This window comes from Ailuropoda melanoleuca, chromosome 12 (assembly GCF_002007445.2).
Source record: "Ailuropoda melanoleuca isolate Jingjing chromosome 12, ASM200744v2, whole genome shotgun sequence".
NCBI classification, from domain to species: domain Eukaryota; kingdom Metazoa; phylum Chordata; class Mammalia; order Carnivora; family Ursidae; genus Ailuropoda; species Ailuropoda melanoleuca.
This window is the reverse complement of record NC_048229.1, coordinates 38,787,467-38,912,025: the sequence shown is the minus strand read 5'-3', so window position 1 is coordinate 38,912,025 and position 124,559 is coordinate 38,787,467. Positions and strand designations below refer to the sequence as shown.

Here is a 124,559-nt window from a genome sequence, read left to right as displayed (position 1 = left end):
TACGTCTCTGGTTAAGTTAATTCCGAGATAATGTATGATTTTTGGTGCTATTGTAAATGGAATGGATTCCCCCAGTTCTCTTTCTTCAGTCTCATTATTCATGTATAGAAATGCACCTGATTTCTGAGAATTGAATTTGTATCCCACCACATTACTTAATTGCTCTATAAGTTCCAGTAATTTCGGGGTGGAGTCTTTTTGGGTTTTCCATATAGAGTATCATGTCATCTGCGAAGAGAGACATTTTGACTTCTTTGCCGATTTGGATACATTTTATCCCTTTTTGTTGTCTGATTGTTGTTGCAAGGACTTCTAGTACTATGTTGAATAATAGTGGCTAGTACTGTTGAATAATAGTGGCGAGAGTAGGCATCCTTGTCGTGGTCCTGATCTTAAGGGAAAGGCTTCCAGCTTTTCCCCATTGAGAGTGATATTTGCTGTAAGCTTTTCATAGATGGTTTTTATGAGATTGAGGAATGTACCCTCTATCCCTGCACTCTGAAGGGTTTTAATCAGGAAAGGATGCTGTATTTTGTGAAATGCTTTTTCTGCATCAATTGAGAGGGTCATATGGTTCTTGACTTTTTTCTTGTTGATATGATCTATCACACTGATCTATTTGCGAATGTTAAACCACCCTTGCATCCCAGGGATGAATCCCACTTGGTCATGATGGATAATCCTTTTAATGTACTGTTGGATCCCATTAGCTAGGATCTTGTTGAGAATTTTGGCATCTGTATTCATCAGGGATATCAGTCTGTAATTTTCCTTTTTGATGGGGTCTTTGCCTGGTTTGGGGTTCAAGGTAATACTGGCCTCATAGAATGAGTTTGGTAGTTTTCCTTCTGTTGTTATTCTTTGAAACAGCTTCAGGAAAATAGGTATTATTTCTTCTTTCAGTGTTAGGTAGAATTCCCCGGGGAATCCTTCAGGCCGTGGACTCTTGTTTTGGGGGAGGTTTCTGATCACTGTTTCAATCTCTGCATAATTAAGCGGTCTGTTTAAATAATCAATTTCTTCCTGTTTCATTCTTGGTAATTTATAGGTTTCCAGGAAGGGCATCCATTTCTTCCAGCTTGTTTAATTTATTGGCATAAAGCTGTTGATAAAAGTTTCTCATGATCCTTCCTATTTCATTGGTGTTAGTTGTGATCTCTCCCCTTTCATTCATAATTTTATTAATTTGGGTCCTTTTTCTATTCTTTTGAATAAGTCTGGCCAGTGGCTTATCGATCTTATTTATTCTTTCAGTGAACCAGCTTCTTGTTCTGTTGATCTGCTCTACTGTGCTCCTCGCTTCTAATTCATTGTTCTCTGCTATAATCTTGATGAACTACCTTCTTGTGCATGGGTTAGGCCTGTTCTTCTTTTCCAGCTCCAGCTTCTTGAGGCGAGAATAGAAAAACTGCATTTTAGAATTTTGTATTCTTTTGAGTGAGGCTTGGATGGCTCTGTATTTTCCCGTTCGGACCGCCTTTGCAGTGTTGCATAGGTTTTGGACTGATGTGTTTTCATTCTCATTGGTCTCCAAAAATTGCTTAATCTGATTTTTAATTTCCTGGTTTACTCAGTCATTCTTGAGCAGGATGGTTCTTCGTTTCCAAGTGTTTGAGTTTCTTCCAAATTTTTCCTTGTGATTGAGCTCCAGTTTCAAAGCACTGTGGTCTGAGAATATGCAGGGAATAATCTCTCTTTTGGTATCAGTTGAGACCTGTTTTGTGACCCATAACATGGTCTATTCTGGAGAAAGTTCCATGTGCATTTGAAAAGAATGAGTGTTCTGTTGTTCTGGGGTGCAGTGTTCTATATATATCTATGAGGGCCATCTGGTCCAGTATGTCATTCAATGCTCTTGTTTTTTTGTTTGTTTGGGGTTTTTTTTGTTTTTTTTTAAAGTTTTTATTTATTTATTTGACAGAGATAGAGACAGCCAGCGAGAGAGGGAACACAAGCAGGGGGAGTGGGAGAGGAAGAAGCAGGCTCATAGCAGAGGAGCCTGATGTGGGGCTCGATCCCATAATGCTGGGATCACGCCCTGAGCCGAAGGCAGACGCTTAACCGCTGTGCCACCCAGGCGCCCCTCAATGCTCTTGTTTTTTTTGTTGATTTTCTGCTTAGGCAATCTGTCTGTTGCTGAGAGTGGAGTGTTGAGGTCCCCTACTATTAACGTATTTTTATCTATATGTCTCTTTATTCTGGTTAAGAGTTGACTTGTGTATCTAGCTGCTCCCCTGTTGGGGCATAGATATTTATAATTGTCATATCCACTTGTTGGATACATCCTTTAAGAATAATATAGTGTCCTTCTGTATCTCTAACTACAGTCTTTAGTTTAAAATCCAATCTAATATGAGAATTGCTACCCCAGCTTTCTTTTGAGGTCCATTGGCATGAAAAATGGTTTTCCATCCCTTTACTTTCAGTCTGCATGTATCTTTAGGTTCAAAGTGAGTCTCTTGTAGACAGCAAATGGATGGGTCATGCCTTTTTTTTTTTTAAGATTTTATTTATTTATTTGACAGAGATAGAGACAGCCAGAGAGAGAGGGAACACAAGCAGGGGGAGTGGGAGAGGAAGAAGCAGGCTCATAGCGGAGGAGCCTGATGTGGGGCTCGATCCCATAACGCCGGGATCACGCCCTGAGCCGAAGGCAGACGCTCAACCGCTGTGCCACCCAGGCGCCCCGGGTCATGCCTTTTTATCCAGTCTGCAACCCTGTGGCGTTTTATGGGAGCATTTAGGCCATTCACATTGAGAGTGATTATTGAGAGATACGATTTTAATGATGTCATGTGCCTGTGAAGTCTTTATTTCTATAGATTGTAAATTTCTCTTCTGTATCACTCTTGGAGCCTTTTTACTTTTATAGAACCCCCCTTAATATCTCATAAAGGCTGGTTTGGGGGTTACGAATTCCTTCAGTTTCTGATGATCTTGGAAGGTCCTTATATCTCCATCAATTCTGAATGACAGCCTTGCTGTATAAAGGATCCTTGGCTGCATGTCCTTCTCAGATAGAACTTTGAAAATACCCTGCCAACCCTTCCTGGCTTGCCTGGTCTCTGTAGACAGGTCTGACATTATTCTGATATTCTTCCCTCTGTACGTAAGGATTTTCTTCCCCCTGGCCACTATCAATACTGTATCCTTGAATCTAATATTTGCCAATTGCACTATGATGTGACGTGGTGTGGGCCTGCTCTAATTGACCTTGGGTGGGGTCCTCTCTGCCTCTTGGACAGGAATGCTAGTTTCTCTTGCCAGGTTAGGGAAGTTCTCAGCTACAATTTGTTCAAATATCTCTTCTAGACCCCTCTTTTTCTCCACCCCCCTCGGGAATGCCGATGATTCTGACATTGAACGTTTCATTGAGTCAGTAATCTCCTGTAATCTACATTCTTGAGATTGGATTTTTATGAGCCTAGTTTCCTTTTTAACTCTCTCTTCTATCATCCAGTCCTCCAATTCACTAATTCGTTCTTCTGCCTCATTTACCCTCGCCGTCAGAGCGTCTAATTTAGACTGCATTTGATTTATAGCATTTTTAATTTCTACCAGATTTGTTCTCATTTCTGCCCTTAGAGATTCTATATTCTTGTAATATTTTCGTTAATATTTTTTTCAACCCTACACATCTTTTTTTTTAATTTTTTTTATTATATTATGTTAGTCACCATACACTACATCCCTGGTTTCTGATGCAAAGTTCGATGATTCATTAGTTGCGTATAACACCCAGTGCACCATGCAATACGTGCCCTCCTTACTACCCATCACCTGCCTATCCCATTCCCCACCCCCTCCCCTCTGAAGCCCTAAGTTTGTTTCTCAGAGTCCATAGTCTCTCATGCTTCATTCCCCCTTCTGATTAGCCCCCTTTCTTTATCCCTTTCTTCCCCTACCGATCTTCCTAGTTCTTAGGTTCCATAGATGAGAGAAATCATATAATTCTTTTTCTCTGCTTGACTTATTTCACATAGCATTATCTCCTCCAGTGCCGTCCATATTGCAGCAAATGTTGTGAACTCGTTCTTTCTGATAGCTGAGTAATATTGCATTGTATATATGGACCACACTTCTTAGTCCAGTCATCTGTTGAAGGGCATCTCAGCTCCTTTCACGATTTAGCTATTGTGGACGATGCTGCTATGAACATTGGGGTGCATCTGGCCCTTCTCTTCACTACATCTGTATCTTTGAGGTAAATAACCAGTAGCGCAATGGCTGGATCATAGGGTAGCTCAATTTTTAACTTTTTAAGGGACCTCTCACACTGTTTTCCAGAGTGGCTATACCAACTTGCATTCCCACCAACAATGTAGGAGGGATCCCCTTTCTCCACATCCTCTCCAGCAACTGTTGTTTCTTGCCTTGTCAATTTTTGGCATTCTAACTGGCGTAAGGTGTTATCTTAGTGTGGTTTTGATTTGAATTTCCCTGATGGCTAATGATTTTGAACATTTTTTCATGTGCCTGTTAGCCATTTGTATGTCATCATTGGAAAAGTGTTCATATCTTCTGCCCATTTTATGATTTGTTTATTTTTTTCTCATGTATTTAGTTCAAGAAGTTCTTTGTAGATCTAGGATACCACTCTTTTATCTGTTGTGTCATTTGCAAATATCTTCTCCCATTCCGTGGGCCGCCTCTTAGTTTTTGTGACTGTTTCCTTGGCTGTGCAGAAGCTTTTTATCTTGATGAAGTCCACAAGTTCATTTTATATTTTGTTTCTCTTGTCTTTGGAGATGTGTCATGAAAAAGGTTGCTGTGGCCGATGTTGTAGAGGTTGTTGCCTGTACTCTCCTTTAGGATTTTGATGGATTCCTGTCTCACATCAAGGTCTTTCATCCATTTAGAGTATCTTTGTGTATGGTGTGAGAGAGTGGTCAAGTTTCATTCTTTTGCATGTAGCTGACCAATTTTCCCACCACCATTTATTGAAGAGACTTTCTCTTTTCCACCGGATGTTTTTTCCTGCTTTATTAAAGATTAGTTGCCCAAATAGCAGAGGGTCCATTTCTGGGTTCTCTATTCTGTTCCATCGGTCTATGTGTCTATTTTTGTGCCAGTATCATGCTGTCTTTGTGATCACAGCTTTGTAGTAGAGCTCGAAATCCGGCATTGTGATGCCCCCAACTTTGTTTTTCGTTTTCAACAGTTTTTTGGCGATTCAGTGCCTTTTCTGGTTCCGTACAAATTTAAGGACTATTTGTTCCAGTTCTTTGAAAAATGTCCTCGGTATTTTGATTGGGATAGCATTGAAAGTGTAGATTGCTCTGGGTAGCAGGGACATTATAACTATGTTAATTCTTCCGATCCATGAGCATGGAGTAGTTTTCCGTCTTTTTGTGTCTTCTCAATGTCAAGTGTGATTTATAGTTTCTAGAATATATATCCTTTACGTCTCTGGTTATGTTAATTCCAAGGTAACGTATGGTTTTTGGTGGTATTGTGAATGGGATGGATTCCGTTCTTTCTCTTTCTTCCGTCTCATTCTTCGTGTATAGAAATGCAACTGATTTCTGAGCTTTGATTTTGTATCCCGCCACATTACTGAATTGCTCTATAACTTCTAATAGTTTGGGAGTGGATTCTTTTGGGTATTCCATTAGAGTATCATGTCATCTGCGAAGAGAGAAAGTTTGACTTCTTTACCGCTTTGGATACCTTTTATCCCTTTTTGTTGTCTGATTGCTGTTGCAAGGACTTCTAGTACTATGTTGAATTGTAGTGGCGAGAGTGGGCATCCTTGTCGTGTTCCTGATCTTAAGGGAAAGGCTTCCAGCTTCTCGTTGAGAATGATATTTGCTGTAGGCCTTTCATAGATGGTTTAATGAGTTTGAGGAATGTACCCTCTATCCCTGCACTCTGAAGGGTTTTAATCAGGAAAGGATGCTGTATTTTGTCAAATGCTTTTTCTGCATCAATTGAGAGGATCATATGGTTTTTGAATTTTCTTTCTGGATATATCTATGACACTGATTGATTTGCGAATGTTGAACCACCCTTGCATCCCAGGGATGAAACCCACTTGGTCATGATGGATATTCCTTTTAATGTACTGTTGGATTCTATTAGCCAGGATCTTGTTGAGGATTTTGGCATCCTTATTCATTAAGGATATCGGTCTCTAATTCTCCTTTTTGATGGGGTCCTTGCGTGGTTTGGGGATCAAGGTAATATTGGCCTCATAGAATAAGTTTGGTAGCTTTCCTTCTGTTTCTATTTTTTTTAAAGTATTTATTTATTTATTTGACAGAGATAGAGGCAGCCAGCGAGAGAGGGAACACAAGCAGTGGGAGGGAGAGGAAGAAGCAGGCTCATAGCGGAGGAGCCTGATGTGGGGCTCGATCCCATAACGCCGAGATCACGCCCTGAGCCAAAGGCAAACGCTTAACCACTGTGCCATTCAGGTCCCCCTGTTTCTATTTTTTGAAATAGCTTTTGTAGAATAGGTATTATTTCTTCTTTTAATGTTTGGTAGAATTCCTCAGGAAAACCATCCGGGCCTGGAGTTTTGTTTTTTTGAAGGTTGCTTATCACTAACTCAATCTCTTCATAATTAATTGGCCTGTTTAAAAAAATCAATTTCTGCCTGTTTCAGTCTTGGTAGTTTATAGGTTTCCAGGAAGTCCTCCATCTCTTCCAGATTGCTTAATTTATTGGCATAGCGCTATTGTTAAAAGTTTCTAATAATCCTTCCAGTTTCATTGATGTTGGTTGTGACCTCTCCTTTTCATTCATAATTTTATTAATTTGGGTCCTTTCTCTATTCTTTTGGGTAAGTCTTTCTAGTGGTCTGTCAATTTTATCAATTCTCTCAAAGAACCAGCTTCTAGTTCTGTTGATCTGCTCTGCTGTACTCCTGACTTCTAATTCATTGATTTCTGCTCTAATCTTGGTCAGCTGCTTCCTCGTGCATGGATTAGGCCTGTCCTTCTGTTGCTGTTCCAGCTTCTTGAGGTGAGAATATAAAAACTGCATTTTAGATTTTTCTATTCTTTTGAGTGAGGCTTGGATGGCTATGTATTTTCCCCTTAGGACTGCCTTTGCAGTGTCCCATAGGTTTTGGACCGTTGTGTTTTCATTCTCGTTGGTCTCCCTAAATTGTTTAAATTGATTTTTTATTTCCTGGTTTATTGAGTCATTCCTGAGCAGGATGGTTCTTAGTCTCCAAGTGTTTGAGTTTCTTCCAAATTTTTCCTTGTGGTTGAGTCCCAATTTCAGAGCGTTGTGGTCTGAGAATATGCAGGGAATAATTTCAGTCTTTTGGTATCGGTTGAGACCTGTTTTGTGACCCAGAACATGCTCTATTTTTGAGAATGTTCATGGGCATTAGAATAGAATGAGTATTCTTTGGTTCTGGGGTGTAGTGTTCTATATATATCTGTGAGGTCCGTCTTGTCGAGTATGGCATTCAAAGCCCTTGTTTCATGTCAATTTTCTGCATGGGTGCTCTGTCTATTTCTGATAGTGGAGTGTTGAGGTCCCCTAGTATTAACGTGTTTTTATCTATAGTCTCTTTTTTCTGGTTAAGAGTTGGTTTGTGTATCTTGCTGCTCCCCTGGGGGGGATCTTTATTTATAATTGTCATATCCACTTGTTGGATACATCCTTTAAGAATAATATAGTGCCCTTCTGTGTCTCTAGTTTAAAATCCAATCTGTCTGATATGAGAATTGCTATTCCAGCTTTCTTTTGAGATCCATTGGCGTGAAAGATGGAATTCCATCCCTTTACTATCAGTCTGAATGTATCTTTAGGTTCAAAATGAGTCTCTTGTAGACAGCAAATGGATGGGTCATGTCTTTTTATCCAATCCGCAACCCTGTGACGTTTTATGGGAGCATTTAGTCCATTTACATTGAGACTGATTATTGAGAGATATGATTTTAATGATGCCATGTTGCCATTAAAGTCTTTGTTTCTATAGATTGTGACTTTCTGTTCTGTATCACTCTTGGGGCCTTTTTGCTTTTATAGAACCCCCCTTAATATCTCCTGTAGGGCTGGTTTCGTGGTTATGAAATTGGTCAATGACTGGCGATTCTGAAAGGTCTTTATATCTCCGTCAATTCTGAATGACATCCTTGCTCGATAAAGGATCCTTGGTTGCATGTTTTTCTCTGAAAGAGCTTTAAAAATGTCCCCCCAACCCTTTCTCTCATTTCAGGTCTGTGTAGACAGGTCTGACGTAATTCTGATACCTTTGTCTTGGTACGTGAGAGATTTCTTTGCCCTGGCCGCTTTCAATACTGTATCCTTGGATCTAATATTTGCGAATTGCACTAGTTTCATTGAGTCGGTAATCTCCCGTAACCTACATTCATGAGCATGGATTTTTCTGAGTCCAGATTCTATGCTTGTTTCCTTTGCTAGATTAGGGAAGTTTTCAGCTACAATTTGTTCAAATATCTCTTCTAGACCTCTCTTTTTCTCCACCACCTCAGGGATTCTGATGATTCTGACATTGGAACGTTTCATTGAGTCGGTAATCTCCCGTAACCTACATTCATGAGCATGGATTTTTCTGAGTCCAGATTCTATTTTAGCGTTCCCTTCTACTAACCCATCCTCCAATTCGCTGATACGTTCTTCTGCCTCATTCACCCTAGCCGTCAGAGCCTCTAGTTTTGACTGCATTTGGCTCATAGAATTTTTAATTTCTGCCAGATTCACTCTCATTTCCGCCCTTAGAGATTCTATATTCTCATTAACATTTTTGTTAATACTTTTTTCAAGTCTACACATCATCTTGACCATTGTTACTCTGAATTCCATTTCTGATAATTTGGTTATATCCATATCCATTAGTTCTGTGGCAGAGGACTCAGACTCGTTGTCTTTTCTTTGCTGCCGGGGATTTCTCCTTCCGTCATTCTGATGTGGAGAGGTTGTGGGTTTTCCGGAGCCCAAATTATTGACCGGGACCCAGGCAGTGCGCCCTTGTTTTATAGGGATCTTAGAGATGTGGGCTTCTTGATTTTTCAGTCTGCCTTCTGGGGGAGGTGCCTGCCGCATGGGTATTCAGGCAACCCTGTTTGGGTAGAGTCTCTGTGTCCCCTCAATACTCAGTGCTGTAGATGTTCATTTGTAGAGATCCAGATGTATCTTCCTGTGTCTCATGCTGATTCCATGGATGTTCAGGATGGTCTGGTACCTATCCAACTCGACTCAGGGGACCGGCTGAAAAAGCGGTCCCCTACTCCTCTGCCATTCTTAATTCCTTCCCCTAAATGAATACATTTGGGCGCGCCGGCTGTGGTAGTGGGTGTGGGGGACTGTCAGCGCCAGGCGACAGGAGGCAGGCTGCGGGCTGCGAGTGTCCGTCGGGACCGAGCACAGCTTGTTTAAGGGAATAATGAGGCACCATGGGAATGGAAATGCCAAGGCTGAACTTCCTTCTCCATCCAAAGTTGAGGTAGGTATAGTTCTTAACTGTATTATTATTAACCCCATCAAAGGAACTAATGTCTTCTGCGTTGAGCTTCCAAGAGCTTCTCGAAGAAAAGTGATGCTGGTCCCTTATTTGTACTGAAAGTCCCTCCTTTTCTTGGAGCAAGTACGTGCTGAATGGTGAGATGTATACAGTGCTTCACAGCACTTCACATACATTATGCATTTGACGCTGATGACCAATCCTTCATGCGACTCTGTGAGATGATAAAATGCCCCAAGCCTACACATCTTGACCATTGTTACTCTGAACTCCATTTCTGACAATTTGGTTATATCCATAGCCATCATTTCTATGGCAGAGGCCACAGTCTCTTCTCCTTTCTTTGCTGAAGGTTTCTCCTCCTTGTCATTCTGATGTGGAGAGGTTGCAGGGATGCACAGAGCCCAAATTATTGACCAGGACCCAGGCACTGTGTACTTGTTTTCATAGGGACCTTAGGGATGTGGGCTTCTTGTTTTTTCAGCCTGCCTTCTGGTGGAGGGGCCTGCCGCGCTTATACTCAGGCAACCCTGTTTGGGTAGCGTTGCCCCGTCCCATGCGAGGGGGGATGGGGATGGGCACAATGTGAACTGGTATTTCCGGGCTTTGTTCTCTGGCAGCTTTCCTTGGCGGTTTTCTGTGCCTCTTCTGAGAGTCAGAGCAGCAGTGGCCATATCCTAGCCTCTGTCTCAGAACAGAGAGATCGCAGTCTGCTCTCCGCTGAGCTCTCCTGGCCACTCTAACTCTGTTTCTGATGGTGCTGCTAAAAACCCCATAGCATCCCGGGATGTGCACCCCACAGCCACTCTCACAGCCCTCACTTCCAGGGCCGGCACGTCTCTATCTTTCGTGCTTCTAACGCTGCCAGCTGTCCCCGGTTCCCGTGCACGCTCCCAAGCTCCCGGTATCAGTCCGGTTCCATTGAGTGCTCCGGAGCTCCAGTTTTCAGTCTGGTTGTGTGCGCGTTCCCAGGCTCACGATCTCATTCTGCTTTCTCGCGGGTGCCGATCCACAAGTCCCGCCAGCTCCCCAGTGCAGGTGGCTACCGCTTCCCAGTGCCTAAGTGCAGCGGCTCCTTCCCACTTCCGTTTATCTTCCAATATCTGTGCGCGGATTCACGGCTCCCCACTTCATACCTCAATACTCAGCGCTGGAGATGTTCATTTGTAGAGATCCAGATGTATCTTCATGCGTCTCAGGCTGATTTCGTGGGTGTTGAGGATGGTCTGGTAGATATCCAGCTCGATTCAGGGGACCAGCTGAAGAAGGGGTCCCCTACTCCTCCGCCATCTTTTTCCTTCTCCAGTGCCAACATATAACCAGTCCGGCTGCTGGGACCACCGTCGCCCCCAATCTGGGGATGCTGTTGGGCTGCTGCTTGCAGTACAGCACCCAGAGCCCCATGTTGGGCAAAAGGACCAGGGCTGCCAGACCAGCTCCACCGCCTGCAGAAGCTCCGCCTCATCAGGGCCGGTCAGCCCCGCCGGCCCCCTACTTTTTTCTTTCTTACTTCAAGTGGTCTGTTGAAAAGTCCGCTGCGATTTTAGTTCCTGAAAATTTTTTTGCGATCCCTGTTTTCTTCCTGGAAACTTTAAGAAAGTCTGTTTTTCCTTGATATTCTGAAATTTTACTCCAAAATGTATCATAAGATGTTTTTTTAAAGTATATCACATTGTTCCCTCTTTTGGTGTTAAAGGGATAATATGGGAAGGGGGAAAGAATTCACATATATGCACACTTCACTATAGCCAGGCAGCGAGCACTGAGCTGAACGCTTGCTATTTTATGACATAGGAAATGTTTACTTGCGTGTTCCTTGATATATCCCCCTGTACACAAGAGATATGTCTTCTACTAATTAATAATAGAGTTCCAGCCCCTTCAATTTGCGTAATAACCTCTACCAGCTTCTCTGCTACCGTCTTTTTTTTTTTTTTTTTTTTTTTAATTTCCTTCCACTGTGAAAGCATGTTTGTTGTTCCAGGGGTCAATGATGTTCAGGGATGTATCTGTAAACTTCTCTCAGGAGGAATGGGAATGCCTGGACTCTGGTCAGATGAATTTATACAAAGAAGTGATGTTGGAGAATTTCAGCAACCTGGTTTCAGTGGGTAAGGATAACTGTCCCCCAGAATTCAGAGTCTGCCCTTGGGAATGTCTCTTTTCTCCATTTTTTTTTTAAAGATTTTATTTATTTATTTGATGGAGAGAGAGACAGCCAGTGAGAGAGGGAACACAAGCAGGGGAAGTGGGAGGGGAAGAAGCAGGCTCCCAGCAGAGGAGCCTGATGCGGGGCTCGATCCCAGAATCCTGGGATCATGCCCTGAGCCGAAAGCAGACACTTAACGACTGAGCTACCCAGGCGCCCCTCCTTTCTCGATTATTAATTATTTGTTTCAAGTAACCAGCTAAATTTCTGCTCCCTGTTTCTCAAGGAATGGTTTGAGTTAGAATGGAATGGAAGAATTTGGAAATGAGCAACTCCAATGAGCTGAAGCTTCATCTTCCTCTTTCTGTGGTCCTTCTAGTGGCATTATTTTCTTGATCACCAAGGGAGTGGATCTGATTTCTGGGACACCCACAGCATAACAATGTCCCATGTCTTTTCTTGTGATCAGGACTTTCCAATTCTAAGCCAGCTGTGATTTCCTTATTGGAAGAAGGAAAAGAGCCCTGGATGGTTGAAAGAGAGCTGACAAGAGGCCTTTGTTCAGGTGAGGAGATAATAGGTAACGATTTTGTCCATTTTTTAATTGGGTTGTTTGTCTTTTTATTATTGAGTTTTGAGTTATATTCTGGATACAAGTCTCTTATCAACTATATGATTTGTGAGTATTTTTTCCCATTTAGTGAGTGTGTTTTCACCCTCTTGATTTTGTCCTTTGAAGCACAAGTTTTTAATTTTTACAAGATCCAGCTTATCTATTTTTTCTTTGATTGCATGTGCTTTTGGAGTGAGCTTCTTTAAGTTATGACCCTTCATAATTAAGTTTATTAATATCTTCTGGAAGTAGGAAAATATTTCACACTTAACCCTATTATTAGGTGAAATTTTTTTGTCAGTTATATCTCAAAAAAAGTTACAAGATAAAACAACAAAAAAAGCTTTTCTCAACTGTAAATACAACTTTAGTTTTACGATATAGCCATAAGATAGAATAAACAAAGAACTAAAGAACTCACCAATGCAGATCTCCCAAGATTTTTTTTTCCTTTCTAGGAGGCATGAAATATTATAAACAGCCCCACAGGGAAGATAATCCAGATTCTCTGTCATCTCACTTAACAGAGAATGAAGGGATCCCCAGATAATTGGAACAGATTTCCATTATTTCTGTAGAAATCACCATAAAATCAGATTCCTAATCACAATAACTTACCAGGCTTGCACAAAACAGAACCAAAACTAGACTTAGCCCAAAAAGAAAACCCAGAATGCATTAAAGAGGGTGTAGTGGAGACAAAGTGAATGAAAGTAGAGTTTTATTGCTGCTTGGGATTTACTGAGGCAGTCAAGAAGAGAAGAGTGCTGGGAGTTAAATAGCCTGTGAGGTACACTTTTGGAGTTACACACTTTATTGCCTCCTGCAGGTAAGTCCATTTGGACAGCTCAGTAGGACCTTCAAAATTGTCAGATTATAACATTTTCAAAAACTTTTCAGAAGTATAATTATTCAAAAGTTAAATATGACTCTTCTAAATATATGATAAGCACATTTGAAAGATTTATTTAGCTTGTTAATAAGAGAACCACAGGAGTGGTAAAGCTGGTTCAAGTTGTCTGGGAAAGTCTGAGTTTATATTGTCCGGGAAAGAAAGAATACAGCAGTCATATCACTAGCGTGGATACGAAAACTAGTTACTGTCTTACAGAATAATAAATTTGTAACCTTCAGGCTGTCTTTTCACCAGACAAGTCATTTATAACTGTTGTTCTCTTTAGAAATTTTTTGTTCTTTGTTCAGTTACTTTCTAGATTTTTCAAGTAGATTGTGTTGCTATTGTGAGCATCTACAATTTTCTAATTGGTATTGTTGGTACAGAGAAATACTATTAGCTTTTTTTTTAACCTGTGAAAAGGAGTTTAATTTTATTAGCTATCAGGGAAATGCAAATTAAAACTGCAGTGAGATACCATTATGTCACCTGCAACATGGGCAAAAATTTAAGTCTGATGTTAGTAAGGATAAGAATGTGGAACAGCACCCTCAGGCTGCTGGTAGGGTGTAAATTCTTACAACTGCTTTTTTTCCTTTATCTTTCTTTTTAAATTTAATTGTGAGGGGCACCTGGATGGCTCAGTTGGTTGAGCTTCTGTCTTTGGCTCAGGTTGTGATCTTAGGATCCTGGGATCAAGCCCCATGTCCAGCTCCCTGCTCTGCAGGGAGTCTGCTTTTCCATCTCTCTCTGCCCCTCCCTCCCTTCCCTCCCCTCATGCTCGCTATCCCTCTCTCTGTCTCTCTTTCAAATAAATAAAATGTTTAAAAAAATTCAATTGTGGTAAGATCATTTAACATGAGATCTACCTTCTTAATAGATTTTTAATGGTATAATACAGTATTGTTACTTTAGGTACAGTATTGTAAAGCAGATCTCTAGCACTTATTTGCCTTGCATAATTAACGCTTTATACTTGTTGATTAGCAACTGCTAGTTTCCCTATAACCCCATCCCTTGTAACCAAACACTCGTGGTAACTACTCTTTTGCTTCTATGAGTTTTGCTCTTTTTAGATATATCAGATAAATAATGCTGTATCTGTCCTGTAACTGACTTATTTCATGTAGCATAGTGTCTTCAAGGTTCATCCATGTTGTCACATATGGCAGGATTTCCTTCTTTTTAAGGCTGAATAATTTTCATTGTAAGTATATGCCACATTTTCTTTATCCACTCATCCATCTGTGGATTTAGGTTGTTTTTACACCTTGACTATTATGAGTAATACTGCAATGAACACATGAGTGCTAATATCTCTTCAAGATCCTGATTTCAGTTCTTTGTGGTAAATACCCAGAAGTGGGATTGATGGTCATATGATAGTTCTATTGTTAATTTTTTAGGAACCTCCGCATACTGTTTTCCAGAGGGCTGCACCATTTTGCATTTCCACCAATGTGTACAAGAGTTCTAATTTCTTTGCATCCTCACCAACATTTAACTGGTTGTCTTTTAGTCTGTTTTAATGACAGCCATCCTAAAAGTAATAGGTGACATTTCTTCATGGTTTTGATTTGTGTTTCTGTAATGATTAGAGATTTTGAACATCTTTCATATACTTCTTGGACATTTGTACATTTTCTTTGGAAAAATGTCTACTCACGTTCTTAACTCATTTTTTAATCAGGTTATTAGTTCTTTTGCTTATGTATTTTAGAAATTAACCACTATCAGATACATGGTTGGCAAATATTTTCTCCTGTTCCATAAGTTGCCTTTTCACTCTTTTGTTTCGCATTTGATATAGTCCTGTATGTCTGTTTTGTTTTTGTTGTCTTCCTTTTGGGGTCATATCCTGAAATCATCACTAAGACCGGTGTCATGAAACTTTTCCCTTATGTGAAGTTTTACAGCGTCAGGTCTCATATTTAAGTCTTTAATACATTTTGAGGTGATTTTTCTGTATGGTATAAGATAAGGGTCAAATTTCTTTCTTTTGCACGTGAATGTTCAGTTTTCCCATCATCATTTGTTAAAGAGACTTTCCGTTCTCTGTTATGTGGTCTTGGCACCTTTGTTGCATATTAATTGACTGTATACATGAATTTATTTGTTCTGTTCTATTAGCTTATATATATGTCTTTGTGCCAGTGCCATACTGTTTTAATTACTGCAGCTTTATAATATATTTTGGAATCAGGAAATGTGAAGCCTCCAGCTTTGTTGTACTTTCTAAAGATTATTTTGGCTCATTGGATTGTTTTTTCTGTTTCTATAGAAAATGCCATTGGGATTTTGATAGGGATTACACTGAATCGATGATTGTTTTGGGAGTATGGACGTTTTTACAATATTCTTCCAATCCATGAACACGTAATATCTTTCTGTTATCTTGTGTATCTTTAATTTCTTCCATCAGTGTTTGTGGTTTTCACTGTACAAGTCTCTTACCTTGTTGATTATATGTGTTCCTAAGTATTTTATTCCTCTTCCCTTTGATGCTATTATAAATGGGGTTGTTTTTCTAATTTCTTTTTCAGGTTATTGTTAGTGTAAAGAAACACAACTAATTTTTGTATATTGATTTTGTATCCTGCAACTGCAAACTGAAAACCTAATTTATTGGTTTATAAGTTCTAACAGTTTTTACATGAAGTCGTTAGAGTTTTCTGTATACCAGATGTAGAGGTGGCAAGAAGTGGGCGTTTTTCCTTCATGATCTTAGAGGGAAGGCTTTCAGTTTTTCATCGAGTATGATATTAGTTGTGGGCTTTTTATATGTGGCCTTTATTATGTTGAGGTCATATCTGTGTTATGCGTTTGTTGAGAGTTTTTCATCATGAAAAGGTGTTGAATTTTATCAAATGCTTTTTCTGCGTCTGTTGAGATGATCATGTGATTTTTATCCTTCATTCTCTCTCTCTTTAAGATTTTTGTTTATTTATATGAGAGAGAGACAGAGCACGAGTCAGGGGAGAGGGAGAGGGAAAAGCAGACTCCCCACTGAGCACGGAGCCAGAGGCAGGGCTCGATCCCAGGACCCTGAGAACATGACCTGAGCCAAAGTTAGATACTTAAACCTACTGAGCCACCCAGGCACCCCAATCTTTCATTCTCCTAATGTGGTGTATCACGTTAATTGATTTTTGCATGTTGGATTATCTTTGCATCCCAGGGATAAATTCCACTTGGTCCTTTTAATGTGCTGTTGAATTTGATTTACTAGTATTTTGTTGAGAATTTTTGCATCAGTATTCATTAGGGAATTGGACTGTTGTTTTCTTTTTTATGGTGTTTTTGTCTGGTTTTGGCATGAGGGTAATGCTGAATGTGTTCCCTTCTTTTCAGTTTTTTGGAAGAGTTTTAGGATTGGCAACCCTCCTCCACCCCCAGATGGGCATTATTATTATTATTTAAATGTTTGTAGAGTTCACCAATGAAGCCATCTGGTCCTGGCTTTTCTTTGTTGAGAGATTTTTTTTTGTGAGTTAATGTCCTTACTAGTTATAGGTCTATTCAGACTTCCTGTTTCTTCATGATTCAGCTTTGGTAGATTATATATTTCTACGAATTTATCCATTTCTTCCAGGTTATCCACTTTCATGGTATATAATTGTTCATACTAGCCTCTTAATGATCCTTTTCATTTTTGTAACGTCAGTTGTAGTGTCTCCTTTTTCATTTTTTATTTTATTTATTTGAGTTTCCTTTTTTTCTTACTCTAAGTTTATCAATTTTCTTTTTTTCAGTAAACCAACCATTAGTTTCATTGATCTTTCCTTTTGTTTCTCTATTCTGTTTATATCTGCTCTGATCTTTATTATTTCCTTCTATATGCCAACTTTGGGTTTAGTTTGTTTCTTGAGGTGTAAGGTCGTATATTTGTGATTTTTCTTCTTTTTTAATGTAGGAACTATAAACTTCCCTCTTTGTACTGCTCTTTCTTCATTTCATAAGTATGTTTTTGTTTGTCTCAAGATAGTTTCTAATTTCTCTGTTTCTTTTTGACAAATTGGTTGTTCAGTAGTGTATTGTTTAATTTCAACATATTTGTGAATTTTCCAGTTTTCATTCTGACATTGATTTCTGGTTTCATTCACTGTGGTCAGAAAATATACTTCGTATGATTTCAATCTTCTTAAATTTCTTAAAAGACTTGTTTCGTGACCTAACATATGATCTGTCCTGGAGAATATTCCATGTGTGCTTGATAAGAATATATCCTGCTACTATTGAGTGAAATGTTCTATATAGGTCCGTTAGGTCCATCTGATCCATGGTAATATTCAAGTCACTGTTTATTTTCTGTCTGGTTGTTTTATCTATTATTGCAAGTAGGCCATTGATGTATCCAATTATTTTTGTCTGTCTCGCTTTGGTTTTGTCAGTGTTTGCTTTATATATGTAAGTGCTTGGATGTTGGGTGTGTATATATTTATAATTGCTGTATCTTCGTGGTACTCACCAGGAAGACCCTTTTATCATTATATAATATAATGTCCTTCTTCATTTCTTGTGACTGTTTTTGACTTAAAGCCTGTTTTGTCAGATATAAGTATAGCCATCCTAACTGTCTTTATTTATTTATTTTTAAAGATTTTATTTATTTATTTGACAGAGATAGAGACAGCCGCAAGAGAGGGAACACAAGCAGGGGGAGTGGAAGAGGAAGAAGCAGGCTCATAGTGGAGGAGCCTGATGTGGGGCTCGATCCCATAATGCTGGGATCACGCCCTGAGCCGAAGGCAGACGCTTAACCGCTGTGCCACCCAGGCGCCCCCCTAGCTGTCTTTAGGTTACCATTTACATGGAATATCTTTTGTCATCTCTTCACTTCAGTCAATATGTGTGTCCTTAAATCTAAAGTGAGTCTCTTGAGGACAGCATGTAGTTGGATCTTGTTTTATCCGTTCAGCCACTATGTCTTTTGATTGGGAAGTTTAATCCACTTATGTTTAAAGTTACTATTGATAGGAAAGTAATTACTGTTGCTTTTTATTTGTCATTTTTCTGTTCTTGTAGTCCTTTGTCCCTGTTTTTCTTTTCTTCCTTTTTGTTTCTTTGATTTTTTTTTGTATTGATGTGCTTTGAGTCCTTTCTATTTTTCTTTTTTATAATCTCTGTATTTTCTTTGTGGTAATCCTGGGACTTTCATAAAATATCTTGTAACAATATGTTTAAAGCTGAGAACTTAATTTCAATCACATATAAAAGCACTTACTTCTTATTCCCCTATATATTGTGTTACCAGTGTTATAATTTAATCTATTCATAGTGTATCCATGAACACATTTTTATTTGTAGTTGTTTATAATACTTTTGCCTTTTTACTGTTATACTAGAATTAAAAGTAATTTACTCTTCAGTGTTACAATATTACAGTATTCTGCGTTTGTCTATATATTTGCCTTTACAAACAGGATTTTATACTTTTTTATTCCCTTATGTTGCTGTTTACCATCCTTTCTTTTTGGGCTGAAAAACTTTCTTTAGCATTTCTTATAAGGCAGGTCTAGTGGTGATGAATTCCCTCAAGTTTTGTTTGTCTGGGAAAAGTCTTCTCTCTCTTTTGTTCATGAAGAACAGTTTTTCTGGGTATAATGTTTTTGAGTGACAAGGTTTTTTTCTTTCACCACTTTGAATATATCATCCTGCTCCCTTCCAGCTGAATAATCTGTTCCTAGTCCTATGAGGGTTCCCTTGTATGTGACAGTTTGTTATCTCTTGATGCTTTCAAAATTCTCTTTGCCTTTGAAGTTTTTATTTTATTTTTTTAGTAATCTCTACCCCCAACATGGGGCTTGAACTCACAACCCAAAGATCAAGAGTTGCACAGTCTTCCAACTGAGCCAGACAGGCACCCCTCTTTGCCTTTGACTATTGACAAAGACGTTATAATAATGTCTCAGTGTGACATAATGTGTCTCAGTGTGGATTTCTTTGTGTACATCTTTTTGGAATACTTTGTCTGGATGTCCATTTCCTCCCCCAGATTTGGGAAGTTTTCATATATTACTAATTTGATTAAGTTTTCTTGTTCTTTCTCTCTTCTGCCCCTAACTCCCATGATGTGTATATTGGACCATTCCTTGGTGTCTCATAAGAACCTTAAGCTTTCTTCACTGTTTTTTCTTTTCTTTTCTTTTTGTTTCTTTGATTGGATAATTTCAAAAGACCTATCTTTAAGTCACTGATTCTTTCTTCTGCTTGCTCTAGTCTGTTGAATGTTGAATCCATTTATTGAAATTTTCAGTTCAGTTATTGCATTCTTCAGCTCCAAGAGTTCTGGGTTTTTTTGTTTTGTTTTCTTTTTTTTTTTTATTTTTTATTTTCTTTCTCATGGCTGGAATTCTCACTTTCTTCATGCTTTGTTCTCCTGAGCTCATTGAGCATTTTTATGCTGGTTATTTAAAATTCTCTGTCAGGTAATTCCTCTACCTACATTTCATTAGGGTAATTTTTTGGAGCTTTATTTTGTTTCCTTGTTTGGATTATGTTTTCCTATTTCTTCATTTTCTTTCCTTGATTCTTTGTGTTGGTATCTACATGTTAAAAAAAATGCAACTTGTCCTGTTCATTATGGATTAGTCTCATAGAAGAGAAGACCTTCACCAGTTAGAGCCTCTGTGAGCCTCTCAAACATTCATACTAGTCTAAACCACTGTCTTTATTAGTTACCTCCAAGTGATTAGAGTATGCCAAGTCCCATCAGTGCTCTGAAACAAGCACCAATTCCTCATGTAGCTCCTGAAGAAATTAGAACATTGGATGTGTAGTCCAATTTCTTTCCCTTTCCAGAAAGAATGTGGGAACTGGAGTGTTTTGCCTGCCAGCTCTGCTCTGGAATGGGGAAAGGGCTATGGCAAGTGTTTGCATGCTAGTTGAAATCACCTTCTTTGTTCTCAGTGGCTCCCAGGTGTCTAGAATATGCCAGGTCCCTCCAGGGCTCCAAGATAGAAGCCAGATCCCTCCAGGGCTCCAAGATAGAAGCCAGAGAGGTGAAACATTTGATGCACTCTTTCCCTCCATAGGAAGAAACTGGGAGCTGGGGTTTTTCTCCTACTTGGTGTGTATTAAACTAGGGGAAGACCTGTGGTGCCTTCCTGCTAGTTTAAATTACCCCCTTTGTTTTCTGTAATCCCTGGGGGTCCACTGTGTGCCAGGTCCTGAGATAGGTGGGATAGAAGCCAGTCCCTTGGATAGCTCCCAGAGAAGTTAGAAAATTGGATGCATGGTCCAACTTTTCATCCTCAAGGAGATGGTGGGAGCTGGAGCTGGAATTTTCCACCCATTCATTCTGCACTAGGCCAGGAGAAGGAGCTGTGGTGAGTTTGTGTGCTAGTTCAAACTACCTTCTTTGTTCTTGGTGGCCCTCAGGTATCTTGAATCTGCTGGGTCCCATCAGCACTCTGAGACTGGTAAGACAGAAGCCAGTCCCTTAGGAAAACCCCAGAAAAGTTGGAATGTTTGACACACAGTCCACCTCTTTCCTTCTCCAGGGAGAAGCTGGGAGCTGAAGTTTTCCTCCCACTCACTCTGCATTGAGCAGGGAAAGGAGCTGTGGTGAGTGCCTGCATGCTAGTTCAAACCAGTGCTTTTGTTCTCTCTAGTCCCCAGGGGCCTGGGGTATGCCAGGTCTAATCAAGGCTCCAAGACGGTCAGTTAGGCAGCACTCAGAAAAGTTGAAACATTGGATGTGGACTCCAACTTTTTGTATTCAGGGAGAAGCTGGAAGCTGGAGGTTTCCAGTAAGGAAATTGCTATGGTTTGTGAAGATCCGTGCCAAGAACTAGGAACAAAGGCCAGATATATTCTTTATTTTTATCACAATTATATATATTTTCTGTTAATCTTTTGTTCTCAGTTCAGTACCCATAGCCACAGCTATGCCTGATGTTCCTGAATCCAGATTCCCTCTGGTTCCATTTTTCTATATTTCTAGTTTTCTGTGAGAATAGGGAAGTATAATCCTGTATGAGAATAAGGGAGGGGATCCTAGGGGTCTCACTACTAATACAGTCTTTGAATTCATTCTTCAGCTTTCAGCATTCTTTGTGTCCCCCACTATTAGAAATGCCTGATGCCTCCAATTCTTCTGCATTTTGGGGATCTGCACTATCAGTGCTGTGGAATTCATCCACTGCAGGTTCAGTTTGACTTTCTCTGGTCTGCAGACTCACTTATCACTCATTAATTGGCTTTCTAGCTTCCAGATTTTATTGCTACTGTCTCTTCTCCAGTATTCACTGTCCTGGTGAGGTTTTTTCTTTCCTCTTAGTAAGCTTCTACTGTAATTTTCCTGTGGATTCATGAACAAGCAATGAAAAACTCATAGGTTCAGTCTATCACTTTTAACAGAAATTGCCCCCCTTTTTAATTAAAAGTATAGTTGACACTTTTAGAGGTTCCATATGTATGAATTCACCTACTTACTAAAATTTGTAAACTCAGAATCAATACTTGCAGTGCTTTCATGCAGAGTGACAAGAAATGTGGACATGAGTACCTCTCTTTTTCTCACAGAGTATATGTCATTCTTACTCTCTTTTCCTCATATTTAGGCTGCCTCCCTTCTTAGTCACTGCCATGAGAGAGATTCCATTCCTCTCTCTCCCGAAGTCAGCATCAAAGAATTCCCAGGCAAACTGTTTTCAGTGAATCCCCAATATATCAGGCTCTAGCCATAGAATTACCTGCCTACCATTCTTGCCAGTTTCATTCAGCACCTTAGACTAGGGAATCCCCCAATGTGGATTTGCCAACAACACACCCTTCGCACAGTCTCAGACTGTACCCCACCCATTTATACATTTCAACCCATTTATTCCTCGATAGTCTTTTTATGTCAGTCAATTACCCACAAATTACAAGATATACAGTATGATGCTGTTTGTGAAGTTATATGCTTATAAACATGTATATATATTAGAATCACTGTAAAATACCGAGGGTATCCCTGAATAGGGTATATATATGGAAGTTTCAGGTGATTCTGATTCACCTCAGAATTTCAGGATAGGGGTCATTTATTTCCCTAATCACCCTCTTCAATTTCCTCTCTTGGCTCTCCTCAGTGTCCACGCTTTTGTTATCAGTTTTGAAAATTGCTTAGCCATATTTGAGAACTGTTTAAGTATTTACTTTCCCAGATATTATTTTCATCTTAATCTTTTTTCTTTTTTAGAAGTTTTAACCTCTCCCAAGATAGGAAAAATGAACACACACATTTTTATTTTCTTTCAGATCTGGAATCTATGTGTGAGACCAAGATATTATCCCTAAAGAAGAGACATTTTAGTCAAGTAATATTTACCCATGAAGACATGCCCACTTTTATTCAGCCCACATTTCTTACTCCACGTCAGAAAACTGTTAATGAAGAGAAACCCTGTGAATGTAAGATATGTGGAAAGGCCTTTAATCAGAACTCAAAATTTATTCAACATCAGAGAACTCATTCTGCTGAGAAAAGCTATGAATGTAAGGAGTGTGGGAAGTCCTTTAGCCGTGGTTCACTTGTTACTCGACATCAGAGGATTCACACTGGTGAAAAACCCTATGAATGTAAGGAATGTGGCAAGGCTTTTAGTTGTAGTTCATATTTTTCTCAGCATCAGAGGATTCACACTGGTGAGAAACCCTATGAATGTAAGGAATGTGGAAAAGCCTTTAATTATTGCTCAAACCTCAATGATCATCAGAGAATCCACACTGGTGAGAAACCCTATGAATGTAAAGTATGTGGAAAAGCCTTTACTAAGAGTTCTCAACTTTTTCCACATCTGAGAATTCATACTGGTGAGAAACCTTATGAATGTAAGGAATGTGGGAAAGCCTTTACTCAACACTCAAGGCTTATTCAGCATCAGAGAATGCATACTGGTGAGAGACCTTATGAATGTAAGGAATGTGGGAAGGCCTTTAGTAGTGCCTCAACACTTACTAACCATCACAGAATTCATGCAGGCAAGAAACTCTATGAATGTAAGGAATGTGGAAAGGCCTTTATTCAAAGCTCAGAACTTATTCAACATCAGAGAATCCATACAGATGAAAAACCTTATGAATGTAATGAATGTGGTAAGGCTTTTAATAAAGGCTCAAACCTTACTAGACATCAAAGAATTCACACTGGTGAGAAACCCTATGACTGTAAGGAATGTGGAAAGGCCTTTGGAAGTCGCTCTGACCTTATTCGTCATGAAGGAATTCATACTGGGTGAAAGATAAGCCCGGATGATAATCTTTATAATAAAATCTTATAAACAGGTAATGGAAAAAAAATAAAGCAGTGTAGTAGTTTTTTAGGTTACTGTAACAAAGTACCAAGTACCCCAAAATTGGGTGGCTTAAAACAACAGAAATGTATTCTTTCACAGTTTTGGAGCTTTGAAATCCAAAATTAAAGTTGTTGGTAAGGTTGGTTCCTTCTGAGGACTCTGAGGAAGAATCTATTCCATGTCTTTCTCCTGACTTCTGGTAACAGCAATCTTTGGCATTCCTTGTCTTGTAAATGCATCATTCCAATGTCTGCCTCCATCTTTACATTGCATTCTCCCTGCATATATCTGTCTCTGTCTTGTGTAACAGGAGACTTACAAGGACATCAGTCTTATTGGATTAGGGCTCACCCTAATGACCTTATCTTGATTACATCCACAAAGACCTTATTTCCATGTAGGATCACATTCACAGGTGCCAGAGGTTAGGGCTTCAACATATTTTAACCCATAACACTGTTAACATTGTTTTTCTAACATATTTGTAATTTTCTTTTATACATAATTTATTGAATATATTTCAAAATGTAAATTCAAGGTTTAAGTTAAACGTCCCTTCCTTCCATAAAAGATTCTGTCCCAAACTACTTCTTAAATAATTCTTTCCTCCCTGTTGTTTTATGCTACTTCTTGGTTATATATTTGAGTTGAGTTTATGTTAGCTTAGTTTTAGAGCCATCTTTTCTGTTGCTCTAACCCATAGATCTGTTTCTACCAATACTATACTGTAAGTTATGTTACATAGGCTATCTTCTAATTCCTGGCAGAATTATAACTTTGTTTTTGAAGGCACCTCTATTCCTTTTTCCTTTTGAAACACTAAAGTGTTCATGTTATTAAAAAAACAAAAAAACAACCCCCCCCACACAATGAAAAAAATGGGTTATTTGTAAGCCTCCCAAAAGGAAATTACTACTTTCAAATTATACAGCATATCCTTCCAGACTTTATTGTAATCATGATGTGCATGCTGACCCATAACCTGCTTCTGTCATGCTACTATTTCAGTAAGTATAGATGTTTATCATTCTTTTTAATGGTATCATAATCTTTTCTGTGGTAGATTATCATTTTGCTAAATATTACTGACATACTTTATGGTATTCACTGAAATTTTACAGTTATAAAAGTTGCTGTCTAAATACAAAGTTAGTGCTTTGTTTTTCTTTAAAAACATTACATTTCAATCTCAAAATAACTGATCAATATTTTCTCCTTTAGAAATATTGCCAATAGTTTCAGTCCCATCATTGTAATCACTGTTATCCGTTTTTTCTTTATCCTTCCAGACCTTTCTTTAAAAACTATTTTTGCTTACAAATGTGTGCACACATAACCAAATACATAAATATTTGCAATACTTGTAGAAAAGTTAGTACTGCTTTATAATTGTGTGTGTGTGTGAATGTACATATGCACATACACACTAATGTATTGGATTGCTGTGAGGATTAAATGAGTTAAGAAATGTAAAATGAGGGGTGCTTGTGTGGCTCAGCTGTTTGGGTCTCTGCTTTTGGCTCAGGTCATGATCCCAGAGTCCCAGGATCAAGCTCTGCCCCTTATCCCTCTGCCCCTTACCCTGCCCATGCCTCCCCCCTTGCTCTCTCAAATAAATAAATAAAATCTTTAACCAAAAAAAAAAAAAAAGAAGAAAAGAGAAATGTAAAATGAGGGATACCAGGGTGGCTCAGTTGGTTAAGCGTCTGACTTGATTTCAGCTCAGGTCATGATCTCAGGGTCATGAGATCAAGCGCCGTGTCAGGCTCCATGCTTGGTGAGAAGACTGCTAGGAATTCTCTCCCTCTGCCCCACCTCCCCTGCTTGAGCTCACTCTCTCAAAAAAAAAAAAATGTAAAATGCTTGGGATTGTTAATAACATATAGTAACTATCTAGCAGATGTTATTTAATACTAGTACTAGTACCTCCACCACTATTATTATTTGTAGAAATGACTTTAACCATGTCATACACCTTAATTGACATCAAAGAATTCATAATGAGAAAGACCAGTGGGTGTAATGTTTGTAGAAAAGCTTCTCACCAACATTTATTTGTTATTCTGCATGAACTTTAAAAGGAAAAAATCCTAGGACATAAAAGTCGAAAAAGAAAAAGAATGGTTGAGTGAGTCTACATTTACACCTATATTTCATGCTGTGCAATAATTTTATGCCTGTCCAAAAACCTATTTACATATTGAGAATAACAAATTCATTTGTCAAAACAGTAGAGAAAGATATGAAATATTTACTCAATCACTTCCCACCCAAAGGAGACCATATGTAGGTCGCATTCTTTTTCAAAATGGGAAGAAAACTAAAATGTGATAGCTAACAATATTTGAATATTGATAATACCCTTCCAAATAACATGAATCAGAAGGAAACCAATCCCTGAGTTATATTTAAATGAATGAAAATGAACACATTATATAGAAAAACCTGAGAGCAGCTAAATCTGTATTCAGATAAAGTATAGCCCAATAGGCATGCTGATTTTTTTTCTTTTTACAAGTTTTTATTTAAAAATATTACAATTAGTTAACATTCAGTGTAATATTAATTTCAGGTGTAGAATTTAGTGATTCATTACTTAAATAAAATACCCAGTGCTCATCACATCAAGTGTTCTCAATACCCATTACCCATTTAATCCATCCCCCTGCCCACTTCACCTCCAGTAACCCTCAGTTTGTTCTCTATTAGTTGAGTCTTTTTTCCAGTTTTAGGGATGCTGATAGTCAAACACCAAGAGATTATTAATAAATGAACTAAATGTACAAGACAAAAAGCAAGAAAAATAACAGCAAACTACATTAAAATATATTAAAGGTATTAGTAAAAATAATCAGCAAAAATAACTCAAGGAAAATGAAATTATTTCTTTGACAAAAATATATATAGATACAAACATTGGTAATTCTGAGGCTGAAAAATGGAATACAAGATGAATACATGAAATATGGACATGATTAGATTGTCATATTTATTAACAATTGGAAATCTAGACAAAGTATACAATATTTGTAGAAAAATGTAATTTGTCAGAATTAGGAAATGTAAACCCTTAAAAGAGTAAAATGATAAATGCGGGGGGGGGGATGTTTTAATATAGTCAAATAGCTGCACTTAGATCACTAAGCCAGATCACTCTATGGGCAAAATTTATCAAATATTCAAGGAACTCCAAATCAAATGAGATAAGCTCACCATCTGTTTTTATGAACCTTTCATATTCCTGATGTCATAATAACTAGATCACAAAAACATAACTTAGTATCATATAGTACTAAAAGTACATATTTATTCTAGCAGTCTATGGAAATAAAACAAATACTCACCACAATCTGAACCCATTACCTAAAGTCAGAAATCAAATACTTAATTTTTTTAAGATTTTACTTATTAGAGTGCAGGTGCACACAAGAGGAGGGGGGAGGGGGGCAGAGGGAGAAGCAGTAGCAGACCCTCTGCTAAGCAAGGAGCCCCAGGCAGGGCTTGATCCCAGGACCCTGAGATCACAACCTGAGCTGAAGGCAGACGCTTAACTGAGAGCCACCCAGGTGTCCCAGAAATCAAATACTTTAGATAAAACCTTACTATCACACTGTAAATCAGGGGACAGCAAACTAATCTAGACTACTACCTGTTTTTATATGGTCTGCAAGCTGCCAATGTTTTTACATTTTAAAGTGGTTGAAATAAATTAAAAAAAGTAACACGAAATTATGATATTCAAACTTCAGTGTTCATAAAGTCATTAAAATAGAACCACATATATTCACATATTGTCTGGCTGCTATCACACTACAACATAATTGGTTACCTGTGATAGACCAAGTGGTTTGCAAAGCCTATAATATTTCCTGTGGCCCATTACAGAAAAAGTTTGTTAATTCTTGCTCTAGATAGTCACTTTTTAAAAATTTTTTTTAATTTTTAAAATTTTTATTTTTGTAATATTTTTTATTATGTATGGTGACTAACATAATAGTCACTTTCTAAAATTCAGAAGTCCTATTGATTTGGTTAATATAGTAGTCTGTGCTATCCAAACTCAGAAAACAAGTAGATTTTGGATAGTAAGGGATTCTTGAAATGCAGTGAAAGATAATTCTGTGGCAATTCTGGAGTTTGTATATCTAAACTCCATAACAATTGAGAATTTGAGCAAGTCCCAGCATCATCTTTTGTAAAATATTTTTATTAAAAACAATGTTATATGTTCTACTAAAACCAATGTGGATGTAATGAGTGACTTTATGAGTTACCTCCTCCAAGTACCATGTCTCCATCTTAACTATTATAACCTTCTAATCCCACATCTCACCATGCACAGCATCATATCAAAACAATGCAGTTAGAAAAACAAAAGACAAAACTCCCATTTAACTGGCTTATATGTGCATAATCCAAACTAATTTGAACATGAAATCCTGTTTGCTCCTAATTGCTGTTAACATCTTTGAGAAGTATATATGCTTGGGAAATGTTTGGGGCTTCTGTTTTGTTTTTTGGCAAACTTTTTAGATACAACACGGAAATCATGATCCACAAAAGAAATGATTGTTAAGCTATACTTCATTAAAATGTTAAAAACTTCTACTCTGCAAAAGACACTGTTCAGAGAATGAGAAGACAAGCCATACACTAGAAGAAAACATTTGCGAAAGACATATTGATAAAGGATTAATATCCAAAATATACAAAGAATTCTTAACATTCAACATTAGGAAACAACCTACTTTTAAAAATGGGCAAAGATCTGGACATCTCACCGAAGAAGATACACAGATGGCAAACAAACATACAAAAAGATGCTCAATATCAAGTCATGAAAGAATTGTAAATTAGAACAATGAAATACCAATACACACTTGTGAGAATGGCTAAAATCCAAAACACTGGCAACACCAAATGCTGGCTAGGATGTGGGACAACAAGAACCCTCATTCATTGTTAATGGGAGTACAGAATGGTTACAGCCACTTTGGAAGACAGTTTGGCAGTTGTTTTTTTTTTAAAGGTTTTATTTATTTGACAGAGACAGCCAGCGAGAGAGGGAACACAAGCAGGGGGAGTGAGAGAGGAAGAAGCAGGCTCCCAGCTGAGCAGGGAGCTTGATGTGGGGCTCAATCCCAGAATGCCGGGATCACGCCCTGAGCCGAAGGCAGACACTTAACGACTGCGCCACCCAGGCGCCCCAGTTTGGCAGTTTCTTGCAAACAAAACATATTCTTAGCATACAATCCAGTAATTGTGCTCCTTGCTGTTTACAAGCTAGTTGAAACTTGTAATCACACAGAAACTTGCACACAAGGTAACATTAGCAAGATGGTGGAATAGGAAGACAAGGATTTAACAGCAAATCAACAAAATAACTGAGAAATCCAGAAACCAGTTAGGAGGTTCTGACACCCCAGGCAAGCACAAGGCCAAGGGCATAGAAGCCTGGTAGGAAGTTTGTAATACTCCCTGTTCCATCAGAACGTCCCTACCTGCGCCCAAACCAAGGCACATTTGATTGGAATCCCCAATTCTCATCTTCTCTTTGGGGATGGACAGAAGTAGAATGTTTCTCTAAGTGACTTTTAGGGGGCTACCCAAGGGAACCCGTGTTTGTCTTTCTTGTATCTAAGTACTGACAGGAATGTAGTGACAGGTTGAGGGCATTTCTGAGAATAAAGACATCAATTGTGGGCTAGTGTCTACAATACCGCTAATACTAGGAGGAGCCCCAGACCATGATTTACTAACAGTCTCACAGATATGCTGCAATATCGTAGGCAGACACAAGAGGGAGCTTCTGAATAGAAACCGGTAAACCTATTCAAAGCGATTACACACACAAACCCTGGAAGGATGCATGCCCAAAGAAGGCTTGAGAGGTTTCCAGAATCTCTAGCCAGGCTATGTGGGAAAAGTCTTGCCTGTACTAAAGGAGACCACAAAGTCTGAGACAGTTGACTGATTCTTCAGATGCTGAATCCCCACAGCAAAAATAACAAAACATACAAGGAGCAGGCAACAATGACACATTTAGGAACCAATTAAATCTTTAAAAAGCCAAACCTAAATAGAGATATGAATTGCCAAAGAATTCAAAATTACCATCATAAGGATGCTCAATGAATTAAAAGAACTCAAGTGTCCAATGATAGATGAATGGATAATGAAAATATGGTATCTACATACAATGGAATTTTATGCAGCTTTAAGAAAGAAGGAAATCCTGTCACATACTATAACATGGATGAAACTGAAAGACATTATGCTAAGTGAAATAAGACAGTTGCAAAAGAACAAATACTATATTACATTCATATGAACTATCCAAGCTATTCAAAATCATAGAAAGTATATATACCTAGTCAAATATATATGTACATATATTTTTTGACAATGATATCTCAGTGTATTTTGTGGTTCAAGGTTTCAGGCCCACTGGTCATGTTGGAGGATATGAATTGATAATTTAGTGAAGTATATGTAACAATTAGTAGTATTTATATGTAACCAAGTAGTTATGGTTGGAGATGTAGGGCAGATAGTTAGGGTGTAAAGTTGGAGGTGGGATAGCAGGAGAAAGCACTGGGGAGTGAGTGGTCCTCTCTCTGGGAATCAGGGAATTGACTACTATGAGGTGGGTGCCTCCTGGGGAAAGCAAAAATTAATGGTAATTTTTAGAATGACACAAATAGTAGTGACTTTTACCAGATTTCCCTTTACACATGGGACTCTAGAGGTGTCAGTTGTGGCAGGAAGCAAAGAGTATATGAAGATAATGAGCTAAACATACAGTGAGCTCAGGATACAGATTGGATTCCTAATATCAAGCAAGAAAAACGGTAAATATCCTTAGGACATTGCCTTAGGAGAGGCAGTCCATAGGTGTCACTGGAGTGAAGGTTTTGGTGTCCTTGGCAAAGCTGTCTTCAGTGAGGGGGCAAAATCATGTTGGTCTTGGGCTGGGGTGATGTCATTTAAGGTGATGTCATCTTCAGCAGAAAGCTTCTGGACCAAAGTGATGTCATCTGGGATGTGGGACTGAGATGACCTTTCTAAGTGTGTACCTACTTGAATTGATGTGAATCTTAGCATTTGCCATGTTTTATTGAAAGTGTGGCTTTTTTGGAGGGTTGGGGCCTCTGAACTGTAAACCAGTGAAATCACCCAGACCAATAGTAATAAGACAACAGAATGTTGTATAGCTGCACTTGACAGGTTTTTTGTTTTATGCTGGAAATTTAGCTCACATGCGTCCCGTGTCAGATTATCAGATAGCTAGCCCATGAAACAGTCTATGGTTAATGGGTCTCAGAAAGGTTTGTGCCCTCAAACTGGCCTCCAGTGCTTACAGCATCATAAAAAATGTATAAAGACAGGGAGGGGGCACTTGGGTGGCTCAGTCAGTTAAGCATCTACCTTCAGCTCAGGTCATTATCCTAGGATCCTGGGATCAAGCCCCATGTCAGGCTCCACGCTCAGTGGGGAGTCTGCTTCTCTCTCTCCACCTGCCCCTCCCCCCACATGTGCTCTTTCTCTCTCTCAAATAAATCAATAAAATCTTAAAAAAAAAGACAGGGAGAGACATTATTAAAGGACCTCATATATGATGAGTATATACATGGAGATGAGACACATTTCCCTTTTATTTATTTTTTATTTTTTTGAGAGGTAGGTGGGGAGAGGGGCAGAAGGAGAGGGAGAGAGAGGATCTTAAGCAGGCTCCATGCCCAGTGCAGAGCCAAAGCGGGGCTCAATCTCACAACCCTGAGATCATGACCTGAGCTGAAATCAGACTGACTGAGTCACCCAGGTGCCCCACATTTCCCTTTTAAGTATAAGAAACAGGGATGAGAAAGTTTTTAGAGTTAGTATGAGGTATAAATTGGCCAAGGAACCTTGAATTAAGAGATTAAGGCCCAGGGCAAGAAAGAGGCCCATTTAGGGGTCTATTTGTCAGACTAGAATTTGAAAAGTTGTTGTTTGAGGACACCATTGTGTCTCAGTTAAACTATCTGGGACCTATCTAGGACATGAAAGTTCTGTTGAATGCCTCTTTCAAGAGCCCAGCATTGTGCATTCTGAGAAGTGCATTATATGCCTTAGTTACTATCAGTAATGCCTAGAACTCTGAAAGAAATAAGGTGTCCTGGCGAGGCCTTCTATTGTGGTCTTAGGATATGTAGAGCCAAGTGTAATACTGATTTATATCTTGGGTATCTGTGAGGCAACAGACACTACCTTGAAGGGAATATTTTTTAAGCAATTGACAAGTAGTCTGTAATGAATGTGAAGATGGAGCCATTTGTTGGCCAGGACATCCAATGCTAAGGATGACTGCCTGCAGTTTGCCCAAGTGTTTTGTCCCTTGGGTCCTATCATTTATGAAGGAAATCCTGGCCAAGGGATGGGAAACAGCAACATTACACTGAGTTCCATCACATAAGATGATTAACAGTGTTATCTGTATAGTCTACAAACTCTCATTACTATTCAGTTGATCCCAAGGTCTCCTAGGTAGTGAGGGGGTCAGAGAGAGGGAGACCTCCTTCAGCACCATGGCATCAGGCAAGTGACTAAGGACAGAGGAGTCCAGCTCTCCTGCAGGAGGCATATATTAGCCATTTGGCTCCACCCTGTCTTAAGGAGGTCTCAGTAGCTGTGCCAAGCTTGTTTTCATGACCCAAAGCAAAATGAGAAGCTGGGTAAGGAGGGTCACAGCCTCAGGGTCTGTGAGAGCCTTTCTTTCTAGGAGAGTCCAGTATGTAGCCAGCCTCTGATTGTCTTAATGGCATATTGCATGAGGCCAAGATGAGCAGTTTCTTGCATCAGAAGTCCTTGGATAACTTATGGCCATTATAAGTGGTCCACAGACTCCAGGAGGCATGAGAAGAAGTTACCAAAGCCTCTATGGTGATGAAATCTCTGAGAGCACTAACGAGAGTGGCTATTGATTTTAACTTGGAGGTTTTTAAGCCACTTGTTGGAGAGAGCCCCATTTAAGGCAAGCTGATTTATCCATGGCAACATCAATTAGATAAAGTAAAATTTATAAATGAGGACTATGTTGCCACCAGAATCCAAAAAGGACTAAAACATATTGGACTTACATGTCTGTAATGAGTGTGTCAGATGAATCTCCTTGCAGAAGTATGCCATTAATGTAGTGCCATACTCGTGCTCTTAGAGAAAGGCAGATACAGTTAAGATTTTTGTCTGCAAAGTTTGTGATAACAAAGCTGTTGAGGTACCCCATGAGTAGCCTGGAAAAGATTTATAATGTCCCTGTGGAGGCAAAGACAAACTGGAAGTGAGAGGCTGTTGAAATAGGCATTAAACAGAACATATTAGTCAAATCTATAGGAGCAAAATATTTACCAGTTATTGATTGAATAGAATCAGTTTTAATAATACTGGATATTGGGTATGGGACCTCTAATGGATGGGACCACAGCATTAAAGTTGTAGTAGATTCACCATGAGACATTCATTCATTTTATGTACTTATGCTTTATTTATATATTTATTTATGTATTTATTTTCTTCTGGGTTTAAAGCAGGCAAAATTAGGCTGTCAAATGGAGAAGTAGCAGGGCTAATCACCCCTCTATAAATTAGAGTTTATATAATAAATTTTAATTCTTAGAACCTCCTGTTTTATCTTGGGTCATATTACTATTTTAACTGGAAATCTGTGGCATCCATATTTTCAGGCCAATTTTGTCACCCCCAATTCCACTGGCTTGTTTTTAATTTAATTAGCTTCAAACTAAGTTTTTTTTAAATTTATTTTTTATAATAATTTTATTTTGTATGGTAAGCACCATAAGTACATCCTTAGGGTTCTTTTTAATAATTTTTATTTTGTTATATTAGTCACCATACAATACATCCCCAATTTTTGATGCAATGTTCCATGATTCGTTATTTGCATATAACACCCAGTGCACCATGCAATATGTGCCCTCCTTAATACCCATCACTGGCCTATCCCAATTGCCCACCCCCCTTCCCCTCTGAAGCCCTCAGTCTGTTTTCCAGAGTCCACAGTCTCTCATGGTTCATTCCCCCTTCTGTTTACCTCCCCTTCATTATTCCCTTCCTTCTCCTACTGATCTTCCTATTTTGTATGTTCCATAAATGAGTGAAATCATATGAAAATTGTCTTTCTCTGCTTGACTTATTTCACTTAGCATAATCTCCTCCAGTCCTGTCCATGTTGCTGCAAATGTTGGGAAATCATTCTTTCTGATGGCTGAGTAATATTCCAGCGTATATATGGGTCACATCTTCTTTATCCATTCGTCTGTTGAAGGGCACCTCAGCTCCTTCCATGATTTAGCTTTTGTAGAAAATGCTGCTGTGAACATTGGGGTGCATATGGCCCTTCTCTTCACTACTTCTGTATCATTGGGGTAAATACCCAGTAGGGCAATTGCTGGATCATAGGGTAGATCTATTTTTAATTTTTTAAGGGACCTCCCACACTGTTTTCCAAAGTGGCTGTACCATCTTCCATTCCCACCAACAGTGTAAGAGGGATCCCCTTTCTCCACATCCTCTCCAACATTTGTTGTTTCTTGCCTTGTCAATTTTTGCCATTCTAACTGGACTAAGGTGGTATCTCAATGTGGTTTTGATTTGAATTTCCCTGATGGCTAATGATTTTGAACATTTTTTTCATGTGTCTGTTAGCCATTTGGATGTCCTCATTGGAAAAGTGTCTGTTCATATATTCTGCCGATTTTTTGATTTGATTGTTTGTTTCCCATGTATTGAGTTTGAGAAGTTCTTAGTAGATCTTGGATACTAGTCTTTTTTTTAAATATTTTTTTATTATATTATGTTAGTCACCATACAGTACATCCCTGGTTTTTGATGTAAAGTTCGATGATTCATTAGTTGCCTATAACACCCAGTGCACCATGCAATACGTGCCCTCCCTACCACCCATCACCAGCCTATCCCACTACCCCCTCCCCCGAATCCCTCAGTTTGTTTCTCAGAGTCCATAGTCCCTCATGCTTCATTCCCCCTTTGGATTACCCCCCCTTTTTTATCCCTTTCTTCTCCTACTGATCTTCCTAGTTCTTATGTTCCATAGATGAGAGAAACCATATGATAATTATCTTTCTCTGCTTGACTTGTTTCACTTATCTCCTCCAGTGCCATCCATGTAGCAGCAAATGTTGAGAAATAGTTCTTTTTGATAGCTGAATAATATTCCATTGTATATATGGACCACAACTTCGTTTTTTTTAATTTTATTATGTTATGTTAGTCACCATACAGTACATTCTTGGTTTTTGATGTAGTACTCCATGATTCATTGTTTGCGTATAACACCCAGTGCTCCATGAGATACATGCCCTCCTTAATACCCATCACTGGTCCATCCCAATCCCCCCCTTCCCCTCTGAAACCCTAGTTTGTTTCCCAGAGCCCATAGTCTCTTGTGGTTCATTCCCCCTTCTGTTTATCCCCCTCTTCATTCTTCCTTTCCTTCTCCTACTGATCTCCCCGCTATTTCTTATGTTCCATAAATGAGTGAAACCATATGATAATTGTCTTTCTTTCCTTGACTTATTTCACTTAGCATAATCTACTCCAGTCCCATCCATGTTGCAGCAAATGTTCTTTCTGATGGCTGAGTAATATTCCATTGTATATATGGACCATGTCTTCTTTATCCATTCGTCTGTTGAAGGGCATCTTGGGTCCTTCTACAATTTACCTATTGTGGACCATGCTGCAATGAACATTGGGGTACATATGGCCCTTCTCTTCACTACGTCTGTATCTTTGGGGTAAATACCCAGTAGTGCAATGGCTGGGTCATAGGGTAGCTCAATTTTTAACTTTTTAAGGGACCTCCACACTGTTTTCACAGTGGCTGTACCAACTTGCATTCCCAACAACCGTGTAAGAGGGTTCCCCTTTCTTCACATCTTCTCCAACATCTGTTGTTTCTTGCCTTGTCCATTTTTGCCATTCTAACTAGTATAAGGTGATATCTCAATGTGGTTTTGATTTGAATTTCCCTGATGGCTAATGATTTTGAGCATTTTTTCATATGTCTATTAGCCATTNTTTTTCATGTGTCTATTAGCCATTTGTATGTCTTCATTGGAAAAGTGTCTGTTCATATCTTCTGCCCATTTTTTCATTTGATTTTTGTTTCTTGTGTATTGAGTTTGATAAGTTCTTTGTAGATCTTGGATACCAGTCCTTTATCTGTGGTGTCCTTTGCAAATATATTCTCCCATTCCGTGGGCTGTCTCTTAGTTTTTTTGACTGTTTCCTTGGCTGTGCAGAAGCTCTTTATCCTGATAAAGTCCCATAAGTTCATTTTATCTTTTATTTCTCTTGCCTTTGGCGATGTGTCGTGAAAAAGGTTGCTCTGGCCGATGTCATAGAAGTTGTTGCCTATGTTCTCCTCTAGAATTTTGATGGATTCCTGTCTCACATTGAGGTCTTTCATCCATTTGGAGTTTATTTTTGTGTATGGTGTGAGAGAGTGGTCAAGTTTCATTCTTTTGCATGTAGCTGTCCAATTTTCCCAGCACCATTTATTGAAGAGACTGTCTTTTTTCCACCGGATGTTTTTTCCTGCTTTATCAAAGATTAGTTGCCCAAAGAGCCGAGGGTCCATTTCTGGGTTCTCTATTCTGTTCCATTGGTCGATGTGTCTGTTTTTGTGCCAGTACCATGCTGTCTTTGTGATCACAGCTTTGTAGTACAGCTCGAAATCCGGCATTGTGATGCCCCCAGCTTTGTTTTTCCTTTTCAACAGTTCCTTGGAGATTCGGGGCCTTTTCTGGTTCCATACAAATTTAAGGACTATTTGTTCCAGTTCTTTGAAAAATGTCCTCGGTATTTTGATCGGGATAGCATTGAAAGTGTAGATTGCTCTGGGTAGTATGGACATTTTAACTATGTTAATTCTTCCAATCCATGAGCATGGAATATTTTTCCATCTTTTTATGTTTTCCTCAATGTCTTTCAAGAGTGATTTGTAGTTTCTAGAATATAAATCCTTTACGTCTCTGGTTAATTAATTCCAAGGAAACGTGNTTTAAGGACTATTTGTTCCAGTTCTTTGAAAAATGTCCTCGGTATTTTGATCGGGATAGCATTGAAAGTGTAGATTGCTCTGGGTAGTATGGACATTTTAACTATGTTAATTCTTCCAATCCATGAGCATGGAATATTTTTCCATCTTTTTATGTCTTCCTCAATATCTTTCAAAAGTGATCTATAGTTTCTAGGATATAGGTCCTTTACGTCTCTGGTTAAGTTAATTCCAAGGTAACGCATGGTTTTTGGTGTTATTGTAAATGGGATGGATTCCCTAACTTCTCTTTCTTCAGTCTCATTATTCGTGTATAGAAATGCAACTGATTTCTGAGCATTGGTTTTTATCCCGCCACATTACTGAAATTGTTCTATAACTTCTAATAGTTTGGGAGTGGATTCCTTTGGGTTTTCCATATAGAGTATCATGTCATCTGCAAAGAGAGACAGTTTGACTTCTTCTTTGCCGATTTGGATACCTTTGATCCCTTTTTGTCTTCTGATTGCTGTTGCAAGGACTTCTAGTACTATGTTGAATAATAGTGGCGAGAGTGGGCATCCTTGTCGTGTTCCTGATCTTAAGGGAAAGGCTTCCAGCTTTTCCCCATTGAGAATGATATTTGCTGTAGGCTTTTCATAGATGGTTTTAATGAGATTGAGGAATGTACCCTCTATCCCTACACTCTGAAATGTTTTAATCAGGAAAGGATGCAGTATTTTGTCAAATGCTTTTTCTGCATGTATTGAGAGAATGATATGGTTCTTGAGTCTTTTCTTGTTGATATGATGTATCACATTGATTGATTTGCGAGTGTTGAACCACCCTTGCATCCCAGGGATGAATCCCACTTGGTCATGATGGATATTCCTTTTAATGTACTGTTGGATTCTATCAGCCAGGATCTTGTTGAGGATTTTGGTGCNTCCCTGATGGCTAATGATTTTGAACATTTTTTCATGTGTCTGTTAGCCATTTGTATGTCTTCATTGGAAAAGTGTCTGTTCATATCTTCTGCCCATTTTATGATTTGTTTATTTGTTTCTCGTGTATTGAGTTTGAGAAGTTCTTTGTAGATCTTGGATACCAGTCCTTTATCTGTGGTGTCCTTTGCAAATATATTCTCCCATTCCGTGGGCTGTCTCTTAGTTTTTTTGACTGTTTCCTTGGCTGTGCAGAAGCTCTTTATCTTGATGAAGTCCCACAAGTTCATTTTATCTTTTGTTTCTCTTGCCTTTGGAGATTTGTCATGAAAAAAGTTGCTGTGGCCAATGTCATAGAAGTTGTTGCCTATGTTCTCCTCTAGATTTGATGGATTCCTGTCTCACATCGAGGTCCTTCATCCATTTGGAGTTTATCTTTGTGTATGGTGTGAGAGAGGGGTCAAGTTTCATTCTTTGGCATGTAGCTGTCCAATTTTCCCAGCACCATTTATTGAAGAGACTGTCTTTTTTCCACAGGATATTTTTTCCTGTTTTGTCAAAGATTAGTTGCCCATAGAGCCAAGGGTCCATTTCTGGATTCTCTATTCTGTTCCATTGGTCTGTGTGTCTGTTTTTTTCCAGTACCATGCTGTCTTGGTGATCACAGCTTGAAATCAAGCTTGTGGTATTTTGATAGGGATTGCTTTAAATGTGCAGATTGCTATGGGTAGTACAGACATTTTAATAGTATTTGTTCTCTCAATCCATGATCATGGACTGTCATTTCATTTCTTTTTCTCTTCAATTTCTTTAGTCAGTTTTTTTTATTTTATTTTTCAAACTATGAGTCCTTTACCTTATTGGTTAGATTTATTCCTAGGTATCTTTTGTTTTTTAGGCAATTGTAAATGGATTATTTTCTTAATTTCTCTTTCTGTTTCTTCATTTTTGGTGTATATAAATGCAACATATTTCTTTTTTTATTTATTTTTAATTTTTTAAAAATTTTAATGTTTTTTTATTATGTTATGTTAGTCACCATACAGTACATCCCTGGTTTCTGATGTAAAGTTCGATAATTCATCAGTTGCATATAACACCCAGTGCACCATGCAATACGTGCCCTCCTTACTACCCATCACCAGCCTATCCCATTCCCCCACCCCCTCCCCTCTGAAGCCCTCAGTTTGTTTCTCATAATCCATAGTCTCTCACACTTCATTCCCCTTTCTGATTATCCCCCCTTTCTTTTTCCCTTTCTTCCCCTACCGATCTTCCTAGTTCTTATGTTCCATAGATGAGAGAAATCATATGATAATTGTCTTTCTCTGCTTGACTTATTTCACTTAGCATTATCTCCTCCAGTGCCGTCCATGTTGCACCAAATGTTAAGAACTCGTTCTTTCTGATAGCTGAGTAATATTCTATTTGGACCACTTCTTAATCCAGTCATCTGTTGAAGGCTCCTTCCATGATTTAGCTATTGTGAACAGAGCTGCTATGAACATGGGGGTGCATATGGCCCTTCTCTTCCCCAAGTCTGTATCTTTGGGGTAAAGTGGAACCAACAAGAAGTTGAGAGTGTAAGAGAAATGATTCTCTAGCATTTCTAATGTACACTAAAATTTTAAGTTCCTTTTCTGGAATACAACAGGCTCTTCGCTGTTTACAAGGTGTGTAGGAAAAATGTCTGTTCTCCTCGTGTTTCTCCTTTACTCTCACACTACTACCACACTCATAAAATTTCTGACATCCAATATATGGGGATTTTCCCCACTCTAAGTTCTGTGATACCAGCTGAAGGCCTACAATTTAACTCAGTTTTGACACTACCTGGAGATAGCACCACGTCTCATAAGTTAAGGGCTCAGTCCCAACATGACTGTCCCCTCACCACCCCCACAGATACTTCAGATAGCAATCACAATTCTAGGTTGTTACTTTTGCTTCTGACCCATCAGCTATAATGTGGAAGTTCCCAAGATGCCCGCCTAAGATTTGATTAATTTGCTACAGCAGCTTACAGAACTCAGGAAAAACAGTTACTTGTTGTTTACCAGTTTATTATAAAAAGATATGATAAAGGATATAGATGAACATCCAGACAGAAAGATCCATAGGACTAGGTCTGGGAAGTTCCCAAGTGCAGGAGCTTCTCTGTCCCGTGGAGTTGGGGTGTGTCACCCTCCTAGTATGTGGATGTCCTCAACCTGGAAACTCTCCAAACCCCATACTGTTGTAATTTTTATGGAGGCTTCCTCACATAGGCGTGATCAATTAACAACTCCATATACAGCCCCTCTACCCTCTCTAGAGAGCTGGACTTCAGAGAGGCCCATATGGCAAGGGACTGGGGGTAGCCTCTGGCCCACAGCCAGCAACTGACTGAGGCCGTAAGTCTAACCATGTGATCTTGCGAGCAGATCCTTCCCCAGTTGAGGATCAGATGAGACCACTGTAAGATCCTTGTAAGGGTTGTAAGATCCTGAATCAGAGACCTAGCTAAGCCATATCTGGACTCCTGACAGATAAACTGTAAGATAATAAATGTGTGTTGCTTTAAGCTACTAAGTTTCCGATAATTTGTTAGGTAGCATGAGATAATTAACACACCTATGTTACTAAAGACCAGTATTCATAAATTTCATGATTCAGTGTTTCTCATTACTATCTGCTCTGTGAGGATGATGCTCTGTTTAAGGGCTAACGATTAGCTGTGTGATCTACTCCAAAGTCCACTCTTGTCTGCCCATCAGAATTACTACGGATGCTTGAACCCTTAGCCAGAGCTAATCAAACAGAATCTCTGGAGCTAGGACCTGCTAGAATGTATTTTTAAAAAACTCTCTGCAAATTATCTTGCCCAAGAGATTTATTAACTACAAAGGAAGAAATAGTACCTTTAAAATGAGGAAATCTAAGAGCATCTTAACCATATGATCAGTGGTGACATCACCAAGACACATCAACACTGTGTATCCTCTGGTATTATGCTCTGAGGATACATTACTTCTGTAGTATTAATGCATACCCTTAATGTAATCAGAGAAAATACTGGATCAAACCCAAATTTAGGACTATTCTACAAAATAACTGGCCAGTATTCTTTAAAAAGAAAAAACTGTCTAAGTCATGAAATACACGAAAAAGACCGAGGAACTGTCACAAATTAGAGGAGACTTAAGAGAAATAACAGGTAAATGCACCACGAGATCTGGACTGGATCTTGGACTAGTTATCAGTGGCAAGGACTGTAGTTTAATTACTAGTTTCTATCAATGTTAATTTCCTGGTTTTGATAATTATACTGAGATTATATAAGATGTTAACATTAGGAGAAACTGGATAAAGACTAAGAACTGTTTTTGCAACTTTTTAATAAGTCAAAAATTATTTCAAAATAAAAACAAACAAAAAGCGTCTCTCTACTTGGGAGTTTCTCAAAGTATTTACTTTTGCTCTTCAGAAGCACAAGTAACAACCTAGACATTTACTTCTACTTTGGTGACAGCCAAAGGACTGAGCTGGAGGAATGACAGTAGACCAGGTCAGGGTGCCATCTTGTCAGAAAACAGAAACACTTACAATGCTTCCTGCATTTTGAAACATTTCCCCCCTTTATTTTTTTTAAGTTACAAAAGTAATATATTTGTAACAAGTAAAACAATACAAAGATATATAAATTAAACAACTGCTTATTTTTCCCTTCCCCCCACCAAGGTAACCAATGTTAATTAACACCTTGCTGTATATCCATCCATACTTTTCTTTGTTCATAGAAACACACATGCATATATATACACACAGGGGTTTTACTTTTTAAAAAAAAAATAGATTCATATTATTCTGCAGTTTGCCTTTTTCACTTAACAATATACCACAAACATCTAGCAGAGTTCTAGCTCCCCACTCAAATAATTTTACTTAATCACACATTTGAGATAACATACTTGGTTCATTTATATATATTTTTCTATTTGGCTTTCATTTTCCCTAACTTCCTCATAACCAACCTGCATCACCCACTTCCCCCCAACCCAATGTATACTCTACTTTTCTTCATGCATAGAAAATCATACACAAATATATATGGATATATGTTTATCACTCAAACACCTAGAGGAATTTTGTCACTGATTTGCAAAAACAGGCTCATATTTTACACACTTACTTGTACTTTTTTTGCTCAAGAAAACATTGTGGAATTCTATTTAAGTCCACTAGCATGGTTTAATTTGTCCACCTTAATGGCTTTATAAATATTCCGTGGAATGGATATATTAGTCTCTCCCCTTTCAATTTCCCTGTTGATGGGCATTTATTTTGATTCTAGTGTTTTATTGCCAGTAGGAACAATTTTATAATAAATATACATGTTCATCTGTCCTTTATGTATTGGGGTTTTACTTCTTTTTTTTTTTAAAGATTTTTATTTATTTATGTGACAGAGAGACAGCCAGTGAGAGAGGGAACACAAGAGCAGGGGGAGTGGGAGAGGGCAGGCTCCCAGCGGAGGAGCCCGATGCAGGACTCGATCCCGGAATGCCAGGATCACGCCCTGAACTGAAGGCAGATGCTTAACGCCTGCGCTACCCAGGCATCCCTGGGGTATTATTTCTAAGAGAAGATTCCCCAAAGTGGCATAAGTATTTTAAGTTATAATAGATATGTTACCAGATTGCTTTTCAAAAGAGCTGTAAATCATTACATAAATCATTATGTTTCCACCAGTGGGGTATAAGAACTTTTGTTGGGATAGCAAAAAGCATTCCTGCTATTTGTCAGTTTGATCACATACAGTTATCTCTTTGTGACTTTAATCTGTATTCCCCAACAACTACCAAGGCTAAACATTTTTTTTGATAGGCCCACCAGCCACTTGGATTTGCTCTTTTTACAACTTGTCTATTCTCATTCTCTGCCATATTTTGCCATTGAGTTATCTCTTTCCTGTCAATCTGAAGAGCACTTCTCTGATTGGCTTTGCAAATATTTCACCCCAAATTATAATGAATTGACTTTGTTGATAGCACCTTTTGCCACACAAAATATCATAGTTTTATGTAGTCAATTTCTTCCTGTTTTTTATTTTTATTTAAGTAGGCTTCATGTCCAGCATGGAGCCCAGTGTGGGGCTTGAACTCATGACCTGAGCTGAGATCAAGAGTCAGGGACTTGACAGAGCTTCCCCAGCGCCCTATTTTTAATAGCTTTTATCCTGTGTTGATAATCTAGCTCCTAGATTGTACATGTGGTCTCCTTTCATTTTCCTTCAAGAACTTTATTATTTAAAAATTTTAAATCTTAAATCCAGTTGGATTTTTTTATATGGTTGGGGCTAGTCCAACTTTACTTTCTTCATTAAAAGCCAATTGTAACAATTACTTTTATTTTTTTAATGTTATGTTAGTCACCATACAGTACATCATTAGTTTTTGATGTAATGTTCCATGATTCATTGTTTGCATGTAACACCCAGTGCTCCATGCAATACATGCCCTCCTTAATACCCATCACCAGGCTAGCCCATCCCCCCACTCTCCTCCCCTCTAAAACCCTTAGTTGGTTTCCAGGAGTGAGAATTCTTTTCAAATAAACTATTCCTTTCCCCTATGATTTGAAATTCCACCTTTTCCATATATGAGAAAGTTCATATACACTAAGGTCTATTTCAGGATTTTCTATTCTGTTCCATTGATGTGTTTATTGGTTCCTTTGGCCATACTTTATTAATTTTAATTCAGTGACTTCATGTTATAGTCTGACATCTGGTATGAAATTTTCTTTTTCAAACTTTTTTTGTTTAGATTGTTAGAACAAATGTTCTTCCATAAGGACTCTAAGATCATTTCACACAAGATTTAAAAAAAAAAGGCACAGACATTTAATGTAACTCCAAAAGAACTGCATATAAGTTATTAGATGTTTACTGAAAAAAGCTTTTAATTTTTATACTGTCTTCTCAGAAAATTATCTTTTAACTCAAAACAATTACTAATCTCTTCATTTATTGATATAGTCATATTATCAGCAAAAAATCTGACCTTTATTATTTATACCAATTATTTAATTTTATTTTTTGTTGCCTTCATTGGAAGCTCCAAGACAATATTTAGTAAAAACAGACAGCAGTGAACACCCTTATCACTAATACTATTAAATTCTTAATCTTCAAAAAATGGTTTTAACATAATATATGCTATAGAGTTTTGGTAAAGATACTCTTAAGTGATTACTATATATTGCAATTTAAGATATTTTATTAGATTGGAAATGTTTTCAAAATTTGATTGAATAACTTTCCAGCATCTGTTGATGGCATCTTCTCTTTCAAGCTGTTAACTGATGTATTTCCTATTACTGCATTGGCTCTGCATTCTTGGAATAATTCTTACCTGGTCATTATAATACATCATTCTTTAGGTATACTGCTGAATTCTATTTGCTATTATTTTAATTATAGTTTTTATTTTTAAATTCATGAGTAAGACTGGTTTGGGGTTTTCTTTTTTCCACTACTTTTATTTGGTTTTGGTGTTAAAACTTATTCTGACTTCATAAAATAAATGGGGGAGCATAGTCTATGGGCTGAAATATTTCAAATAATGCTAGTATTACTCTTTAAAAGTTAGATGAGGGGCACCTGGGTGGCTCAGTCAGTTAAGCATCTGACTCTTGATCTCAGCTCAGGTGTTGATCTCAGGGTCATGAATTTTTAAAGCCCCACGTTGGCTCCATGCTGGACCTGGAGCCTACAAAAAAAGAGTTAGATGAAACTAATTATGAAATCACCTGGGCCTGGAGCATTTTAAAATCCTAGATCTTTAATCACTTTTCCAAACTCTTCAATGTTAATTGTTCTATCAAGTTTCTACTTCTTCTTGCAACTTTTTTTTCTTAAGATTTTATTTATTTATTTATTTTAAAGATTTTATTTATTTATTTGACAGAGATAGAGACAGCCAGCGAGAGAGGGAACAGAAGCAGGGGGAGTGGGAGAGGAAGAAGCAGGCTCATAGTGGAGTAGCCTGATGTAGGGCTCGATCCCATAACACCAGGATCACGCCCTGAGCCGAAGGAAGACGCTTAACCGCTGTGCCACCCAGGCGCCCCAATTTTATTTATTTATTTGACAGAGAGAGACAGCCAGCAAGACAGGGAACACAAGCAGGGAAAGTGGGAGAGGAAGAAGCAGGCTCCCAGCAGAGCAGGGAGCCCAATGCGGAACTCGATCCCAGGACTCTGGGATCACGCCCTGAGCCGAAGGTAGATGCTTAACGACTGAGCCACCCAGGCGCCCCTTACTGCAACTTTTCTAACTTAAATTTTGCTAGAAAAACATTTACTTACTCTTTTAAAAGCATGTTGATCTAGAGCTGTAAGAAGTATCTTTTATCATTTTTTAATCATGTTTCTTTTTTCCCCAAGTTTTTATTTAAATTCCAGTTAGTTAACATACAGTGTAATATTAGTTTCACGTGTAGAATTTAGTGATTCATCACTTAAACACAACACCCAGTGCTCATGTGATTGCTTCCTTTCTCATTCCGGATCAGGCATTCTTATAGGGAGGCAAATCTTGAACAATGTGGCCATTTGTTTTATTTGGATGACATGGCAGCTCAGGGAAGTAGACTTTTTTCAAAGATTGGAATGATGAAACAACTTGGGTTTTAGTGCCCAGGACATTCATAGGGAAATTGATAGGGAAGAAAAGTGGATGTTGCTGAATTAAATTTGCAAAAAGAAAAAAAAAAAACAAAAATTCTCCTTCTTTGGTCTCTGCATGAAACATTTCTTAATTATAAGACTCATATAAATAGTGTCTTTTCTACTAATTTGCTGCAAGGCATGTTAAGTAAGACTAAGAAAATAGAGGAGTTATACAATATACCAGGGCCACCCTACTTTTTGTCAAATAATGGCTGTGCTGAATGATCAAGTTTATAGTATTTTGTTCAACCAATATTAGGTTGTGAAACTATTCCTTAGCTTTGCCTTTTTAACATTAACAAATGTTATTATCATTATTTTTTATATTGTTAATACACTAAAAGACAGTGGAAAAGTTGATGAGTGGCATTCTACATACTATGTGATACATATGCTTGATATTCACAATTTACATTAAATTCACATTTACGTTTCCAAAATATAAATAATGCTTATTATGTGGCTCACTGTGGAATATACCATAATATACCAATTCTCTTCACATGTATTTGTATGCTGTTGTCATTCCATTAACATATTTTTAAACTTCATAAACTGGAGTGACCATGTTTATGTTATGAAGTATTTTCTATAATCTTTGTATAAAAATTTCTATCACAATTAGAACATGACTTCCCTTATGGTAGAACATTTTGTCCAAATTCATTAAATCAATGAGATTTCTCCTAAAAATGAATGCCTCCACATATAATGAAATAGGATACCTTGCTTAAGGCTTTCTCACAATTATCAGGTTTTAATTCCTATAGGCATTCTTTCTGGCATGAATTTTCTGATGTCTACTGAGGTTTGGCTTCTGATAAAAAGCTTTGCCACATTCACTGCATCCATAGGGTTTTTCTCCTGTATGAGTTCTCCAATGTTTATTGAGGCATGACTTTTGGCTGAAGGATTTCCCACATTCTCTGCAACGATATGGTCTTTCTCCTGTGTGTATTTTTCGATGTACATTGAGGTATGACTTCTCACCAAATGATTTCCCACATTCACTGCACACAAAGGGTCTCTCTCCAGTATGTGTTCTTTGATGTTCTCTGCGGTGTGACTTCTGAGTGAAGGCTTTCCCACAAAAAAAGCATTCAAAGGGTCTTACCCCAGTGTGAATTCGCTGATGTTTAATGAGGGTTGACTTATGTGAAAAGGCTTTTCCACAGTCAGTGCATCCATATGGCTTCTCCCCAGTGTGACTTCTCTGATGCCTAATGAATTCAGACTTGTAGCAGAAGGCTTTCCCACACTCGCTACAGACATGGGGTTTCTCTGTAGGTGGAACCCTCTTACGTTTGTATACAAGAGAATTGGTTACTGCTGGTTTATACATAAGTGCTGGGTTGTGGCTGAAAGCTTTCTCACAATGACTGCATTCCCAGAGTTTTTCTCCATTAGGTCTTCTATCATGGTTTGTATGCTGTAACAATTTCCCACATCCACAGCACTCATCTTGTTTTTTTGAGTAGTTTCTCTTAAAACCAATCAAATCTAAATTATGGTTCACACTCTTTCCACAGGGGTCCCAGTTACTAGGGTTTTGAATCGAAGAAAAAAGATTAGTGCTCAGAGATGATATTTTCCTAAACTTATTGTTTTCATGGCTTCTTTCCTTGGGCAATGTTTTCTTCCTGATGAATGCACCTTGTTTCAAAATCATGTCTTGTCTTTTCCTCTGGACATTAACTTGAGAAATGTTTTCTGGAGAAAATACAGCAAATCTTTCTTTATTCTATTATTATAATCTAGAATAAAATTACTTGAGAAATACCCTAAGAATTTAAACAATGCACAGTATATGAACAGAAAGCATGAACCATAACTAAATGCCAGGAAGGGTGTTGTACGAGAAGATTCACAACACTGGCACAAATGAAATGGAATATGTCATAGAGTATACAAAGAAATAATTTTGAAGAAGATGGGATATTGTAGAGCAGTGGTTGGCAAATATGTTCTTAAAGGGCCAGAGAGTAAATTTTAGGCTTTGTGGGCCATGTGGTCTCAGTCAAAATTACTCAACTCTCCCACTGTATTTGGGGAACAAAGTATGTAAATGTAAGGGCATGGCTGTGTTCCAATAAAACTTTATTCATAAAATCAGGTGGCCAAACTCTAGGCTGTAGTTTGTCAATCCTGTTACTGAGGTGTCATATAGCACCTTGCTATTCAATGTGTGGCTCTTAAAAAAGGGAAAAGAAAGGCAGATGATAGCCAGGTTACTATGGTTTCAGAAAGATTGATAAGCATAGTTTAATGAAGCAAAATACATCCGAGAGGGCACCAGAATGTGATGGTTAAGGGTACTGGTTCTGAAACCTGACCACATGGGCTCAAATCTCTGTTCGGTCCCTTACTTTGCTGTATGTTCTTAGATAAGTTTCCTAACTTTTTTGTGATTGTTTCATTTGTAAATGGGGTAATAAAGGTTGGATATCTCACAGGTATTGTAAGGACTGAATGAAATGATATATGTAAATGGCTGCAAACAAATCTGGCATAGAGTGAGCACACACTGAGTGTTGGCTGATAATTCTAGTGCCATTGCTGCTACTACTACAACCAAGGTGGATCAATGGTGGATGGTGATAATTTCAGAGACATTATTTTGGGGACAAGCATAAAAATCTGAATGTTTTTGGGGTTCATTAATATTTAATTATGTGATTCCAACACCAAGTGTAAGTGACATAAATAGATGTGGGAACAGATAGCACTGACTATTCTTGCTAAGCCCATGACTCTTGTGGAGAAGTAGAAGTTCAGAGGCATCCTTAAGAATAGGTTACTAACACTTGGGGTACCATGGGTATTGTTGGGATATTTTACAGAGCTGATGGGAGACGGACAGTTATTCTGAATGTTAAATGAAAGTGGTTAAGATGGGCCAAGCTCAGTCATGTGTTTTACTGCCCTTGGTTACCTAAAATTTAATACTTCTTCCTCTTGGATTTAAGGAAACTAAAGGACTAAGGGATAACTTAAGGGATTAAGGAAAGGAGGGGAAGTGAGAGTGTGGGTATGGCGGGCAGGTCTGGGGCATTTTACCTGAAAACTGTGAGAACCGGAAATAGGGAACAGCAGGAGCGGGAGAATAACAGAAGCTTATTTGTAAGAATGCCTGAATGTGAAAGAGAAGGTGTACTGAAAACCTTAACAGAGACCAAGGATTCTGGAGAAAGGGCAATGGAACAAGAACACAGGGAGAGGTGAGATGAGGAGGAGAAGGAACACCTGGATAAGGGAGGTGGTGTGCATGGAGATTGAAGGATTATCAAGAAGCCTAAAGCTCTCAGAGAAATGTCTCCAGCTGCTTGCAAAGCTCTAAGGCTTTTGAGAGCTGGACTCTGAACAAAATCCCAAAGGTGCCAGCCTCCTATAGTACCTCTTTTGCTGGATTTATACTTACCCTGACAGGGGCAGCCTGAGCATGCTGCCTCACAAATCCATGGTGCTTCTTCCTGCTCCAGCTTGAGGATCACATATGGTTTAGTGCCTTCATAACCTGTTCCAGGGAAATGATCCAGGCCTTGGGCTGAGCTCCTTGGTCTTCAGGGCCACTCAGGCAGCATTAAAGGCTGCACAACAGACATTGTACTTGGGAGAAGACTGTACACACAGCTTGTCCAGAACCCAAAAGGAATTAGTAACCAGGACCACTGAACCTCATGCCAAACTCACTGAGGCAGCACAGTGTAAGAGTTAGGAAGGCAGACTGTGCAGCCAGACTGCTGGGGTTCAAATCCTACTCTGGCTCTATATGTACTAGGTGAGTGACACTGGGCAAGTTACTTCACCCATCTGCCTCTGTTTCCAAATGTGTAAAATAGTGGTACTAAGAGTACCTACCTCATAAGGCTCTTAGGAGAATTAAATAAGTTAATATTTTAAAAGTGGCTGAAATAGTGTCTGGCACATAGGAAGTATTTAGTCCTTCAGAGGCTCTAGGTACCTCAGTTACTTTTAGCAACTGAAAAAGGAAAGGTGGTCATTCAGGCATAATCTAGATTGTGTGGCGGAGCTGTTCTTACCCACTGAGACAAGGTTGCTGTAGGTCTCCAGCATCACATCCCGGTACAGTGCCCTCTGAGCAGGATTCAGTCTGTGCCACTCCTCTTGAGTGAAGCCCACTACCACGTCTTTGAAGGATACAGGTCTCTGCTGAGGATGAAATGACATTGAGTCATATGGGAAAATGCAGCCAGGGGTGGCTGGTATGGAGTTTTTATGTTTCTACGTCAGAGCTTATCATGATCATTTATCTATGTAGGATGCCTTTTACATTCTGACTTCAGGCTATATACGGTAGGGAAAATAGCGATCACATCAGGACCCACTGTCATATACACTTTTAGTCAACATATATATTTTTTAAATTTTTTATTATGTTATGTTAGTCACCATACAGTACATCATTAGTTTTTGATGTAGTATTCCATGACTCATTGTTTGTGTATAACACCCAGTGCTCCACGCAATATGTGCCCTCCTTAATACCCATCACCAGGCTAGCCCATCCCCCCACTCCCCTCCCCTCTGAAACCCTCAGTTTGTTTCCCAGAGTCCATAGGTCTCTTGCAGTTCATTCCCCCTCTGTTTACCCCCCCTTCATTCTTCCCTTCCTTCTCCTACTGATTTCCCTGCTATTCCTTATGTTCCACAAGAGTGAAACCATATGATAATTGTTTTTCTCTGCTTGACTTATTTCACTTAGCATAATCTCCTCCAGTCCCATCCATGTTGCTGCAATGTTGGGTAGTCGTTCTTTCTGATGGCTGAGTGAGTCAACATATATTGACTGAAGACCTGCTGTGTGTAACCCAGTGCTTATTGCTGGAGACACAGTCATGGATGGCTCCTGACCTCAAGGAGCTCACAGCCTGGCAGAGAGCAATATGTAAAGCCATCCAGATGAAAGTATACGAGCTATGGTGGCAGGACAACTAGGTTACAGTATATGGAAAAGTGTGAATGGTCCATTAAATGTTTCAAGGTCTAGCAAGGCTTCAGAGCTAGGGGACATGTGGAGCTGAGTCTTCTCTATAGAAAGATGGAGAAACTGCAATCCTTGCAGAGGGAGCAGCAATGAACAGAGGTATGGGGGCAGAACAGTGACTTTAAGGGCTGCAAGGCTCTCAGTAACAGGAGGATTATGTGATGAGATGATGGAGTGATGTGATAAGTGATGAGATGATGGACTTTAAGACAATGGAAAATCTATCAAGGGAGAGGTGTGTGTAGAAAGCACATTCTTTTTTTTTTTTTTTAAAGATTTTATTTATTCGACAGAGATAGAGACAGCCAGCGAGAGAGGGAACACAAGCAGGGGGAGTGGGAGAGGAAGAAGCAGGCTCATAGCAGAAGAGCCTGATGTGGGGCTCGATCCCATAACGCCGGGATCACGCCCTGAGCCGAAGGCAGACGCTTAACCGCTGTGCCACCCAGGCGCCCCAGAAAGCACATTCTATTTGGTAAGTGGTGAGTTTCTTGCATTCCATGTCAAGTGGTACAGTGGTAACTCTAAGCAGACTGAAAAGTTAAGGATGTATATTGTATCCCTAGAGTAACCACTAAAATTATAGTCTAAAGAGGTATATTGAATTATATGAAGTAAATGAATTCCAAAAAATATTCATTTAATCCACATAAACACACATAGAAGAGAAGAGAAGAAATAGAGGAGAAAAAAAGCACATGGGACAAACAGAAAACCAAATACTAAAAAGATAGATACAAATCCAACCATACCAATAATAAAACTTATATTCAGTGATAGTAAATTATGATATAAATTAAGATATCACTGAACATTCCAAAAGGCAGATATGGCTGGGCTGGATAAAAAAGCAATGCTGCCTATAAGAGATATAAAACCCACAGATAATTTGCAAGTGAATGGATACAAAGAGAAAGGTGGTGGGTGACCTGGAGGGAAGTGAAAGTAAAGACTGTAATAATGCAGGTAGAAGATGGTGTTCACAAGTGGGACAGTAACAGTGAGACAGAGAAGGACCATTGTGAAGAAGAGCAGAGCCTGCACCTTACCTGGTTGTGGGGGGTGAAGAGCGGTAAGGGGAACACCCAAATATCTCAAAGCCAACTGGGTGATGGTGAATCAGACATGAGAAAAACAGGAGAAGCAAAGAGGATGTGTTGTTAGACATGTCTGGGGACACATGGGTGGAGACACTTAGCAGGCAGCAGGATGAACGTAAGAGTCTTGTATCAGGAGCAAGATCAGGAAGGGAGCTAAAGCTCTGGGAGCCAGCAGAAGAGAAGTGGTACCTAAAGTTCTCAGTGTGGGATCTCTCCGCAAGAAGACAGGATGAGCAAAGTGCCCAGGCCAGAGCCCCAAGGGACACTAATACAGTTCAGCTGAAGACCCAAGAGAAGGACCCACAGGTACTAACCTAAGAGGGCACCTATAATATTGTGATGTATTAAGAAATATATATTTGGGTTTTCTTCCTGGTTCCTGGAAAAGAGCTTCTTAAACTCTTGTAACTTCCTGAGTAACAGGGGTAATAGGAGTGTCTTTTGTTATCATAACAAGCCCCAGTCAACAATATACAAGTTTATGCTAATGACATGGAGGATGGGGGCTGGCTGCCAGAGGAATTAACAATATGGTTAGAGGGTTGGAACTTTCAGCCCCCTTCCTCCACCCCAGCCAACCTCTGGGTGGGGGTAGGTGGGTGGGTGGCACCAGAGATTGAACTAATTACCAATCAATTACTTAATCAACAGTGCCAACATAATGGAAATCTCGTGAAAACCCTGAACAGCTTTCAGGTTGGTGAACACATCTGGGACGTTGCACACCCCAAACTCCAGAAAGAAGCTCATGTGCTCAAGGACCATTCTGTACCTTGTTGGTAATCTGGCTTTTCATTTGTATCCTTTATAATAAGCCTGTAATAGTAAGTAAAGTGTCTCCCACATCTGTGAGTCATTATAGCAAATTATCAGAACTGAAGAGGGGGTCATGGGAACCCATGATTTATAGCTAGTTGGTCAGAAATTCAGGTGACAACCTGAGATTTGTAATTAGCATCTGAAGGGGGGGGCAGTCTTCTGAGACTGAGTCCCTAACTTGTAGCGTCTGTGCTAACTCCAAGGTAACCCAAGTTGTAGGACACCCAGCTGGTGTCCACAGAGAATTAGAGAATTGTTTGGTGTAGGGAAAAAACTCCCCTATTCCTGTGAGTAGAGGAAACAGTACCTATGATGTATCTTCAAGTGACTGTAAAGAATTGAACCTTGCTCAGAGAGGTCTGATCTTTGTACTCAGCTCCTGGGAGTTAATGTCTAAGCCCCTGCAATGTTCTGCTTGATAAGACCATCTTTGTTTACCTGGAGGCCTTGGGCCACATGAGATAGGACTAACAATGTGATTTCTGGTGAGGGCTTTGGGTCACAGGCACCTGCTCAATCTCAGAAGGAGGCTGTACATCTCTCTAAAAAATGTGGGGTCCTACAGTGGCACCTGAGCAGTGGCCCAAGCAGATGGACCTGAAGGCAGGACCTGGCACATGAGACCCTAGACCCATACAAAGGCCATGTACATAGGAGGTACCAACCAGATATCCTCTCTGATGTCAGAATAACATACCATGGTAGTGGGAGAGTGGGAACAGAATAACATACCACAAAGCATGGAGCCTGGCTTGGCTGACAGGCCTGGATCAGTATTTCCCAAAACAGAACTAATTGGAGTGGGATGGGAGAGGGTGGGATGGGAAGAGATAGAACAGAACAAAATAGAAAAGATGTAATTTGGCACCCAAAAAGGCACGTCATTTTCACCAAACAGGGCAAAGGAAAGAGATGGAAGAAACATTAAGGTTGTAAAATCACCATCACTTAGTGACTGAGTGTGAGAGGGGGAAGGCAGCGAGAAGTCAAGGATAAATCTCAAGAGTCTTGGCTTGCCTGGTGGGATGGTACCATCTCCTGAGATGAGAAACTGGGGTACAAAGAGGTTCAGAGACTTGTGAAAGGTCATACAGATGGCAAGGTCTGGAATTCAAACTCAGCAGTCAGGTTCCAAGTCTGTGCTCTTACCCTGTATATGCTGTTGCCTTCTGCACAGAAGAAGGGGGCAAAAGGTACAGTCTAATTTAGCAGAACAATCAAAAAGCATCTTCTGATTTCAGCCTCAGCAAAGTCACCTGGGCCCTTGGCCAGAAACGCTTTAGTAAAGTGGGGAGAGAGGATGCTGGACTCAAGAAAGAGTAAGAAACAGGATATGGAAACATCAAGAGCAGGATGTCACTAGAGGAGATGAAGGAGGCCAAAGGAGAAAGGAAAGGACTTTGTGGTTTGGAAGTGGTGATGGTTTCTAGGACTGGAGGCACTGACAATGATTGTAGGGGCAAGGGAAAACATAGGGGAAAGGGGAGAGGATTGATCTCCAGAAAGAGATGTCCCTGCTGGAGGGAGGCCTCCAAAGATGTGGAAATGTTGGAACTCAGGAACCTACCCATCATAAGATCTTGGTGGGGAATGAGATGTTCACTGTTTGCTGCCAAACTAATAAAGACATTTAAGGGAATGACAGTAATTTAAACAATGGACAGCTCATCTGTTCCTCAGTCTAGATCAAGGACACAGATACCCTGGACCAAAATCAGGACTTCCATAAACATGGAGGAAACTTCCTGCTTGCTCCCTTTGAAAATAAATAATATTTGTATTTTCATTTTCCTCGAACTGTACTTTAGCATTTTATTCCATTACATATGTGGCTGCAAAGCACAGAGGAGTTAAAACTTCCTGCAATTCTGACACAGATAGCAACTCTGACAGAGATAGAAAACACTATCGCATCATTGAGAAGCTAAGTCATGATCACCTCAAAATCCAGTTCTGTGGGGCAATACTCCAAGGGAAGAACTGAACCACTGTAGAAAACATGCTTTTGCATTTGTTAGTTATCAGTAAGAATTTTGTCCTCTATGTCAGTGCTTCTCACACTTACAAGAGCATAAGGATCACCGAGACCTTGTTAAACACAAATTCCCAGGCTCCACCCTCAAATAATCTGATTTGAGCAGGTTTGGGGTGGGGCCTGCCATTCTGTATGTCTAATAAGCTCCCAGGAGAAGCCCATGTCCTGGGACCACATGGAGTAGTGTTGCTCTACCTCAGCCATAAGAAGGCCCCTCAGGGAAATATCTTTAGAAAGTGACTTGAAAAGCTAGTTTTCTCTTAGAAATAACAGCAAGTTTCTATCCTATGGCTAATGCAAATCATGGGCTGTCTGTGTTTGCCTTTTTGCTAGGCCACCAGGAAGACTACAGTTAACAACCCTTGTTGGACTATTTTGTACATCTGTATTCCAACAAAGAATGTTCCTTGCATCGTTCCTTGTAATATCAAATTTGGAAATTACCTGGATGTCATAAAATGGGGGACTAGTTATATCAGTCATATTCCACGCGTATGATGGAGCATTATGTACCTTGCTAAAAAAATAGTGTGGTCCCAAGTACTAATACGTACAATCTCTAGGATATTTTAATTGGGGAAAAAAGGGGGTAGAGTAGTATGTACAATTGTATCTATGTGTAGACAGAAGCTGGTGTTCCACCCAAATCCCCCTGAAGGACCGAGGTATTTCTCCCAGCTGCTTGGAGAAGACTGGCTACTGCAGGCTTGAGACCTTTTGCAAGGTGCCCCTGGTCACCCACCCAAGCTTATGTCCCCTCCATGGGCAGCCTACAACCAGTGACTGATTGATTTCAGACTATAAAGGTCCCCCCTTCCCTCCATTCAGGACAACAGCAAGGGCCATCCCAACTCCAAAACATCTTGGAAGGTCAGCTGGTGCCTCTGTTTAACTCTCTCTGCCTAATCCTCCTTCCTTCACTCCTTATAGGTGCTCCAAGAGTCTCCCTAGTAAACCTTGTGTGTGCTAATCTCCCATCTCCAAGTTTGTTTTCTGAGAACCCAGCCTGTGATAAAGTATATATGCTTGAAACACACATATTTTTTCTAGAACAGTTTCCCAAGAAGGGAAACGGCTACTTTATGTCACACTTACCTGGTACTCAATCATTTTCTGCTGTTCTTGGAAAAAGATTTGAGTCCTGTGAAGATAGACATTGGGGGGAGGAGGATGGAGAAAGAGAGAACAGAGCTGTGAGGGACCAGGCCCGTCTCGGAACTTGCAAAGTCCCTATGTAAATCTTGTATAATAACCCATGCTTTAAATCACCGTGGTAGAAGAAAAAAATATGGTGCCATTCAATTCAGAACGTGAATGAATAAAACAGACCTCCTAGGAAGTAAAAGCTGCTACCAAGTAAGAAGTAAAAATTTATTAAAAAACAAAATCTTCAAAACTTAAATAACTGGCCCCATGGGAGATGGAGCCACATTCATGCTCTGAGTAGGATCACCCCTGAAGAACAATACATTTTCTCTTAAAGGCAAAAAAAAAGGCTTGGGTTTTGCCTCTTATCTACTTTGAAAGATGTACTTGTTCATCTCCTGGTGTTTATGAAATCCTTTATTTGGGATGCTTTTTCTGTATTATCGTTAAAAAAAGTATATACTGAAAAAGGGCTTTGGTAACTTATTACAAAGAACTCAAAGCAAAATAAAATAACTATATAACATTAGCAAAACTAATGGTTACTTACACTAATGGTGTAAGTACTTAATACTTAACATACACTAATGGTATGAATGATTACTGAAAGGCTAAACCTTGTTATTCATTCAGCGTATTATTAAGTGTTGTTGTTAAAAAATAATTTTCAACAGATGAGAACAAGCAACTGTTATTTTTAATTAAGATGTTTAATTAAAGAGATAATTATGTGGCTTAAATTATAACAGAGAAAAGGTAAATCATAGTTTAAAAGTGTAAATATTTTATGACGTACTTGAATGTTTAATGGTAAAATCATCAATGGGATAACTCATGATTTAAAAACTTTTATCTTCTATGGCTGTGTCACTGTAACTGCAAAAACCTGCTAGGGCCCAGATTCTGATCTCTTTCACTAATTTCACTAAAAAAGAAACTAGAGCTCCTTGGAAGATGGCTGAATCCACATCTGGGGCAAACAACACAGGAAGTACCCCTGTAATCCTGAGTGCCAGAAAGCAAAGACACTCTTCAGTGATGGGTCCTGGTAAGGGGACAGAGGAGCCAGTCTCTAGGGCTCTATCCATGTGAGGAGGAGGAGTAAGAGCAAACTGGCCATATCTACCAAAGCTAAACATGAACATTTCATGGTCCAGTAATTCCAAATGAACGCATATGTTCACGAACTTTTAGCCTATAAAAATTATGAATTTGCAGTGAAATTCAAAAATCACCATATTAACGTTTTTCTCTTAAAATAATTGGTACTGTAATTATATAGGACTACTAGAACATGGAGGCTCCCAGTTTCCAAAGCATCCATACATTAGGAAATGTGGAACTAAATTGGTACAAAAAATGAATACAGAATGTTTAGGTTTTTCACTCCCAGAAGTAAGAAACTTTATAAAGAGGTCTAAAAATACTGTGCCAATAATCTATGGCCTGGAATTAAAAATCCACATTCAGGAGTGACAAGAGCTGTCACGCACGGCTGATGGGACTGTAATTTGGTTCAACCATTTTGGAAAACTGGCCATACCTTCTAAAACCTTCCAGTTAGTTTAGTGATTAGCAGAAGACACCAGATTCAAGGGGAAAAAAAAATCTTTCAAAATGAATACATTCTTCTAGCTTTGTTTTACAGAAGTTTTTTCTCACTAATCTATTGATAAATCATCTTTTGAAAAAGGAAATGATTCTAAAGTGCTGGAAAGATTAAGAAAAAAAAGTGCTAGAAATATTCTCTGTCATGATTTGGATGGTGGGTATGTGAGGGTACACATATGGAAACATTCATAACACTATAGTGCTAAATGAGTTAATGATTTACTTTTCTCAGTGGATAATAAATATCCACTATCTCTTAATTGTATGAAAATGCTTTGAAATATTGTACAGGTCAGAAAGCATGACTCATACAGCACAGTTAGTGTAAAACAGGCATTTAGCTATCAGGACTGAGCAGTGAGCTTATTATGCCTTTTAAAAGATTTTTTTTCTTTACTGAGGTATAATTTACATATAACAAATGAATCCAGTTTGTTTAATTCGATGAGTTTTCACAAATGTATTCATTCACCCACGTAACTCCTACACAATCAGGATATGGAACATTTCCAGGAACATCCTGCTCACAAGATATAACAATGAATTTGTCTTAATGGTATTACTTAGATTCCTGTCTCTTCTATAGAAGAAATAAAAAAAAGTGATTTCCTTGAATGTTAAGCAAAATACAGATACTTCTTTGCTTAAATAATATAGTAATGAAGTTATACCAGTAAGTCAAAAAAGTAGTTAAAAAAAAGTATGATCTACTGTTTGAATTTCATTTATATGAAGGTCAGGAACAGACAACCCTAACCTATGTGATAGCTATGACCAGGCATTGCTTGGGAGGAGTGGGAAAAGGCTTTGGGGTGATGGAAATGTTCTCTATTATGATCTGGGTGGTGGATACATGAGTATGCACATATAGAACTATTCATTAAGCTACACGCTGTTCTCTATGCACGTTACACCTCAAGTTAAAAAAAATCGCTGCAATCCCATTATTTAAAAAATATATGTGTAGAAAAGCTTTAGAACAATAACAATAACAATAAAATGTTATTAGTGCTTTGATTTGGGTGGCAGAATGTTTCTTACTCTAATCTATAACTGAAACACACACACACACACACACACACACACACACACACACACACTTCATTATTTACATATCCCTGTTCCACTGCCTTTTTTCCTCATGAGGGAAGCCACGGGAGGGCTTTAAAAGGGGGAGGGGGCTCTCTGAGAGAACTGAACTGTCCACCAGGGACTGAGCTGGCAGGAAAGGCCTGGGGCCCAGCAGGCTGGGGCAGTTAATCCAGCTTTGGATAACTATTCGATTCTCTAAAAGAGTACGCTCCCTCCCTCATGCTTCTGGACTTAGCTGCTTGCTTCGGCCTGGTCTCTCCACGGCTGCAAGGTGCCAGCTGAGTGCTGTTGTGGCAAACATGCTAGCGAATGTGTGTCCAGAGGCCTGTGTTCTGGCCCTGGCTCTGTGACCTGGCAAAGTCACTCCTTTCCTTCACCTTTAAATGAGATGGCAGCATCAGCGGATGAGAAACCACTGGTAAGAGCTGGATGAAAAACAGGATATTGGGGAACCTGGCTGGCTCAGTCATTAAGCATCTGCCTTCAGCTCAGGGCGTGATCCCAGGGGCCTGGGATCGAGTGCCATATCGGGCTCCTCCGCTGGGAGCCTGCTTCTTCCTCTCCCACTCCCCCTGTTTGTGTTCCCTCTCTTGCTGTCTTTCTCTGTGTCAAATAAATAAATAAAATCTTTAAAAAAAAGAAAAAGAAAAACAGGATATTTATATAGTATCTAAATATCCGGCCCCCCCCAGATATTTATTAATTATAAAATGAAAAATTGTAACTCTGCACTAGAGAAACTTGGCAGACATCACTTTAACCAAGTGATTAGTTAACATCACAAGTGATGGGACACAAGTCATGTGCCCCCTGATATGATGCACTGTGACAGGCATAACATCCCTCCTGTGATATTCTGCCCAAAATGCATACTTGAATGTAATCATGAAGAACCACCAAACAAAATCATGTGAGTGACAGTAATACAAAATAACTGGCCTGTACTCTTCAAAAATGTTGACTTCATGAGAGACAAAAAGACTGAGGAACTAATTCCCATTAAAGGAGACTAAACGAATATGTCAACTAAAGGTAGTCTGTGATCTTGAACTGGATTCTGGAATGAAAAAAATGTTGCTATGAAATGACATTATTGGTTCACATCTGAATATGGACTGTGGATTAGATAATGGTATTAAATCACTGTGTTAATGGCCTGATTTTGAAAATTGCACTATGGTTATATAGGAAAATGCTCTCATTCTTAGGAAATGCACACCTAAGTATTTCGGGGTAAAGGAGCATCACGTCTGTAACTTATTCTCAAATACTTGAGAAGGGTAAAAATAATATATGTTTATAATATAACATATATATACATATACAGAGACAGCATGAGAGTGTAAGCGTTTATCTGGGTGAATGTAGATGAAGGATATATAAAAGCTGACAGTAATATCCCTGCAAATTTTCCAAATAAAGTTTAATTTTAAAAAAATCTAGATCTATAGTAGGTCTGCTGCCACCATCACTGAGAATCCAGGGACTTTTCTGCCCCTTAGTCAGGATGAAGTGAACTCCCCATACTCCCAGAGGCCAGATGAGGTGGCAAAAATGACAAGGCAGCAACTTCGAGCCCAGAAATGCTAGTAAGAGTGAGGGAGTGGGCTGGCTACATCGCATGCTACAAAATGGCAGAATGTACTGTGTTGAACCAATGTCTCCTTCGCTTGAGAAAACATGCCTATCTCACTTGGCCTTCCCTGCTTCCCCCTTCACTTCTAACTCTCTGAATCTTGGGACCAACCCTTCCCCCACCATGGAGGGTCCCTGGAAGGAGTGACACCAGGGTGAGTCTTTCTCAGCCCGTGGCTCAGGGATAATGCTACTTCCTGTTACTTAGAAGCCTTTGCTCTGGCAAGAGGTATTGGAACCTAGGTCCCTCCTTCAGAAGAGATTCTTGTCCCAAGTTCCCCTCTCCGAATCCAGAGGGTCGTCAACCTGGCCTGCTAGTCCCTCGCAACTCCATCTCTCAACAGTAACTCACCCTCAGCTGCAGCCCCAGGCAGGGCCTTCTGTAGACTTGACCAAGATCCTATGAAGCCCTGGTCAGCTTGGTGGTGGGACCCACAGGTATAGTACCGGGCACTCAGGTAACCTGAAGACAAACAGACCTCATTGTAAGAGTCATCCAACAGTCCCTCCCCAAATACTCTCTGAGGCCTAAGAGGAAGAAGCCTGCAGAGGACTGTGTAGGAGACAGAACTGAGTGATGGCTTGCTTTGGGTTTGGGGCAGGGGAATCTTCTGGAAGGACTGTAAGCCTCAGAATCACTCAGAGAGAAGTCTGAACCAAGCAATTCCTCTAACCAACTGAGAGGAATCTAGGCCAAACAATTTACCTCCCAGGGGCTGTTTCCTTATCTGTGAAAACAGGAATGATAAATGATAAAAATAATTTTAAAAAGCCCATCTGTAGAGGCTTTCTATAAGTTACCTCATTTCATACATATTCAGGTAAGGTTGAAAGGGGCTAAATTATGAATTAACACCTGCTTTCCCAGATAAGTCAGGTTGGATGTGAGGGACAGAGGCTTCTCTGCCCCGGAGTAAATCTACCAGATGTTCTAGGTTCCCTGAGAAAGACTCCTTTCAGAATATCCTACATTTGCTGAGCCATTGTGTCTTCGCCCCAGGGCAGGTAGCCCCTATAAAGGCTCTTTCATGCTGCCTAATTCAGGTCTCTGCAGCCAAGAGTCAGTCTCTATCTAAAAAACTAATTAGAGATTTTGACCAGGGGGCTCTGAGATTCCCCTCCGAATATCTACAGAGAAGAGCCATCCTCAACTTTTAACTTCCTTAACAGGACCCTTACTCCAAGTCCACTCCAAACCCACAGGGTCCATTTCACTGTGCATGTTTTTGGCTTCTAGAGGGACTAGCAGAAAACAGGCAATCTCAAATGGCCAAGCGAGGGCTACAGGTCAGGATTTTGTTCTGGTGTTTAGTTTTAGAGTTTCGGACAAAACTTCCCCATGGTATGAATGTTTTGCCCTCAGATTATTTCTATGATTCCATTTAATTCAAGTTCAAAAATGGACAAAATTAGTCCATTATATTAGACCCAGAGGTGGCAGTGGGTATTGATTCATAAAGAAGGCTTCAAGGTGGTAGAGATGGTGTATATCTTGATCTTGGTCGTGTTTACATGATTTTCCACAATGTAGAAATGCACTGAGCTATACCCTTAAGATAAGCATACTTGACTATGTATGCTATACCTCAGTTTTTAAAAAAGAGTATTTAATGATCTGGAAAAATGTTATACAAATAAAATGAAATAATCTGGATTAAAACTTAAAAAACTTTCACACACAGCCACATACTGCCTCCCTCTTCTTACCCCCCCCCCCACATGAATGTTCAAAAACAGGCAAAATTAATCCGTGATGTTAGAAGCTGGGAGAATGGTTGCCCCCGGCAGGGTAGCGACAGGGAAGGCATATCATGGAGGCTTTCAGGATGCTACAGTGTTCTGTTTTCTGATCTGAGTACATTATCCAAAGGTGTTCCTTTTGTGACAATTCACTGAGCTGCATATTTATGTGTATCTCCATATGTATCAGTAAAAGGTTTATGTTAAAAATTTTAAAGAGAAAAATTATTTGTTTCCAAACCTGGTATTGAACACACCATAGGTGATGAAGGAAAATAGCCATGAGAAAAAGAAAATGCCCTTAACTCCTAACTCCTTATCCAAGCTCATGACTTCTGCGCCAAAGCAATTATCTGTCTTTGCTTCTGTGCAACTGAAAAGAGACTATCTGCTCTAAAAAACTAAAGCTTGATGTGTATGGCTTCTGAAAGATATTTACCTGCCTTACCTGTTAGCTTCCTTTGTTTCAGAAGATGTTATAGTTATTGTGCTTTGTCTGAGGACTACATAAGGATCAAATATAAGACTCTAAAACAACAAAATACTGTTTTGGCATTTCACCCTTTCATTAAGCTAATGGTCAAAATCTTATTTCCATTTTGTCTCAGCCCATCTTAATTACCAATTATTTGACTTTAATTTCAGTGAAGAGCAGTTTCTAAAAGTAGCTTTCAGTTTTGTTTTTGTGGTTTTATCTTTATTGAATTATTCTACCAGGGTATTACAAAGAACAGATTCAAGGTCAAATGTGTCATGCCTAAAACATACAGAACAAGGCAAAAAGATTCTTAGAACACAGTAACTTCCAAATTCAGTTTCTTTTCCTTATATAATTTATTTTTTCCCCAGTCTTACTGAGGTATGTGACATATAATATTGTGTAAGGTGTACAATATTATAATATATATTTATATATAGCATATATAAATATATAATATAATATTGTGTAAGGTGTACAATACAATGATTTGGTATACGTATATATTTCAAAATAATTACTACAATAGGGTTAGTTAACAATTCCATCACCTCACGTAATTACTTTTTTGTATGCATGTGGTGAGAATACTATTTTTAAGTTAAGCCTAGATAAAAGTATTTCCCAAACACCCTCCAAATTTGTTCTTTTGACCAAATTTTTTACAATATCAGTTTAGATACTTACTCAGTAAATACTTTGTTTTCTAACCACAGGCAAAGTCACATCCATCCTAGCTGCCATGAGGTCAGATTAGATGTCCAGAAACCAGACTCACTCTTGGGATGTTGTCACAGATGGCTACGTCATTACTGTTGCCAGAAAGGGCCTTAAAGGAAACATTAAAAGAAATATGCACTAAATCCTTGGCAAAAGCAATAGAAGCCACATTTTTAGTAACATGGTACTTCAGGTAAGTTGAACACTTGGTCCTTTCAAAGCACTTTCACTAATGTGGGGAACAATAAAAACAGAAAGAAGGTTTCAAAGAGTTTTGATGTGGGCTTTTGCATAGGGACTAGACTGAACTGAACTGACTATTCATCAGCTGGAGAGTGTCACAGGGGAAGAGAGTGCTCTCATTATGCAGGGTTGCAGCCTTAAATCCTTAACTCTCCGATCCCCAACCTCTAAATTTCACAATCCTTCTCAACACCCATTAAGCTTCCTAATCATAGACATTTTTGGTGCCCCAATCTACAACAAAGGTTCTTGTAGTCACTGACATCCCTGTATGTCCAAACATGACCATCAAAGACCACTAGGCAGTGACTACAAAGCTCACTGATCCGTTCTGATTGCCCAACAGCGAATTACACAGATCCCTGATCACGAACCCACACTGATCTCCAATGATATGCCAATGACTGAGCATCTATCGCTGACCCCCACAGTCCCACCTCCCCCCACAATTACTGACAGTCCCAATCACTGACCCGCATTGAATCCGTGTGTTCTCCATTCCCTGATCTACAAAAGTCCAACCACTAATACTTCAGATTCCTCTTCCCATCCATGATCTAAAGGAATTTTCAATCAGTGATGGCCTAAAGCATTTCTCTAAACACTGGTCCCCATTAACCCGTCCCATCGCTTAACCTCAAAGTTACCACAATCATCACTTCCAGGTACTGAAACAGAACTTAGAACTTCCAACCTCTGACTGTCTCAGGCTTCCGAACATTGAGCTCTAATGCTGTTCAAACTAGTGTTTTTGAAGCACCCCTGAAGACCACTATAAACTGATCACCACTCACTCTGCCAATCAAGAAATCGAGAACCCTCATTTATTGATTCCCAAATACTCCCAATCCATCTTCACAAACACTGCCACTGACTCCCACAAACCTCCACCAACCACCACAGACCCTCAATGAGGCTCCCACATCCAATCACTTAACCCTTTTAGTACCCTCGTCTCTGACCCTTACGGGCACCCATGACTGACCCAGTCGGGCCACCGTAGTTGTCCAATCACTAACCTACTGAGGTCTTTAATTTTGACAGTTTCTCACACTGACCTTTCCCATTTTTCCTGGATCCGCGCCCATAACCCGAAATTGATCGCCGGACCACGGCACCTCACCGCGGTCTCTTCACATCCCAGCTGGCCAGTGCGCAGACTCAGTCGCGACTGTGAGGCTGTCGGCCGCCACCTGGCAACCTTCCAACGAACAGGATTCTGGGTTTCTGAACTTTAACGGGAGGTATGATGGCTGCGCCCGCTTGACATCTTGTTGGGGGAGGCCATATTTAAATCTGTGCCGTACAGCGGTGATTAGACCCTTTGTTAGACCAGAAGGTTAAGCTATTTTAGGACTACGAGAAGCAAGAGCTCCTGGGTCCATAAACACTGACGTCCCCGCAGCTTTTAGCTTTTCAGCTCAAAGCTCCTGTAATCAATATGGAGGCGCCCTGACCGGCAAGCTGAGCTTTCTTTGTCTCCAGCAGCGCAGGCGCTGAGGTAAGATGGCCACGTACGTTTATATAGTTTCTTACGTGCAGCGGGCGGGGCCATCTCATAGGAGGAGCTCCCCAAAGCAAGGTGAAACTTTTCCTGGGACAGCTCTAGGAGCTGGAGAGCTGCGGAGAGAAGATCTTCCCGTGTGGAGCTTGAGGCCACCAGAGAAAGCGGTGAGAACTCCGGAGAGGGCGGAGCCATGGGAGAAGGCGAGTACGAAGTTATTAGCTCTTATTGAAAGAAAATGTTGAAAGCAGGGACTTTTTTTTTTTAAGCTTTCAACTGTTTTTAATAAATGATAATTAGGAGTTTTAGCACTCTATGTTATTGCTACTGATTTGAGAGATTCAGTATTAAAATTTAAAAAATTGAGAGAGACATAATTCCCTGACCTGTGTTAATGCTGGGCCAGGTGTGCAGGGACTTTTTCTTAAGTAGCGTTACAAAATAAAATTCAGCCGGGTAAATTTGAATATCTAGTTGGCTTTATTAAACGATTCATGAATCAGGCAACATCCCATCTAGCAAGTCAAAAGGAGTGCCTCGGAGTTGTACAAAATGGAAGGTTTTTATAGGAAGGGGGTGGCAAGAAAGTTACTAGCAGAAGAAAAGATTCTTCCGGGGATGCCCGGGTGGCTCAGTCGGTTGAGCGTCTGCCTTTGGCTCATATCATAGGATCGAGTCCCACATAGGGCTCCTTGCTCAGCGGGGAACCTGCTTCTCCCCCTGCCTGCTGCTCCCCCTGCTTATCTCTGTCATGCTCTCTGACAAATAAATAAATATTTAATCCTTAGGAAATAAAGAAAAGATTGTTACAGGCAAGGTCATCTTCCCTTAGGTGGAAGAGTGGGGGTCTTATTAGATGGACAACTGACCCATATGGGTCACCAAGTTTTTTACTGAACACAAAAGGGCTCCTGGCTTGGGGTGCATCCTCCAAAAGATTAACCCAAGTCTTTTGGTTTGAGCAAATGGTTTTTACTGCTTGCAGCAAATGGTTTTTACTACTTGTAGCTACTTGCAGCTAGTAAGGAGATGGAGAAATAGTCCACAAAGTTCTGTCTCTTAACACAAATTGCAGAACCAATTCATACCGCCAGCTGGCAACCTTTTGGTTGGTTTATTCTTGCAGTTAGGAAGTGGTTACAGGAATTCAGTAAAACCTTTGTAATCGTTCAATCATGACTTAACAGAGGCTTGCTTAACTCTGCAATTTCCCAGGAACATTTATGATTTTCTTTGCTCTCAGACATCTGCTTGGTTAAGTAACTTTGGTGGGCTTCCAGGAACAGGGCAGTTCTCAAGGACTCCTGAAGCTGAACAACAAACATGCTGGAAGAAACAAGATAGTTTGTTTTAATTTCTCATTGTGGTCCCTGATGACCTAATCTCTAACAGTATCTCATCTTTGGAGGATGGAGAGGCCCCAAGTAACGGTTTACCTCATTGGTGCTAATTAGAAAATTCCTGACTGCCTGATTAAGACTCATATTTCTTTCTTTCTCAAGTTTTTTTTTTTTTAATTATTTGAGATAGAGAGAATACAAGCAGGGGGAGCAGCAGAGGGAGGAGGAGATGGGAGCCTGACTCGGGGCCTGATCCCAAGACCTGAGCTGAAGGCAGATGCTTAACCTACTGAGCCACCCAGGTGCCCCAGCTTACATTTCTTGGGGAGGTTCAACTATAGTTAGGCTAGGTATTATTAAGCCCTGGTTTGGTAGCTTGGATAAGTGACACCATTTTAGGCCTGTGGTTTTCTTTCTAAGAGTGGCTTGCTCCAGATGCTGACTGGTGTAGGAAAGATGTTAGGGTTTGAAGCCAACAGCCAAGAAAGAATTCTTAGACATCTTTGGTGCAAAAGGATGATTTTATTAAAGAACAGGGACAGGACCCATGGGGAGAAAGAGCTGCCCTGGGGTGGCCCATTATATACTTTCAAGTTGGGAGGGTGTTAGGGATAGCATAAGTCTCTAAGGAATTTTGGAAGCAAGGTCTCCAGGACCTTGAGGTGGCTGGCTATTGTTGGGAAGGGGTCATTTATTACTGTCTAATAAAACCTGAGTTATGAGACCCTTCAGATGTTTATCAGTAGGTCATATGCTCGGGGATGATTGCCAACACATATCTTGTAGGGAGGTAGAGATAAAGGAAGTTTCCAAAGGAATTTTTTTTTTTAAGATTTTATTTATTTATTCGACAGAGATAGAGACAGCCAGCGAGAGAGGGAACACAAGCAGGGGGGAGTGGGAGAGGAAGAAGCAGGCTCATAGCGGAGGAGCCTGATGTGGGGCTCGATCCCATAACGCCGGGATCACGCCCTGAGCCGAAGGCAGACGCTTAACCGCTGTGCCACCCAGGCGCCCCTCCAAAGGAATTTTTATATGTTAAAGTAGACTTACAGGGTCCTGGGGGTTGGGCTAAGATTGCCTTTTCCCCTTAGCAAGGTATCAACATTGAGGTAGCTGAGTTCCTAGAGTAATGTCACTCTGCCTGTTTCAAGGACTTGTGAATGGCCTGTAGGTAGTGAGGAAATTTAGTAATTTTTCTTTTGCCTTTGTTTCCTACATCACTGACCTGAGACAAGGATGTGAGTGCAGGCAATTTATTTGGCAGGTGGTAGATAGGCAAGTGACAAGGGAGGAATGAAACCAAATACAGAGTGCATCAATGAGGAAATTATCCCTGTGAGCAATGGGGGCTCAGTCCTGTGGGGAATTCTGGAAGATAGTATAAATACAAATGGTCCCATTCAAGGGCCACTGAAACTGAGATATTTGTACATCGTTTCTCATTCCTCATTGTTGGGGAATCTTTGCTATAGCAAAGACCTTCAAGTACTTCTAGCCTGCCTCATGGGCAAGATCTCAGGCAGAGTCTGTAGGAACTGTAGGCAGAGTTTCTGTTAGGCACCATTCACTCGTGTTCTATACTTTGCCTCTGAATAAGCCAAAGAAGCCGTGTTCCCACTTCAGGGGGGACGCAAGAAAGTTAAACATTCTCTGCATTTTGTCCAAGGCCAAAACACCTGATAACATCCAAGGAGAGCCAGATCTCAAACATGTTCCAGGAAATAGCATCAAATAAACCTCGGCTGATGCTGGCATCAACACTCCCTCTCTCTGGTGATTTACTGAATAAAACCTAGTATTCATCTGACACTTGCCTTTGATTGGACCCTACCCTGGATTCCTGAAGGAACAGGAACCCTAAACCCCTTTCCAATATAAACCCTTAACCCCAAGCGATGATGAGACTCATTTTCCTTTCCTTTCCGAGTCTCCCAGACACTCCGTCTGCTATTCTCTGTTTGTCGCTCACACTATTCAGTAAACTCTGTATTCATTTTCTCCAGCTCTCATTTGATTACTATCCTGCACGAAGCCAAGAATCCTCTTAGCTGGTCCTGGGGGACCCTCCTCTGGATCCTCAGACCCAGCCTGACTGCATCATACTGATGGCTTTCATTTCATACCACCTAAAGCAGTACTCTGGACATCATAGGCATTGGAACATCTCTAGGAATGGTTACGTTGTCTTATGAAGATAGCTTTTTAAAAAACCATAATTCCAGTTGGTCATCATACTAACTGATGTAACAGCTGACCTCCAAAATGGCTACCAACAATTCCTACCTCCTGGTATTAACACCCTTGTGTAGTACCTTACACACTGGACCAGGGCTGGTCTGTGAGGCTAATAAAATACAGAAGGGGTGGTACATCACTGCTAAGATTAAGTTGTAAATGATACTCAGCTTCTGTCTTTGAGGTGCGCATGCTTGCTCTCTCTCAAATAATTTGCTCTTGGAGAAGTTAGTTGCCATGTCATGAGGACGCTGAGAGAGCCTGTGTAGAGGCCCATGTAGCAAGGAACTGAGATCTCCCAACAGCCGGGGAGGAACTGATGCCTTCCGCTATCCAAGTGGGTCATCTTAGAAGCAGATCCTGCCTCCCTGGTCCAACTTTGAGATGACTACAGCCCTTGCCAGTAGATTAACTGTGACTGCATGAGAGACTCAGAACTCCAGCCAACAGTTCCCAGGTCCTTGACTTACAGAAATTGTGTGAGATGCTAAATGTTTGTTTTAAGATGTTGAGTTTGGGAGTAATTTGTTATGCAGCAATAGATAACATGTTGTGGTAAAAAAAAAATGCTGTAATTGATGTCTTTGGATTTCTTTTTTATTTTTAATGATTTATTTATTTTAGAGAGAAAGGGAGGGATAGGGGAAGGCACAGAGGGAGAGGGAAAGAGAGAGAATCCCAAGCAGGCTTCACACTAATCCCAGAGCCCAACTCGGGGCTCGATATCACAACCCTGAGATCATGACCTGAGCCTAAATTAAGAGTTAGATGCTCAACCAACTGAGCCACCCAGGTGCCCCTGATGTCTTTGGATTTCTTAAAGAAGTTATTAAACTTGTGAGATTGTTCTTTCAAATCAGAGAAGATCATTAACATTTTCCTCTTGTCCTGAATGATGGAGCAACTATGGCTCTGCTAGAGCCAACTCAGTGGAAAAAAGAATCTTGGAATAAGATTGCAAAATTAGATACGAAACTATTTAATGTCCTACAGAGCAACACATCAAACCTTTAAGGTTATCTTTTCTGCAGAGAATCAAGTTGCATCTGTAATAGACAAATACATGAAATACATCAGTTGTCTTCAAGTTAGTATCTATCTGTACAGTCCGGATCCTAATTAATAGTAAAAAGCCAATCAATTGTGCATTCCACTAGAGTAGGGGGATCTCAAATTGGTGCAGTTCTAATCCCCAGGGGACATTTGGCAATGTCTGGAGACCGTTTCAGTTGTCATGATCGTGGGGGGTGGGGGAGAATGGGCAGAATGCTACTGGCACATGATGGGTGGAAGCCAGGGATGCTTCCAACCATTCTATAATACAGAGGACAACCTTCCACAACAAAGAATTACCTGGCCCAAAATGTGAATGTTGCTGAGTTTAGAAAACTCCTCTCGAGAATGGCTTATTAGACCTTGCATGGACATTTAGACCATGCTGTAGTATGACTTTGAAGAGTCACACAGGATAATACAGTAATGTTTCCTTTTTTCCTAGTTTTTTATAACTTTTCTTAAGGCAAACTTGGCAAAATGTTGATAACTTAAATCTGGATAATGAATACATGGTGATTAATTCATCTTTTGCCTCTATTTTTGTGAATGTTTGCATTTTTTCTATATTAAAAGGTAAAAAGAAAAAAACCGTAGATTCTTGTCTTTAGCTTATGGTCGATCCATGTACCATGGACCACAACTAAAGATCATGGTTAGACATAATGTGTAAGTCTAAACATGTTCCTCATTTACAACTGGGCCCCTGTGCTCTGCCCATCTCCCAAGTCTAGTGGTTCTCAATTCTAGCTGTGTCTTAAAATCATTTCCTTCCCCCCACTCTAGTCTTCTAGTCTTTTGGAGAAAGCCCTAGACAATGCCCTCTTATCAGCAGAAGCAGAGAGGATTTATTCTAGGGGTATTCTGGTCCTGCCAAGTTGGAACCTTCCCAGGATGTGGGTGAGACCCCTGCAGACAGGCTAGATGCCCCCTGGGGCAGAGCCTTCAGCCCCACGGGAACCGGAAGGAGGAATTCCAGGATACCTGACAGGGAATGCAGTGGTTCTTGTAGGATCAGTGTTTCCACAATGAGCAGGATTTAGAAGACTTTAGTGTGCTAAAGGTGAAGATGAGCATTTGTGGACCCAGGGGTTTTCAAACTCAGCTCTTTCCCTTTGGGAAAAAAATTTAAAAATGTCTATAAGTCTAGATTTTTTTTTCTTTCTGCTAAAATGAAAATAATGTAACAGTAACAAATTAAGTAAATCAGGCTTTAGCTGGAGGAAGTAATGGCTGCTAAGCATGAGGCTGAAAAGGAAGGACACACAGCTTTAAAATATCTTTAAAAGCAGAAGCCAAGGATGAGGGAGGTGTTATTTGAAAGGAACACAAGTTCAAGAAATTCTAGAAAGATAGGACTTGCACTTCTGGGCTATGACTCTCCCAATTGTCAGAATTTTACAAAGTGATTTCCCTTATCTCCTTCTGCTAAAAGTATATCAGAACCTTTGCTTTCTGACTTCAAAGCAAAAAGGGAAATCCCTATTACAAATGGGATACATATTCTCTCAAGGATGGGTTTGAAAGTGCTCAAATATTTCAACATATATTCTAAATAAAGTACTCCCCTTGATTTCAGTGTGCTGTGTTCTAACAGAAGACAGTTCATTTGCTGTAACACACGTACCCATATCTTAAAGCCCCTGGTCCCACCATTATGGGTATATCTTGTATTGGAGACTATTTTTCAAAATAACAAAACATTTATTTTACTTTTCTTTTTGCTTTCTCAGCGCTCTCTATTTCTAGAAGTTGAAACATCCTTAGGATAAGTATCTACAACTATTTTGAACAGAATGGAAAATGCCTAAACCAAAAGTATCCATGGAATTAAAGACCTTATTTTGATAAATATTGATAAACAGGCTCTAGCAATGAGGACACATCTTCATTATATCTTTCTTTACTGAGAGTAGGAGGGTACGTTGCACATAGCACCATAATTCAACACATTTTTTTCTTTCTGCCTTTGTAGGCCTTGTTAAGCTCAGTTTTTCTTAATTATATCTAATTATCCTGGTTTCATCTATCCATATTTGGGTGATATTGCTATGTTTTTCTAGAGTTGAATGTGCTGATTCGATTCAATTTCCCAGTATGAGTGCCCTGGAGAGTCTTCTGGGACTGATAACTTTTGCAAGGACAACTCTTGCTGTACTTAATCCCTGCTCCCATCTGATATCCACATTCTCTCTCTTTTTTTTTTTACTATTCAGTTTGCTCAGTCAAGGAACCTAGTGTCCACATTAAGGTTACATAGGAATCAGCAGGAGATCTGAAATCCAAACTGCTTTAATGTTTTTTTTTTAATGATACAATTAAAACATATAGTTACAAAACTACAGGAAAATTTAGAAAATTACAAAATGAATGACATTATTTATAGGTAAGCTCTAGTAACATTTTGGTGTATAATTGTAGCATTTAAAATATTTATAATTATAAAACATTTCTTACATACGTATTTATTTTAAAAATTATTTTTGAAGTGTTTCCAGCCAAAATGGAGCAAGATCCTTACAAATTATCTTTCTCACAGAATACAAATAAAAATCTGAAGAGAAGTAAAAAAAGCAAACAACGGGGACAGAAGTGAAAACTTGAATAACAACATATGAGGAGGTGATTATGGTGGGTGCCTTTCCTCCTTTGTCTCCATACAGCAGGCACTGAAAGCAAAAACTCTGTGATAAAACCCCTATTTCTATCCATATGATTGGGCAGGTAGGTCTTTGCATGTCAGAGAGTGTGGGGACAATCCCTGGTTCATTTTCTTTTGTTTTACTCTCTCAGGTGCACCCCCAAAGACAACCCTCGTTGTGGATCTGTACTTCCGTTTCACAATGGCACAGGCATCCTGAGAGATTATTTGGCTTTCTGGCCAAGGAACAGGTAAAGGGACTCCTGTTTTCTGAAGAGTGTAGGAAAAATCTCCATTATTTTTGCCTACTCTGCTCTGGCTAGCTGTATCACCTCAAAGGCTGTCCTAGTCACAACTACATGATGGCAAAAAGGACTAAACCCTGAGAGTAGCATGTCAAAGAGGGCTTTGCAAGTCTGAGAATGGGGATAAATTCTGAAGAGGAGAAAACTGGAGAAGGGCATCACTTAAATCTGTATACAAACTAACATCTAAGTCCCAGGCTTACCTTGAGCAGCACATGCACAGAACAGGTCCAAATAAGCAGAACACAGTCTTTGAGAACTGAACTACAATATATTCCACTACTCACTCAAGCCCCAGATTAACCCTTAAAAGACATGGGCATGATGTAGAAACAAACAGCATAGCAAAGACTTGAAAACTTCATTGAGACTGGAACAACTGCCAACAGATGCTCAACAACTATGCTCAATGAGGTAAAGGTAAACATTCTTGAAATGAATGGAAAGATAGAGATTCTCTGCAGAGAAATTAGAAATTATGGAAAAGAAAGAGATGGAAACTTTGTGGCTAAAAACTATAATATTCAAAATGAAATATTCCCTGATGAGTTCAATAACAGAATAGAGAAAGGTCAGTGAACTAGAAGATAGATCAACAGAAATGATATAATTTGAAGAGCGGATAGGAAAATATATCCAACAAAAATTAAAAGAGCCGTATAAATATGAACTCACATTTATCTTAATGTAGATACAGATGATTAGATATAAAAATATTTATAGACATGTGTATATACACATATATCTCCTTACTCCGTTTACTGAGTGGATCTAGAAACAACATCACCCCCATAAAATGAGCCCCCTAGCAATCAGACCTTGATTCCTAATACTGTTTTCCACTGAAAGGAACCAGAGCTCTTTGGATAAATGACTGATTATAGGGCTGGAGCAGGAAATATACAAGATGAGGTTGGAGCAATTTTTAGTGCTGGAAAGAGATCAAAAAACCGAAACAAAGCACAAAACTATCTTTGCCACAATGGGGATATGTGAAAGAGATAGAGTCAACTAAAAGAACTCCCAGTTGCCAAAGGTGCAACAATTTTAGTAACAATTAATTGGATTATAACTCAAAGAATAAAATAAATATCCATGAGTCTACACTGAACATAAATGATTGAATAAATAAATGAATTGGGAAAAAAGACAAGTTTACCATGCTGATGAATTCCAAATAGTTTATGTAAACACTATGCCCTTCGGGACGTAGAAGATAACTCCTCACTCTCTAAGTGTGGGTAATGACATTCTTCCAAAGAGTACGGTATGGAAATGGAGAAAAAAGGTGTAATTTTACAGTGGAGAAAATTTGTAAACACTAACAAACCAGGTGATCAAGGTCAACATCAACAGTGGTAAGTCATATTAGTAGTATATACTCTTCATACAGTGTGAAGAGAAAAGAACTTTACCTCTGCAGTGTTCTTCCCCAAAACATATACAAATCTTATGAGAAAAGCCTCAGATAAATTCCAATAGAAACATTCTACAAAATACCTGACCAGTAATCTTCAAAAGTTTCTAGGTCATCAAAAACAAGAGAAGTGTCACAACCAAGAAGAACCTAAGTGTACATAACTACTAAATGTAAGGTGGGATTCTGGAACACAAAAAAAGACTGTAAGAAAACTGAGGAAATCTGATAAAGTCTGGGCTTTAGCTAATAATAAAATATCAATATTGATTCATTGATTATGATAAATATACCATATTAATATATTTATAATAGGGGAAACTAGGCATGGGTGTATGGGAACTCTGTACAATTTTTACAGTAGTTCTTTAAAACTAAAACTGTTCCAAAAGAAAATGTTTACACACATACACACACAACAAAGTCTCCAAACCTGTAGGACAATATTAGACATTATAAGATTCATTTCACTGGAGTTCCAGAAATACGGGGTACAGTTTAGTGAAGAAAAAAATATTTGAGGAAAAATAGCTGAAAATCCCCTAATTTGGTGAAAGATTCAGGAAGCTCAGAAAATCTCACTCTGAGACATCTTATTCAAACTGCTGAAAACCAAAGATGATGAAAATTCTTAAAGGCAATCAGAGGGAAAAAAATACATCCTACAGAGAGAGAGGTTACAATTTGAACAAGTGTGGGTTACTCATCAGAAACCAGAAGCCAGAGGTAGAAAAATACCACTAATGTTCTGAAAGAGTTGTCAACCTTAGAACTCTATGCCCAGCAAAAATATCCTTAATGGATGAAAGGAAAATAAAGACAGATGCAGATGAAGGAAAACTAAGAAAATTCATTACCAGTCAACTACTCTAAAAATATGTGAAAGGAACTTTTTCAGGCTGAAGGCAAAATGATGCAAGAAGAAAGCTCGGAACTTCAAGAATAAAGGAAGAGCAACAGAAATAATAAATGTGTGCATGATAGGCCTATTCTTCTCCTCTTAAATTCTTTAAATGACAATAGACTTTGAAAACTGAAATTATACCACTGGTGGGGGTGGGGGAAGTGTTCAATGCATACATATGTAAAACATATGACAAGTATAAAGAGTGAAGGGTAAAAGGTTTCTATATTTTACCTGAAATGGTGAACTAATAGACATACACGTACACACTGAAGACAAAATTATAACCTGAATAGTCTTTTGTCTAAGAGATATAAATGAATAAAGCAGCTAAAATCACTCACATACAGGTTTTGTATGATCCTATATTCTCGTTTCTCTTGAGTAAATACCTCCTAGTGGGATTGCTGGGTCACAATGTAAATATGTCTGTCACAGCCTGTCACCATGGCCCCCATGCATGAACAGGATCTGGTGGCACCCTTGCTTCTGTTTTGAGCAGGTCTCTCCTCCAGTATCCCCAGGGGAAAGGACAGATGGATATATGGTGATTGACCGCAGAGGTGCCACGTCTGGCCAGCACTAAAGATCCTGAGCTCAACTCCCCAGTGGCTCCTGCTCTGCTGGTTCAAGATTCCCTGTCCTGCCCAATCCTCCTAGGGTGCAGGAACCCGAGTGGAGGAGGAGCCACTGTACTTCCCAGTAAGCTCATCTCCCTTCATTCAGCAGGAGGAGGTAGGTCTGGGAGAGTCAGAGGGTATGGGGAAGCTGAACCCTGCCTTGAAGGGCATATTTCCTTAAGCATTCTTGGCATGTGCCCCCTTTTCTTCCATGCACTTTGATCACCCTTCCTTTCTCCCGCATTTCTAATATGCATCTTCAGCAACAGGTCAAACAGAACCAGCTGATTTTTTGTTTTTGTTTTTTTTGGGTTTTTTGCTGGCTGAGTGGGAAGCTCTGACATAACTCTCCTAGCCTACTCTCTCTACCCTGAATATCTGCTATTATAGAAGTTGCCTAGGCAAGCTTCTGTTCTTGCCACCCCTCCCACCGGGGACAGGTCTCACACAGGGCCTTACCCACCTGAGTACCTTGGGGCAGTGTTCACCTGTCTACCCTGCCCCAGAACAGACTCTAGGGCACTCTTGCCAAGATAGAGTAACTACATCCCACTGGATGTTATAGACTCTGCATTCCTTTCTGGGGTCTGTACCTCAGTGTCCTGGCATCCAATCAGAGGAGGTGGGTGTGGGCTGCTCAAAACTAAGATGTCCTGCAGCTCAGTTACTGTAAAGAGCAAATTGACTTTCTGGTTGATTTTCTGGTTTACAGTAATCACCTTGATGCCACCTGAAATATCCACCCATTCTCAAGACTTGTGCAAAGGAGACTGTGCTGAGGGACCTCAGAGAGGGTAGGGGAGGGAATAGAGAAAGCGGAGGGATACCCTATAGACACGGAGAATCAGAGACGGGGGCCCCATAGCACTGGAAGTATATGCTCCACATTTAGGCCCCTGGTGGTCAATGTAGGCCTCTCTTCCTTCAAGCCTGGACCCAGGCTGTTCAAGAGTTCTTCCAAGAACTCAGAAAACAGCTCCATTAACAAATCCCATATCCCTTTTAAGAACTCATGTGCCAAACAAAAGCCTATTACAAACACATAAACAGCTCTTCTTGAGGTTTCCTGCCACTGGTCCAGCCCCATCTCACTCAGCTGCCTGACAAGCCCACCCGAGAGTGTCCACCTCTTCAGCTTCAGTGCTAGCACACAGGAAGCTCTAGAGTGTAAAGGTTTCCGATGCTACCTCAGGGCAGAAACAAAATGCCAGAAATTGTAGAACCCACAGTTCTATACCCAATAAAGGAAAAATTCCTCTGTTGCCACATAAATAAGGGGAGCTCTGAATCTGGCAACCCTGTCCCCCAGCTGGGAGACTTGGAGGAGGCAGTGTGTCATTGCATCGATGATGTGGTGGGGACTAAGGCTGAGGCCATCTCAGATTGCACTGCATCACAGCCATCCCTTTCTTTCCCCTGCCTGCTGCAAGGACTCGTCCTCTGTCCGCTTCCCCTCTAGCCCTCAACATTGACCCACGGAGAGGAGACACAAGAGGAAGCAATCTCACTGGCCATCCTGGAATCTGCTGGAGTGGGTACCTCTATAGGTAGCTTGTCCCAGAAGAAGGCAGCTCACCAGATCCCATCTTCTCGTTATTGTTTGATCCCCTGCCAGGCACCTCATCACCTGTATTGCTCTCAGCCCTTTGACCTTGCTGACCCCCTGCTCCCACCCCATTACTCAAACACTTACATAGCTAGCCCTGTCTGCTCGGCCCCCAAATCCTTCCTTCCCTGATTTCTTCCCCACGTCAGGTATGGACTGTGAAATGAGGAGCACAATTCCTGACTCACCCTCTCTTACAAGTTCTACTGTGTGTCTTCTGCCCTTCACGTTCAAACACATCTGGGGGTGCTCTCTGAATGGGGAGGAGGGAGGCCCTCTGCATCCCAATGCCTCAGTCACAACTGCAGCAGATTCCAGTTCCATCTTCCCAGTTGCTCCCAGCACTTCAATCCTCTTGTATCCTAAATTACACAGAATTGAGTCACCTACACCTATGTATGTGGATTCCCTATTTCCTTTCCACAGGCTCCCTTTCCAACTAATGATACCAGCACTCCTCTCTCCACTGGCCTAATTACTGTTTCTGAAGTCAGTTTCAGCTTTCCAGCCAACACATCTGTAAGCTTGGCTCCCCAGCCTATGTCTGATTTTTGGCCACCCCTGTGGACATCCCTCCACCTTCTCACACTGTCCTCTTGGGGCCTCTCTCTGGTTCTAATGTGTGCCTCTTTCCACTTGACCAAGTCCAACAGATACCCTTTAGGGTCAGTGCTGCTTCAGCCATAGAAACAACCAGCCTGCCCACCTGCATTGAGGGTGTGAGGCCCCAGCCCAAGGTGTAAACTTTCCTTGGACTCCTAGAACATATTTTGAATAGCCAAGGATAAAGTTAAACGTGGGAATGGCGAGGAGGTAACTGGAGAGAGTAACTGTGTAAGAGCAACAAAATTAGGCTTATCCTAACCTTGTTTATATATATGAATTTTTTTTAAATCTTGGGAAAACATGAAGTTCGACTGTGAATAGTATAAGCAACTTGTGTAACCAGCAGTTGATTCATTCAGTTATTCACTTAACATATTTTTTGAGAACTTTTCTGTGTTAGGCACTGTTCCATGTGCCAGAATCAAGAGAGAAAGTCACAGAAGATTCCAACCCATATGATACCTATGTTCCTTTTGGAGGAAAAACAAAATGAGAAGCAAGCATATTAAGTAAATTTTCTAGTATGTTAGAAGGTAATAATGCTTTCGAGACAAAAGCAGTAGATGGGGGATTAAGACGGAGGATTGAAAGCAGCATCAGGTTCATTTTAACCGCGGGAAGGGTAGGCCTCATCAGAAGGTGGTATATGAGCAAAGGCTTGAAGGAAGTGATAGAGCCATGCAGGTATCTGGGGGTAGAGCAGCTGGACAGAGGGAATAGCTACATGCAAAGCAGGACGTTTGGTGTCTTCAGAGAACATTCCTTAAGCTAATGCCTCTAGGACAGAGTCAGTAAGTGGGATACAGGAGATGAGAGTGGGAAGTAGGTACACAGGTTGCCGAAGGCTTGTAGGTCATTAAGAACTTTGAATTTTGCTCTGAGTGAGCTAAATACAGTTTGGGGGATTTTGAGCAAAGAGTAAAATGGGACATAACCTGACTTTGGTTTTTTTCTTTTTCTTTTTAAAAGATTAGTTAGTTGAGAGAGAATAGGTGGCGAGGTGCAGACAGAGAGGGAAAGAGAGAATCTCAAGCAGACTCCCCGCTGAATGTGGAGCACAATGCAGAGCTCAATCTCATGACCCTAACAGCCTGACCTGAGCTGAAATCAAGAGTGGGATGCTTAACTGACTGGGCCACCCAGGCGCCCCACTGACTTAGGTTTTAACAGGATCATTCTGATTGCTGAATGAGAAGAGAATGCAAGAGAAGCTAGGCAGCAGAGTGATAGTTAGGAGGCTATCAAAGTACTCCAGGTGAGTCCACAGTGGCTCCAACAGGGTGGTAGGGGTAAAGATGGTTTGGTTTCCTGTATATATTTGTATATATGTATGTTTGTGTGCGTGTGTGTGTGTGTGTGTGTGATTGTGACACCCTTTATGCTGGATTTATATGTGGGGTGTGGGTATGCGACAGGGACAAGAGTCAGAGTTTTAGAGGCCCAGAGGATTTTGGTATCATCTAAATATATTTGATTCCTGAATCCATGTAAACATATTGATGATACAGAGCACGAAGAATGAGATTCCTAACAGAAAAACATGACTAAATTGGACTCTGAAAATTAAAAACTTTTGATCTGTGAAAGACCATTAAAAGGATAGGAAAAAAAGGGAAAGACTGGGAGAACATACCTGCAAACCACAGATATTACAAAGAACTGTTAATTACTATATATAAAAAGTTATCTCAAAATTCAACAGTAATAAAACCAACTAGGTAGAAAACAGGGAAAAGATAATGAACAGACATTTCACTGAAAATGATATATGGATAGAAAATAAACAAAAGCGGGGCACCTGGGTGGCTCAGTCTGTTAAGCCTCTGCCTTCAGCTCAGGTCATGATCTCAGCATCCTGGGATCAAGTCCTGTATCGGGCTCCCTGCTTCTCTCTCTACTTCTGCCTCTCCCCACCTGCTCATACTTGCTCTCTCTCTCTCTCTCAAAAATAAATAAAATATTTTAATTTTAAAAAAAGAAAGAAAATAAACAAAGGAGAAGATATTTCACATTAAAAACCATCAGAGAAATGCAAATTAATATCACAGTAAGGTACCATACAAGCTATTAGAACAACTAAAATAAAAATTAGTGACAATAACAAATACAAGGTTAATATACAAAAGTCAGTGCTTTCCTCTATACCAGGAAAGAACTACTAGAATTTGAGATTAAAAAATAATACCATTTACAATAGCACCCCCCAGAATTAAATACTTAGAGATAAATCTGACAAAATATGTTCATACTGTATATGAAAAAAACTACAACCCTCTGATGAAAGACATCAAAGAAGATCTAAATAAGTGGAGAGATATTCTATATCAATGATCGGAAGTCACAAGATTGTTACAATGTTAATTCTTCACAACTTGATCTGTAGATTCAGTGCGTTCCCAAATTCTCAGCAAACTATTTGTAGATATTTACACATTGGTTCTAAAGTTTATATGAAAAGGCAAAAGACCTAGAATATCCACCACAATACTGAAGAACAAAGTTGGAGGACTAACACTTCCTGATTTTGAGACTTAACTATAAAGCTACAAAACTTTATATTACAAAGTCATAAAGTTATCAAGACAACTAGGTATTGTTGAAAATATAGACACATAGGTCAGTGGAACATAATTGAGAGCCCAGAAACAGATGTACACAAATATAGACATGGTGGCTATTTGGAGAACAGTTTCAAGGTGTTATTGTGGTTGGGGTGAATTAGAAGACAGGATGACCCAATGGTCCTGCAAGCCCAGGATGACCAATGTCCTGCTTTGCCTAGGGCAGTTTGGATCATGCCTATTGTCTCACATAATTGGCGATGGCATCTCCTTTTACTTTTAAAAGTGTCTTAGCGGGGTGCCTGGGTGGCACAGCGGTTAAGCGTCTGCCTTCGGCTCAGGGCGTGATCCCGGCGTTATGGGATCAAGCCCCACATCAGGCTCCTCCGCTATGAGCCTGCTGCTTCCTCTCCCACTCCCCCTGCTTGTGTTCCCTTTCTCGCTGGCTGTCTCTATCTCTGTCGAATAAATAAATAAAATCTTTAAAAAAAAAAGTGTCTTAGTAAGCTGATAAATTAATTGGTCAATTGCCAGAAGGGGAAGGCTTTGGAGACAATAGGCAGTCATGGATGGCCAGCCATATACCCTTAACAGCCCCTCCTGTTCCAGTGAGCAAGGAACATCCAGGTGAGGATAAGACAGATTAGGGAAGAAGTCTAGACTATCAGTGAATGCCTATAGTCCCATCTGGAAGATGAAAATGGAGATCAAGGGACATGAGGCCTCAGTGGACAGCAGTGTCTCTCCTTCCAGGGGGCAGGTGGTACAGTGAATTGTCAGCAGCCAGCAGACCCTGGTGAATTACTGGATCTTCTCTAAGGTGGCATCCAAGTGCTGGGAACCTCACTTCTTTAAAGGAATCAAAGACAAGACCAATTGTTACATTGTCAAAACTGATGCCTCCAACTGTAAGAGAAGACTGATGCAGCTAGAGGGCCTTGAATGGTCAAACATTAAAGTTCCAGGTTCAGAATCAGTGGAACTGTTGCAGACTCAGAGACCTGCAGATAAAGGACTGTGATACCATCATGCTCATTAAAAGAAACTGACAAAGGCCTAGAAGTCCTCAGGGGAAGCTATGCTCAGGCTAATCATGATCTCGACTCCTTCCCAATGGTCCTGCTTCTCCTTCCCACTTCTATCTATTCAGACTACTGTGATTTTTCTGAAGCAAAAATAAGAACATTCTGTCATCCCCTGTCCCCTGCTTAAATTCCTCCAGTGGCTCCTCATTACCTACAGAATAAAGTTCAAGTTCCTGTGCTTGGCATTTAAGGTCCCTGACAATCTAACCCCTGCTTAATTCCCCGAATGCTGAATGCTTATAAGAAGGCAGTGTATCTTTCCATTCATTTGTGTTTTCAGTTTTATTCATCAATGTCTTATAGTTTTCAGTGAACAGATCTTTCACCTTCTTGGTTAAATTTGTTCCTAAATATTTCATTCTTTTGTAATGACATTGTAAATGTAATTGTTTTCTTAATTTCTTTTTCCAGTAGTTCATTATGATAGAAACATGATTAATTTTTGTATGTTGATTTGTATCCTGCAATTTTACTGAATTTGTTCATTATTTCTAACAGTTTTTTGGTGGTGTCTGTAGGGTTTTCAGTATATAATATTGTGTTGTCTGCAAAGAAGGATAATTTTATCTCTTCCTTTCAGATTTGGATGCCTTTTATTTCTTTTTTTTTTTAAGATTTTATTTATTCGACAGAGGTAGAGACAGCCAGCGAGAGAGGGAACACAAGCAGGGGGAGAGGGAGAGGAAGAAGCAGGCTCATAGCAGAGGCCTGACGTGGGGCTCGATCCCACAATGCCAGGATCACGCCCTGAGCCGAAGGCAGACGCTTAACCGCTGTGCCACCCAGGCGCCCCATGGATGCCTTTTATTTCACTTTATGCCTAATTGCTCTGGCTAGGACTCCCATTACTATGTTAAATAGAAGTAGCAAGAGTGGGCATCCTTGGCTTATTCCTCATCTTAGAGGAAAACCTTTTAGCTTTTCATCATTGAGTATATTAGGTGTGGACTTGTCATATGTGGCCTTTATTATGTTGAGGTATATGCCTTCTATACCTAATATGTTGAGAGTTTTTATCATGAAAGTGTGTTGAATTTTTGCCAAATGCTTTTTTAAAAAATCTATTGAGATGATCATGATTTTTATCCTTCATCCTGTTAATGGGGTGTGTCATGTTTATTGATTTGTGCATGTTGAACCATCCTTGAATCCTAGGGATAAATGCCAATTGGTCATGATGTATGATCTTTTTTATGTGTTGTTGAATTTGATTTGCAAATATTTTGCTGAAGATTTTTATATCTGTGTTCATCAGGGATATTGGTTTGTTGTTTTCTTCTGTCTTTGTCAGGGTTTGGTATTAGGGTAATGCTGGCCTCAAAGAATGAGTTTGGAAGTTTTACTTCCTTTTCAGTTTTTTGGAAGAGTTTGAGAATGGCATTAATTCTCCTTTCAGTGTTTGGTAGAACTCACTAGTGAAGCCATCTTGTCCTGGGCTTTTCTTTGTTAGAAAGGTTTTGATCACTGATTCAATCACTTATTATTGGACTGTTCAGATATTCTATTTCTTCATGGTTCAGTCTTAGTAGGTTATATGTTTCTCGAGCTTTGTCCATTATTTTAGGTTATTCCATTTATTGGCATATAATTGTTCAGTAGTCTGTTATGATCCTTTATATTTCTGTGGCATCGGCTGTAATATCTCCTCTTTCTTTTATAATTTTCAGTCTTCTTTTTTAGTTTGGCTAAAGATTTGTCAAAAAAGGTTTTTTTGTTTTTGTTTTTGTTTTTTGAATCAGCCGTTAGTTTGTTGATCTTTTCTATTGTTTTTCTAGTCTCTATTTCATTTATATCCACTCTCTTTCTTTTTTTTTTTTTTAAGATTTTATTTATTTATTTGACAGAGCACAAGTAGGGGGAGCAGCAGGCAGAGGGAGAGGGAGAAGCAGGCCCCCTGCTTCTGTCCCCCTGATGTGGGACTTGATCCCAGGACTCTGGGATCATGACGTGAGTCGAAGTCAGACACTTAATGACTGAGCCACCCAGTCGCCCCACTCTAATCTTTCTTATATCCATCTGCTAACTTTTGGTTTAGTTTGTTCTTTTCTCCATAAGATTTTTGTAAAGCTTATCAAATCCCTGCTCTTTTTGGTTTGAATTTACCATTCCAGTCTTAGCCTGGGAACCCCTCCTCCATGTGAAGACACAGCAAGAAGTTCACAGCATGAACCTGGAAGATGACTTTCATCAGAACCTGACCATATTGGCACCCTGATCTTGGGCTTCCAGCTTCCAATACTGTGAGTAGTAAAATTCTGTTGTCTATAAGCCACTCAGTTTATGATATTTTGTTATAGCAGCCCCCAAAGACTAAGGTAACTCCATTATGCATTATTGAACATAATCAAAATTAAAAACATTTCTGCTTGAAGGACATCATGAAGAAAGTAGAAAGGCAACCCGTCAAATGGGAAAGAAATTTTGCAAATCATCTATCTGATAAGAAATTTTTATCTAGAATACATAAAGAACTGTTACAATTCAATTAAAAAGACAAATAATCCAATAATAAAAAAAACACACAAAGGAGCTGATTAGTTATTTCCTCAAAAGATATAAAACTGGCCAACCAGTACATGAACATCATTAGCCATCAGGGAGATACAACCAAACCTCAATGAGATAATCTTGACATACAATAGGAATGCTATAATGAAAAATGCAAGCATTGGTGAGGATGTGGAGAAACTGGAACCCTCATACATTACTGGTGGAAAGGTACAGCTGTTCTGGAAAACAGTTTGCCAGTTCCTCAAAAGGTGAAACATAGAGTTACCATATAACCCAGTGATTCAACTCTAAGTAGATACTCAAAAGAAATAAAAACATAGGTCCATGCAAAAACTTGTACATGAATGTTCACAGCAGCATTATTTGTAATAGCCAACAGTAGAAACAGCTCAAATGCTCATTACTAGATGAATGGATAAAATTTTGTATATCCATACAATGGACTATTACTTGGCAATAAAAAGGAATGAAGTAGTGATATATGTTAAAACATAGATGAAAAATTATGTTAAGTGAAAAAGACAGTCACAAAAGACCACCTGTTACATAATTTAGTTTATATGGAATTGCCAAATTGGTAAGTCCATAGAGACAGAAAGTAAAACAGTGGTTACCTAGGGAAGAAGGATTTGGGGGGAGATGGGGAGTACTAATGAGTTTAGGGTTCCTTTTGGGGAGATGATTAAAATGTTTTAAAATTGTGGTAATTGTTATACAACTCTGTGAATATACTAAAAAATCACTGAACTGTACACTTTTTAAAATTTATTTTGAACTGTACACTTTAAAGATTTTATTTATTTATTTATTTGAGAGAGAGGGAGGGAGTGCACCGCAAGTGGGGGAGGGTGCAGAGAGGGAGGGAAAGAATCTCAAGCAAACTCCACACTGAGTGGAGAGCCTGAGGCAAGGCTCAGTCCCACAACCTTGAGATCATGACCTGAGCCAAATCAAGAGTCAGTCATTTAACTGACTGAGTCACCCAGGTGCTTTTTTTTTTTTTTAAGATTCATTTATTTATTTATTTGAGAGCCAGAGAGTGTGTGTGTGTGAGTAGGGGGAAGGCCAGAGGGAAAGCGAGAGAGAATCCTCAAGCAGACTCCCTGCTGAGCACAGAGCCCAACGTGGGGCTCAATCCCAGGACCCTGACACCATGATCTGAGCTGAAATCAAATCACCCAGGGACCCCTAGTATAAGTGCTTTTAATTTAATCTTTTGTATTCTCCAGTTGTGTTGCTGGTTTTTGTTTGTTTTATAATATGTTTAAGCATGGACCTTTTTTGGTTTCATTCAACGCACCTGAGATATACTTCCTGGATTTGTGGGTTCAGTTTTCTTCATTCTGGAAACTTTGCACCAATTATCTGTTTAGATACTATCTTTTCTCCCCCCCCCCTTTGGCACTCCAATAAGAGTTATGTTAGACCTTTTCATTCTGTCCTCCCCCAATTTTCATTGAGGTATAACTGAATATTTAAATTGTATATATTTAAGGAACACAATTTGATGGTTCGATATATGCATATTGTGAAATGTAACCACAATCAAGCTAATTAACATATTCATTCTACATCTTAGTCCTCTGTTGGATATGTGGTTTACAAATATTTTCTCCTAGACTATACCTTGTCTGTTTATCCTCTTAATGTGGATTTTCACAGACCAAAGACTTTACTTTTAATGAAGTCCATTTTTCAAGTTTTTCCTTATATGGATTATGCTTTTGGTATCATGTCTAAGAACTCTACCTAGCCCTCAATCCTAAAGATTTTCTCCTATGTTTCTTCCTACCAGCTTTATAGTTTTAATGTTTAAGTCTGTGATCCATTTTGAATTGATCTTCATATAAGGTGTGAGAATTAGGTCAAAGTTCATTTTTAAATTTTCTTCGTTCTGCTTGCTTTGTGTGTATATTGCTTTTTTTCCCCTAGGTTGTTGAGGTGGGAGCTTATTAGATTATTGATTCGGGATGATTCTTCTTTTCTAATGTATTCCTTTAGTGCCAAAAATTTCCCCATACCGCTATTTTAGCTGTGTCCCATGAATTTTGATATTTTATATTTTCATTCAACTTAATGTAATTTTCTAATTCCCCTTAAGGTTTCCTCTTTGACCCATGGTTTATTTAGAAGAGTGTTTAGTTTGTTGTTTAGTTTCTAAGTGTTTGAAGACTTTCCTGTTTTCTGTTATTGATTTCTAATTTGATTCCATTGTGGTCAGAGACTATCCTCCATGTGATTTCAATTCTTTTAAATATTTTGAGGTTTATTTTATGGCCATGCATTTGGTATATCTCATTATATGGTCCATGAACATTTGAAAAGAATATGTTTTCTGCTGCTGTTGGGTCAAATGTTCTATAAATGTCAATTAGATCCTGTTGGTTGCTGAGTTCTATATTATCTAAAGATGATAAGCCTGGAGAGATATGGACCTAGAAATAGACTGGTTGAAAATTTTTGCACAAACTGGTTGTTCTCCCCCTTTACTTTTCCTCTCTTATGTAATCAAATACACTGCATGGGGGTTTGATCTCTGGATAAAATGACCCAGGAAGGATGTGCAACTGCACAAATGAGGACAGGATTGAGGCATAGGCAGTCTGAGTGAAAAACCAGAACTGTGGGCCTCTGAGGACCTTACCTATCTTAGCCCCAAACACCAGTAACTCAGGAGACTGGACCTATTTTCTGCTATTTTCTGCTCTAAACCAAAGAGAGCTCTCTGGCAGTCTTCTGATGAAAAGGCTGGCTCTAATGTCTGCCAGTTGAGAAATTTTACCTCTTGAGTGGAGGCAAGGATTACCACACATATCAGAAAAGTATCCCATGTACAAAGGAAGAAAAACAATTCAAGCTTTTTTGAAAAGAAATTTGATTTGGACATAAAAGACAAAAATGGACAAGAAAACTTTGAACAACTGTAATTACCCTGAGAGACTGAAAATTATATTGCATCCATAAATAAGAACAGAAAACTATGAAGAAGGAAAAATTAGGTACAACTCAGGAACAATCCTTCCAGCAAATACAAATTCCAGGGAAAAAATCCTGAAATAGAGAAGACTGCAAAAAACCAAAAATATAAGAAAAATTCTCAGATCTGGAGCCTACAGACTAAAAAATCTCACCTATATCTAGCATAAAAAATGTTTAAAGATCCATGCCATTAAGTCATGAAATTTCAGTACATTGGGGATATAAATAGCATTAAGTATTTGAAATGGGAGACATAAGATTATGCATAGAGTAACAGAAAACAATTGGTATTAGATTTGACAACATAAGCTACCAGAAAACTTTAAAGTGATGTTTCTAAGTTTTGAATAGTGGCAAAGTGTGAGAGTGGAATTAAGACATTTCCAAACATTAAAGAACCAAGAAATGTAACACATATATCTAAAGGAAGCTGTTGGAAAAAGAACTTTAATGAAAATGAAAAATTAACTTAATTTCAGGAAACAGTAATCCAATTCAAAACAATGAAAGTAAGTTTCAGGACAACTGTAGAGTCCAACTGAAGCCCCAGAATGGTAGACTGAAAGATTCTAATGGATATCTGAAAAAAAACATCTGTGGTCATTTAATGTAAATATGGAACATTTATCTGTGGAAAATCTCTAAAAATTAAGAACAGATACAAAGAAAACTAATTAAATCTTTAATAAAGAAAAAATATCTAGAAAATCTACTTGGTTTTGAATAAAAAATAATATACATTATTATATAAAGACCACATATTGACTTAATGAGTAATCGAGATATAACCATATCTGGATGTGGTCAAGGAGAAAGAAAAAGATGGAAGGTTTTTTTTTTTTTTTGCTTTAAATAAAATATTATTACACTGAACATTTTTATTACTAAAGACATTTTTAACTACTAAAATGAAGCTGATCTTTTGGGGTGCCTGGGTGGCACAGTGGTTAAGCGTCTGCCTTCGGCTCAGGGCGTGATCCTGGCGTTATGGGATCGAGCCCCACATCAGGCTCCTCTGCTATGAGCCTGCCTCTTCCTCTCCCACTCCCCCTACTTGTGTTCCCTCTCTCGCTGGCTGTCTCTACCTCTGTCGAATAAATAAATAAAATCTTTAAAAAAAAATGAAACTGATCTTTTAGCTAAAAGTGTTCAAAGAAACTTGTATTATCCAAGACTAATTGAAAACATCATTGAATTCATCCAAGATTTCATCTAGGCACAGGTAAAAAAAAACCCAAAAACCAAAACCAACAAACAAACAAACAAAACCTAATCTACAGATGAATATTGCAAGTGCAGCTATAAAAGAAAATGAAGTGCCCTTCTTTTGTTTCATGAAGTCTTATTAATTTCAACTTCTCGATTACATACTCCTACAATCTTATCACTCAGAAATAATGATAATCTTACCTCTTCCTTTCCAATATTTTCTTACCTATAATTATTTTAATCACTTAAATGCCATAGCACCACATTCTTGAGGGCACATTTAATGGCCAAGATTCTGACCATCAAAATCCCAACACCTAGTAACATAGTGATCCATACTGTGGAGGAAAAGTTTTCCTTTGCCCTACAAGATTCTTCTGATTGGTCTAAGAATTAAATTGACATGAGACAGATTAACAGGAGATATATAAAAGTTTAATAACATGTATACTTCCTGTATACAAGGGAGGGACCTAGGAAAACCCCCAAATGGCCAACGCCATCACCTTAATTATCATCTTCAGCTAAACACAAAAGAAGATGCTGGGGTGGAGAGTCAGTTATGGAAGGTTACCAGGAAAAGCATAATAAACAAGGATAAGGCTGTTATGTAGATTTAAGTCCATGCCTTCTCCACTGATAACATTCTAGAAATTTAGGTTCCCTCTTCTTGGTACAGTGAGGGAAACACCCTTACAAATGGAGATTTCCCTTATAAATGTAAAATATTTTTTTAAGATTTTATTTATTTATTTGAGAGAGAGAGAGCACAAGTAGGGTGAGGGTCAGAGGGAGAAGCAGACTCTGCTGAGCAGGGAGCCCAATGTGGGACTCAATCCCGGGATCATGTCCTGAGCCGAAGGCAGATGCTTAACAACTGAGCCACCCGGCGTCCTAAATGTAAATGTTTCTTGCAAAAAATAACTTCTACTCAGTTTCAGAGCATCTCCTGTGTTTGCAGTTTCTTAAAAATAATCAGCCTGAAATAATCCTTATGCTAAAGAGACACATTTTGGGTGGAAAATTCTGCTCTCCTACACACCACAAACATAATGCCCATGGAAAGTAAGAAGCAGAAGTGCAGGCCTATCAAAACCATGCCAGAAATAACACATAATAGGGCTATAGGAGAGAAAAATTTTTACCTTGACCCATCTTGGGTTTTCAGCTGGGGCTCTGTAACAAAAAAGACAGATTAACAGGAGACAATTTATTAACATGTGTGCACATGTCATATGGGAGAAAACAAGAGTAACTCAAAAGTGGTGGCTTAGCATTCAACAAATAATAAGTTTGTAGAGAACGGACAAATTAAAGCAGTTTTAGGCTCCCAAGTGTGGCAATCTGTGAAAGTAAACTAATGGAGTAAAGTTTATTTGCAGATTCCTTTGGTGCCATCTATGGGCTAAGAGTCTAGAGTTATGTCCAATAAAGAATGTACACCCTGCCTTTAGGCAGAAATGGGGGAGGGCAGAGAGAACTTTTCCTAACTTTCATGCTTATAAATTGCCTCCAGTTCAAAATAATTTTTATGTCAAAATGGTATATATTGGGGTGACATACTCTGGTTTCTTTCACCACCTTCAATGATACACACAATCTGAGGCACTTCACAGTTATAAAAGAAACAGGCCCCAAATGGAGTCACTTACCCCCAGAGAGCAAACCAATATTAACAATTTTAATTAATTAGCAATTGCAGTTTGAACCACTCCGAGAAATGTGACCTTTGAACAGTCCATCTGAATTTTCCTGAGCAGCACTGGAAAGGTAATCTGCAAAATAAGACTCCTGCCTATTCCCTTTCCTCAAAAAGATGACCGGGCCTATAACAACCCTTTCTTTTGCTAATAATTTCCTTGCCCCACAAACCTGCCTCTAAAATCTTCCATTCTGTAAAACTCCTGGGAATGTCTATTTATTATTAGGGATGCTGCCCAACTCATGAACAGTTAAATAAAGCCAATGAGATCTTCCGATTTACTCCCTTGACTTTCATTTTTTAATGCCACAAACCACAGTGAGACTTCAGAGATCCCTAAACCTAGCATCACAGTAAGGCATAATCACGCACAGTGTTCTCTGTGGTGCCTCCCCAGTCCTGCGTCCAAAGAATGAGGGGAAACAGCTCCAAGCAGGAAAAGACACAACCCGGTCTTCGATCACTCACTCAGGCACTCTGAGGCACCACGCCAGAACCTCAGGAAACGCCACGTGAACCATGAGCAGGGCACTGGTATCAGTCAGGATCATCGCTTCAAGCCTCAATAAAGATCTGGACAGTCCCCAAGACGAGCGCGGGCTCCAACCTCTCTTACGACGCCCCTTACCCTTCGCGCTACGCGCAGCCCCCCGCGGTTGTAGCTCCAAGAGCTTCCCCCACCTCAGGAGAGCCCAGGGTTCGCCCCCCTACCCCCACTCCCGCGCCTGCGTACTCTGGACAGAAACGGCAACTCCCTGGAGCCTCAAGGCTTGGCGCTCGAGGGCGGTGTTCGCGGCTCAGACGGGGGGCGGAGCCAAGAGCCAAAAGAGGAAAGCCAGAATACACAGCTTTTGTGATTTTGGACTACAGTTCCAACAGGGGAACAGGCTCGGTTTATCCTCGGTAGCACCGGTCACTCACAGGGTTGAGGAGCCCTGGCCCTGCCGGAACTCTGCTTCTCCACTCGGTCGGCCAGCTGAGGATCCGGCCCCATTCTCCCCCACCAGCCCTTCCTGAGGAACCGAGGCACTTGCCCCCGCCCCCTGCGCGCTTGCGCACTGGAGCCGCGATAGGCGCTCTGGAAGCCCGCAGACTTGAGGGCTGGGTGGTCCTCAGACACTGTAGCGGCCGTAGTGCGTGGAGCCAGGGTCTGCTGTGGCCGCGGCTTTTCTGAAGGAAACGAGTACGGGAAGGGCCAGATTCTGTGGACCGGACCGGGAATCGGTCCTGGGGCTTCGGTCTATGGGGCGATTCCTCCCGAGTGAGGAGACCCGGACGAGGTGGGTTTAAACTCGTGGGGTAATAAAGGCGCCAGGCCGGGTTTGTGGGCGCGGCCTGTTCTGCGATGTGAGACCCTGCGGTCCCAAGCTCCTCGGTCTTCTCAACCACCTAGGCCCGGCCGTAGGGGCAGTCGGAGGTGGAGCCCCAGAATAAAGGTCCCCTGCAGAATGCTGGAGATTCAGGGCTGGCCTCTGAGGGCTGGAGGACCCGCTGGACGGAAGAAGTCGCCGTGGGCCGTCCCACGGGGTGAGCAGTAGCGATGTCCGAACTACAGCGTACCCAGAGCTGCGAACCTGGACACGGGTGACCGCAAACCTTTCCTCGTTTGCCTCTCGTTTCCGTTTGTGCTTGCCAGTGATGGTTAGCGAGGGTCACGGGGCATGGAGGGTGGTTTCTAACCGTTCAAGAAAAGTCTGGGGTGTAATGAACAATGTTTCCCCCCCACGCCCCGCCAGTCTCCAGAGAAGGCCTTTGAAGTGAAAAGAATCGCTGCCGCGCCTCGGAAAGCCAGGTTCTGCGTGAGTTTGTGCTGCTTCTTTGTTTCCGTGAAATGCATTTGATTTTCAGAACACTGGGCTTCTTGATTTTCTTCCCTTGCAATGTGATGCTTAAGAATGGTCTATTCATTGATTTGGGCCTTAAGATTTCCCTACGTAGTTAACGGCAGAGGGCCTAATTAATAGGTAACACTCTCTAGAGTCCATTTAATGCAGTTCTACTGTTAGTTAACCGTATGCTATATATTCAAGTGCTTTGTGAGCACTTAACGATTCTGATTATGGAAATACCCCTTTTGGAAGTCAATGTTCATGCTTTGTTTTCGACTGTGGTTTGTTAAGGAGTAGTTTAGGTTTGTTTAGATACCTTCCATGATTGCAGAATAGGGATGGGGGTTTTTTCCCAAGGGACTCCATGATTGGAAATTTTTGGTACCAGCCAGATGTGGTTAGAGGTTTGGTAGCATGAGTTTGTTTTGCTTATTTTTGACAAATACAAAATGATATGTACTTAAGGTGTACAACATTATGTTTCGGTGTATGTATACATGGTGGAATGGAATGATTACCACAGTCAGACTAATTAACATCCATCATCTCATAGTTACTTTTGTGTGTGGTGAGAAAACTTAAGATCTACTCTCTTTGCAAATTTCAAGTATATAATACAGTAACCGTGCTGTACATTAGGTCTTAAGAACTTACTCATCTTATGACTGAAACTTGTACCATTAGTTTGTTTGGGGTATGTTTTTGGATAGACTGAGGTGTATACCGTGTTTAAGAATTTTGAACCTAGATTAAAGGAATTTGAATCCTGCCTGCCACTTAAATCTGAGTGAGTTTGAGCAATATTTCTGGTCCCAGTTTCTTCATCTGTAAATTCAGAATCACGCCAGTATATACCTCACAGGGTGGTTTTGAAGATTACCTGAATTAATAATCTGTAAAGCTCTTAGAGGACTACCAGGCACATTAGAAGAGTGCTTAACTAATATTAGCTATTGGTTTTAAGTGATGATTCTTAGTCATTCCCCATCAGCTTTCTGTATTCCTAAAAGTAATGAAAATGTGAGATTAATTAGGATGAATGCCTGCAAGCAGGAAAATGAATCAGACACTCAAATGAACCAAAAGAGGATTTAAAAAACAAACAAACATTGTATTTCTTTATTAGAGAGAGAGAGAGCACGCATGCATGAGTTGGGGGAGGGTGTGGGAAGAGAGGCAGAGGGAGAAGACGACTCCCCACTGAGCATGGAGCCCTGGGGGAGTGGGAGGGTTGGGGGGATCTCTATCCCGGACCCCGAGACCACAACCTGAGCTGAAATCCGATGCTTAACCCACTGAGCCACCCAGTTGCCTCCCAAAAGAGGGATTCTTAACATGAAGTCTTTGGACTCTGTTACGGGTTTTCAGGACAACAAAAATCTAAGATTATGTACAAGATTTGTTGTATATATTTGTCAGTGGGTAATTTGGTGGGGAGAAAGTTTATCGTTCATTTCATGATATTATCAAAGTTGTATAAGACCCAACAAGATTGATTCTTACTAGTGTAGAATAAAAGTCTGGGATAACTAGGAATGACTTTTGGGATAATCTTTTATAAAAGTAGTATCCAGCAATATGAAAACGATTAAGTAACTCATTCCATCCATGTGATGGCATGTTATGCAATACTAAAAATTACGTTTATTAGTAATTTGGTTAGTCATTAGGAAAATATATATGTATGTAATGTAATATTGAGAAGTATTTATTATGTATAAAAATCTTTAAGAAATTGTCAAGTTACCTTGTAACTTGAACACGATTTATAAGATACATTGCAAGGATTTAATAACTGGTTTATTCATTGGAGTCCAAGACGGTTAAGCTCAAGTTATTGAGCAGCTGCTGTGAAATAAGCATTTCTTTTTCTGTCTCGTGATTACTTTGGAAAAGCATTGTGATCCTTCACAGAAGGTTCTCAGGTTTTGATGAGATACAATATTCAAGAATTGGTAGGAATTATTTTCTCAGTCACAATGATTTCCTTGTTGTTACCACTTACGTAGGCCTATTTAATCACAGTTTTCTTAATGACTACAAGGTAACCCATTCTCCCAACTCATTAAAAAATTCTTTTTAGTGGAAATTTCTTTTTAAAACAATATTTCTGATGGAGTTAATGCAGGCTTGTGAAATATTAAGTAACTAAGGGACCTAAAAGAGAAGAAATTAAAATTATCCATGGTCTCAATATCCAAAAATAATTGCTATTAATATTTATAGCATATTTTCCCAAAATATTTCTACAAGCATATGTATTTTTGTGTATGATTTTATTTCTGAATAATGGGATAACCCTAACTGAAAATTTAAAATAAATCAAGACCTCTAGTTATTAGTTTAAAAGAGACATTAAGTACTCTCATGGATTTTATAATCGTGGATGTATGGAGAAAGGTAAAATCCCAGCAGTCCCCTTCTTGTTGGAGAAATCTTTCAAGTAATTATAATTCTTACGATAGAAATGGCATTTAAATTGAGAGATTTAATTATTATTTAAAATTAATTTTAAAATGTCAGAATTGAAGTACGGAAATCTGATGTCTGTTTCACATTAATGGTTTAAAATAACTAATCATGTTATATATTGTTTTATAAACTGATTTTTTTCTTTCCGTGTATCTTGAATACTTTCTGTTCTTAGCAGTTTTCTAAAACTTGGCATTTCATGATTACTTTAGTATTCCATTTTATGGATGTTTTATAAATCATTTAAGAAATCAGCTGTTGGGCAGTAATGTTCAAACTGCATGAGCAATTCCTTCGACGGGCTTTCTGTATGCTATTACTTATCCAACTTTTCACTTTATGGTCATGTAGGATTTCAGAGAGAGGAACACTTAGGAATATGGCATTGATTTTTACCAGGTGGGTTCCAGGTGACAATCTGAAGTGTTTGGCTGAATTTCTGAAGGATTCTTACAATATGAAATAGACCACCGTGCTATTTTATGCCAAAAGCTTCATTTATCCTCCTGATCCTTTATTTGGGTGAGAGTTTGAGAAATGAATTCATGATAATTTCCTAGAAAACTAAGCCCACAAAAAACAAAATTATTTTAACCTCAGCAAAGAGTTACTAAAACTGAAAATTCAGAAGTAGTAATATCAGCATGTCAAATGTATGGAGTTTAAATACCAAAAGAAATAGCTAAGAGAGGTAGGTCTCTAGATTTGGAAGCTAGGGAAAAGGATAGCAAGGATGGAACTCCTGGGGCTTTTTGTAATATAATATTCGTTGCAGAGCTATTTTAAGTTTATGTCTAGGTATAAGTGATAATAAAATTTTAGAGAACAAGATAAAGATCACCTGGGATATCATCAAGTAGAGATGACACAATAAAATTTTATTCTAACTCCATTCACAGACTGTTTTATGAACCTGCATATACATGTATTTGTATATATGCAGTTTTCTTGTCAAATATACAATCACAGTACAAAACTATTTCCAAACCTACCTTCTCCCAGCAATTTGTAGTGACTGTCTTTCCACGATATCAAATAAGAATTTTATCTTCATTTTTAGTTTTTTTAATTAAAAAGTTATTTTTAATGTTTATTTTTTTAATAACCTCTACACTCAACATGAGGCTTGAGCTCATGACCCTGAGATTAAGAGTCACATGCTCTTCCAACTGAGCCAGCCAGGCACCCCCACCCAGTGGGGTTTTAATGCCATTGTGTGAATGCATGATAATTTATTTAACCTGCTAAAGGATATATAGGTTCTTTCTAGCTTTTTTTGTCCCATTATAAACACTTTCCACACATTTTTTTCATTTTTTCTATATCATACCATGAGTGTCCATTTCCTTACAACCTTAGTAATAAGAAGTATCATCAGTTTTTCAAATCTGTCAATCCAGTTCCTTTAATATGCATTTCCTTAGTTACTAGTGAGTTTTAACTAATGAGTAATTTCTACTTTTTAGAGAATTAGCCATGCTCAGGTTTCACAAATTCACTTTTCCCCAGCCCGGGTACCAAGAGAGATGAGTTGATAAAGATTGTACAGGCAGTATTGATGATTGTGAACAGGACTCGTGAGCTCTGAGGGTCTGGGAGTGGTAGTTCACCCTTCCCCCAGGAAGGGATCCCGGTGTGCAAGTATAGTTTTGTCATGATAAAGTCTGCTAGTGTGATCTATGCAAGTAGTTCTCAAATTGTGTCATTTGGACCAACAACATCAAGTATCACTTAGGAACTTTTTAGAACTGCAAGTTCTCAAGCCCAACTCCAAACCTTTACTAAATGCCAAACTTTAAGAGTGAGGCCCTGCAAACTGTTTTAATAAGCCCTCCAGGTGATTCTGATGTACACAAAGTTTAATTACCATATTTTATTGCTCCTTATGATGACCTGGCAGAAATTTCATAAAATCTGAGGGGTTTTAAAAATCCTGATTCTCAGGTCACACTCTGTACTAATGAAATAAAAATGTTTGGGGGATGGGAGCCAGGCATCAGTATATTTTAAAGGTCTGCAGTGTCTAGCAAAGTTTGGGAAATTTCTGTCCATACTATTTTCTGTTTTCGCGTTTAGGGAGGCCAGCCACATTCCTAAGTCTTAGAAAGAAGTTCTGGGTCAGATGATGTAACAGCCGCTTCTCAGCTGGGAAGACGGGAATGGAGGGAGATGGAGCTGCTAAGGACAGGCCTGGGCAGCCCATGCTCAGGTCCAGATCAGCCTCTCTGGGGTAGGGGCCTAACTGGAAACCCTCCTGCTAAGGTGTCCGGACATGAGCGTCCGTGCAATTCTCTGCTCTGTGTCTGTCCTTGTGCAATTAATTTTCCTGTGGTTTTGAGGAGGACAAATATTTTTTTCTTTCTTTCTTTCTTTTTTTTTTTTTTAAGATTTTATTTATTCATTTGTCAGAGAGGGAGAGAGCACAAGCAGGGGGAGCAGCAGGTAGAGGGAGAATCAGGCTCCCAGCTGAGCAAGGAGCCCGATGTGGTACTCTATCCCAGGACCCTGGGATTGTGACCTGAGCCGAAGGCAGACGCTTAACCGACTGAGCTGCCCAGGACATACATTTTTCTAAACTACCTCCTACCTCTCATTGTCTGTGTGTTGGAGGGGGTAGGAGTGCAGGAAGGAGTAGTGTGACGTTTTAAAATTTGGGAGTTCTAAGGCAATTTTGTTCTTATGGCTTCGCCTTCTTCCCCCAGCTCTAGCTTCTGTGGACTCTGCTTCTCCAGTAAATGACCTTTGAGGAAAACTGACCAGTTCTTGCAATCTAAAATCATGGCTCATGTAAGTTGGTTTTTCTGTTTGAAGTGCTGTAATTTTTTTCAGGTTATGTGAAAATTCTCATTAAATCTCCTCAAACTTCCTAATAGAGCCCCATCTGACAGCATCTTCCCAGTTTTTCCCATTCTAGTAAGGATGGAAGCCCAGGCCCTCCAGTGTACCTTGCTTTTCTCCACCCATGTCCATGTGTCTATTGACCAGATTATTCAGTATATTGACTGTGTGTTCAGTCTTTGTCTAGAGCAGAGATAAAATAGAAGTGAAGTCCCTAGAGGGAATTGTTTGATCTGAGACTTTTAGTAGTGGAGAACACTAGAACATCATGCTCTAATGTTCTAGTACAAAAGAATTATAGTACTATAAAACTACTATACACTCTAGTATATACTAGAATACTAGTACTATAGAATTATAGTACTAGTACAAAAGAATTATAGTACTATAAAACTACAATACACTCTAGTATATACTAGAATACTAGTACTATAGAATTATAGTACTAGTACAAAAGAATTATAATGTGAGCTAACTATGTAATTTAAAATTTTCTAGTAGTTGCATATTTAAAATACAGAATTAGTACCTTCTTAAATGCAGTAGGCAGCATGTCAGTCTCATAAAAAGTATAGAATAATATGCAAGGCACTTACATAATCTTGAACTTTTTCATAGTCACATTGAAAATAGTAAAAAATAACATGCAGTTAATTTTAATGTCTTATTTAACTCAGTATAGCCAAAATATGTAGAGAGAGCCAAATGTTATCATTTCAAAGTGTAATCAATATGGAAATTATTGAGATGTTTTACATTTTTTTTCTTTCTAAAGTTTTTTATATCTGGTATGTATTTTTGAATTACAGCACATCTAAATTTGGACTAGCCACAATTTAAGTGTTCAACAATCACGTGTCTAAGCAAGCATATTGAACATTGCAGCTTCAGAGATTTTGTGTAATCTAAATTCTAGATATAACTTAATATATTTAAAAGTATAGAAATACTTAAATAAAATCATTCCTAAGTCTAACACAAATGGACTATTTTTTTTTTTTAGTAAATTAAAAATATTTGGTAAAGTATTTGTTATAACAAAGAAAAATGTTATAGTGATGAAGTCAGATCTGGAAGAAATTCTTTAATTTTATATAAACTCTACTTTTTATTTTTATTTTATTTTTTAAAGATTTTATTTATTTATTGGATAGAGAGAGACAGAGAGAGGGAACGCCAGCAGGGGGAATGGGAGAGGGAGAAGCAGGTTTCCCGCTGAGCAGGGAGCCTGATGCAGGGCTCGATCCCAGGACCCCGGGATCATGATCTGAGCCGAAGGCAGACGCTTGATGACTGAGCCACCCAGGCGCCCCTAAACTCTACTTTTTAAAAATAGAGATTTTATGGTTCATTTGGAGGAAGAGAAATCCATCAGTTTGTGTTTTTTTAATCCTTAAAGGAAAAGAGATTAGAGTAAAGCGCATGTATTAAGAATTTGTTTAGGCCCGGGGTGCCTGGGTGGCGCAGTCGTTGAGCATCTGCCTTTGGCTCAGGGTGTGACCCCGGGGTTCTGGGATCGAGTCCCACATCGGGCTCCTCCGCTGGGAAGCCTGCTTCTTCCTCTCCCACTTCCCTGTTGTGTTCCCTCTCTTGCTGGCTGTCTCTCTGTCACAAAAATAAATAAAATATTAAAAAAAAAAAAAGAATTTGTTTAGGCCCACTTAGGCCCATTGCAAGCAGTGTTCTTATGAATGCTATGTGAACATAGCTAGAAATAAGTAAAATTAGGTATCCCATGGTACATAGGAAGTTTTTTCTGTAGCGGTGGTTGGCAAACTACAGCTTGTGAGCCAGATTCCTCCCTTGGCCTGTTTTTTCCAGCCTTTGAGCTAATTATGTTTTGAAAGAATTGTTTTAAAAAAGAAGGAAAAGGATAAGGTTATGAAACAGATGGTATGTGGCATGCAAAGCTTAAATATTGGCCCTTTAGAGAAATAAATAATTTTAGAAATAATACATGGGTTTGTCATTTCAGCATTTGGTGATGTTCAGAGATGTGGCTGTAGACTTTTCTCAGGAAGAGTGGGAATGCCTGAACTCATATCAGAGGAATTTGTACAGAGATGTGATATTAGAGAACTATAGCAACTTGGTGTCAGTGGGTAAGCTTATCTGTGTCATATAATTTAGAAATTCACAGGACTGAATTTCACGGCTGTCTTTCTAGAAACTAGCTGAATATCTGCTTTGTAGTTGGGAATAAGCACCTTATAGCTATTAGGCAATCAAATAGCACCTTTAGCTTCCCCCATAATCCAATGACCTTTATGTCTTTCTGTGCCTTTTCTGTAATTGCTCCTCTCTAATGACAGCTAGATACAAATTCTCAGACACTCACAGCAAAACCATTGTCAAAGAAATCTGGTTTCTTATTGCTATAGATGGCCTATTATCCGTTAGTTCACTTGCAATGTGAGTAGGAAGACTAGAGGTATCTGGCTTTACATATCTATTTAAAAAGCTTATACAACATATATGTTGCTGGGTTGAATCAACAGTTTGTTAAAACTCAAGTGGACACATTCAGTTTACCACAGCAGACATACTACTTTTTCATTGATTTATGATTAAAAGTTTAAAATACATGAATTTTGCATTTAATATTGGATGTATATCCTGGTAAGAAACTAATTATTTTCCTTTTAGCAAAATAGCAAAATAGCAAAATACCTGATAAAAGTATCTAATAAGTATATATAGCGTTTACTATGTACTCAGCACTCATCCAAGCACTTGACATTTATAAAATCATACCTTACAACAGTCCAATGGGTAGACATAATACCTCCTTTTTAAAACTGAGAAAACTGAGGCCATAGCGACCCAGGTGGCAGAGGCAGAATTTGAAACCAGTGTTCTCAAATCATTACTTCCTCAAAAAAAACCCCAAAAATCATTACTTCCTCTCAAGAGAGAGACTCTATGAGTTTAAATTAAAATAAGACAATGTTCCTCCTTCTCTGTTCTTGTTATTCCTTGTGATCCTGAATGTTTTTCAATCCCATTACTCTTCTTTGTTCTGAAGGCTCAATCAAGTTAATTCTTTTTTTTATTATGTACCATTATGTTTTTTCAAGCAGGATGTTCCATTTCTAAGCCAGATGTGATTACCCTACTAGAGCAAGGGAAAGAACCCTGGATGGTTGTGAGGGATGAGAGAAGAAGGAGGAGCCTAGGTGAGTAAGTGCTAATCAGGCAGAGATACATGGTTATGGCATGGCACAGCCTGCTGGTTGGGAAGGAAGTACACCCCATAGATGTTGATAATGAAGAGAAGACCTGAAACCTGGGAAGAAAACTTAGGTCTCAGCATGAGCCAGCAAAGAAATCTCATCTATACTTCCACTTACCACTTGTTTCTTCGCTCTCATATTTACCTGTCATTTCAGTTGGGGGAAACCATAATCGCAACCATTTTACCTATATTTTGGATCTAATTCATATCTGGTTCATCTTTTGTATATATATTTCTCCATCTCTCTCTTTTCATGAAGTTTACATTGTAATAGGGAAGTCCTACAATACACAGATAAGCAAATGGATTACCAAATATCGTGAAGTGATTAAGTTATGAAGAAATGTAGGTAGGGTAAAAATATGGAGAATTATGATGGCAGAAAGGGGTAACTTTAGAGAAGAGGAACCAGTTGTAAGAAGCTCCAGCTGGTCACAGATGGAACCATTTGACTATCTATACATGTAACTGCAATGTATTGTAACACATAAAATATGCTTAATTCCATAAATTCTTAGTGATACTAATAGCAAATTGTTCACCATCGGAAACTACTAGAGATTTAACTTATTTGGGAAATATAAATATAAAGGAAAAGAAGTATTCTCCCTTTCTTACAAGAAATGTACCAATATTAGATAGAGGGATGTTTTTCGTAATAAAAGTATTTAGTGAATAAATGAAAGATGACAGAATTAGAATATTACCATTTTGGAACCCACAGTGAACAGTTGGATCTTGGTATTAAATGTCAGTATTGATAACTTAACAGAAATAGAGATAATCAGACATATTTCTTTTAATGAAAGGATACAATATCACCTATGAAATAACTTTCCAGTGAAATTGGTCTAAGTCTGATGAAGTTTCTAAAGCCAACTACCAATTTATGGGAAGAAGATAGAGGAACATGTTCTACTGCACCTTGGGATTATAGTTAGCAAAATTAAGAAATGGGCAATGCTATAGGGTCAAAAACCAGTTTCTTCAACAAATAAATTACAAGGGAAATCGAAAGAAAGCAGGAAAACCTTTAGATTAAAAGACATGTGAAAGACCTGTCAATCACTTGTACTCTGCGGACTTTTTTTTTTTGGATCAGCTTACTATTTTTAAATTATTTAAAATTTTGGGCGCCTGGGTGGTTCAGTCTGTTGAGCATCTGCCTTTGGCTCTGGTCATGATCCCAGAGTCCTGGGATCGAGTCCCACATTGGGCCCCCTGCTTAGTAGGGAGTCTGCTTCTCCCTCTACCCCCCACCCCTGCTCATGATTTCTCTCTCTCTCTCATTCTCTCTCTCTCTCTCAGATAAATAAAATCTTTTTTAAAAAATTAGAATTTTATGTTTGAGACAATTGGAAATGTGAATGCTGATTTTTTATAATCTTAAAGGAGTTACTGTTCGTGTTTTTAGGTTTGGATAATGGTATATGATTAGAGATAAATCCTTTAAATAGAAAAAATCAGTATATGGGATTTGCTTCAAGTAATGTGAGGAAAGTGGATTGAGGTGTGCATAGGCCTGGATTGGGCATGGGTTGGTGATTGTTGAGGCTGGGTCATAGATGCATGGGTATTCATTATACTGTTCTACTTTTGTGATGTTAGAGATATCTGTAGTAAAGTTTTATTTTAAAGTTATTGGGAGATAAAAGAATAAGAAAATGAGAGGTGGGAGAGTGGTGAATACAAGTCTGGGAGAAATTCTGCCTTAAAAGCAGACACATGAGATACAGAAAATGTCTTTTCAGATGTGAAGTATTAGAACATACTTATATGTGAAGGAAATGATTTCAAAGAGAGGAAAAGTGATGGAGTAGAGAGATAGGATAATTTTATAAGGAATGACCTTCAGTAGATGGGGAGGGAGTAGGAGCCAGTTTATGAAGAAAACGCATGCATATGACAAGGATATGGACACAGGTTGGTTGAATAATGTGAAGGGGAGAATACGTGTTTTTCTTTCAATTGCTTCTGATTTCTTGTTGAAATAAAGAGTAAGATTATCAGCAGAATGTGAGGATTATTTAGTATTTTGTTGGAATTCAGTATGGATTATTCAGTATTTGGTCAGTATTGATTCTCAGAAGTACAATTCCATGGTCATAGGGTTTTAATATTTACAGATTTCTTAATATATTAGCCCTGGTGTTAATGTGACTAAAACCGCCTCTGTCGTAAATTATATCCCAGATCATCTTGGATCAACAAAAGAAAAAAAGTCATTAAAGACATCATAACTTAGGAAACAAATTAATTTTATGACCCGGTAATATGCTCCTCATTTTCTTTTTAATTAAAGCTGATACCCTACAAATGGAAATAGCATTTCTTGTTTAATATTGATCTAAGAGGTGCTAATATTTTGCTTGCACATTAGCATTGTCTAATAAAGTTCTTGATTCAGTAGAATCCAAACCAGTGTTTGGTTTATTAATTTTAATTTTAAATGGTTAAATATTTTACATATATCTTAAAAGTTGTAACATTAAAATTTCTTACCATAGGCCAATCTTTTGATATTTAGTTTGACCTTTTGTTTCATTGTAGGTCCAGCCAATTCTTTCTTGTTTAGATCACACATATAATGTGAAGGCTATTATTTCTAGTTGCAGTTTATTTAGTGTAGAACAAGAATTTAAAGTATTCAACTTTGTTTTTATAGAAGTGATTGTCTTAGTTGCCTGCAGGGATGAGAAGTGGCATAAACAAATTTGGGAACAAATATGGCTGACTCTTTATTTATACAGATCATAAGACTATAGCCCAGTGTTCATGCTGTAGTCTTCTAGGTGAGACTATTTAAACTGCAAGGTCTTGATCTAGCATATCTTTTAAGTGGCGGGGGTATGTATGAGAGTATCAGGTTCATTATATCCACATTGGGAATGTTTTGTTTTTTAATGAAAACCTTTAAGTTTTATAGGATGAGGTTTTTTATTTTTTAAAGATTTTATTTTCAAGTAATCTCTCTACCCAATGTGGGGCTAGACTTACAACCCCGAGATCAAGAATCACATGCTCCACCAAATGAGGCAGTCTGGTTCCCCTATTGGATGAGTTTTACAACTTGTTCTACTTTATGGATTTTGTGTCTGTGTGTGTGTGTGGTGTGAGCGAGAGGGAGAGAGAGAGAATATGGACATTTTGTCTTAATTTTGTGTATATTTGTATTTGTGTTGTGCATTGCTCATCTCCTTTATTATTTCCATTGTTTAATGTTTCTTACATCAATTTGTATGGGCGTTTATGCTGTCAACACTTTCTCATTTTTCTTACAAATGTTTCAGTTTTATTTTTACTTTGACCATGACTTTCTTTTTTTATGTCTTTTTTAAGACTTTCCTTTTATATTACTGGTCTTTACTTTTCAATTTACAAGTAAATCCTTTGAAATTACCATCTCATAACCTCTGTCTTACCTTTGTGGCTGCCTACTTGTTTACTGCCATTATTATTTAGCTAATTACTGGTTGTTTAACATATCATTTCTATCTTATTTGTCTTATGAAGCCTTAAATGATTTTTTCCTAAAGATCCTTACAAAGTTGCTCTAGTTTTTTTATCGCTTTCTTGGGTAGGGAAATGGAGACAGAGAGAAAGGGGAAGACAGAGAAAGAGAAAGGTAAGTGGGAGGAAAGAGGGAAGTAAGGGGAGAAGGAGGAAGGAAGACACACAGATTTCATAGCTGTATTTTCCATAATACTCATTTACCTGTCTACTCATATTTTATATACACTATTTAAATCATTGTTGCTTTTTAATGTTTTTAGTATATCCTTTTTTCTTTTTTTTTTTTTTAAGAGAGAGAGTATGCATGTGGGTGGGATGGGGAGGGGCAGAAGGAGAGAATTGTAAGCAAGCAAGCTCCACGTTCAGTGCAGAGCCTGACACAAGGCTTGAGCTCACGACCCTGAGATCATGACCTAAGCTGCAATTGAGAATCGGACACTTGACCGGCTGAGCCACCCAGGCGCCCCAGTGTAGCCTTTTTTAAACAAACTTATTGAAGCATAAATACATACCATAAAACCTGAAATCATAAGGAAACAGCTCACTGAATTTTCACAAAGTAATCTCACCCATCTGACTAGCACAGAAATAAGAGATTTTCTAGGTTATTAGAAGCTCCCTCCTAATTCCTTCCAGTCTTTCCTTCCCACCAAAATTAACCACTATCCTGACTTTTAACAACTTTCTAGATATTTTACCATTTTCAAACTTTATAAAAATGAACCGTACAGTATATATTCTTTTATGTTTGGCTTTTTTTACTCACCATTATGTTTGTGAGATTGACCTATGCTGTTTCCTGTACTTGCAGATTATTCATTTTCATTGTTATACAGGATTGTGTTTTGACAATATGTTTTAATATGAATAGTAACTCTGATGAACACTTGGATTCCTTCCAGTTTGAGCACATTAAAATAATGTTCCTGTATTATAAGTTCTTAAAAACACCATTTACTTTTTGAAAAGTAGTGAACTCTTATTGCAAAAATTTTGAGAATATATATGTTTGAGAAAAACATATCTTTGCTCAGAATTTTATTAGCTTGTTACTGTGGTATAAACTCATTCTTTTTTTTTTAAGATTTTATTTTATTTATTTGAGAGAGAGAGAGTGCATGCACAAGCTGGGGGAGAGGCAGAGGGAGAAGCAGATTCCCCCCCGAGCAGGGATCCTGATGTGGGGCTTGATCCCAGGACTCTGGGAATCATGACCTGAGCTGAAGGCAGACGCTTAACCAACTGAGCCACCCAGGCGCCCCTAAACTCATTCTTATGCCTGAAAAATCAGGACTGAGGACTTCAGGGAGAACATGGAGAAGGGTATGAAGGAACAAAACACGTTGAGTATTTGTAACGTAGATGTATGTGGTTATATAAACTGAAATAAAGATAGTAAGTAGAACTTCTCATTACCTTGTGAAAACAGAGTTCACTCATGACTATGCAAAGTGGAAAATGAGCTGTAGTGGAGATATCTAAGTGAAAGTAGACAATGGGAAACATAATCACATGTAAAGAAATCACCATTTTTCGTTTATATATTTGACTGAGATAGCTTAGATGTGCTTTTGTTTCCTATCTCTATAGGAAGTGATAAAAAATATTTAATCAGTGTAATAAGGTATAAGATTAGTGGCAAGGGAACATATGCAAAAACTGTTAACTAATTATGAGAATTTAGTAATTGATAGTTACTATATGGTATGGGTTTGTTATTTAGTGATAAATGAAATGTTTCTGCCCTTGGGAAGGTTTAAGGTAATAGAATAAAAAATAGGAAAATTTATGAATATGTATGTAACAACAAAATTGAAAAAGTTTTGAGAAACAAGGAACAAATTACTGGGATAGAAAGTAAAGGATATAAATTAGATGAAGTCAGCATGGGTCTGATTTTTAACATGGAACCCAACTATGTAAAGAATACAAGTTGGCAGTTGTGGGAATTTTAATAGCCAGTGAAAAGTGCTAAGAAATTGAAAGATTATGACATATTCTAGGAGCTGAAAGGAGGCTAGTGGGATAGGAATATAGGGAACAAAGGGGATAATGACTTGAGATGATATTTAATGGTAAACAAAGCCATGTTATTCATGGTAAGAGGTTTGTACGTTATTCTAATTAAAAGGAGTGATCATTTAAAAATTTATGTAAAGATTCTCAAACTTTGATCTGCATCCAAATACATGATTACTTTAGAGATTTTAGCACATTTACTTCAACTGAGCTTTATTTTCTATTGTTTTTTCTATTACAAAGTTTTTATTTGCTGGCTTTTTCTAGAATAGGAAGATAACATGTATTTGTCTTGTTTTCTTTCAGATTTAGAATCCAGGTACGACACTAAAAAGTTATTTCAAGAAAAGGATATTTATGAAATGAATTTATCTCAGTGGGAGATAATGGGAAGAATTAGAAGTTGTGGCCTTGAAGACTCCTTTGTCAGAAAAGATTATAAATATAAAAAGTTTGAGGGACAAGAAGGTCCTCAAGAAGGATATTTCAGGCAAGTGAAAAAAATGCCCACTTACAGAAAACTCACATCTCTTACTCTGTATCAGAGAATTCATAATAGAGAGAAACCCTACGAATGTGGGGACTGTGGAAAGGCCTTTAGAGTGCGCCAACAGCTTACTTTCCATCAGAGAATTCACACTGGTGAAAAACCCTATGAATGCAAAGAATGTGGAAAAGCCTTTAGACAGTGTGCCCACCTTAGTCGACATCAGAGAATTCATACTTCTGACAAACTCCTCGAATGTAGAAAATGTGGGAAGATCTTTACATGTGGTGCAGATCTTCGAGTACATCAGAGAACTCATATTGGTGAGAAGCCCTATGAATGTAAGGAATGTGGGAAGGCCTTTAGAGTGCGAGGACAACTTAATCTCCATCAAAGGATTCATACTGGTGAGAAACCCTATGAATGTAAGGAATGTGGGAAGACGTTTAGACAGTATGCACACCTTACACGACATCAGAGACTTAATATTGCTGAGAAGTGCTATGAATGTAAGGACTGTGGGCAGGCTTTTTTGTGTAGTACAGGGCTTAGAGTACATCACAAACTTCATACTGGTGAAAAACCCTATGAATGTAAGGAATGTGGAAAGGCCTTCAGAGTGCGGCAACAACTGACACTCCATCAGAGAATTCATACTGGTGAAAAACCCTATGATTGTAAAGAATGTGGGAAGACCTTTAGTCGTGGCTATCACCTGACTCTCCATCAGAGAATTCATACTGGTGAGAAACCTTATGAATGTAAGGAATGTCAGAAGTTCTTTCGTCGTTACTCAGAACTCATTTCACATCAGGGTATTCATATTGGAGAGAAACCCTATGATTGTAAGGAATGTGGGAAGACCTTTAGACTGTTCTCACAACTTACTCAACATCAGAGTATTCATTTTGGTGAGAAACCTTATAAATGTAAGGAATGTGAGAAGACTTTTAGACTGCTTTCACAACTTACTCAACATCAGAGTATTCATACTGGTGAGAAACCCTATGACTGTAAGGAATGTGGAAAGGCCTTTAGACTTCATTCATCACTTATTCAACATCAGAGAATTCATTCTGGTGAAAAACCATACAAATGTAAGGAATGTAAAAAGGCATTTAGACAACATTCCCATCTTACCTACCATCAGCGAATTCATAATGTAACTAAATAATTATAGGAAACCTTCCACTATGAATTTTGTGTTAAGGGGCATTAGAAAATAAATTCTAGGGGAAGTTTTCGAATATAGGAATCCCTTTTGCTTCATGCTTACAACTAAGCTGAATAGGAGGTTTTATTTGAAGGAAAGGATATATTAATTTCATGAATTTGTAGAAGCCTTTCCTCAGCATTAAAAACCATGTTAAACTTCATGAAATTTGTTCTAGAAAGAAACTCTTAAAGGAGTAAATATAGAAGAGCTTTTGATCTTACCTATTTTATCACCTATATTCTTCCCTTCTGTATAATATACCCATGGAGGTTGCTAGGGCACTAACTCATTCCAAATGATAATTGAAAGGAAAGTCACTTAGCCTGCATTTTCAATTGAACTGTATTTTAGCTAAAGTTGATTAGCTAAAGTTCTTTATTAAAAGTTTTGCAGCACATAATGAAATAATGGATCTAGGCACATTTCTCAGTAGAGATTAAGACCAGTAGGTACCCACTGATTGATTTTAATCTCATGAAAAATGGGGTAAAATATGGTATGCCCTCTAATGAGTTACAATAAGGCGTACGCATCTTGCCCAGAAATATTGAACATGAATCTCAGCATCAAGATTTAACTCCTACTTTAGAGAAAATTCAGGGAACAGAAGAACATGACACAAGAAGCAGCAATTAAACTCATCTAAAATGTGGATAATTCTACAAGAAGAATGACCTGGCTTCTCAAACAATAAAATGGCATTGAAAAAAGAGAGGTGGAACTCTTAGATATTAAGTCTGAAGAAATGTATACTAATCAAATGCAATGAGTTAGATTCACAAGTTGAACAAACATGTAAAAAGGACATTTTTAGACAATTGGGGAAATGGGAATATTGACGGTATTAGATAATATTTAAAAATTATGTTTTTGTTAGGTGTGATAATAGCATCGTGATTATGTAAAAATGTTAGAGGTAAGTTTATACACAAGATGATAATGATGTCTGGAACTTTTAAAAAATGCTCATGCAAAAGAAAAATAACCAGTTTGTCAAAGTGATGGTAAGATGAGTCTTGAGTACATGGTTTTTGTTTATTTTGTTTTTGCTATTTTATCTACTTTTATGTATTTCAATTTTCCCATAATATTATTTCAAAGATAAAATTAGCTATGGAGTTATAACCCAATTGAAGTATATGATTTTTTTAAATGACTACTTATCAAAATTTGTGGATGTTGTCAAAGCTCTGTACATTGGGATATTAAATATGCTGTAGCACATTTGGGAAATAAAAATCAAGGGTCCAAATTTTATCTGGTTCACCTATTGCGACCTCTGTTATCATGCCTATCCCACAGTACTTCATATGTTTAAAGAATGAGTTTAAAAAGCAATTACTACAACCAAATGTGGAAATTAATGGAATTGACCTCCACTGTCTAATAAGATTGTTGCCAGCAATATGTTAAGCACTCAAAATTAAATTGTGGCTAGTCGAATTAAAATTGTGATTAGTGTAAAATACACATGAGGTTTTGAAGATTTAGTTTTTTAAAAAGAATGTAATATGTTCTGTTTCTTACAGCATTTCTCTGCTGCGATATTCAGTGGGTTGCATTATTACATAATGCAGAACCCAATTTAAGTGTCTTTCTGCTCCCAAGTAGCATGTTTGCATACTGAAGTCTTGGTTCTACCCTGAGTCATGCTTCCCTTCCAGCACACACACCCTTCATGAAAGGTAGCCTGTATTTACAGCTGAGTAGTTTTCTCAGACTGTTTTTAGCCTGTAGATATTTTGGGATCCCAAGGCCCTTTCCTTTGTACTGTTTCTGTCCCATTAAGTTCAAGCTTGCAGTGCTTCAAGTAGTATAATTGTCTTAACCACTGTATTTTCAATTAATTTTATTAGGTTTCACTCAGACAAAAGATCAACAGGCTATTCTCTGTATTGGGCTTCTTATGAGGCTGCTATGGAAAAATGACTTTGGAATTCTTAGAAGCCCTGTTGTTTCATAGAGAGGATAAACCTCTCTATGAAAGAGAGAGGTTCATCATTATTCTGAGGTTCATCATTATTCTGAGACTGCATTTTTAGGACAGCATCTTATATTTGATTTCTTTTTTTCCTCTCAGGCCCAATTATAACTTTGAAAACCCTTTGCTATCTGGAAACACTGCCATGGAACCCTCTATATTTCCTTGAAATTCTACTTGAAATATGCACCAGTTGATGTAATGAGTAAAACGTGATTTTTTCTCTTTTCCTTTGTTATGATGGATTATCTTCATGAATTTCCAAATATTGACCAAGCCTTACATCAAATATTCCAAATATTTTCCAAATATTGACCAAGCCTTACATCACTGGAATAAACTCCATTTGTTTGTGGTGCATACTTCATATGTAGTACATAAATATATTGCTGGATTTGCTCTGATTGTTATGATGTGCTAATATTTTGTTGATTTTTTTTGAGGATTTTTGTGTCAGCGTTCATGAGGAACACTGGTCTGTAGTTTTCTTTTATTCAGCTATCTTTGCCTCATTTTGCTAACATGGTGATGGGGGCCTTATAAAATGGCTTTCACAGTATTGCCTCCTTTCAGTTCTGAAAGAGGTAATGTAGAATCATTAGTTATTATTTAAATGTTTGGTAGAATTTTCCAGTGAAACCATTTGGGCCTTGAAATGGATTGAATGTGTCTCCTCAAAATTCATGTGTTGACATCTTAACCCCTAATGTGATGACGGGAAGTAGAGCCTTTGGAGGTAATTAAGTGATGATGGTGGATCCCTCCTGATTGAGATTAGTTCCCTTACCAAAGGGATCCCAGAGAGCTCTCTTATACTTTTCCGTTATGTGAGGATACAAGAAAATGGCAGTCTTTATTTTGGAAGAGAGTTCTCACCAGAAACTAACCATGCTGGCACACTGATGTCAGTCTTCCAGCCTCAAGGATTGGATGAAGTTTGTTTGTAAACCACCCAGTCTATTGTACTGCATTATAGCAGCCCAAAATGAGTAAGACAGAAATTGGTACCGGAAGTGGGGTGTTAATGTAACAAATATCTAAAAATGTGGAAGTGGCTTTGGAATTGAATAATAGGTAAGGGCTAGGAGAGTTTTTAGATGCACGCAAAAAATAAGGGCATTTAATGGAGATTTTGGTGATGCTCAGAAAAGAAAGAGGTGGGGCGCCTGGGTGGCACAGCGGTTAAGCGTCTGCCTTCGGCTCAGGGCGTGATCCCAGCGTTCTGGGATCGAGCCCCCACGTCGGGCTCTTCTGCTGTGAGCCTGCTTCTTCCTCTCCCACTCCCCCTGCTTGTGTTCCCTCTCTCGCTGGCTATCTCTATCTCTGTCAAATAAAAAAAAAAAAATCTTAAAAGAAAGAGCTGAAAAGAAAGCTTCAATCTTAGAGAATACATTATTGACGGAATGTTGGTAGAAATATGGATGGTAAAGGCAGTACTGTTGAAGTCTTGGATGGAAGTGAGGAATATCTTATTGGAAACTGAAGGAAAGGCAGTACTTTTTATAAAGTGACAAAAAAGTTGGTGAAATTATGTTCTGTCTAATGTTTTATGGGAAGTAGAACTTCTGAGTAATGAAATTGAAGGTGTGGCTTGGCTCCTTGGCTTCTCGGCTCCTTGGCTTCTCCTGGCTGACTAAAATGCGAGAAGAGAGAAATGACTTAACATGGAATTTTTGAAACAGATATTTGGAAAATTCTTAGCTGCATAGTAAAGTGGTGTTAAAATGCTATTAAAGTGTGGGCATTGATTGGGAGAGAATGGGATCCTATAAGATGGCATGGGGACAAGTGGGAAGGTTCTGATGTCGCTGGGACACTGAGCTCCTAAATTCTGAGTCTTCTTTACCATGGAAGCAGCCTCATCAGCAGAAGTGGCCTTTCCACTCCTAGCGTTAGTGACATCCCCACCCACAGTAGCATCAGCCTTTACATTCCCATCTTAAGGAATTAACTATGCACTGCCTGAAGAAGCTAATGACTTCCCTTGAGGCAGTGGCCATGCAAGGCAATAGAAGCCCCCTTTTGTTTGCAGACCTATCACTAGACTCAAGTCACAGCAGGCTCCTAAAAGTGCAGTGCAAAGTGTGACCCATGAGGAGAGGGGTGCTATAGTCCAAAAGAACTACTTGAGTTTTCTAACTTATACAGACAAGTCTGGGAACAAGTGTGGAAATGGATACAGTGTGTGGCATAGTGGAAGGAACATGATTGGAAATTTGGGCAATGAAATCTGGGGAAGAGATAGGTGGATAAACCTCTGAATCAGGGCCAAAAAATTGAAAGTACATGTGTCCCATATAAATGAGTGACCTCAGCAAAGGAGGATTTTAATAATCAAGTAGACGGAATGGTCTATTCTGTGATTAACAGCTTTTTTCCCTAGCCACCCCTGTTATAGTCCAATGGGCTCATGAACAAAGTGCTCACGGTGGTAGGGATGGAAATTACACATGTGATCAGCAACATGGACTTCCATTCACCACAGCTGACCTGCCTATGGCCATTGCTGAGTGCTCAGTCTGACAGCAACGGAGACAAACACTGAGCTCCCCAGTATAGCACCATTCCCTAGAGTGTTCAGCCAGCTACCTGGAGGCTGGTTGGTTATATTGGACCATCATGGAAGAGACAGCGTTTTGACCTTACTAGAATAGAGACTTTCTTTGGATGTGGATTTACTTTCCCTACATGCAAAGCTTCTGATAGAGCTACCATCCATTGACTTACAGAATGCCTTATCCACTGTCATGATATTCATCACAGCATTACTTCTGATCAGGGAACTCACTTCACAGCAAAATAAGTGCAGCAGTGGATCCATGCTGATGGAATTCACTGGTCATATGTTTCCCATCATCCTGAAGCAGTTGGCCTGGTAGAATGATGGAATGACACCTTGTTTTTTGTTTGCTTGTTTTTTAAAGATTTTATTTCTTTATTTGACAGAGAGAGAGACAGCCAGTGAGAGAGGGAACACAAGCAGGGGGAGAGGGAGAGGAAGAAGCAGGCTCCCAGTGGAGCAGGGAGCCCAATGTAGGGCTGGATTCCAGGACCCTGGGATCACTCCCTGAGCCAAAGGCAGATGCTTAACGACTGAGCCACCCAGGTGCTCACTTTGAAGACTCAGTTATAGCATCAGCTGGGTGTCAAAACCTTGCAGGCTGAGGCAGCATTCTTTGGAAGTCTATATATACTCTGAGTCAGCATCTGATATATGGTTGTTTCTCCAATATCCAGGATTCATGGATATGGGGGTCAAGGAGAGGTGTGAGATAATAGAAAGTATATATATTGGTCTTTGCTCCTGGTTCCCAGCACAGAGTTTCTAAAACTTGTAATTTCCTAAGTAATAACACCAGGAGCATCTCTTGTTCTAATATCTGGTCTTTGACCTGGTTGCTAACACAGGGCTCTTGAAACCTTTGTGATTTCCTGGGTGATAAGCGTGTCTTTGTTCTAATGAGGCAACTCTGGGTGGGCTACTGGGTGGCTTCCAGATGAGGACTGGTCCCTGAAAAGACCAAACCATTATTAGAAGCTTAGAATTTTCAGCCCTGTCCTTTCCCTTCTCTTGAGAAGTGGGGAGAGCCAGAAATGGGGTTAATGATCCTTTGTACCTATATAATGAAGCCTCCATAAAAATCCCCAAAATATAGGGTTCAGAGGGCTTCTAGGTTGCAAACCTACCTCACCCAAAGTGTGATGCACCCCAGCTCCATGGGAACAGAAGTTCTTATGCTTGGGGTACTCTAAGACTACCTTCTGTATCTCTTCATCTGGCTTTCATCTGTATCCTTTATTATATCCTTTAATAAACTGGTAAATGTGTTTCCCTGAGTTCTGTGAGCTACTCTAGCAAATTAATTGAAACGAAGGAGAAGGTCATAGGAACCTTCCATTTGTAACCAAATTGGACATTTGTAGGTAACTTGCACACCTACTACTTGCAATTGGCATCTGAAGTGGGGAGCAGTATTGTGGAACTGAACCTTTAGCCTGTGGTATCTGACACAATCTTCAGGCTGATAGTGTTAGAATTGAGTTAAATTGTAGTACATCCAGTTGTTATTGTGGAGAATTACTTGGGGGAAAAGGCCCACCTATGGTGATCAGAAGTGTCAGAATTGAGTGTTCTGTATGAGTAGTAAAGGAGACAGAGAAGAAACACAGTAGGGAAAAACGAGGTTTTCCTTTACAGATGAAATGGGAATAGTACCACTTATTATTATCCCCTAGTGACCAACTAGCAAAATTTTTGCTTCCTCTTCCAATGACTGGATGCCCTGCTGGCTTAGAGGTCTTAGTTCCAGAATGGGGACTGCTTCCATCAGGAGGCACAAAATAATACCAGTGAACTGGAAGTTAAGACTGCCACCAAGCCACTTCAGCTTCCTCATACCTCTGAATCAACAGGCAAAGAATAGAGTTACAATGTTGGCTGGGGCCATTAATCCTGACCACTAAGGAGAAATTGGACTACTCCAAAGTGGAGGTAAAGAGGAGTATGTCTGGAATACAGAAGGTCCCTTAGGGCATCTGTTAGTACTACCATGGCCCTGTGATTAAGATCAGCAGCAAAAACCAACCCATTCCAGTCAGGACTACTAATGACCCAGACCCTTGAGGAATGAAAATTTATGTCACTCCACCAGGTAAAGAACCATGATCATGTGACCAGTTACAGAAACGAAGGATGTAATTGTTGTGTTTCTCATTTTTTATGAATGTGTGGGTGCTTAGCCTTGTAGTCTTCCCTTTCTTATTCCCTTATCATGTAGCTTTATATCATAGTGTTTAAGTATTATTAATTTTTCATCATAGTATTTAAGTTACAGAGGATCTTGGAAAAGAGTAAAGATCACCCCCAAATATGTATCTTCTTCTGGGGAAAGGGTTAGTGAGTTTTTGGTTATAGACAGGATAGTTGTATCATGGTAGGTGAAATTATGACCTTGTTAATGTTTTCATTTAGATATTAAGTATGGTTTAAAGAGAGCAGTATGAGTGCCAAGTTGACAAGAGGCGGTTTTGTGATAGTTAAGTTTATGTGTCAACTTGATTGGATCAGGGAATGCCCAGATATCTGGTTAAACATTATGTCTAGATGTGTCTGTGAGGGTGTTTCTGGATGAGATTAACATCTGAATCAGTGGACTCAATAAAGTAGGTTGCCCTCCCAAATGTGGGTGGACCACCTCTAATCTATTGAGGGCTTGAATAGAACAAAAATATGGAGAAAGGAGTAATTCTCCCTTCATTTTCTGCCATATTGCTTGAGCTGGAACATCTTGTCTAATCTTCTCCTGCCCTCAGAATGGGATTTACATCACTGGCTCCTCTGATTCTCAGTCCTTCCGAATCAGACTGAATGACACCACTGACTTTCATGGGTCTCCAGCTTGCAGATGGAAGATCGTGGAATTTCTCAGCCTCCAAAATCACATGAGCCAATTCTTCATAATGCGTCTCCTTTTGTATCCTACGGTTCTGTTTTTCTGGAGAATCCTAATACAGGCCTAGAGATTTCTTCTTAAGACTGTAAATTATGGGTTTAATTACTTTAATTGTTATCAGACCATTCATCTTAGAGCTTTGGTAGTTTAAAATCCAGCTAAAGTTATTCCAATATCTGAGTCATCTTCTGTTGGGTGTCTGTTGATTGTATTTTATCACTTGCTTTGAGATTTTCTCTGGTTCTTGATATATATATTTTTTGTAACCCTGGGTACTTTGGGTTTTATTTTGAGTCTCTGATTCCCATTTATTTTTTTTAAAGATTTTATTTGGGAGAGAGAAAGAGAAAGCATGAATGGGGGGGCAGAGGGAGAGGGAGAAGCTAGTGTGTGTGTGCTCCCTCTCTCTCAAAAAATCAATCATCAATCAATCAAGTTCCTTGTTATTGCAAACTCACAGTGATAGACAGGCTCCATGCACACACAGCATCTGAAGTTATTATTATTATCGCCACTTTAAAGTAAGATGATGAAACTGGACCCCAAACAGAAATTGTCCAAGAGCACATGGTGAGTTATGAGAGCTGAGATTCCCATCTGGGAAGTTTTACAACAAAGCCCACTTTAAAAATTATGACTGAGGGAGGGAAAAAATTATGACTGAATATCACCTCCCAATTTCATGCATTCAATGCTTTCCATCACAGTAATTCAGCAGAAATACTGTTCTTCAACAGTTCTGTGGAATATATACCATCATTATTGCTGACATAATATATTACTTAATTGGTGACCATAATTTAATCTTTTATTAGGTATGTATGTTTCTAACTTTTGCTTATTATATATTATTCTCTGATACATCCTGGGGCACAGATAATTGTGCATTTTATAGCTCTTTCTCAATCATACTTTCCTAGAAGTTGAATTTCTGAATAATTGTCAGACATTAATAATTGTTCACAATATGCCAGATCCTATGCTATTGTGTAGGAGATATAAGCATTAAAAATGTAGTTGCTATCCTTTGGATACTCATAATTGAGCAAGAAAGATGTAATCTTTACATGGATAAATCTAAAGTGGGGTGTGATAAAGGCCTCCAGAAAAATTCAGATGATATACCTCTGAAGATGTAAATAAAAGACTTTCTGGCAAGCTGCAAATTAATTTAAATCCATAGGATCTCTGTAAGTGAATGGTTGCATGCAGAAAGCCACATATCTTACACTTTTTATTACAATGACATTAGAGGCAAAGGGAGATTATTAGGATATGTTTGAAGAATATTTTGAAAAACATTATGGCTAGAAAGTACTTGGAAGCAAACTCATTTCAGGAAGAAATAGAAAAAAACAGCAATGAATTCTTTATGAATACATACACTACTCAGGAACTTCTAGACATATTTTTCTATGTAGTGATCCAACATACATAGTTATGCATAGAAAACATGGATTTGTTCAGCTGTGTATTTGGAATGGGAAGAAAATTTTAAAAGCCATTCAGTGCAAACACAGTAACTCTTTTAAGAGTATCTTTATTTTTTCTACAAATTCAAGAGAAGGATATACTGTCCTAGGACCCTCAATTCCACTTCTAAGTATACATCCAAGAGAAATGAACATATTTGTCTACAAATGATATGGGCAAGGATGTTAATAGCAGCTTTATTTCAACCTAAAAGTGTTCCCAACAAAAATGCCCTATCAGTAGAAAGATGCCTAAGAAAATTACTACATAACAAATATGAAAGAAGAAAGTACTGGTATATATGATAACATAGATGAGCCTTACAGGTATTATGTTGAATGAAATAAACCAGTCACAAAAGAGTATATACTGTAGGATTCCATTTATGTGAAGTTCAAGTAAGTAAAGCTAATTGGTTATGATAGAAGTCAGAATATTGGTCACCTAGGGGGTATAGACTGGGGAGGGCATAACTGAACTTTGAGTGATAGAAATATTCTACATCTCAATCTGGGTGGTGGTCACCCTGGCGTACACACAGGTAAAAAATAAGCTGTATACATCAGTGTGCTTTATGCACTTTTCTGTTTTACTGTCACTGTTGCTCAGGCCTTGACTGTGTACTCCTATAGTTAGTACAGCTGCTGCTTCCACTGCTGCTGCTGCTTGGTCTTCAGGTTGTCCTTGTGGTTGTTCAGCAGGCACGTGTTTCTTGAACCACAAATCCAGGGGCTTGTACTTCTTAACGTTGTAGAATTTCCTGAGTGCTCTTTCTTTGTCTGGTTGATGATAGTGAGAACATGGGGGATGGATATGGGAACAACTCAGATCTTGGAGAGCTTGGAAGCCGCATCGCCTGTCACTTTGGCCCACAGAGCAGGGACAGCTCCACCTTCAGGTCTTCCAGCTGTTTAAGCAGCTCCTTCTTGCCACAAAGGTCTCCAGCCTTAATCTTGGGCATGTTTGCACAATCCACTGCTGCCACTGAGGGAAGGAGCCTGAGGCCCTTTGTGCACTTTACTGTGTGTGTATTATACCTCAATTTAAATAATCAAGTAGAAGAAGAATGAGACAGTTTGATAGTAGCCTCTTGATGTCTCCTTTAAGTATAACCTAATACGAATGTGTCATGGGCACTTGGTCCTTCAACAAGGTCTGCTAATTTATGGTGTGTTTTGTTTGTTTTTTAAAGTAATCTCTATGGCTTGACCTCAGACCTGGAGATCAAGAGTCTGTCAACTAAGCCAGCCAGGTACCTCCCAATGGTTCTTCATCTCATATCAGGGTACGATGGATTAGGGCTTTGACCAGCAAAAAAAGAAAAGAAAAAAAAAGGACAAAAAGTATTTATTTTTGTCTAGATACAGTGGCCATGATTTCCTCCTCTGGATACTAAATGAGAGAGGTGAGCCCCAAGTGCTCTGGGAGTTGTAATCCTGGCTAGGAGAAGGGCGGCACCTGGGTAATGTGTAGTTTAGACACTGCCAAGTGTGGTCTGTGCAGTTTTCTTAGTTCAGATGTAGAAGAGCAGGCAGTTTCCCAAAGCCTTGAAGGAGCTTCTACATGGATGATATGGCCCCTCCTAAGGCCTGGAAAAGGAAGTCTGAACAGCCTGGTCACAAGTGCAGCTCAGCATCCCAGAATGTAAGACTTCTGGAAATCCTGTTAAAGTGCTAACTTTGCTTTAGTGCAGGAGAACCTCTGCTAGAGTCCATCTGTTTTACAGAGTTCTCTGGAGTTTGAGGAAAGTTCCTGCTAATCTTCCCAGTGTATACATGAGGGTAGAGGGTTGGTTTGGAAAAAAAACTGAAGGAGAAAAAAACTTGACATTTTATTAACTCCATGGCAAATCTGGTCTCATTTTTTCCTCCCTAGGGATATGGCTTCCCTGGACTCTAGGCTTTTCAAGTAGATAAACTCCAAGAAGCACTGTTTGTTTTGGTTTTTGCAATTCTGAAACTATGGCTCAAGTAAGTTGGTTTTTCAATGTTGAGTTCTGGTTATGTGAAGATTTTAATTTTTTTACCCAGAAACTTCTTTATGGTTTCAGAACTGCTCTCTAGTTCCTCCCATTTTGGAGGGATGCAGTACAGGCCCCTCCTATGTGCCCCAGTTTTCTTGAACTACTGTTGATATGTATACTAAAAAGATCAGAATCTCCTCTATACACAGTCTTTGGTCTAGAGCAGAGATAGAGCAAAAATGAAGTCACTTCACAGAGATATGTGACCATCTCTTGTCAGATCTCCAATTTGATGATAAGGAAAGATGATCTCAATTGATTGCATGTGGAAAAGTTGACTGGCCTCACTTTTAAGTATGTGGTGAAATCTCAGGCTTTGTGAGTCCTTTAATGATGGGTGTGGAAATGATTGGAGCCTGCTTACAGATCGGTAAAGGGGTCTCTTCTGGGTATCCTGAGAAGGGAAAACCTATAGCATTGTGCATTTTTTATTTGAGTATGTACAGATTTCAGGAGACATGTTCATGAGTGGATTAACCTATACTGTATTCTATGGCTCAGAAATGAGAACACTGGGGAGAAATGGGAAATAGAGTAGCAAGTAAAAAGATATGGTAGGATGCTTTTAAATGGCTCCCAGGAATTCCTGCCTCAAAATAATCACACCCTTTTGTAATTTTCTTCCCTTTAGTGTGGGTTAGATTTAGTGGCTTGCTTCTAATGAATAGAATGTGGCGAGAGTGTTGGAATTTCACTTTTGAGATTAGGTTATAAAAATCTGTAACTTCTGTTACAGAATTTCACTTTTGAGATTAGGTTATAAAAATCTGTAACTTCTGTAGTGTCATTTGCAAATATATTCTCCCATTCTGTGGGCTGCCTCTTAGTTTTTTGACTCTTTCCTTGGCTGTGCAGAAGCTTTTATCTTGATGAAGTCCCACAAGTTCATTTGTTCTTTTGTTTCTCTTGCCTTTGGACATGTGTCATGAAAAAAGTTGCTGTGGCCGATGTCATAGAGGTTGCTGCCTATGCTCTCCTCTAGGATTTTGATGGATTCCTGTCTCACATTGAGGTCTTTCATCCATTTGGAGTTTATCTTTGTGTACGGCGTGAGAGAGTGGTCAAGTTTCATTCTTTTGCATATAGCTGTCCAATTTTCCCAGCACCATTCATTGAAGAGACTGTCTTTTTTCCACTGGATGTTTTTTCCTGCTTTGTCAAAGATTCGTTGCCCAAAGAGCAAGGGTCCATTTCTGGGTTCTCTATTCTGTTCCATTGGTCTATGTGTCTGTTTTTGTGCCAGTACCATGCTGTCTTTGTGATCACAGCTTTGTAGTATAGCTTGAAATCTGGCTATGTGATGCCCCCACCTTTGTTTTTCCTTTTCAACAATTCCTTGGTGATTCGGGGCCTTTTCTGGTTCCACACAAATTTAAGGGCTGTTTGTTCCAGCTCTTTGAAAAATGTCATTGCGTAGTGAAGAGAAGGGCTATATGCATCCTGATGTTCATAGCAGCATTGTCCATAATAGCTAAATTGTGGAAGGAGCACAGATGCCCTTCAACAGATGACTGGATTAAGAAGATGTAGTCCATCTATACTATGGAATATTACTCAGCTATCAAAAAGAACGATTTCTCAACATTTGCTGCAACATGGATGGCACTGGAGGAGATAATGCTAAGTGAAATAAGTCAAGCAGAGAAAGACAATTATCATATGGTTTCTCTCAACTATGTAACATAAGAAATAAGAAGATCAGTAGGAGAAGGAAGGGAAGAATGAAGGGGGGTAAACAGAAGGGGGAATGAACCACCAGAGACTGTGGACGCTGGGAAACAAACTGAGGGCTTCAGAGGGGAGGGGGGGTGGGGGATTGGGATAGGCCGGTGATGGGTATTAAGGAGAGCATGTATTGCATGGTGCACTGGGTGTTACACGCAAGTAATGAATCATGGAACATTGAATCAAAAACTAGGGATGTACTGTATGGTAACTAACATAACACAATAAAAAATTATTATTAAAAAAAAGAAAGATAGAAAAATGTCCTTGGTATTCTGATCGGGATGGCATTCAAAATGTAGATTGCTCTGGGTATCATAAACATTTTAACTATGTTTATCTTCTGATCCAAGAGCATGGGATATTTTTCCATCTTTTTGTGTCTTCTTCAATGTCTTTCAAGAGTGAATTGTAGCTGAGAACTTCCCTAATCTGGCAAAGGAAACAAGCATTCGTGTCCAAGAGGCAGAGAGGACCCCTCCCAAGGTTAATGAGAACAGACCTACACCACATCACGTCATAGTGCAATTCGCAAATATTAGATCCAAGGATAGAGTATTGAAAGTGGCCAGGGCAAAGAAATTTCTTGTGTACCAAGGCAAAGGTATCAGAATAACATCAGACCTGTCTACAGAGACCTGGCAGGTCAGGAAGGGTTGGCAGGGTATTTTCAAAGCTCTATCTGAGAAGGACATGCAGCCAAGGATCCTTTATCCAGCAAGGCTGTCATTCAGAATTGATGGAGAGATAAAGATCTCCCAAGATCGGCAGAAACTGAAGGAATTCATAACCACCAAAGCAGCCCTACATGAGATATTAAGGGGGGTTCTATAAAAGTAAAAAGGCCCCAAGAGTGACAGAAGAGAAATTTACAATCTATAGAAACAAAGACTTCACAGGCAACATGACATCATTAAAATTGTATCTCTCAATAATCACTCTCAATGTGAATGGCCTAAATGCTCTCATTAAATGCCACAGGATTGCAGATTGGATAAAAAGATATGACCCATCCATTTGCTGTCTAAAGAGACTCATTCTCAACCTAAAGATATATCCAGACTGAAAGAGAAGGGATGGAAAACCATTTTTCATGCCAATGAACCTCAAAAGAAAGCTGGGGTAGCAATTCTCATATCAGACAGATTGGATTTTTAAACTAAAGAATGTAGTTAGAGATACAGAAGGACACTATATTATTCTTAAAGGATGTATCCAACAAGTGGATATGACAATTATAAATATCTATGCCCCCAACAGGGGAGCAGCTAGATACACAAGTCAACTCTTAACCAGAATAAAGAGACAGATAGATAAAAATACGTTAATACTAGGGGACCTCAACACTCCACTCTCAGCAATAGACAGAACGCCTAAGCAGAAAATCAACAAAGAAACAAGAGCATTGAATGACATACTGGACCAGATGGACCTCATAGATATATATAGAACGCTCCACCCCAGAACAACAGAATACTCATTCTTTTCGAATGCACATGGAACTTTCTCCAGAATAGACCATGTTATGGGTCACAAATCAGGTCTCATCAATACCAAAAGACTGAAATTATTCCCTGCATATTCTCAGACCACAATGCTTTGGAAACTGGAGCTCAATCACAAGGAAAAAATTGGAAGAAACTCAAACACTTGGAAACTAAGAACTATCCTGCTCAAGAATGATTGGGTAAACCAGAAAATTAAAAATCAGATTAAGCAATTTTTGTAGACCAATGAGAATGAAAACACAGCACTACATTAAAAGGATTATCCATCATGACCAAGTGGGATTCATCCCTGGGATGCAAGGATGGTTCAACATTCACAAATCTGGGGCACCTGGGTGGCACAGCGGTTGGGCGTCTGCCTTCGGCTCAGGGCGTGATCCCGGCGTTACGGGATCGAGCCCCACATCAGGCTCCTCTGCTGTGAGCCTGCTTCTTCATCTCCCACTCCCCCTGCTTGTGTTCCCTCTCTCACTGGCTGTCTCTATCTCTGTCAAATAAATAAATAAAATCTTTAAAAAAAAAAACATTCACAAATCTATTGGTGTCTTAGATTTTATCCAGAAAAAAAATTCAGAAATCATATCATTCTCTCAATAGATGCAGAAAAAGCAGTTGACAAAATACAGCATCCTTTCCTGATTAAAATCCTTCAGAGTGTAGGGATAGAGGGTACATTCCTCAATCTCATAAAAACCATCTATGAAAAGCCTACAGCGAATATCATTCTCAATGGGGAAAAACTGAAACCCTTTCCCTTAAGATCAGGAACATGACAAGGATGCCCACTCTCGCCACTATTATTCAACATAGTACTAGAAGTCCTTGCAACAGCAATCAGACAACAAAAAGGGATCAAAGGTATCAAAATTGGCAAAGAAGAAGTCAAACTGTCTCTCTTCGCAGACGACATGATACTCTATATGGAAAACCCAAAAGAATTCACTCCCAAACTATTTGAAGTTATAGTGCAATTCAGTATGTGGCAGGATACAAAATAAATGCTCAGAAATCAGTTGCATTTCTATACACGAATAATGAGACTGAAGAAAGAGAAATTAGGGAATCCATCTATTTACAATAGCACCAAAAACCATACATTACCTTGGAATTAACTTAACCAGTGACGTAAAGGATCTATATTCTAGAAAATACAAATCACTCATGAAAGAAATTGAGGAAGACACAAAAAGATGGAAAAATATTCCATGCTCATGGATTGGAAGAATTAACATAGTTAAAATGTCCATGCTACCCAGAGTAATCTACACTTTCAATGCTATCCCAATCAAAATACCTATGACATTTTTCAAAGAACTGGAACAAATAGTCCTAAAATTGGTATGGAACCAGAAAAGGCCTGAAACGCCAAGGAACTGTTGAAAAGGAAGAACAAAGCTGGGGGCATCACAATGCCAGATTTCGAGCTGTACTACAGAGCTATGATCACAAAGACAGCATGGTACTAGCACAAAAACAGACACATCGACCAATGGAACAGAATAGAGAACCCAGAAATGGACCCTCGGCTCTTTGGGCAACTAATCTTTGATAAAGCAGGAAAAAACATCCGGTGGAAAAAAGACAGTCTCTTCAATAAATGGTGCTGGGAAAATTGGACAGCTACATGCAAAAGAATGAAACTTGACCACTCTCTCACACCATACACAAAAATAAACTCCAAATGGATGAAAGACCTCAATGTGAGACAGGAATCCATCAAAATTCTAGAGGAGAACATAGGCAACAACTTCTATGACATCGGCCAGAGCAACCTTTTTCACGACACATCGCCAAAGGCAAGAGAAATAAAAGATAAAATGAACTTATGGGACTTTATCAGGATAAAGAGCTTCTGCACAGCCAAGGAAACAGTCAAAAAAACTAAGAGACAGCCCACGGAATGGGAGAATATATTTGCAAATGATGCTATAGATAAAAGACTGGTATCCAAGATCTACAAAGAACTTCTCAAGCTCTATACGCGAGAAACAAATAAACAAATCATAAAATGGGCAGAAGATATGAACAGACACTTTTCCAATGAAGACATACAAATGGCTAACAGACACATGAAAAAATGTTCAAAATCATTAGCCATCAGGGAAATTCAAATCAAAACCACACTGAGATACCACCTTACGCCAGTTAGAATGGCAAAAATTGACAAGACAAGAAACAACAATTGCTGGAGAGGATGTGGACAAAGGGGATCCCTCCTACATTGTTGGTGGTAATGAAAGTTGGTACAGCCACTCTGGAAAACAGTGTGGAGGTCCCTTAAAAAGTTAAAAATTGATTGGCGCCTCCGTGGCACAGCAGTTAAGCATCTGCCTTCGGCACTGGGCATGATCCCGGGGTTATGGGATCGAGCCCCACATCAGGCTCTTCTGCCCTGAGCCTGCTTCTTCCTCTCCCACTCCCCGTGCTTGTGTTCCCTCTCTCGCTGGCTGTCTCTATCTCTGTCAAATAAATAAATAAAATCTTTTTTAACAAAGTTAAAAATTGAACTACCCTATGACCCAGCCATTGCACTACTGGGTGTTTACCCCAAAGATACAGACGTAGTAAAGAGAAGGGCCATATGCACCCCAATGTTCATAGCTGCATTGTCCACAATAGCCAAATCATGGAAGGAGCCGAGATGCCCTTCAACAGATGACTGGATTAAGAAGCTGTGGTCCATATATACAATGGAATATTACTCAGCTATCAGAAAGAACGAATTCTCAACATTTGCTGCAACATGGACGGCACTGGAGGAGATAATGCTAAGTGAAATAAGTCAAGCAGAGAAAGACAATTATCATATGATTTCTCTCATCTATGGAACATAAGAACTAGGAAGATCAGTAGGGGAAGAAAGGGATAAAGAGAGGGGGGTAATCAGAAGGGGGAATGAAGCATGAGAGACTATGGACTCTGAGGAACAAACTGAAGACTTCAGAGGGGAAGGGGGTGGGGGAATGGGATAGACTGGTGATGGGTAGTAAGGAGGGCACATATTGCATGGTGCACTGGGTGTTGTACGCAAGTAATGAATCATCGCACTTTACATCAGAAACCAGGGATGTACTGTATGGTGACTATCATAATATAATAAAAATACATTAAAAAATAAAATAAATATTTAAGCCTTCGTCCTATGTTTTTATCTTTAATGGCTTCTAAAATACTTGTTGCTTTTCAGTTACCTGGTGAAAGGTTTTGTGCCATTCCTCTACCGATCAACTAGAGTGGAATCTAGTGCTCCAATAATGGAATTCTTCTGGCTTAGAAATGGGTATATTGGGGCGCCTGGGTGGCACAGCGGTTAAGCATCTGCCTTTGGCTCAGGGCGTGATCCCGGCGTTATGGAATCGAGCCCCTCATCAGGCTCTTCCGCTATGGGCCTGCTTCTTCCTCTCTCACTCCCCCTGCTTGTGTTCCCTCTCTCACTGTCTCTCTCTCTCTCTCTCTCTCTCTGTCGAATAAATAAATAAAATCTTTAAAAAAAAAGAAATGGATATATCTGCATTGGGGCTTAAACTGGTTGTGCCTTTACAGAAATCTAGACAGTCCTCTTGGCCATCATGGTAAGGGCCAGTACAAGAAGTGCTAGGGCAGGGTAAAAGTTCATCTTGAAATATTAAGATGATGAAACTCCAAGAATAACACATGAGAGTTGCCTATTTTAATATCTACAGATGTAAATCAATCCTTCAGAAATCTAGCTGATTATTCTCAATGGGGAAAAGCTGGAAGCCTTTCCCTTAAGATCAGGAACACGACAAGGATGCCCACTCT

At 39.2% G+C, this 124,559-nt stretch overlaps 3 protein-coding genes, 1 long non-coding RNA gene and 1 pseudogene across 36 annotated transcripts in view; 2 read left to right on the top strand and 3 right to left on the bottom strand.

Moving 5' to 3' along the window:
* Positions 1-24,526, top strand: part of ZNF829 (zinc finger protein 829) — a 34,472-nt gene extending 9,946 nt beyond the window's left edge. For all 8 annotated transcript variants that reach the window (XM_034638394.1, XM_034638391.1, XM_034638397.1 and 5 more), the window contains 3 exons: positions 11,427-11,553; positions 12,061-12,156; positions 22,346-24,526. In XM_034638394.1, the coding sequence (XP_034494285.1) occupies positions 11,427-11,553; positions 12,061-12,156; positions 22,346-23,325 (1,203 nt within the window). In that variant the 3' untranslated portion in view covers positions 23,326-24,526. The remainder of the gene's footprint in view (positions 1-11,426; positions 11,554-12,060; positions 12,157-22,345) is intronic.
* A 20,046-nt stretch (positions 24,527-44,572) lies between these two features.
* On the bottom strand, positions 44,573-63,915 carry ZNF793 (zinc finger protein 793). Of its 3 annotated transcripts, none has more exons than XM_019793323.2 (7): positions 63,782-63,915; positions 62,448-62,589; positions 59,895-60,005; positions 55,154-55,199; positions 49,140-49,269; positions 48,518-48,613; positions 44,573-46,809 (listed from the first exon to the last, which is right to left on the bottom strand). In XM_019793323.2, the coding sequence occupies exons 4-7, from the start codon at positions 55,166-55,168 to the stop codon at positions 45,857-45,859; spliced, it is 1,194 nt and encodes a 397-aa protein (XP_019648882.1). In that variant the 5' UTR covers positions 55,169-55,199; positions 59,895-60,005; positions 62,448-62,589; positions 63,782-63,915; the 3' UTR covers positions 44,573-45,856. The 3 variants fall into 3 exon arrangements, with proteins under 3 accessions (XP_019648882.1, XP_019648883.1, XP_034494297.1); XM_019793324.2 differs by having other exon boundaries at positions 49,140-49,266; XM_034638406.1 differs by lacking the exon at positions 55,154-55,199.
* Positions 63,916-64,088: 173 nt separating this feature from the next.
* ZFP30 (ZFP30 zinc finger protein) lies at positions 64,089-109,825 on the top strand. Of its 24 annotated transcripts, none has more exons than XM_034638363.1 (9): positions 64,091-64,224; positions 64,302-64,394; positions 71,652-71,750; positions 74,641-74,860; positions 82,715-82,843; positions 96,008-96,092; positions 98,119-98,245; positions 99,221-99,319; positions 105,217-109,819. In XM_034638363.1, the coding sequence occupies exons 6-9, from the start codon at positions 96,084-96,086 to the stop codon at positions 106,569-106,571; spliced, it is 1,590 nt and encodes a 529-aa protein (XP_034494254.1). In that variant the 5' UTR covers positions 64,091-64,224; positions 64,302-64,394; positions 71,652-71,750; positions 74,641-74,860; positions 82,715-82,843; positions 96,008-96,083; the 3' UTR covers positions 106,572-109,819. The 24 variants fall into 24 exon arrangements, with proteins under 24 accessions (XP_034494256.1, XP_034494254.1, XP_034494252.1 ...); XM_034638361.1 differs by having other exon boundaries at positions 74,628-74,860; XM_034638365.1 differs by lacking the exon at positions 64,302-64,394 and having other exon boundaries at positions 64,089-64,224.
* On the bottom strand, positions 65,432-89,999 carry LOC117795152. The gene is made up of 3 exons (XR_004618990.1): positions 89,473-89,999; positions 88,448-88,478; positions 65,432-65,553 (listed from the first exon to the last, which is right to left on the bottom strand). It is a non-coding gene; the product is annotated as an uncharacterized LOC117795152 (long non-coding RNA).
* A 6,300-nt stretch (positions 109,826-116,125) lies between the features above and the next one.
* Positions 116,126-116,481, bottom strand: LOC100475768 (annotated as a pseudogene).
* Between the last annotated feature and the right edge of the window lie 8,078 nt (positions 116,482-124,559).

Bases quoted from the DNA above. Each gene is read 5' to 3' on its own strand.
- ZNF793 (XM_019793323.2), bottom strand. The intron at 48,614-49,139 runs GTAAGAACAGCT...TCCCTGGAACAG, and splicing joins CAGCAACCTTGTCTCAGTGG to GTTATGAAGGCACTAAACCA. The intron at 46,810-48,517 runs GTAAGTATAAAT...TATTTTCTCCAG, and splicing joins CTCAGGCTGCCCCTGTCAGG to AAAACATTTCTCAAGTTAAT.
- ZFP30 (XM_034638365.1), top strand. The intron at 98,246-99,220 runs GTAAGCTTATCT...TGTTTTTTCAAG, and splicing joins TAGCAACTTGGTGTCAGTGG to CAGGATGTTCCATTTCTAAG. The intron at 99,320-105,216 runs GTGAGTAAGTGC...GTTTTCTTTCAG, and splicing joins GAGAAGAAGGAGGAGCCTAG to ATTTAGAATCCAGGTACGAC.